The sequence below is a fragment of the Schistocerca serialis genome, chromosome 9 (genome assembly GCF_023864345.2).
Source record: "Schistocerca serialis cubense isolate TAMUIC-IGC-003099 chromosome 9, iqSchSeri2.2, whole genome shotgun sequence".
NCBI lineage: Eukaryota > Metazoa > Arthropoda > Insecta > Orthoptera > Acrididae > Schistocerca > Schistocerca serialis.
The window spans coordinates 498,516,939-498,661,117 of record NC_064646.1 but is presented as its reverse complement, the minus strand read 5'-3'; the positions used below and the strand labels follow the sequence as shown (position 1 = coordinate 498,661,117).

The following is a 144,179-nucleotide window of genomic DNA, read 5'->3' as shown; positions in this document are numbered from 1 at the left end:
GACTGCAAATGCGCGTCAGTCTGGTGCTTCGACCTGTTGTGCTGCTATTCATGAACAGCGTTCCAGGAGGTGTTTTCCAACAGGATAACGCGCGGCCAGTAACAGCCGATGTAATACAGTATGCTCTACAGAATGTAGACATGTTGCCTTGATAAGTCTCAATGGCCGTATCCACCTCCAATTGGGCACTTACGGGTCATCATTGGATGACAACTCCTGTGTCATCCACAAACAGCACTATCTGTCCCCGTATGGACGACCAAGTGCACCAGGCAACGTACTCCATCACACAAATTGACATCTGGTAATTGCACAACACAATGCATTAACGTTAGCATGCTTGCATTCAACATTTTGGTGCTTACACTGCTTATTAACTAGCCAGCATGTCACATTTGCAATGGAAAATCTGGCGCTTACATTAACCTGTCATCTTAATCAGTTACGTATGTTAACTAGACAAATGTGTTCCCAAAATTTCATTGCTCTACATTAATTAGTTTTTGGTGTTGTGATTTTTTCCTGTAAGGTGTGTCTATGCTCTAAAATACTCTTACACTAAGTATAATTGTTAGCTCGGAAATACAAGAACACACAGAAATGTGCAACACAGATAAGTGTCTCGTTAGATGCTTACCTTGTTTCTGCTGGAGGATCTGCGAGCAGCTGACCCAGTGTAACGATGTCTTCAGGCTGAGTGCGCACTGCGTCAGCCCAGCCCTGTGTGGTCATGACCTGAAAGGCGTTGGCCTTGATGAAGTTAACGGCGGCCTGCCTGAGGCTGGTGCAGGAGTGCCTGATCGCCAGAACAGCTGCGGCCGCCGCAGTCTCGACGGACAGCTGAGCGGCCACGTGCTGCTCGCACCGAGCCTTCAGGGCCGACAAGCCGTATTTATCAGCGGCTGCCAGCATCTGGGGGGCCAGGCTGGGCAGCTGAGGGGCCTGGAGGGTGTAGAGGTAGGCGACCAGCTGGCGGAGCACCGGGCCCTCCACGTCCGGGACTGCGACCTCGCCGGTGTTGGCTTCCAGTGTGTCGTGGCGAAACATGCCGCCAAACACGGGACTTCTATCGGCCAACACGGCCCTGTGCGCCACGAGACGGGTGCCGCCCGCCACCAGTGTGACGACTGCGCCGTCCCCTGCGTCCAGAAGGGCGCCCAGGTCCACGGCTGTGGTCTCCATAACCTCCTGGGTGGGTTCCATTGTGGATGACTCTGGAACACGGCGATACTCAGCAGCCATTTCTCCTCGCACGGTACACTCTATACTTGTACGAGCCACAGGCAGAACAGTGTCGACCGAAAGTTGGTAAATGTTTTGACCTCTGCACACTCGGCCTTCATGTCTTGAACATGCCTCTCAACCCTCTGCCTTTCGAAAATCGTCCATATGGAGAACCAAATATAAATATCAGCCTTGCAAACTAAAAATGCAGAGACAGCAGTGGAGTGTGGAAGGTCCGGCCATAATCTCAATTAGTTTAGAATAAGAGATGCAGTTAGTGTCTCAGATGCTAATAAACAGCCCAAGCGAGTATACAATTTACGTAAAGCGAATTGTGAAAATTTAAACGGAGCATTCAATGTACAGCCACTGCATAAAATCGGTACTGATGTTCACGCCACAGGCAACAAGTTTATATAAATGTTGCAGACGGCGCACATTAAGGCGATCCCTATATTTATCAGGTAGCCAAAGGTTTTTAAAATTCCCTGATGTTTCACCCCATAGACAGCACAGCAGGTGATAAGGCACTACCATAGAACCTCAGGGGAAACAGAATGACAAGGCTGAGTTTCTATCGAACAGTCAAATGACAATATAAAGAACTGTTACACCTAACAAGAGCAGAAAAATGCGAGCTATATTTGAAGAACCAAATGGTAGCAGACATCTACTGTTTCACATACAAACTTTCAACAAACACGATTCGATACCTACTGTTATATCGTCCTTGAGATGATCTAGAGGTATGACGACGATGGACCAGAAGACATTAGGACCCTGTTGCCGGAAGACATGACAGTATCTTCGCTCTGAACTACTCCAGCAGCATGTGAATAATGATGTTCTGATTCGATTTGGCCAGAAGCACATAGGCCTGGGCAGTAATAAAATTCAAAAAAAGAAAGAAGCAATAGAGCTTGATATAGTTACAGCGCAAGTGTTGCATCAGCTAGTGGACCAGACTTTACCGTATATAACAGCGTCATTCCACAATTTCCTTTGCAAGTATGAGCAAACATGATCTGCAATGTCTCAAGTAAATTTACGGAGAACACAAAGATCCAAAACAACTCCGCCCTAACAATATCGAGTAATTTTAGTTAACTTCCATTACCAAGGGGGGGTGGGGAGCAGAGGAGGTAGTGGGTGGGGGAAGGTGGTACTTCGTGCCGTTGCTAAAAAATTAAAATTATGGTAACTACACGCTTTTGAAGAGGTAATTATGTGTAATTAGGGTCCAAAAGGTGAAAATACCGTTTAAGAGATTGTTATCAATATCAAAGTACCTTCGAAAATGTATACTACTGACGTCATAACCAACACAAGCAATATAAGAAATGCACATTTCTTTCAGTGTTGTTGTATTTTACTCTAAACGTAATTTTTCAAGAGGTACTGATGAGTAAGTATGGCCCATAACTTGGATATACTGACTACGAGTTTCACTGAAGAGAGTGAAATCTACTACTGTTACTTAAACTTTTACGTTAACTGAACTGAAATATTTAAAAGATATATTAAATATGATAGAATTCATTAACAACAACACATACTTTTTCGATATTTTAAAATATAAATAAACTGACTAGATTACAATATAGACGGGCATAACGTACCCTAATCCCTGCCCACCTTGGTATTGTGAGGTATAAGTTTTACAGCACAATTCGTTTGGTAAATGCCCAGTGAAAGTACAAGGAAACGCCCCGTGCGTTCATCTGAGCCATCTTAGCGTCATGAGAGGCATGAACTCCTGTATTATGGTGTCGCGAAAGGGAAATACACTGAGGGTGCTATAAATCACGCAAGGCATATTGAGAATACCTCAGACAAGTAGGTTATAGTCATAATGACTGATAAAGCTGGCGATATCGATAATTTATGATTGCCTACGCAGTTCAAAGAATGACGCAGATGTGTTGTCCCTGTAATGTCTCTTGCAGCGGTCTCTCCGCGATATTTTCAGAAATTTTTTAAATTATATAACTCAGTACATATCTCGAAATACCTCTTCTTATCTTACCGATTATCAATGCAAAGTAGTTACAAGCCCAATTATTCCTTGGAGCGCCCATTTACTCCATGGAATAGCTGCTCTGCTATCTACGTTTTCTCTTATGAAAAGAATGAAGGAACTTCTTGCCGATTAGTCGTGAAAGAAGGAGGATGTATATGTATGTATGATTGGGCTAGTAGCCATCTTGATGAGATTCTGTATGAGAACGAATTTAATACATGAACTAAACTAAAGCAAGTGTGTTCGCGTATTATTTAACTGATTATTATTGACAGTGTCTGCTTACTACGCTGTGTTGCACGGGATCAGTGGGGAACGTCTGATTTACACTGGACGAACCTGCCGTTTTGTATGCTCAAAATATCCAGTTATTTCAAATAAATAGGCTAACACGGTCTTACCAGCAGATCTCCGGTCTTCCCCATGTGATCACCGAAAGTTAATAATTATTACAAATGTTTCCAGGAGATCGACTGACAATTTTCGTCGCACCGAGACTTCGAAATTGCTTCACTGCCTTATGGAATTTAAGTTAAGCTCAATTTAATCAGGATAGAACAGTACTGAACTGTGTGAATGTGATAAGCCTTGTAACGTTCCCTGGCAAACTCACATTATTAAAGAACAAGAGTTTATTTGTACCATATACGCCGCTCTGGGCAAGTTGTATATATCGTAATTATTGAACAAAAATATTACTGAATGTGGTGTAAAAGACATTTGTTATTCTCCTTATATTTTTTGTTGTAATATTTCTCTGTATTTAGGATAGGAATTTTTCTGTATTTATTATGTGATTGTAAAATGTGTCAGTATTTGCGATAGCAGAGAGATATATAAAATGTTGTCAGAAGAGAATAATATCGTCAATTTGCAAAGAAATGTTAATAGTCAGCAATACTATTTAAGCACAATGCATTATGTATTCTTTGGTCTTCTCTGTTCAGAAGTCATTGCGGTAGGACACTGTGAAAGAGTTTTTTACGAATGGGTAGACTTCTTTTGTCTCTGTCTGGTCTTAGCCGCCATTAGACGATGCGTTACGAATTAATGTGAGTTGTATTGTTGTTTGATCTAAATATATTAGAGTTTATCAAAAGTGTGAATTATTTATGTAAATTAGCTTGCCCACGTCATCTATAAAATTTCTTTAAGAATTTTTCAGCATTTTTTAGCGGTGTTGCTGGGTTGTGCCGCGACCAACAATAGGCGGCACATTTAAAAAATTATCAAACCCGTAAATCGGGAACAGAAGCATAAAAATCAATAGTGAATTAAGAAATTGTTCTTCTTTTTCAGTGATCCTGTGGCTGATAAAATTTGAATTAATTATACGTTTGTGCATTCGTAGGCGGATAGCTAATGTTAGTTAACATTGAAATTTAAACAGTTTGGTTCTTTCAAAATATCTTAAATGTGTAATGAAGTAGGTTTGATCAGTGATAAATGTCGGCTTGGCAATAATTAAAACATTTTCTGCTAATAGAGGTAATCTTGTGTTCTATGGCTAGTGCCGGGATAAAATTCAGTAAAAATATTTAACAAAAAACCCACTGCATCTGGAAAGTGTATGCCAAGGCCGAATGATTTAAAGGACTCAATTCTCAACCTAATATTCTTAACCAGTTCATATGAGTTCACGTAAATATTATTTTTTCTTTAAATGTACGTAATTCTTAAGAAGGTAAAAATTTTTATTACCACACGAAAATAAGAGAGTGGTTCTACAACAAAGTTCGCACGAAAGAAAATTAACTTAAAAGCAAAAGATAAAATTTATTATTCTTCTTTAACGAAATTTCAAATCAATTCCATTCATTTCGACGATTTCGTTAAAGCCTGCTTTGTGAATGAAAATTCCCTTAATATACGCATGTTTTTACTATCCTGATCAGTGAAGCTAAATCAGGCCGGTATGAGAGAGGTTTTTAAATTTTAGATTCCACAAAAAAGAATATTAAATCCCAATAGTGTCTATAACATCCTAAGAGGTTACTCCATCGACAGGCTAGTGAAACTGGAATACCTCGAAAGTAAATTGTGATGAACGTCACCAAAAGCTGCCCACAGGTTTCTGTTTGTTGTCATTAACGAACCAGCTTCAGAGCATAAAAAATACTAGAGGCTGAATCTCCTTTGCAGATGAGCTACTAGGTACTCGCATAGGATCTGTCAATGCATGAGATGAATTAGAGGAAATTAGTTGGGAAGTTCTTGCAAGACTAAGTAATCGATGCATAGGAAACAAACTAACAATAGCAGCACACTAAAATGTTTATATAATACTGAATCTTATCAAGACTCTAAAAGCCAACAATCAGAATAAATTACCAACCAGTGAAAAGAGATCAATCGTAAACATACATCAGTAAATATATCAAGCATAACACCCAGTAGTCGTGTACCATAGAGGCATTAATATCCTCAGCAAAACAGCAATGCAACAAGCTCATATGACTTGCAAAATTCTGGCTGCTGCCGTGTGACTAGCCAAGCTTACAGTTGTAAAGATGTGATAGATAGAGACAATATGAGTGCGGATGTTAATACGGACTTGATAGCTATTTGATGAGTGTTAGTGGCAATGAACAGTCAACAGAACTTTAACCATTTTGCTACATGAAGGTAGAACCCGGACGCCCGCTATTTATAACGAACTTTTAGAAAATGATTTTTAGCTAGTGTTTTGCTGCGATTGCCTAGTGGGTATGGGATGGATGGTAATTTCATTAACGTTGCTTTGCACCACCTAGATACTACCTGCTACGACAGAGTGAAGAAACATGGAGCAGACAAGAAGCCTAAAGAGATACGTGCATTGAACTATGAGAATGTGATCACAATAAGAAGGAAAACCGAACCCCAGCCCGCGGAAAAACGTAACACCATGGATGCCGAACAGATACAAGTCACGTGGCAGCCATTGGCTGTAATTAGCGTTGGACTGTGTTCATTTGATAACTGGGTTCAGTTTAGTCTTATTTTGCAAAGTTGGAAGAGGAATTACCGACAATGCGGCACTCAGTATATGAAGAAACCGTAAGGGTGAACAGGACTCACCGTAGAGTGAGGGAGGGATGTCTCCAGGCAAGTGATGCTCGTCGCCGCGGCCAACACACGGAGCGTCCCGACCGTTGCTGGAGTAGCAGTGAGCTCAGCGACACAGCCCGCACTTCCTTACACGCCAGCAGAAGGCCGCGTGACGTCACCGAGCCTCGCATTACTGTAACGATGTGGCGATATCAGAGCGTGTTTTATCTCGAGCGTCTGTCACCAGGTGCGACAACCTCCACTTTAGTAGACTTATACAATCAGTCCATCTAGTCCCACGTAGACATCTGATTCCTCTGAAGTCAAAATATCGGAGCGTATTGTGATGCTAGTTAAAACTCGATGCTGTATGCCGGAAAACATTGTCTCAATATCAGTTTGAACAACATCAAACTTTTAATTTCTTTCCGTTCTGTAACTGCTGCAGAATGAGCGTGGCTCTGTTTCGTATGTTCTTGTTCAGTTCTTTTTGGCTCGAGTGCATAGTCATATGTGAGAACTGATAAACTGAGAAGTGCCCTTGTTCATCTTCCATACTTAAAAACACATATTTCCTGCTGCAAGGTCTTTCTTTCCATAATTTTGGAGGAGTTAGTACAGAGTAAAACATGAAAAACGTCCGCTGTATATTGGAAGTGAAATGCATACTTTAAGAACATATTCAGTACACGCGATGTGTCTCACATTATTGAAGATGATCAAGTGCTCGTAGCTATGAAGGTATGCATTCTAGAGCCAATGTTTACTAGACGTTTTTGTTGTTTTGGTCTTTAGAATCAAGTTTGAAAGTTTCTTGCTCTCCTACCTTAGCACCGAAAGATCTGGAACGTGTATTCCACTGATAGGGGAGTCAGCAACATTTTCGCTTACCGCTGCCGGCCTGTTCATATCCGAACCGGGGTCCTTCATCTCAGAGTGATGTATTTTCTCTTCCCCATCACCTCCGAATGTCCTTAAAATCATCGCGCAGTCATCCTGCAAAGCATAATGAAAACTACAGTCTGGCAATATCTATTCTCCTTGGCATAAACACACATCCATTGTGTTTCTCTTCGAATAATAGTGACTCTTCCAATGCGATAACATGGCGCTACAGTTATGGGCTGTGCTGTTGTTGGTGTACGATTGTCATTGTGCCTGTCTCTATTGTTTTGTCAATGAAAGCTGAAACAACGGTCGGCGTAATGACAGCGCTGCAGACGTCTTCTTGTTGTCCGTGTGGGTACTTGCCTTGCTGTTATCAAAGTGATTTCTCGACTCACCATACGAGAGATGGATGTACAATACTTCATTGTCAAGCGAACAATGACTCCTCTCACGGACGCTAACGGGTTGAGGCTACTCAGGTCCTGAACTACATTGAGTACGCACATCATGAACCTACTGCTTCCGTATTCGCATGACAGTCGTGGGATCCTGTGTCAGACCTGCAACTGTGGATGGGGCAGTAATGGTGGCCACAACTGCTCGCCGCAGTCACAGATCACGACTGCCAGTGACTGGAGCCCCGTAGACACGGCCAACACTGCAGGCGATGCAGCATACCAGGAGGCAACCATTTTGGGAGGCGGGGGAAGGGGGCGATACCAGCTCACTGTCCTGCCTCAAGGTGGACTGAGTGGGAGTTGTGTGTTCCTGCTGCCCGTCCATGCGTTGCACAGTGGTCAGTACAAGCTTTACTGACATTCACTGCACGATGCTGCAACACAAAACCGACTTACAAAAACTCGTAACAGCCTGTGGCTTGCGAACAGTAGATGTTGCTGAAAGGCAAATATTTTTCAATGGAAACAGGCTGATGCATAGTGGATGAATATTCATGTCAAGGTTCTTGTCGTACTGAATTCATGTCGAGGAAGAGAAGATTTTCTGTGCAGAATAGTACACTTATTGTGATGATCCTGTGAGAGGCACATACTGAAGACAGTAGAGTCATTGCAAAGCCTACAATGTGTAGTGGCTTAATGAAATAAATGACATTGTATTACAAGAACAACATCTTGTTCCTTCCATATCTCGCCTGCCTAAATTCATCAGTGATTTGTGATACAGTTTTGAATGAGCTGCAGCTACATGTTAGGATCCCAACTGTGGGCCTCTGAACCCCTTCAGCGGCTGCTGTGCACCCCAAATACTAGAATAGGCCTCCAGAACAGGGCTTACTGCAGTGCCGTGTGTAACGTCACAAATAGATGCTATACATTTTTGCAGACCCTTCCAAGAAACGTAATTCCTTTACTACTTTCCCCAACTTACTCTCCTCCTAAGCTTTTAACTTCGTGTCACTTTCATAGCGATTCATACTATTTTTACAATTAGAGTATCTTCAAATATACTATACCTTCTCATGCAAACACCAACTGCTCCTGAAATTTAGCATCCGGATAACACGAGATTTTTCTCTTAGTAGTAGATATTATGATTGTGTGCGTTAACTCCTAAGGGACCAAACTTCTGAGGTCATCGGTCCCTAGACTTAGACGCTACTTAAAGTAACTTACGCTAAGGACAACCACACACCCATGCCCGAGGGAGGACTCGAACCTCCGGCGGGAGGGGACGCGCATTCCGTGACATGGCGCCTCAAACACGCGGCCACTCCGCGCCGCTAGCTATTATGATTGCCTTGCTACATATATACATAGACGAAACCAAGAGAAAAGTAAAGAGCAAAGTTATTCTGCATCTGCTTGAAGTCATAACAACGTTACTCGTTCCTGTACACCGTGACTTGGTCTCAAAATGCAATTTACCCTCTCTTATAAACCGTTTAGCGTCCTCAGAATATTAGTGTTCCGTTCTAGAGTCCTACGGAGCTTATGAAACGATTTTCGTTTCTATCGATTTTTCTCTGTCAGTATGCTATAATTGGTTCATAATTTCGGAAATGATCTTGGCTATGCACACGTCTGAGAAGGCAGATAGTATGACTTTCTCGTAACAGCCGCTCCACAGTGAGGTACACACAGTACCCAATAATTTTTCGTACCATGAGAATATCTACTTTATCTGTTAATCTGTGTCTGCTACTTGCGACGTATCTTGAGTGATGGTAGGGGATGGTATTTCATTCGAGTGATTTGTCGAGAATGGAGTCAGAGTGTCAGGCAGGGATTTCTTTCCGTCGACGAATTTCTTTTCCTTTGAATTCAGAATTCCGCGGGTCTCGGCCTTAACTTCTGACCCTCCAGCTACTCGGTCCATCAGACTGTGCGAGACGGCGTCCACTCTCGTCAGTTCAGCCTTGACTGATCCTGATACACGCAGAGAGGAAAGTCATATGCTACTTCACCGCGTGGGGAATTCCGACAACAGGTGTTGGTGTATCAGCTTATCTCGGAGCGCTGATTGCCAGTTGCGCCGTTTGTAGATAAATCCCACCAAACGTGAGAGCAGAATGAGCGCAGCTTGCATAAAATGTGTTTTACTTTTTGTATAGACAATGAAAATTTTTATCTTTTTGAAATTTAAATTTTTTAATATTGTGTAAGAAGCTATCCGTCTATCTTAGCCCTAAGACATGTCTTGTTGTCAGAAATGCGAAATCTCAGAATTCTTTCAGTGACCTTTTGAAACTGGCTGCAGCGAGACTGCACAGTTCAGCAGCCTCTCACCGTGAACACATCAGTCAGCCAGTTGGGGGCGTCCTCTCTACGACTGGTGTTGCTCCGTTCCTGACGCGGAGATGAATTCCCTTCACGTGACCAAATGACTGGTATCAAACCGAAAAGACATGAGACACATTTTTCTGTAAATAATGTAACTGTTTTTAACATACTCGGTGCTTTTGTAGCACTGAGCAACAAAATTAAACGTTTTCTGTGTTCAGTGGAAACTGCAAGGTGATTTATATGTTGTTTTGTCTGCTAATTTCAAATCTTTTCACAGTTTTTTCCTCACGGACATAATTTTTTTTCAAACACAAACATTTAAATTCTATGATATTTTATATTTGTTTAGAGCCGAGAATAGCTACATTTTTCTGTATAGTGCCTAGAATTTACATTTCTGTGGTTCAAATGGCTCTGAGCACTATGGGACTTAACTACTGAGGTCATCAGTCCCCTAGAACTTAGAACTACTTAAACCTAACTAACCTAAGGACATCACACACATCCATGCCCGAGGCAGGATTCGAACCTGCGACCGTAGCGGTCACGCGGTTCCAAACTGACGCGCTTAGAACCGCACGGCCGAACCTGCCGGCACATTTCTGTGAACCAAGTTTATTACTTACACGCCAAGGTTGGAGGGAAGAATTCTAAACGTGAGTCCAAGAAAAAGAGTGTTAGAGAAATAAGAACCAAGTTTCCCATAACTCTCAATAATCTGACTAACGACTTCTGCATGGTTATAAGCATTATGGTTTCCCAGGAAGTGTTTTTACAGTGCTTTGGAAGGATCTCCTTGCAGCTGCCTCAGCTTCTTTCACACTTTCTTCGAATGCAGCATCATTCATTATTTCCCTCATTTGTGGACCAATAATAATGTCCCCTTTGATCTTGGCGTCACCGATCCTAGGGAATTAAGTTTTGAGGAACTCAAAACCTTTGACAAAATTCTTGATCAAGCCCAGCTTGATGTGTACTGGTGGAGGATAAATGTTCTCTGATTACACAAATGGTTGATCAACTGCAATTTTCGTCCCTGCATTTGGAGTTTCTCTATGGCCATTGTACCATTGTTCCCGAAGGTAGTGGTTTCTTTCTGTCCCTGCTGTCCCAATCACAAAAGAAACGACAGAACTTCGTACATCCCGGTTGTAACCCAAGAAGCAGGACTATCGCCTTCAGGTCGCCACTTGTATGCCATTCATAGGTATCATATTTTATTCTGTCCAGCACAAGCTTCATGCTGTCGTATGATTTCTTCAGATATGCAGCATATCTAAGAGGGATCGAAGGACAACGGTTGCCAACGGGCAGAACGACTTCTTTGAAACAAATCTTAGAAGTATCAATGAAAATCTGCCATTCATTGAGATTGTGCGGATTTCCAATGACTTCAAATAAACTCACCACGTTGTTACAGTACATCAAGTTAGCTTTCTTGAAGGAAAGATATTCAAACTGTTGTTGTGATTTACGAAAAACATATTCTTGCTTTTTTTTTATCTAGAACATTCTATCCTTTCATCCTTTAAACCACACTCGCGGTTTTTTTTTTTTTTTGATAAGTCAGCATCATGAACCAAATCGTTTAATTCAGACTGCGTAATCATATGAGGTTCAGATGACATATTTCTGTAGGAAAACAATGGATCCTGTTTTTCACAATCAGAATGTACCTTACTTTGGAAAATTGGTCTCATCAGTGTCTATATTCCATGTTTCTGGTCTTTGAGGATTTGGCCGGCTTGAACTGTGAGGCACAGGTCTTTTAGTTGAAGCAAGGCCAGAATACTCGACAATGCACCTAGTCTTCGATGTTACTCCAGAGATCTGTGTAATGCAGAATTAGCTATCTGTTATATGGTTCTGTGGTCTCTCCAAACTATGGGAACGACAAATCGCATGTGGTGAGGTCCGACTTTCAGTCACACACTTAACAGATTCACACATGAACCACAACATATTCAAGGGACCCAGGATGTACCCTGATCCATTTTACTGCCAAAATAAAATTGGCATGTTTTTCTAATCAGTGGAGTTATATTTCTCGTTTGAGATTTGAAAGTTAACTCTCCAGCGATATAACGAAAAGTGTTAGGGTGGTTAACAAACATACAGGACGTTGTTAGTATACAAACACGATATACAGAATCAAGAAGCAATAAAAAAAATTACGAAGTCTTAAATTAGATTTGTCAACAAAGTAGAAGGTTTACGATTTCACTGATTTACGACTCTGATTAAATATTTTTCTAAGAGGAAGATATTATTTCAGTATAGTATTACCTGCAAATAACAGAAACAAATGTAAGTATGCAATAGTAAATAATTTAGCTTCAAGTAACAGAAACAAACAATATTGTGCAATAATAAATAATGTAGCTTAAATTATATACACATTATGATTGTAACTGGAGCCCAACAGTGCGATTCTAGCTTCATATTCATAATTAGCATACTAAAAGAGTTACAAAAAATTGCAGCCCAAAAGAGCAATTCCAATATTACATTAAGAATCAGCACACCAAAACACACAATAATGAATTATCATTTCTCATTTAACAGCACAGGTGTTTCACGAAGAAATGGGTTCCTTCCGGTAACGTGCCGTACAACTTTAATTTTTTTCCGTGAAATGTTCGACAGATAAAATTCAAAATACCAAGTGGCAGAAATTGCTAAACTTTAACATATATATAAATTCCTTTATAAGCACAGAAACGCAGGATATGACGTACAGTTACGAACTAGGTGTGTCACGGGGCTCCACCTCGCAAAGGTCGGAACCAGTGATTTTTTAGTCGGAACATTCTTTATAGTCAGCCATTAAATTCAGTCTTCCATGTGCTTCTCAGTTAGATTGAGTGTTGGGCAGTTTGCGGTATATAAGCCGTTCCTGATACTGAGAAGTATTCGTAATGAAGTCCAAGATGAGTTTGTTTTTTGACTAATTTAGTGAAGACGACGCAAACAGTGAAAAGGTGAAAAGTTTTCGAAAAGGTGTGCTCAAGAACACGAAGTTTTTTCGTAGGACACTGAAAACCTTTAGGCGTCACTGAAATTTGTTACATAAACAATTTTATTTTTTGACGGTAACCTTACAAATTTTGTTATATAAATAAAAAACCTGTCTATTTTCCATAATGCTTTCGTCACTGAGAAATGATCATTACGTGCATTCTACTCCAACATGGCAACCTGCCCTCTTTCGACTTCGACTTTGACTTTGTTTCTAATGAAACCATATGCTTCACATCTCCGTAATTATCTTATAGCGGCTGGTGCCAGAATTGATATCTAGGCGGTGTTTGTGAAATGCGCTCGCTTTTCTTTGAGGGATCCCCTGTTTCAACCTTGTTCTTACTCTTTTTCCCGTTTCTTCCACTAATTTATAACAAACATTATCTTTAAAGGCTGGTACTGAAACCTTAACCATTTAATTATTTCCTCATTTCATGGCATAAACACTTCTTTTTCGTTAGATATTCATTTGATTTAAAACTGCTCTCATTCAGCCTTTTTCGGTCTCACTTAGTAAACTCAAGAGCTTAGGACCAAAAAACCTTTCAGAAGTACAAATTTTATCGCGAGTGCAGGGTGCGGCTAATCAGCAGTCGTATTCGTGTCTTTTTGACGCGGGAAAAATTCTTGGACATGCTGCAGATACGTGATGGATTGCCTGATAAAGACAATGGGCGCCTCCTGGAGGGTTTTGTTTACTGTTGTCATATCACACATGTGAAGTGGTGACGTACACTATGTGATCAAAAGTATCCCGACATCCCCAAAAACATATGTTTTTCGAATTAGGAGCATTTTGCTGCCACCTACTGCCAGGTATTCCGTATCAGCGTCCTCAGTAGCCATTAGACATAGTGAGAGAGCAGAATGGAGCGCTCCGCGGAACTCACGGTCTTCGACTGTGGTCGATTGTGGTGATTGGGTGTCACTTGTGTCATACATCTGTATGCGAGATTTCCACACTCCTAAATATCTCTAGGTTCACTGTTTCCGATGTGATAGTGAAGTGGAAACGTGATGGGACACGTACGGCACAAAAGCGGGCAGGCCGACCTCGTCTGTTGACTGTCAGAGACCGCCGACATTAGAAGAGCGTCGTAATGTGTAATAGGCAGACATCTATCCAGACCATCGCACAGGAATGCCAAACTGCATCAGGATCCACTGCAAGTACTATGACAGTTTGGCGGGAGGTGAGGAAACTTGCATTTCATTGTCGAGCTGCTGCTCATAAGCCACACGTCACGCCAGTAGATGTCAAACGACGCCTCGCTTGGTGTAAGGAGAGTGAACATTGGACGACTGAACAGTGGAAAAACGTTGTGTGGAGTGACGAATCACGGAACACAATGTGGTGATCCGATGGTAAGGTGTGAAGGTGTATGAAACCAATTATAGTGGCTAACGGGCAAAACTTCTAACAGTCGAGGAAGTAAGGAGCCACTAGGATCGGGCGAGGAGGCAGGGCGAAGTGCTGGTAGAAGTAACACGACACCTTACTTCTAATGCATTTATTAAAACTAGCTAAAATACAATATACACTCTGCCAAGATAATGAATGTAGGGAGAATCAAGCCTTAGGAAACTAGTTCATCAACAATTTAACACTGTACCACGCAACATAGTACTGCGTATGCCTTATGGGCTACAATCACAAAGAAAGCCTGAAGGGTCAAATTAACAAGATAAGAAAATCTTAAAAAGGTCAGCTGGAAAGTAAGTGCTAATTAACAACTCGACCTTAAGGGCCAGGTAATAAATGAAATTAGTCAAACAAATTCTGCAATAAGTAAGTAATGGCCAGTAATTTATCAGTAAGCCGGCCTTAAGGGCCCTAGTACACTAACAAGGGAAGTTAAGTATTAAAACTGGATTTCAAAGCCTTAAGGGCTGTAGAGCTTCCAAAAGGGGGGGAGGGGGCTGAAGGTCGAATTCGTCAAGGCACTTAATAAACAGCTCAGCCTGAAGGGCTGGCCGATGGTTAAGGTTAGGCAAGTTCTCAAAAATAGAAGGCAAATAAACAAATTTATCAGCAATCGAGCCATAAGGGCCACAGTACATTTAGAATCCACATTAAGCATTAAGAACTATCATACAGCGAAGCAATTCCCTAAAACTTAGCAACCTTAAATAAATCAATTGATTCTATCCAGCTTAAAACCTAGGGATAACAATACATGCATATACAGAACTTCTAAAAGGTAAACTTGCATAAAATCTAAACTTAAAATGCAAACAATCGCACACCAACATGCCCAGCAAATTTACAAAAGTTTAACCACAGTTGCTGAGTATGAAATACAAGCAGCTGCGAGGCTACCAATCAGTCATCGTGCCCCAATATCATGATTTACAAACAGGAAAAATACAAGGCGAGCCCCAAAGAGTAATTAAATGATGCCCTTCAATTACAAATCATTAAACCGCAGCGTAAAGCTACCACATTTCACAAACCGGCGTAAAAGCCACCAGCTCGATAGACACTGTTCATATAGGCAAACATACAAATAAAATTCTGTACCTTGTAAAATTTTCTGTCTAAAAGGGGGCTGATAACAACATACGGTATTAAAACAATCTTTAAGATAAAAACACATGCATCGGCGGGGTCAGGGATTTTCTCTGCTTCGTGACGACTGGGTGTTGTGTGCTGTCCTTAGGTTAGTTAAGTTTAAGTAGTTCTAAGTTCTAGGGGACTGATGACCATAGATGTTAAGTCCCATAGTGCTCAGAGGCATTTGAATCAAACACATGCACCAACAACTTTTAAGGTGTGCACAGCCACGTACTTCACAAATTTCTTTTCTTTCTCTCACATACATAGAACACGTAGTCTTGGAACTGACTACTAAATTGGTCACAAGAATCAACAGATAGCCACCAATACATCAGTACCTAATTAGAAGGTCTCCTAGTGTGACACGACAGAGCAACAGTTCACATTCACAGCCTTTGACTCAACACGTTCCACTACGCTCGTTGTACAGCATCGACCATGCCCGGAGTGCCTACTTCAAATTTTAACCAAGCAACTCACGCTCACGTCGGCGCCTAACCGAGGAACCAGCCCAGCAGTACAAGAACAACCTACACACACGAACTCCGCAAACGCAGTGCAGAATTAACATTCAACCTTTCCCCTCACAGATTCAGAACCGGCGAGCTAAACCGATGGACGGACACACATAAAGGAAGTCGCAAACACCACCCTAATACAAGGCAATAGCAAGTCAAAGCACAACGGCAATAGCGAAATACACTCAACTTCAGTCACGGAGGAAAACCTGCCGCCCTCAGTGCTCAAACATTCCCGGAGCAACCGTCCTCGGCGACTCCCACTATTCTTCGGAACAGTAACATCACAGCTCCTTATTTCAGTTCTCTTCCGACAAGAACAAGCATAATCGGAGCTAACGGCTTCTCCAAGTCAGACACGCTATGCCGTAGAACCTCACGGTAGAATCAGCCGGCCGACACCACACAAACCACCGCAAGTAAGACAAACAAGCACTTCCGGAGTCGATGGCGCACTGCCACGCCTCACCACTCAGTCACTCCACTCCACCGACCTAGAGGGCGGGGCATAAGACGAGGAGAACAGACGGCGACGCCACGCGGAAAAGCGCCGGCGGGAAGCCAAGGCGTAACTAGGGCGCGTGTTTAAACGAGGCGGACAGAAGCACGTCTCAGTGTGGTTATGGCGAATGCCCGGTGAACGTTATCTGCCAGCGTGTGTAGTGCCAACAGTAAAATTCGGAGGCGGTGGTGTTATGATGTGGTCGTGTTCTTCATGTGGGGGACTTGCACACCTTGTCGTTTTGCGTGGCACTATCACAGCACAGGCCTACTGATGTTTTAAACGCCTTCTTGATTCCCACTGAAGAGCAATTCCGGGATGGTGAATGCATCTTTCAACACGATCGAGCACTTGTTCAGAATACACTGCCTGTGGCATAGTGGCTACACGACAATAACATCCCTGTAATGGACTGGCCTGCACAGAGTCCTGACCTGTATCCTAAAGTACACCATTGGAATGTTTTGGAACACCGACTTCGTGCCAGACCTCAACGACCGACATCGATACCTCTCCTCAGTGTAGCACTGCGTGAAGAATGGGCTGCCATTCCCCAAGAAACCTTCCAGCATCTGGCGGAACGTATGCCTGCGAGAGTGGAAGCCGTCGACAAGGCTAAGCGTGGGCTAACACCATACTGAATTCCATCATTACCGATGGAAGGCGCCACGAACTTATAACTCACTTTCAGCCAAGTGTCTGGATACTTTGATCACATACTGTATGAGTTACAGTGTGTACAGGTCCTCGTAGCCCAAGCCAAATGGGTCACGCCAGTGGGCAAATGGATTTTCTGTAGCTACTATTGAAGCAAGGCATCAGGTTCGTCTCAGTGTCAATAGGTTGGAAGGAATTGTGGGTGAAACGCTTATACGGTCATTTTCATCAAGCGGGAAACAAACAAATAGTAATTATCATCCTTTCTAGTCGACAAATTGCACGTTTTCTTGGTAACGTTACACTCCCAAATTGACAACCCTACTGCCGTCGTAGCACAAGACGTTGCATGATTGATGGATTCTTTGGGAAAGTGCAGTAGCATCTGTCCTTAATCTCCTATGTTTCTGGCTACCGTTGAATACGTACGCGGCTTCCACAGCTGTCGACGGCAGGCACACGTTACAAGAGCCTGTTTCCGAAGCACGTGACCAAAGACGGAAGTAGGCAGGTGTGTTGTCACGAGTTAGTCATTCTTTGACAATGAAGGCTACGTGATATGCAACAACGAATGGTTACAACGTTGAACGGCTCTTGTACTGTTTACCGAAAGATGGCTCCATAGGACAGAATCACTTTTATCTGTACATGTGTTTGCTTGCAAACATCTATTTGCCTTACTTTGTTTTCTGGAGTTGAGGAGCGGTACCTACTCTAGCAGTGTGGGACATCTTGTATGCTCCTTAGACAGAGGACGGTCCGTTACGGAGGCAGCTCTACACCACTGTTATCCAGTCCCCGTCTTGCTCAACTCGCGTACCGTTCGGGGGAGAAATGGCTGTCTGCACACACCGGTACGCATCCCATGCTGTCTCACGTCCTGTAGGACACGCGCGATGGAGGCAGCTAAGTTCCACAGCCTACAGTCTACACGTTCCGGAAATTGAACCAGGCTGCGGTAAGACAGCATACCCTTCCTACCAAAGAACACGATTTCAGTTACCTGAACATCTCTTTGACATTTTCATTACAGCTGCGTCAGTGACGGAGAGGGGGAGAGGAGATTTATCACAGCTCGTCAAGACTTTGTCCCTAGTGGAAACCTCAGCATCTGAAAATATCTCTTACAGCTAACATCCTCTGTTATTTGTTGAAAAAATTCCAATCTCCGTCTCTGTAGCTAGCCTTGTCCTTTAATGCACCGTACGCCGTCTGACGTTAAATGTCCCAAACTGCACTGTTCTCACGACAAGTAGTCCGCCGTCTCGTTTTAAAATCGCAGGAAAATCTGAAATTCACGTATGCTGTCGAGTTCTGCAAATTTCGTTTAAAAAATTGTTTGTAGACTTTTCCAGTCATAAAAACAAACTGATTACATCATATTTTTAAAACTATTAGGCACCCGAAAATACTTTTTTTTCGTCGATTGCCAAAATCAGCTTCGCAACAGATCTTTCCAAAGTTGCGCGTCGCACTGCGTTGGCTACATAAAATCTTGGCAAGATGGTTTTTTCTAACGCTTTGTCAGCAAATAGTTGGTAACTTGTTTTGTATTAGCTTGGTGCATAACTGCGTAGCATTTTTTGTATTGCATGTTGGTATTCTAGTTGCTACGCGTTTATTTATTGATTGACAATTTTGTTTGTAGTTTAGTGTTGTTATTTGAGGTTACATACTGAAATTTTGTCATTTGGAATCAGTGGAGGTGTGGACACTACAAAATGGAATACCAGGTAGGTATATCGGAGTATTCCCGACACCTTCTTCTGTTTCCGTTCAGTAGAGGGGTGATAGCAGCGGAGGAATCCAGGGTCACTTTGGCCAAGTATTGGGATAATGCCACTGGTCAGAGCACGGCAATAAAATAGTTTTCACGTTTTAAGTAGGACTGTTTTGACATTAGTGACCATCCACGGTCGGGAAAGACTTTTGTGTTCTGATGAAGATCGTTTGAACGCATTAATCCAGGATGATCCACTGGCATTTGTTATGAACTGTAATCATTCCAACATCGTGCGAAGTTTCCATGTAGTGGGGAAGGGTCAGAAATCGAGTGTCTGGGTATCGCTTGCTCCAAGCCAAAATCACAAAAATCAGAGGGTGGCCATGTGTGCATCTCTGCTTGTTCGTCAACAAATTGTTTGTGTACAACACCGACTATTCCTATCCTGTATCGATATTGCTCACGAGAAATGTTGTCTTTATGTCAGCATAAGGAAAAGGGAAAACGGTTGAACCCAAACGAAGCAGCAACTCCCCCTGCAAAGACTTTCTCTCATAGACAAAAGGTAAAGTTATGCATCTGTTGGTGTATTGCGAATTGCTTTCCGGATGAGTAACCATCACTATTGACATTTACTGTCAAAAATTGAAATGGCTTGCGGACGCAGTCCAAGAACAACTACCAGAAGAGTGCGGTAACGCCTGCCCGCATTCTGCCAGAGTGACGAAAATCGCTATGTAGCAGTTGGGTGTGGAAGTCATACCGCACCCACATTACTCACCTGATCTCGTACCCCCATATTTTCACTTTTCCCGCTCACTATCTGTCAACCTCCAACCCACTTCCATTCCGGTTGGAAATACGCTCCGCAGATGAGTCGAAGAGTTCTTTGCCTAAAAACCAAGTGATTTTTGCTGTCATGAAATCAAAAAGTTAGCTAGCGTTGGCAGACTGTGGTAAATAGTGGAGGAGAACATACTATTGATGACAGAAGTCGTGGTTGTGTGTATGTTAAACTTACGGAAAAACATTATGAACTTATGCACCAATCCAAAATTTAAGTCCTACATCTCCTACAAAATGTTCAAATGTGTGTGAAATCTAATGGGATCTGCTAAGGTCATCAGTCCCTCAGCTTACACACTCCTTATCATAAGTACAAACACAGACACCCATGCCCGAGGGAGGACTCGAAGCTCAGCCGGGACCAGCCACACAGTTCATGACAGCAGCGCCCAAGACCGCTCGGCTAATCCCGCGTGACTCCTACAAAATTCACCGTGGTATATACAGTACGTCCTCAGTGTCTCCCCTAGTACGAGTACGCCCATCACACATCGCAAGACTCGCGAAGCTACACGCTACACTGGATCTCCTGCTGCGACGGTTCACTGGGGTCTGGCAGACGAAACGAAGAAGTGGCAGCCGGCAGCGACAGCACAGGGGACCGCTGGTGTCATGTAGGCCAGCCCGCCACCTGCCACAGCACGGCTGTTCTACATCAGACTGCAGTAACGTGGGAGCTGCCCTCTGATATCGTAACACACGTCCTGTCTTTCTTTCCCTTCTTCTAGTCTGTCTCTTCCAAATATTCCTTTCATTGCCGATTTTGTGGAGAACCACATCGCTTCTGACATCATCAATATATGCAATTTTCAACATCCCTAACTAACGCGAGATCACAGACACTACGATTCACAGATTTTCTGGTTTTATTAGATGTCGTCCCCAGTTTTTATTTTAAGTTTATCGTTAACCTAACTTCTACTCGTCTTCATTACGTTAGTCTTTCTTTGCTCTCTTATCCTTCCATGAATCCTGTACATCACTATGTTCATTCGATACAGCAATTACGGCAGCTGTTCCTTGCTATCACTACAGAAAAAAATATCATTAGTGAAGCTTGTAATCGATACCATTTTGCCCTGAAATTTAAACCCACTGATGATTCCCTATTTTGTTCCCGTAATTGCTTCGTCGATATGTACGTTAAACATTTGGTGAGAAGGTCTACACACTTGGCTTACCCTCTTCGTTCTTGGTTTTCCGTTTCTGCAGTGTAGAGACAAAGAAACTGGTACACCTGCCTACTAACGCGTAGTTCTCACGCGAGCACGACGTGGCATGGACTCGAGTAATCTCTGAAGTAGTGCTGGAGGGAAATAACACCATGAATGCTACAGGACTGTCTATATATTCGTAACAATACGAGGGGTCGGGAATCTTCTCCGAACAGCACGTTGCAAGGCATCACAGATATGCTCAATAATGTTCATGTATGTGGAGTTTGGAGGCCAGCTGAAGTGTTTAAAACACAGAACAGTATTCCTGGAGTCACTCTGTGGCAATTCTGGACTTTCGGGATGTCGCATTGCCCTGCGGGAATTTCCGATGGAATGCACAATGGACATGAATGGATGCAGGTGATGAGACACAATGCTTAGGTAAGTCTCACCAACCACAGTCGTATCCAGACGTATCGGGGGTTCCATATCACTCCAATTGCACACGCCCCACATCATTACAGACCCTCGACCAGCTTGAACATTCCCCTGCTAACATGCAGCGTCCATGGGTTCATGAGGGTTGTCTCCATACCCGTACACGTCCATCCGCTCGATACAATTTGAAACGAGCTCGTCCGACCAGGCAACATGTTTCCAGTCGTGAATAGTCCAATGCCGGTATTCACTGGCCCAGGCGATGCGTAAAGCTTTAAGTCATGCAGTCATCAAGGCTGCACGGGCGGGCCTTCGGCTCCTAAAGCCCATATCGATGACATTTCACTGAATGGTTCTCACGCTGACACTTGATAGCCCAGTGCTGCAATCTGCAGCAGTTTGCGGAAGGGTTGCAGTTCTGTTATGTTGAACGATTTTCTTCAGTCGTTGTTGGTCCCGTTCTTGCAGGATCTTTCCACCCGCAGCGATGTCTGAGGTTTGATGTTCAACCTGATTCCTAATATTCACGGTACACTCCTGAAATCGTCGCACGGGAAAATCTCCACTTCATCGCTACCTCGGAGATGCCCTGTCGCATCGCTCGTGCACCGACTGTAACACCACGTTCAGGCTCACTTAAATCTTGATAACCTGTCACTGTAGCAGCAATAACCGATCAACAACTGCGATAGACACTTGTTGCCTTATGCAGGCGTTGCCGATCGCAGGCCGTATTCTGCCTGTTTACATATGACTGTATTTGAATATGGATGCCTATGCCAGTTTCTTTGCCGCTTCAATGTATTATTTCCTATTGGTTCTTCTACATACCGCATTCTATCCTCTTGAGCTAGGGATGACTGGTGTTCTTGTGAGAAGTACACTATTTTCCAATGTTGAAGGCCTTTTCTTGATCGACAAATGGTAGGAATGGATGGTGCTTAGTCTTGCCTCCATTACCATTCGCAGCCTCATAACTGCCTCTCTGCTAATTCAGATTTCCTTAGAGCCCCACCGCCTTATTACGTTCCTAACGGCGAGTTTCCGAATTCATGTGACACCTGCTGCCAACCTCCAAAAGCTTGCCACTGAAGTTGCAGTCACTACACTTGATAGGTGCAAGTTAGTGTCTAGTAGCAAAATACCAGCTAAGTCATTATGTTATACCTTTTACTTTTCAGCATCGACTCTCAGCAGTAGACCACGCCGTCGTCTGACAATGTAGCTGATACTTTCTTACAAAACGTCTATGTAAGTCGAGACAACCGGGTCCTATTACACTGTACTGTGAGACACGCTTGATGAGACTTGGGTGTGGTGGGAAATTCAAGTCAGTGTCATTGCTGCTCCGCCTCAATCCTTCTCGTCCAGACGCACTCTCTGTCACTGCCTCACTCCACTACTACATCAGCCCCAACGGTCACTTCGGTCTAAGCGGGGCGATGGCAGCCTGTGGTGCCGTGGTCCGCTCAGGTGGCTTTGGCTATACCTGCTCTCCCTCCCTACCCCGCTTCCTCGAGGCTCCTGGCCCGTCCGGGTAATTTCGAAACTTTCAGCTGTATTCTGCGTTGCTTATTACCTTATTACATCCTTGTGGCCATTATGTAAATAATTTTTCATTACGTTCCCCTCATGAAAATGTGCAAATTGATTACACTGTTATTAATTTATGGAAGCGACCATTAAAAATCGACGTCTATCAGTTCATGTAGTCATTTAATGTACTATTTTTCAATTGTTTTCTCTTAAACTTTGTGGATGATTTGTTATGTTAATTAGCGGATAAGGTCTCCTGTGACATGTGTTCAGTGAGTTAGGCGTTTGTAGTTTCCTGTACGGCATTTGCACTTTGATCATTTACAGCAAATTTGCATGTTTCACGGATGGCACATTGCAATCTACGAAATAATTTTCTGATTTCTCGACGGAAAAGTCTTAGGTTTAAAACACAACTGGTTTGACGAACACTTGAGCATTTCTATAATAGTAGCTTGTCACGCCACAGCAAAAGTCCGTCTTGGAACAGGGTGAAGTTTGCATTTTTGGTTCAGAAATAATTTCACAAATCCTGGAGACACAATTATTCTCAGAATTGATCTTGGAATGTAGTAATGGTTTGGTTTCTTCCGTTGATATTGTGTCGATTGCCAGTGGGGCGAGTACACAGTCTGTTCCACCATTCATAAGGAGGGAGCGATACTGGTGCCACATAAGTTGATTTGTGATCCGCTTCTGGATCTTGGATGATATTCTGATCATGCCCTGAAAGCGATGGGGGCTATCTTGCGACCTGAACATGGGTCATTCACGCCAAAGGCTTGTCGACGTTCAAGTTTTTTTTTTCCCGCTGTGGTTCGATTCGGGATATCGTCGGTGGAGCGATGTGTTCTCACCAGTGGGTTGGACTCTGGTTATCGCCAGGAGTGCGATGATGTTTGCCTTGTGGTGTTTCAATTGTGGTTCGCCAGACCTAGAGGTGTGTGTCACCAGAGAAGTATTGCGTTACGTGGCGTGAGCACGTGGACTGCAAGTCACGCTAGTACGTTTCTAGATGAATAGGAAAGATATGGCGAGTGAGATAACAGTAAAAAAGATGTTTACAATCATTATGCTCTCTAATATAAATAAAACTTGAATTTTATATCTTTACAGTAGCTGTTATTTGATGATACCTGCCCTCCGATTTTTGAGGTATTTAGGTGAGTTTCAGAGGAAAAGGTGAATTCCTGCCAAAGTCTGATCCATCGCGACAGCCCAGTAAGGAGTATACAGATCGTGGTGAGCGGCATTTGACACATGCACTGCGCCAGATAGCCGCATCAGCGTCACCGCCCAGTAAGTTGATATCAGGGAAAGTATCAAAATGCACATTAGTGTAAAGCAGAAATGGTATGTAGACTTAGTAATGTGTAGAATATAATTGGAAGTAAGTTTTTCACGGTGTGAGAGTGTCTGAGGTATAAATGTGCAGGCTGTGCCGGCTTTATCATTATTTTATGCCTTTTAGATAAGCAATTAATGATCAAAATCTATTAAAATCATAAAAGATCTTTATATGATTGCACTTTCTTACGGAACTTTAGTGTTATCCTTGAAACAGTAGAAAGCAGTGAGGCATGTTTCAGTTCCTTGCATTAATCATATCGTAAAATTTCAATTACAAACAGTTCATACTTTTGTTGCCCGCAGCTCGCGGTCTTGCGGTACCCGGCGGGGTCAGGGATTTTCCCTGCCTCGAGATGACCGGGTGTTGTTGTGTTGTCCTCATCATCGCCATTCATCCCCATTGCGGTCGGAGGAAGGCAATGGCAGAACCACTTCCACTAAGACTTTGCCTAGTCAGCGGAGCGGGTCTCCCGCATCATCCCCTACGCTCCTCGGAGTATGGGACTTCGTCATCATCATCATCATCATCGTCATCATACTACTTTTGTTACGATTTTTAATCTTTCTGCTTTTGCAATTAATCATTCTAAAAACACGGCACTAAAATACAGCGCTCAACCTGTACTAGCGACCAACTGGTGTGATGTCACCACATGGGCACACTAGGAGCTGACAGCAACGGGTGACCCATCTGCATCACCACCCCCACCCTACCCCTACCCTTACCTAAGCCCATCTCCACCAAGGCGCCAGGGCAGGCAGCCAGTTGATGTGGCTATATTGGGGTGGCTCACAGGCGATGAACACACACAGTCCTGCCCATCCCTTCCACTCAACGCAACAGAGAGGGAAAGGAATTCCAGGCACTGTGATGCATCACCAGCGGAGCCTCACTTACAGCCTGCGGGCAGAAGAGGCCTGCCCCCTGATGTCGCGGAACCATTTGGGGCCACTGCTGTTTGATGTCACAGTCTTTAGGGACCAGACCTGACTAACACCGCTGCAGGGATGGTGAACCCCAAACCAAGCGCTAGTGGTGTCTGGACACTTGCCTCAAAACTGACAACGGCTGCTGGAGGACTTGTCAACTGTTGCACTGTCAACTGTTCAGCTACCTACCTGATGATGTCAGACAGTAAACTGGTTCTGCCACAGGGGTAAGTAAAGGAGTAACCCCTTCTTTTAGAAGCACCAACTCACTTCCCATTAACTGCCACATCCAAACCAATACACAACTCATCATTGTAGTACTATCATTATTTGTATGACTAATATGAAGCTAATTTTTCAACTCCCTGAAAACTATTGAGAATAAAACAGTGGGAGACTAAAAATATGTACTTTCATTTTTATTTATGTGTGACTTGCTGTATTTATTTTATTAGAGTAAATGTAATTTTTCTGTTCTCTTCCATAGTGTGTTTATCGTGAGGACATCACCATTTTCATATGTGCGATAAGATACAAGGTCACTCTCATCTAAAATTTAAGACTGACAAAAGATTAAATAAGACAATTACCCTAATATTCGAGCCACGTTTGAAATCGACTCATGTTTTATGTTCTCGTTGTCATTTGTGTAAATTCTCACTATGTTTCACATGTCTTTTAAATGTTGTTTATTTTCTGTTGACGTCATTTACACTGTTGTGGTAAACGAACACAAAGACCCCTTACTATGAAATAAGGCCGAACGGAGTGGCCGAGCGGTTCTAGGCGCTACAGTCTAGAACCGCGCGACCGCTACGGCCGCAGGTTCGTATTCTGCCTCGGGCATGGATGTGTGTGATGTCCTTAGGTTAGTTAGGTTTAAGTAGTTCTAAGTTCTAGGGGACTGATGACCTCAGCAGTTAAGTCCCATAGTGCTCAGAGCCATTTGAACGATATGAAATAAGAGTAATGAAATACGGTTAAGAGATGACACACGTCACGAGAACATACACTGCACTTCCCTAGATTAGCTGAGTGCTTGAATAGAATTTGTCATGTTATTTGTCCCTATGAAGGGTTGAATCACTGAGAATACTTCGGCAGGGGTAACAAAATCTCTGAGGCAGAGAATGCTCAGTGCTCAACGATATTGTATTGCAGGTAGTGAAACCAGACATCTCTGAGTTCAGCTTCAGTGTGAATGGGTTACTGAAATGGGTGCATGAACTTTTAATCGTTTAGTCATGCTTAGACTCAAAGGAGTAAGTCAAAGATCTGAAGGTCCAAAGGTACAATTCTCACACCTAGCAAATCACGTAACTTTTGCAAGTATGTAGTAGTGTGCGTATGACACCAGGCTGAATGACGTCAAGACAAGTGAAATACCCTGCTTAACCCACAGAAAGGACAGGGCCAAAATAAGGGGCTGTCAGTTACACTCGAACATACGACTTTATTATTTGATCAAACATTACAAGAGCCCAAAAATATTTTTTTAAACACACAGCTTTGATCGTTGGGACTTAATTACCGGATTAAAGCCTCGTTAAATTAAAATGGCTGAAGGCTAATAACATAAAACACAAGCATAATCAGAAATTTAAAAAGCAAGCCGTTTCTTAAAATAGTTCTTCAGTTAGGCTGAAGCAAACAAGTTAAATTCAAATCGGCTGAAGGCCGTAGACTTAAAAATTCTGAAAATTTGTAAAATGCCAAAGGGCTTACTTGAAACAGTGCTTTAAACTAGGCTGAGGCCTTAAGAGTAAAACAACTCTAATTTAAAACACAAAACCGGCTAGAAGCCATACAAGTACCAACAACGAGAACAAATTTTTAAAAATAAGGCAGTACACACAAGGGCGCCCAGATGTTCGAGGGTCAGCCTGGAAATCAAACACTAACGCTCGCTTAGGTGAGACAGGCAGTCAGCCCAACCATTCACGATCCGACGACAACCCAACCGTCCGACAGTCAGCAGACCCACAGACAAGATAGCTTTCACTTTACCCAACAAGGGTACAACAGGGAGTTCAACGGAACAAGGTAGAAGATATTGGCGACCACAACCAATCATACACGGAGCTGTCAAACTACACAACGTGCTGTACAGCAACAACACGATGAGGAAACTACAGGTCAAATAACCAAATACAGTGAAACTCCACCAGAGGGTGGCTAGAATTTCCCAACTTGAAAGCCACGTTGTTCTCGCCGGAGTATCCCCACAGCCGACAACGAACTCCAAACGGCACAATGTGAACGGCCTTGATTTGCTGGTAGGTCAAATCAAAACTCAACTTTCGTCTCCAGGCTTGGTGAGTCACGGACCTCGTAGCAATGGGAACAGCGCCACACTCTTCAACACTGCGTAGAGACCGCTAGCGAGCACCGGCCAAGCTAAGCCCCGCCGAGAATTCCTCACTGCTCCACGCCAACCGACCGACTCCTCGCAGCCAGTACACCGACAACATTTAAAATAACTTGTCAGTCAAATTCTCACAAACTATACACAGTTTCACAAACAGTTGCACAAAGAACCCGACAATGCTAACGTCAGTGATTGTACAATAACAGGGACGAATCACGAGTCTGCACACACAGCCAACCCATAAGCGATCGTCGGCCAAATTTACGTCGTCCGGACAGACAACCAACCGACCACCAACCAAAGTCTTCCCCACTCCAATCATGTGTGTCGGTAACCGTCGGGCGAGTCATGGCAGTCTGGACCTCACTGCTGCCGCGCCCCGACTGAACTTGTGCCGTGTGCCAACTCAAACACTGTCAGGTCCGACCTAACACGCAATACACAACGAGCGGGAAGTAATAGCAGTGCAGCAAAGATAATACAGCACGGCTTACATCGATGAGCGCTGCTGCTGCCGCTCATGGGCAGGCAAAGCAGCAACTCAGTGACACCAGTATTTGAAATTAAACGTAACAAGGTGACAGAACATAAAAACAGAACGTTAAATAATAAGTGGCACGAACACCAGCGACGCACGGCTCAGCAAGATTTGGTGTTTCTCGTTTTTGGTTGGCAAAGCTGTCATTGTCCGGCATGTTGTTCTCAAAAATCCTGTTAAAGTATCTTCTACTCCATGTCACACAAACCTCTTCACTGAAGTGCGACATGCCCCATGCAGAAATTATTGAGTGATGGGCTGGCAGTGAGATGTGGTACACCACTCTCTCACTTTAACAACATTGTCAGTCAGATTAACATTCATAGTTTAGGGCACGATCTTGGTGTTCCCCAGCACTACATTTAGTATGTGTGGTTAATTACTTTTTCTACTTGAGCATATTGTGAGGCGAAGGTTCTTGTAACCGCATGTGTAACCAGGAGAGAGCTTTCAAGTGGGGGCGATGATAATGGAACAAGAAGAATTGAGGGCCATAAATGCTGAGCACAGTGACCAACCTGTGTGAGTGTTTCTGAGAAACTATGTTCAGTGGTTCTTACCTGCAGAGGGACTTTTGGCTGAAGCCCTCTCCTCCTTTCACTCAGGGTCAGATAGAATGGCACTGGTTCACAAAACATTTTACCCAGTCCAGCACCAGTCTGTCACAGAAGATGGCCAGATGACAAAGTGGGTGGAGGAAGCCATTTAAGAGAGCTGCGAACTGAGCTTTTGTGAAATTGGTAGGAAGGTCACAAAACTCCATGCATGCAAAACTCTCAAGTTAGATGGGATGACAGAGACAAAACGGCTGGCTGAGAGGCAAAAAGATATATTTCATGGGCATGTCTGTCTGGGAAACTTAGCCTTCTTCCAGAAACTGCAAACGGTTGGCATGAAAGATTAGATCATTTCATAAGTGAGGGACTTTGACCACATCTAGGTAGATCTTTTTTGCCAAACCATGGCCATCATTACAGTGAGAACAATGCCTCCCAAGTCTACAACCTTCTTTCTTCAGATGAGCGACTTTTGGAGTCACTGATTGGCTGCTCTCTGGATGTGGAAGGCAGAGGATTCCTCTTCAAGCGTGGGAACCCCAGTACAGTGCCTGGATTGGCTACCACGCCAACAGATATTTCAAGAGGGGCCATTCAATGAACAGAAGTGTGTTTGGTTTGTGGAATGTGGGGTCGCTTTATCTTTTCCTAATTCGGCTTCCATACCAAGGCCTGATGGAACATGGTGGTGATTTTACAGGAAACTTCGTCTTCTCCACCAGGAGTGGACCATGGTGGGTGAGACTTGTGGCCTGTATCTTGTGGCAGAGTAAGAGCTAGAGGGAGTTTCCGACTGTGCCGAGATAGGAGCAGCATATCATCTTGCACAAATCATGTGTCAACAGGGTGATCTTATTCGTTCCGAGTGGGCCATCTAGTGTTGGACAATTCCAGCATGCACCATTGTGCCTGTGGGTCAAATCAGTTTCTTAGGACCAGCAGGTGCACCTGACAATGAAATATGGCACGGTTTCAGGACTGATAGGGAATTTTCCAACGTTCTGATATTCAGAACGCAAGATCCCACAGTTTTGGATATTTTCGTGGATGCATTAGGACATACAGCTGCTGCAGCAACTGATCCTCACCATGGCGCTGTTTCCCACTGTCGCCTCAACAAATGTTAGAGGGTACAGAAATGCTGCACCAGCATGGATTTGTTATATGATATCTACAGATACCTCTTCTCAGGTGAACATTAGTTTATGGTATAGTTGATTGTAGGTGATTCCATATGAATACAGTTGGGCCTTGCAGTGCATCTATGGGAGCCAAGTCAGATTGCATTGTAAAAGGGATTAATTCAGCAGAGAATTTGTATGGCTTACACTCAAATGTTTGTTTTGCCTATCGGTCACCATTCCTTAAATTATTTGTGTCTGTTAGTACTTTTTGTAAAATTCATCAGCTAGTTCTCCAGAAAGTTGTAGTTTCTAAAGGTTTAATAAAGCTTGTAATTATTTTGTAAATTTAAATATACCACTGTTCTCATTCACACTCCTCTACTATTCACTGCTTTAAATTGCTGGTATACTCATATACCATGACAGTAAAATAAAAATTCGGTATTATTAAAGTAATTGATTTGATTATTAATTTGACTTCATGCATAGGGCAACAAAAGCGCCATGGGTATATTCACCAATTCATATAGAAGACTTTTGTATCGCATAGTTTGAAGGTTATTGACAAGGTAAGACTCTCTTTCAAATTATGATAATAATATTTAGCTTCACTCAGACATATATTTATGATTAAAGTGAGTGATGTCTTGCACCATAGAAGCGGCTGCTACACATCGTACAGCCCTGTTGCCCATCCCACCACCCAAGTCTCCAAATGTTGACACCTCTGTCATGCATCTCTCTCACACTTCAGGGCCTCTCTAGTTCTCGCTGTCCAGCACTCGCTACAGCTCTCATTCTCTCTCTTTCCCTCCCCCCCCCCCCCCCCCCCCACGCCCACTCCTGGAGATCTCCGTGGCCCTCTTTCTGAAATATCCCATGTGTGTGGAGGCGACATTTAAGCACTCGCCATACTGGTCGCTTTTCTCTACATGGGGCGAACTTTGTAGCTGGCTCACTTCCTATACTGCACTGCTGCCACAGAGCGTGTATTGCCTGACTGAATCGTGCAGTAGACGGTCGATTAATTTAATACTAGTATATTCTATCGTAGAAGATCGACCAGTTGTGTTTATAATGTAAATTAACTTAGTCTGCATATGAATAAATTTCGATTAATCATATTTTAAAAAATCATAGTTATTACCTGAACACAATGCAGATATTTATGTTTTACCTGAATGCTATGAGGAATTGAGTAAGGAAGGGTGAACGGCTAGCATGGGAGAATGATAGACATAAATGAAGGTTGGGCTGTGGCTGGCTCATGCTACACTTTGGATTAAACCTTGATTGCTATTCTGTGTTTAGTCTCCCATAGTTATCGCTATTATGTTGTCATCCTCTCTTTCCATGGGTGACAGCAGCGGTGTGTATCGATACCCACACCTTGGACTGCCTTTGGCCTGATGCTTATAGTTTCAAGCTGCGTTGTGAGTGGGCAGTTGGTCAGTTGGCGTGGAGCAGCGAGTAAATCTGCACGTCGCGTGGCTTGGCCGGGCCCACTGACGACCTCTATGCAGTGTGAGTGTGTGGTGCTGCTCCATTACTACAAGGTTCGTGGCTCACCAACCATAGACATGAAAGTTTAGTTTTGACTTAATGTGCCAGCAAGTCACGAATGTTCACATCGTGTCGTTTGGAATTCGTTGTCGGCTATTGGGATATTCCCACGAACAACAACATGTGTTTTCAACTTGGCAAATTTTAGCCACCCTCCGGTGGAGTTTAACTGTACTTGGTTATTTGAAGCGGAATCTTCTGTCTTGTTGCCGTTAATGTTCCAGCTAGGCAGTTTAGTTTCCTCATCCTGTTGTCGCTGTCCAGCACGGTGTGTAGTTTGACAGCTCAATGTATAATTGGTTGTGAGCGCCAATACCTTCAACGTTGTTCCATTGAACACTCTGGTGTGTGCTGGTCGGTTGAAGCGGAGGTTAGCGTGTCAGGGGGTCCGTTGACTGTGTGTCGGTTGGGTTGTCGTCGGATTGACAATTGTTGGGCTGACTGCCTCTCTCACCCAAGGGAGCGTTAGTGTTGGAATTCCACGTCGACCCTCGGAACTTCTGAGCGCACTTGGGTGTACTGTCTTTTCTTGTTTGTTCTTCTTGTTTCTCCCTTGTCGCTTCTAGCCGATTGTTTTGCCCTTAAGGCATAATATGGTTTGGGCCTTCAGCTGAATTTAAGAACTTTTATATTAAGCCTTTGGCATTTTTAACATTAATGTTATTGAGTCTTAGGTGTTGGATCTTCAGCCGAGTTTGAATTAAAGTTGTTTTGCTCTTGAAGTGTAGATTCTTTGGGGCTTCAGCCTAATTAAGGAACTGATTTAAATTTTGCCTTTTAAATTTCTGATTTTGGTTGAGCTTTAAGTTTCCGAACAATACGTACGTCAATGTCAATAACCCATTGCAAATATGATCTTTGTGAATGATGCAAGAGATCATCTCTAACTGTAGGGCGATAGTACGCATATGGCGACCAGCTTTATTCCTAGTCTGTCTTACAGTGGACACATTCGATGTACTACGGAACAAATCAGCACGGCACCCAGTGTGTCCATTAAAATCTAAAACTGAATATGATAACGGATCCAGTGAGGAACCTAAAGCTGAGATGTTTGTAACGTTATAACAAATCAACACTTAGAGATAATTGAACTGTTTGTCTGGGAGCAAGTATCTCTTCCAAAGAACAAAGTAAATTAAAGAAAATAAAATCAGTTATAACCAAATCATTATTTCACGATTACTTCTATGCAATAATGATCAAAAGACTATTGAAAAATGATAAAAACTGCGAAGTATTCAGTAAAATTTCAGATAATGAGCCGTGTGGTTTGAGGCGCCATGTCACAGGCTGCGCGGCCACTCCCGCCAGGGGTTCGAGTCCTCCCTTGGGTATGTGTTTGTGTGATGTTCTTAGTGCAAGTTACTTCAAGTTAGTTCAAGTAGTGTGTAAGTATAGGGACCGATGACCTAAGCAGTGTGGTCCCTTAGGGACTCACACACATTCGAACTTTTTTTTCAGGTAATTAAGCCAAATTTCTTTTTTTAGTTTAGATTGCGATGTTTGTAGAAAACTTTCGCCACCTGACTATCTGAGTGATCAATATCGTTCAAAAATAGTTCAAATGGCTCTGAGCACTATGGGTCACAGCATCTAAGGTCATCAGTCTCCTAGAACTTAGAACTACTTAAACCTAACTGAACTAAGGACATCACACACATCCATGCCCGAGGCAGCATTCGCGCCTGCGACCGTAGCGGACACGTGGTTCCAGACTGAATCGCCTAGAACCGCTCGGCCACACCGGCCGGCGAACAATATCGTTCCGTTGTTAAACAACATGGAAAAGTATTTACGTAATAATTAATGCAGGTGGGAACGGTACAATAACACTGACTCGAGCTCAGGTTCAAAATCACAGTTAGCGACACGAAATAAATCTAACCGTGAAATCAGTAAAGCAAATTGCGCCAAGCACATGCACTTGGCTGCTAATTGTTTGGGACTCAGTTTGCATAATAAATAACTTCGCACAGCCTACCATAATGTTACTGTTAATATTTTTACTATTGTAATTATTCTTAAATAAATTTTTTTTGTTAAGCAACTAAGCCATAACTTTCATTAAATAACTACTAATTAACTTTTGCATAACACTGTACATAGTTTGGTAGTGAGCAGAAATGATTTATTACACAAAGAAATTTAACATTCTGATCTACAATTATCTATAAGAACTCACTAAAATCATTTTAAAAACCTGTAATAACATTTAGTGATTATTAAAAAGTAAATAGTTCACTGAGCAACAAAGTCCATTATCTTTAAATATTAGTCTCAATTATTTTTTGAATTTTTAAAAGTTTCACTTTTAGAAACACACTAAAATTCATGAGCTAATTTAATATTGAAAATCTTTTTAGTACCAACATCGGCACTCTGTTTCAGTTTATAATGGCAGGATAGGGCCTTACTTGACCATTTTTGAGATTTGTGCTCTTCTGGCACACTATTAACGATAAGTTGGTAATTAGTCAAAAGATAAAACTGATACGCTGGCTAGCCTTGATACAGTTCTAAATATTATAGTTGGTCTGATCTTGTTTCAGTGAGTGGCTGCTGGTGCTGTGAAAGGTAATCATCGTGGCAACAGATTCTTCTTAACGTCACTTTGCAATAAACAATATAAAGTGTTGTCATCCGTTTCTAGATACGGGAACTCTCAAAACAAATTAGTCTCACCCCTGAATGTCACATTAGGCTATTTACAGGTGAGACCAATGTCAACTTTGCTAGTTCCCGTACCCAGCAACTAATGATAAAAGTTATTTATTTTATTGGAGAATTAGCGTGTTTTTCCAGGAATCGTCATTTGCGAGCCCAAAGTGTTCCTCTTTCATATTAATTCCTCTTGGTGATGTTTGCACCGCGTCTAGTTAACGCTGCAATAATGCCTAGCCATAACGTGCAGTTCTTCCAGTTTCTCGTGCTACATGCCGCTAGCAACCACTACGCCTGTGCGCTCCTGTCAGACTCCACTGCATAACAGCTCGCGCCAGACGCAACTGCACTGTACACGACAATGTTCCCTACTTTAGATATACTCTGACTGTCCAAGGTAGCAAATCGCCATGACTAAACCAGCGTTTTTACTACATGATATTACAAATTGTTCTTTAGACATTGCGTGTAATTTCCATAAGAAAGTACATTCAAAAGGAAATATATACAAAATATTGGCAAAATATATTACAAAGAACAATGACTCCATTAATCACAATTACAATTTTAATACTGCGAAGTTTTGTAATGTTAGACAATAACAGATTGTCTTTTTTTCAATAAAAAAATGTTCAGGTTAATGTGTTCATTCTTTTTACCTCGATTAATTGTGAGCCACCATTCGAAAGAAATACGGTATCGTTCTAATACTGAAGGTCACAATTTTTACTAACCGTAATAAACCCGTACATTTTTCTGTTTTCATTTTCGATTTTGCAACCATCTTTCGCAGCAGTTAAAGAACACCTGTCCTAATTCAATAGCAATTTCCTGCATTACATCGATTTGGTTGGTCTTTCAGTTTAATGCGAACAGCAGTCTAGATGTAAAAATACAGGGAGACGCAAATAAAAGTGGCGGAGGAACAGAGTCTCAGGGTACAAAGAAACAACAAAGGAAAGGAAATGCAGTACTAACATGACTTTAGCAGTTGTTGAAAGTGACCACCATTCATCTCTTGGCGCTTCTGAGGCCTCGCCAGCAAGATGCTGAAGGCGGATGGAGGCTGGAGTTCTGGAATTGTTGCAGTCTCGTCCGAGATGATGTTCTGCAGCTCATGAAGACAGTGAGGGTTGTTGCAATACATTTACGACTTAATGCCTCCCCACACAAAGTAATCGCACACTGACAGATTAGGTGACCTGCGTGGCCAGCTAAGGCCGCAACCAGACTGACCTCTGCTAATAAGTCTACCAGGTGTGGAGGTTGTGCAGATGTGCTCCAAGCATCGGCCGACGGTAGGGGCAGCTGCTCGATCCTGTTGGAAGCAGCTGTACGTCTTTTCCTCCGCCGTTAATGCTGCCACAAAGGGTTACAAAATGTTGGCAACGTAACACGCCGAAGTCAACGTCTGATGAAACAAATGGGACCAATAATTCAGTGCGCAGACACTGCACACCAAATACCAACCTTACGATCATGCAACGTGTTTCGTGGACGATACGTGGATTCTTCGCTGCCCAGAACCTGAGAGTTGACGTAATCACTGGGGTAAAATCAGTCTTCATCAGACAGAAAGAACAGATCCATATCCCAGCCATTCTATGTGAACAACGACTCACAAAACTGGAGGCGCTCAGGAGCTTCTCTGATTTTGATGCACGAAGAACAAACACTCGGTATGGATACATGTGCATGTCGAGGTGGAGTATACGTCAGCAGGATTGCCGTGATATTTCGGCCTCTTACAACGGACGTCGGGTTGATTTTGTAGGACTCTGAAGCATTTTGTGGCGACCAGGCACGTTTAGAATTTTTTTTTTTTTTCACTTAGTCAGTACAGATCCCGTGTGATCCCATTATAGGACTAAGCGTTGCTTGGCACACTCTGCTGGCGCTTTGACACCATTAAACTTCTCAGCACACAACTCATCACATCATTTCGACTTCGTTGTCCTGCAATTTTCGTAGTGCTGCACTGTGAGAACCATCATCCTCTTTTCAACGCTCCACTCACATTGACACAGCTCACACTATGCTCTGAACATGTGTGGATCACGAGACGGGCCTACACGAAGTGTGCGGGTCACAGGGTGTGGTTATAAGCCTACAGACACGTCTACATCTACATCTACATCTGCATTGATACTCCGCAAGCCACCCAACGGTGTGTGCCGGAGGGCACTTTACGTGCCACTGTCATTACCTCCCTTTCCTGTTCCAGTCGCGTATGGTTCGCGGGAAGAACGACTGTCTGAAAGCCTCCGTGCGCGCTCTAATCTCTCTAATTTTACATTCGTGATCTCCTCGGGAGGTATAAGTAGGGGGAAGCAATATATTCGATACCTCATCCAGAAACGCACCCTCTCGAAACCTGGACAGCAAGCTACACCGCGATGCAGAGCGCCTCTCTTGCAGAGTCTGCCACTTGAGTTTATTAAACATCTCCGTAACGCTATCACGGTTACCAAATAACCCGGTGACAAAACGCGCCGCTCTTCTTTGGATCTTTTCTATCTCCTCCGTCAACCCGACCTGGTACGGATCCCACACTGATGAGCAATACTCAAGTATAGGTCGAACGAGTGTTTTGTAAGCCACCTCCTTTGTTGATGGACTACATTTTCTAAGCACTCTCCCAATGAATCTCAACCTGGTACCCGCCTTACCAACAATTAATTTTATATTATCATTCCACTTCAAATCGTTCCGTACGCACACTCCCAGATATTTTACAGAAGTAACTGCTACCAGTGTTTGTTCCGCTATCATATAATCATACAATAAAGGATCCTTCTTTCTATGTATTCGCAATACATTACATTTGTCTATGTTAAGGGTCAGTTGCCACTCCCTGCACCAAGTGCCTATCCGCTGCAGATCTTCCTGTATTTCGCTACAATTTTCTAATGCAGCAACTTCTCTGTATACTACAGCATCATCCGCGAAAAGCCGCATGGAACTTCCGACACTATCTACTAAGTCATTTATATATATTGTGAAAAGCAATGGTCCCATAACACTCCCCTGTGGCACGCCAGAGGTTGCTTTAACGTCTGTAGACGTCTCTCCATTGATAACAACATGCTGTGTTCTGTTTGCTAAAAACTCTTCAATCCAGCCACACAGCTGGTCTGATATTCCGTAGGCTCTTACTTTGTTTATCAGGCGACAGTGCGGAACTGTATCGAACGCCTTCCGGAAGTCAAGAAAAACAGCATCTACCTGGGAGCCTGTATCTAATATTTTCTGGCTCTCATGAACAAATAAAGCGAGTTGGGTCTCACACGATCGCTGTTTCCGGAATCCATGTTGATTCCTACATAGTAGATTCTGGGTTTCCAGAAATGACATGATACGCGAGCAAAAAACATGTTCTAAAATTCTACAAGAGATCGACGTAAGAGATATAGGTCTATAGTTTTGCGCATCTGCTCGACGACCCTTCTTGAAGACTGGGACTATCTGTGCTCTTTTCCAATCATTTGGAACCCTCCGTTCCTCTAGAGACTTGCGGTACACGGCTGTTAGAAGGGGGGCAAGTTCTTTCGCGTACTCTGTGTAGAATCGAATTGGTATCCCGTCAGGTCCAGTGGACTTTCCTCTATTGAGTGATTCCAGTTGCTTTTCTATTCCTTGGACACTTATTTCGATGTCAACCATTTTTTCGTTTGTGCGAGGATTTAGAGAAGGAACTGCAGTGCGGTCTTCCTCTGTGAAACAGCTTTGGAAAAAGGTGTTTAGTATTTCAGCTTTACGCGTGTCATCCTCTGTTTCAATGCCATCATCATCCCGTAGTGTGTGGATATGCTGTTTCGAGCCACTTACTGATTTAACGTAAGACCAGAACTTCCTAGGATTTTCTGTCAAGTCGCTACATAGAATTTTACTTACGAATTCAATGAACGCTTCACGCATAGCCCTCCTTACGCTAACTTTGACATCGTTTAGCTTCTGTTTGTCTGAGAGGTTTTGGCTGCGTTTAAACTTGGAGTGGAGCTCTCTTTGCTTTCGCAGTAGTTTCCTAACTTTGTTGTTGTACCACGGTGGGTTTTTCCCGTCCCTCACAGTTTTACTCGGCACGTACCTGTCTAAAACGCATTTTACGATTGCCTTGAACTTTTTCCATAAACACTCAACATTGTCAGTGTCGGAACAGTAATTTTCGTTTTGATCTGTTAGGTAGTCTGAAATCTGCCTTCTATTACTCTTGCTAAACAGATAAACCTTCCTCCCTTTTTTTATATTCCTATTAACTTCCATATTCAGGGATGCTGCAACGGCCTTATGATCACTGATTCCCTGTTCTGTACATACAGAGTCGAAAAGTTCGGGTCTGTTTGTTATCAGTAGGTCCAAGATGTTATCTCCACGAGTCGGTTCTCTGTTTAATTGCTCGAGGTAATTTTCGGATAGTGCACTCAGTATAATGTCACTCGATGCTCTGTCCCTACCACCCGTCCTAAACATCTGAGTGTCCCAGTCTATATCTGGCAAATTGAAATCTCCACCTAAGACTATAACATGCTGAGAAAATTTATGTGAAATGTATTCCAAATTTTCTCTCAGTTGTTCTGCCACTAATGCTGCTGAGTCGGGAGGTCGGTAAAAGGAGCCAATTATTAACCTAGTTCGGTTGTTTAGTGTAACCTCCACCCATAATAATTCACAGGAACTATCCACTTCTACTTCACTACAGGATAAACTACTACTAACAGCGACGAACACTCCACCACCGGTTGCATGCAATCTATCTTTTCTAAACACCGTCTGTACCTTTGTAAAAATTTCGGCAGAATTTATCTCTGGCTTAAGCCAGCTTTCTGTACCTATAACGATTTCAGCTTCGGTGCTTTCTATCAGCGCTTGAAGTTCCGGTACTTTACCAACGCAGCTTCGACAGTTGCCAATTACAATACCGATTGCTGCTTGGTCCCCGCATGTCCTGACTTTGCCCCGCACCCGTTGAGGCTGTTGCCCTTTCTGTACTTGCCCAAGGCCATCTAACCTAAAAAACCGCCCAGCCCACGCCACACAACCCCTGCTACCCGTGTAGCCGCTTGTTGCGTGTAGTGGACTCCTGACCTATCCAGCGGAACCCGAAACCCCACCACCCTATGGCGCAAGTCGAGGAATCTGCAGGCCACACGGTCGCAGAACCGTCTCAGCCTCTGATTCAGACCCTCCACTCGGCTCTGTACCAAAGGTCCGCAGTCAGTCCTGTCGACGATGCTGCAGATGGTGAGCTCTGCTTTCATCCCGCTAGCGAGACTGGCAGTCTTCACCAAATCAGATAGCCGCCGGAAGCCAGAGAGGATTTCCTCCGATCCATAGCGACACACATCATTGGTGCCGACATGAGCGACCACCTGCAGATGGGTGCACCCTGTACCCTCCATGGCATCCGGAAGGACCCTTTCCACATCTGAAATGACTCCCCCCGGTATGCACACGGAGTGCACATTGGTTTTCTTCCCCTCTCTTGCTGCCATTTCCCTAAGGGGCCCCATTACGCGCCTGGCGTTGGAGCTCCCAACTACCAGTAAGCCCACCCTCTGCGACTGCCCGGATCTTGCAGACTGAGGGGCAACCTCTGGAACAGGACAAGCAGCCATGTCAGGCCAAAGATCAGTATCAGCCTGAGACAGAGCCTGAAACCGGTTCGTCAGACAAACTGGAGAGGCTTTCCGTTCAGCCCTCCGGAATGTCTTTTGCCCCCTGCCACACCTTGAAATGACCTCCCACTCTACCACAGGTGAGGGATCAGCCTCAATGCGGGCAGTATCCCGGGCAACCACAGTCTTAGTCCGATCAGGGGATGCGTGGGACGAGCTGGCCGTCCCCGACAAACCCCCATCCGGACCCCCACAGTGATGCCCATTGGCAACAGCCTCAAGCTGTGTGACCGAAGCCAACACTGCCTGAAGCTGGGAGCGAAGGGATGCCAACTCAGCCTGCATCCGAACACAGCAGTTGCAGTCCCTATCCATGCTAAAAACTGTTTTGCAAAGAACGTCTGAACTAATCTACAGAGAGCGCAAACAAATCGACAAAATTTAAACTGTTATTAAAATACAAGATTGCCTAGTAAATGCAGTAATGCTGCTACTTGCGCACTGCTGACACTGCTCGGCGGCGGAAGGAGACTAAGCGAAATTACACTATTCAGGTACTAAAACACGATGCTACACTCTCAAATACTATAATACGCCCGAAATTTATGAATTAAACAATGCAAGTACCAAAAACACGCAAAGAAATTAAGAATTAAACTATGTAACAAATGAGTGAGCTAGGAGTATACGACTTGGTGCTCAGCTGCTTATCCAACGGCGGCAGGGAGCCACCTCGTCCGTGCCACTTTTGTTTGTCCCACCCTGTATAACTGTTCATAACGTGATGAACGACCATATGTGGAAGTCATTGTACCTCATCAATGGTAAAAAAAATCGTGTATCTTAAAAGTGATGCACTCCACGTAAATCTGTGTCCGAAATTTAGGTCTCAGTACTGCTGTAATAAAATAATTGATTTCTCTTGAATTCTTGATTTATGTGAAGTGCGTCCTTGATAAAGTGCCTTGAAAAAAAATTGTGTGTTAACGTGGGCAAATTAACTCTTCCCTTACGACAACACATTTTGTATGCCCTAGTATCAAGTATAGTACCCTCTGCTGTGAAACGTTTTCCAATACAAAATCCGCATTGTAAATTGATCAAACCACAATTGTTACTGGCAGAATTGTGTGGCATTCCCTTCAGTGGACATTTAAATGTATCATTCCACAAAACATTTCAATGTCCACATTCCTATAACTTTCTCGACGCAAAAACTGCGTCTGTTTCGCTCTGCGTCTTTTGCTCTGACCAGTTAGTGTTTTTCTTCTAGGCATAGCCTAAAACAAATACGGTTTCCGTGTAATAAGGGAAGCTGCAAGTGGTAGTCAAAATAATGAAATTAAAAATTAGAAACGTCAGATTTTCTGGTAATGGCGGCAAATGACCAGAGTGTCATTCTTGCAGAAAAATAAGCGAATTAACTACGCCAGTATACAACGTAATTTACAGACTTTGTTACAGCGATCTATTGATTTCCACCGTGAACATCATCATCGTACTGGCAGCTGTCGCACTGTAGCTACCGGGTATGTGTGTGTTACTGCAGACGAACAGCGTAAATATGTACGACACTAGAATTAGATTTCACGATACATTGTTACTTTCGTAGGCCTTTTCCACCATAGCAGATCAGCACACAGGGCAGTAGTTGGTAGCACTTCATTTGTAGATCACGTATTGGGATTCAATGCATGATAGTGAAGTTATCACTTGAGTTGCGAATATGAGAGCATCTACTTCCCGACGCCACTCTTAACGGCTACATACACACACGGGTTTTTCTTTGTGCACTTCTATGGCAAAGTACCTTCCGAATTAAGAAAGTTTCATTTTCCTCCTTTCACAATTAATATTAAAAATGTGTACTACAGTTTTCGTGTTCATTTATTAACATTGTGATGTATTTACCAGACGCAATCAAATAATAATTGCCCACCGTTCTATTTACAAGTTCATAACACCAGCGGTTTTCAAGATATGTAAATGGATGTAATTCTCTGAACTTTCACTTTTCGTAAAGTTAACTTTTCTGGCACCGTAACATACCGCTGTATATTTATAGCAGAAGTGTTGTAGCTATACTTATTGTCAGATGGTCTAAGGAGCACCTTGTACAAACAAGAATGCCTTAAGGCAACACCTTAGCAGCATAGCTAATGTGAACATCAATTTTCAATGCACACGGATGTGCAAGAGTATGGCGGTGCCCTGAATGAGGAGTATATCAGAGATTTATCTAGGAACTAAGTATTTTAAGCATTTATAGGCATGTGCACAATGCTGTGTTATTAGTTAGTGCATCAGATACACTACGTGAATAGAGCTTCATAAAAGAGCCCAGGCAGATAGTATCTACACTTTAATCCTTCAAACACTGCTGTTCAAAATTTGTCTAGGTTCCTTATAGACCATAATTTGACGTAAGTCTCAAATTGTCTTCACTTGATAGATAAATACTTCCATCTATATGGAAAATGACCATTCGTAACCGACACTTAATGCTTTGTGGAAAGTCTTTTTCGTGAGTTAGTTTCTTGACGTGTTTCAATACCTCGTCATGAAATCATAGCTCCATAAAAAGAAGAATTAGAACATAAATCACCACAGACAGCTATATGCACAATGGTCAACCGTTAAACAAATACTTATTCCGTTTGACCAATTGAAAGCGTTCGATTAATAAGTACCTGGTTATGCGAGGGCAGCGGCAAGGTTCAGTGCCACACTTTGACTCAGCTAGCAAGACATGAGCGCTGTACGCGGGAGACAGTTGCGGAAAATGCTCGGACATGTATTTTCTTGAACAACACTGTGATCGATGGCTATTTAAACGGGAATAATCGTGAACGTTCGGTAAGGATCATTTTATTGAGAGTTTTTGTACGCCAAAGTCGAAAACTGTGTTCTAGCTAGTCATCAGACAAGTTCTTTTCTGATGCTAGATGGGTAAATCACTATGAAGTAAGGAACACAATTACACTGTCATACTGTGAGAACAGCAGTGATAGTGAGACCGGCTTTAGTACACTTTTTAACCGTCAAGTAACTCCTTTGATATGGACAGTAGCTGTTTATCTTTGTCCTCAGATTCACTGAATTAAATAAACATTAACAGTTGTACAAAGAAATGCGCATTAGGAATACTTACTGTTTAATATGACTTGCGGGCAGTATCTCTAAGAAAAAGTAAGACGTCTATTTTTTACTTCAGTTAGTGTCTCTAGACGTGACGTGTACAACAAACTTAAAGGAGACCAACAGTTAACATTGCGCAGTTCTGGGAGACGAATACTTCAATTAGTTTTTGTAAAGGTCTTCATCGCTCTAAACGAGTTTTTGAAATCTGCAATAGTTTCACTTGGCACAGACCACGATCCTGTCAATTACTTTTCTGTGATCAGATGCTGGCGTAACTGGTGTTTTGTTTTCACAAAAGGAAGCTTAAATCTTACAGGTTTAGTTTTTAAAAGGATGTGATGAAAAAATACCTCCAAATTTCTTTCTTTTTGAAAACTCTTATATCCTTTAAATACAGCAAATTTTATTACCACTGCATATCTATACTCTTCACGTATGCAAATTTACTTTGCAACATAGTCACTCTGGAGAAGAACAGATTTCTGACATCGAGATGGTAGTTTCTTGATACTGTCACTACAGAATGTTTGCTGACAAAGCCACAACCTGCGCCTTTCCATCGATATCAAAGTCAAAGTGAAGTCCTCGAAGGCGTTGCTTAAATTTTGGATACACGTGGAAGCAGGATGGGGCCGAGTCGGAAATGTATGGAAAATGGTCAGGGACAGTGAAGTCGAGGTATTGGACAGTTGCAGAGATGCAGTGCTCTTGTGTGACTTAGCATTGTTGAGCAGGAGAGGATGGTCCACGTGTGGACAGTTTTCTGATAGTCTCTCAATATGCTGAGATAGTTACACTACACCAAACCTTATCACATGCTACAGTTTAGTTGCAGCGAGCAGTAGCTTGTGTGAGCAGAGTGGAGAAGTCGGCTGAGTAACATGCATGACATGTAACACATCAACGAATCTAGAAAACAGAATAAAAATTTCTCGAGCATTGGTTTTCAGCATGACCTCGTAGATATTTCTCATTGTCACTTTTGTTATGATATTTTCATACTTACAAGTAAGGGATGTGTTGATCCTACTGGATAATGTCCCTGCGAAAACACGAGTCCCTCCAGATAACTACAGACCAAAAATCAATTTTAGAATCAGATGAACCAATGTAGTAAGCAGTTTGTTCCGTTTTCTAATGTTTTGTTTCTAGAGCTGAGGGAATGAACTGTGCAGCATTTGCAAACTTTTGTGTTCTACATATTTAAACACTGCATAGGAAATTGAGCCTACTTCGAGTATATTGTTAATTCTTCAGTTAGAGTGTTTTACTGTGAGGAAAATTGTATATATTCTTAAAGGTTTTTACAGAATGTGTCAGCAGTTAAGCCACGCCCTATCAGTGGTGCAAAGAAAGCGTTCTAGGATGAAACATGTATTTGCAAATAAACTGAGTATCTTCAATAACTGAGTATCTAATCTGTTAACAGTTTCACCTGTATTGAGAAGTGAACGTTGTGTTAGTTGCCAATAGCTCCTATTTCAACAGCTTTTTAATTTTTAACAGTCTTAGTGTAAATCTTATTCTTAATTTCATTTAATTTACTAATTATTGGTTGTAGTAAAGTAATACTGTAACAGGTATATTGCTGCAGTTGAGAAAATTTCTTCAACAGTGTATTTTTGAATTTGAGTCGAATATTTGTTTCTAGGTTCATGACCGTATTGAAACTTCGAACACGTTTTCCCATTTGAGAGAAGTTTAACCTTGCACTTTTTTATAATTTCAGAAAAATACAGCAAAAATCAAAGACGTGTGCCAAGATTTGAAATTGGAATAATATTATGTACTATACATCTACTGAAGCGTTCACTAGAAGTGGCCAAAAAAGTCTGCCGAGGCACAACATTATCCTTGAATGTGGGAGTACAGAAACAGTGAATAACTGCAGGTTTAGTTTTATCACAGTCTATATTTTAATAATGAAGAAAACTCATGGAATGGAGTTCTTTTCGTTTTACTCCAAGGATATCTGTCAGACGGTTACCTTCACCTTAACATGTCTATCAGCTGCTGGTGGTTGTTCTGCTTGGCGAGGTCCAGTGGGGTTTTTCCCTCGTTATTCCTGGCCCAGCGGTCGGCCCCAGCATCTAGCAGTGCCGAAGCCGCCTCTGCATGTTCGCGCAGAGTCGCATTGTGCAGCGGCGTTCGTCCCCACTGATCCCTGGCGTTGTGGTAAGGAGTGTTCGCCAGCAGCAGCCGCACCACAGACACGTGACCATCATATGCAGCCACAAGCAAGGGCGTGCTCTGCGTTTTGTTCCTGGCATCAGCCTCCGCTCCTGCCTCCAGCAGAAGCCGCACCACAGCCTCGTGGCCATTACTTGCAGCCTTGTGCAGGGGCGTCTCCTGCCAGCCGCTGCTCCTGGCGTCCACGTCTGCTCCACCCACCACCAGGCACTTCACTGCCTTCTCATGTCCCTTCTCTGCTGCCCAGTGCAGGGCGGTGTACCTGCGCTCGTCCTCATCCGTCGCCCCCACGTCCGCACCAGCTGCCAGCAGCGTCTGCAGCTCTGTGACTGCATCCTCCTTCGCTGCCTTAATCAGTCTGCTGTTCTTCTCCTTTTCAGGCAGGCTCCTGTGCAAGAAGGGCAAATTGTCTCATTTTTCGCCAAATACATACTTCTAATTAAGAATACAGCAGAGGAACCTGATATTACACGTTCCAAAAAGCAGATCTGACCACTAATTAATCTGCAATTTTCACCACTGAAACAAATAGTAGTATAATAGTCCTCTACGTGCTGCAACCCCTTTTTTAATACACCCAAACGTGGCACTCAGACAGTCATGTCCTCAGGTATTTAAATTTCCTGTCATAGCATTTCTTTTATTTGCAAATTTGTCAAAACATCCTCATCAACAGGGTCAGCTAATGCTTAGCAGGGAACAATTTAATCGAAATACTTCAGTTGCAGGAATAGCTGTAGATTACTTCTTTATCCGTACACACAAACATATCTGTTGGCATATACACATGTACAAACTTACTGAGAAGAGTGTTTGCATGGTAACAAGCATATCCACAAGCAGTCTCATACTCTCCCATGTTCACACACATTCATGTACACACATACACAGAACCACACCACTAAAACCTCCCCCTTACACACACTCACAGATGTACAAAACATACTCTTAATTTCTTGTAGCTGTAATGTGTCTGAAGGCAACAGCAAATTCTGCAGTTTTTGAAAGTAAATTTATGATTGATGTGCTTGGTTGGATTACTATCTGTAGTAGAGGTCCTTAAAACTATAGTCCTGACACTGCTCATGTATTTACTGATGAACACCTCATGTCCTTCGTTTCGACAGCCTCATTACAATGATTTTAATTCACAATACCTACATTATGACTCTGAATTGCGTTCCATGTTGTCCGAGTTTCGAGTCCCCCTCAGGCACAGGTTTGTGTGTTGTCACTGGCGTAAGTTAGTTTCAGTTAGATTAAGTAGTGTTTCAACCTAGTATATAGTGTATAGTGTCCCTTCTCTACTTTGCGAGTATGATTGTGAACATGGCTAGATGACTGCTCAGTACGCCCATTCACTGTTAATTCTCGAATACACAAATCATCAAAATATACCAGACTGCGCTCTACATATTTCTAAAACCTCGAGCATAGTACTTAATTTACGATCCATCTCTTTGTGTATGGGAGTCACAGAGCATTCTCGCTGTCTTACGGCAAAATTAGAGTGTGTGAGGGAGAGAGAGAGAGAGAGAGAGAGAGAGAGAGACCATACTCACAATGTCATTGACCAGCCCACCGTGCAGCACCGTTACCCAATTAATCTGCAACTGATCAGAGGAAGAAGACCTAAACTCCACGTCTCGTGAATGAATTGAGCTTTCTGAGCCCTAACGCATCCAAGTGTACGACATTTCTCGGGATGCGACCACGGCGAGGAGCTTAGCACTCCGTATTGATTTATAGTAACAGATTTCAAAGTGCCATGATGTAGCAGTAGACAGTTCAGAATAAGAAACGATTGAAAACTTCCTGGCAGATTAAAACTGTGCGCCAGACCGAGACTCGAACTCGGGACCTTTGCCTTTCGTGGGCAAGTGATCTACCAACTGAGCTGCCCAAGCACGTCTCACTCCCCGTCCTTACAGCTTTACTTCTGCCAGTACCTCGTCTCCTACTTTCCAAACTTTCCAGAAGCTCTCCTGCGCAGGCGATTTTGAGAAATATATTTCAAGCGCATGACATACAACGTTCTTTCCGATTTCTCTATGATGAACTATCTTACAGAACCGTAAAACGAAAATCAAACTATTTCCATAAAACAATCGCTCTGCGTGATAGGAGCACAATATAGCTTTGGGGAGATGCATAGTGTCCACTGTTCACATCGGATCACAGTTCATAAATTATACAGTGCCTGCATCGGGCCTATGTAAAATGATTAGCAGTGGGGGACACCTCCAACATGGAAACAGATAAACACACAGCAGCAGCGTCCTACATGTGAAAATTACAATTACTAACTCTGTAAACACATCTGTCGGGCAATTGTCCTACCGCTAACTTAGTTATGACGAAGTCTCGATTTTACGCCCAGGATGCGACACGAGGGGGGAGGGGGATTGCATAGATCAAAGTTCGTTTAGAGGATTGTGTTAAGTTTCATCGGTGATGAGATGGATGTCCTCTGATGACTGACAGGTTTACTGTTAGAAATCTCAAGTAGACGGTGCTTTAATGCTTTAATCCACGAAGGCCTCACCTTCAGCCCTACTCCCAGATTCAGCCAAACAGCTATCGTCAAATATTTGCTGTCCTACACTCGTACTCTCTGCTGGAAGTATCACTTTGCCACGAAGAAAAATGATCCTAATCCTACTCCTAATGATCCAACTCCCCAAGACACTCTCCAAATTAAACCCTGCCTCGAACAGTTCCGTCCTCCGTCACAGCGGGACCCACCTCCTCTTCCTCAAAATCACCCTCTCCAAACCTTGCCTCTCAATCCTCCTCAAAAAACCCTAATCCTACTCCCAACATCACCACTGCTGAAGCCCAGGCTATCCGTTCTCTGAAGGCTGACCGATCCATCGTCATTCCTCTGGCAGACAAGGGTTCCACGACCATGGTACTTTATCGTCAGGAGTATGTGGCTGAGGGACTGCGTCAGCTTTCAGACAACACTACATACAAAGATTGCCAAGGTAATCCCATTACTGATGTCCAGGCAGAGCTTCAAGGAATCCTCAGAACCTTAAGCCCCCTACAAAACTTTCACCTGACTCCATCAACATTCTGACCCCACCGACACCCTTCACCCCTACCTTCTACCTACTTCCTAAAATTAACAAACCGAAACATCCCGGCTGCCCCATTGTAGCTGGTTACCAAGCCCCCACAGGACGTATCTCTGCCTACCTAGATCAACACCTTCAACCCACTACATGCAGTCCCCCATCGTTCATCAATGACACAAACCACTTTCTCAAATTCCTGGAATCCTTACCCAATCTGTTACCCCCGGAAACCATCCTTGTAACCATTGATGCCACTTCCTTATACACAAATATTCCGCACGTCCTGGGCCTCGCTGCGATGGAGCATTTCCTTTCACGCCGATCACCTGGGACCCTACCTAAAACCTCTTTCCTCGTTACCTTAGCCAGCTTCACCCTGACCCACAACTCCTTCACTTTCGAAGGCCAGACATACCAACAATTAAAGGGAACAGCCATGGGTACCAGGATGGCCCCCTCGTACACCAACCTATTTATGGGTCGCTTAGAGGAAGCCTTCTTGGTTACACAAGCCCGCCAACCCACAGTTTGGTACAGATTTATTGATGACATTTTCATGATCTGGACTCACAGTGAAGAAGAACTCCAGAATTTCCTCTCCAACCTCCTTTGGTTCCATAAGATTCACCTTGTCCTCCTCCAAATCCCATGCCACTTTCCTTGACCTTGACCTCCATCTGTCCAATGACCAGCTTCACACATCCATCCACATCAAACCCACCAACAAGCAACAGTACCTCCATTATGACACCTGCCACCCATTCCACATCAAACGGTCCCTTCCCTACAGCCTAGGTCTTCGTGGCAAACGAATCTGCTCCAGTCTGGAATCCCCGAACCATTACACAAACAACCTGAAAACAGCTTTCGCATCCTGCAACTACCCTTATGACCTAGTACAGAAGCAAATTACCAGAGCCACTTCCTCATCCCCTCAGACCCTGAAACTCCCACAGAAGAACTGCAAAAGTGCCCCACTTGTGACAGGATACTTTCCGGGACTGGGTCAGACTCTGAATGTGGCTCTCCAGCAGGGATCCGACTTCCTCAAATCCTGCCCTGAAATGAGATCAATCCTTTATGAAATCCCCCCACTCCACCAAGAGTGTCTTTCCACTGGCCACCTAACCTTCGTAACCTCTTGGTTCATCCCTATGAAATCCCCAAATCACCTTCCCTACCCTCTGGCTCCTACCCTTGTAATCACCCCTGGTGTAAAACCTGTCCCATGCACCCTCCCACCACCACCTACTACAGTCCTGTAACCCAGAATGTGTACACGATCAAAGGCAGAGCCACGTGTGAAAGCACCCACATGATTTACCAACTGACCTGCCTACACTGTGAAGCTATCTATGTGGGAATGACCAGCAACCAACTGTCCATTCGCATGAATGGATACAGGCAGACAGTGTTTGTTGGTAATGAGGATCACCCTGTGGCTAAACATGCCTTGGTGCACAGCCAGCACATCTTGGCATAGTGTTACACCGTCTGGGTTATCTGGACACTTCCCAGTAACACCAACCTGTCAGAACTCCAGATATGGGAACTTGCCCTTCAGTATATCCTCTCTTCTCGTTACCCACCAGGCCTCAACCTCCACTGATTTCAAGTTGCCGTCGCTCTTACCACACCTGTCATTCAACAACATCTTTGCCTCTGTACTTCCAAATCGACTCACATCTCTGCCTGAACTCTCTGCCTGAACTCTCTGCCTTTACAAATGCGTGCGCGTGCGCGTATACCTGTCCTTTTTTCCCACTAAGGTAAGTCTTTCCGCTCCCGGGATTGGAATGACTCTTTACCCCTCCCTTAAAACCCACATCCTTTCGGCTTTCCCTCTCCTTCCCTCTTTCCTGATGAAGAAACCGTTGGTTGCGAAAGCTTGAATTTTGTGTGTATGTTTGTGTTTGTGTGTCTATCGACCTGCTAGCGTTTTCGTTTGGTAAGTCACATCATCTTTGTTTTAGATATATATTTTCCCACGTGGAATGTATCCCTCTATTATATTCATATATAAAGTTTGGCCGTACCTTTTTGTAGGGTGTTACAAAAACGTACAGCCCAACTTCCAGCAAACATTCCTCACGCACAAAGAAAGAAAATATGTTATGTGGACATGTGTCCGGAAGCGCTTACTTTCCATGTTAGAGCTCATTTTATTACTTCTCTTCAAATCACATTAATCACGGAATGGAAACACACAGCAACAGAACGTACCAGCGTGACTTCGAACACTTTGTTACAGGAAATGTTAAAACTGTCCTCCGTTAGCGAGGATACATGCATCCACCCTCCATCGCATGGAATCCCTGATGCGCTGATGCAGCCCTGGCGAATGGCGTATTGTATCACAGCCGTCCACAATATGAGCACGAAGAGTCTCTACATTTGGTACAGGGGTTGCGCATAGACAAGAGCTTTCAAATGCCCCCATAAATGAAAGTCAAGAGGGTTGAGGCCAGGAGAGCGTGGAGGCCATGGAATTGCTCCGCCTCCACCAATCCATCGGTCACCGAATCTGTTGTTGAGAAGCGTACGAATACTTCGACTGAAATGTGCAGGAGCTCCATCGTGCATGAACCACATGTTGTGTCGTACTTGTAAAGGCACATATTCTAGCAGCACAGGTAGAGTATCCCGTATGAAATCATGATAACGTGCTCCATTGAGCGTAGGTGGAAGAACATGGGGCCCAATTAAGACATCACCAACAATGCCTGCCCAAACGTTCACAGAAAATCTGTGTTGATGACGTGGTTGTACAATTGCGTGCGGATTCTCATCAGCCGACACATGTTGATTGTGAAAATTTACAATTTGATCATGTTGGAATGAAGCCTCATCCGTAAAGGGAACATTTGCACTGGAATGAGGATTGACACATTGTAGGTTAAACCATTCGTAGAAGTGTACCCGTGGAGGCCAATCAGCTGCTGATAGTACCTGCACACGCTGTACATGGTATGGAAACAACTAGTTCTGCCGTAGCACTCTCGATACAGTGACGTGGTCAACGTTACCTTGTACAGCAGCAACTTCTCTGACGCTGACATTAGGACTATCGTCAACTGCACGAAGAATTGCCTCGTCCATTGCAGGTGTCCTTGTCATTCTAGGTCTTCCCCAGTCGCGAGTCATAGTCTGGAATGTTCTGTGCTCCCTACGACGCTGATCAATTGCTTCGAACGTCTTCCTGTCGGGACACCGTCGTTCTGGAAAACTGTCTCGATACAAACGTACCGCGCCACGGCTATTACCCCGTGCTAATCCATACATCAAATGGGCATCTGCCACCTCCCCATTTGTAAACATTGCACCGACTGCAAAACCACGTTCGTGTTGAACACTAACCTGTTGATGCTACGTACCGATGTGCTTGATGCTAGTACTGAAGAGCTATGAGTCGCATGTCAACACAACCACCGAAGTCAACATTACCTTCCTTAAATTGGGCCAACTGGCGGTGAATCGAGCAAGTATAGTACATACTGACGAAAGTAAAATGAGCTCTAACGTGGAAATTAAGCGTTTCTGGACACGTGTGACGTAAGAGTAACACACAGACGTTATGGTGTGAGACACGGCGTGAGCCATGCTGGGGCAGGTACATATGGCTGAACACGTCACGCATGGTCCGTTACAATTTCTAGGGGGGAGAGCAGCCTGTGCTACTCTATCATCAGTGGTAAAGACAATACTGGCCTGAGGTATCTCGAGTATGGGGACTGCTGCTTGGAGTTCAGTGACGCCGGTCTAACGGAGACTGCAGCTGTGCGAGAGCGATGGCACACGCTGGCTTGCGTACTGCGACGGCGTCGATCGCATTTGCGCCTGGCACAGCTTGGAGCGTCACCATAGGCATGTAGGTGAACACGTATTTCGATAGGTATTTCTCAAACATCAAGTATGAAGGATGTTGCTGCTTCATGCTTAAGGGCAGCTGTGCGTGGTTTGACGGCTGACGGCCGAGTCACTTCGTTGGGGCTGTCTGTACGCTCTACTGGACAAGGGGTGGCGGAGGGTGCTTGCATGCGTTAATTGCATTATTTTGTGAGCAGGTCTGTAGGCTGTGATATGCGTTATTTGGGCAGTTTACGAGTACTGAGCATATCTACACATCTGTGTACTGCTTTATTTAGGAGCAGTTTGACATTGTGTACTGAAATTATTTCGGTAAATTAGGGAGTTGTTTGCGTGTCTGCAGTCTGTGTTTTGTGGTCCCAAGCTAATCAGGGTGAGTGCTTTGTGTCACTGTGATAAATATACTCATTCCCTAAATAAAATGTTCCAAAATAAATTGAGTACACTCCTTCCTTACTCTCCCCAGCAGCCATTTTCCCCGTCCAGATCATCATCTTCCTTTACATCACATGAGAGATTAAAGTACCCTCTTGTGGCAGTATGGCCGTCCGGGTGACCGAGCAGTTCCAGGCGCTACTGTCTGGAACTGCGCGACCGCTACTGTCGAAGGTTCGAATCCTGCCTCGGGCATGGATGTGTGTGATGTCCTTAGGTTAGTTAGGTTTAAGTAGTTCTAAGTTCTAGGTGACTGATGACCTCAGAAGCTAAGTCCCATAGTGCTCAGAGCCATTTGAACCATTTGTGGCAGTATATGCACTAGTTCAGTTGGACTCTAAATCTTGTGGTGGAATGACTGTCTGCAAAATAAAGACTTGTGTCCGGAGTCGTTTTCCCGCCATTTACGCTCACCATCTGGAGTAACATTACGAAAATAACGACAGTGTCCTCTGCTGGTGGTACTCAGTACTAGCGGTCATGGTGAAAACACTGTTTGCCGCCATCATGGATAATTGTACTTACATCACCTGACATCACGGTAGTATCCTCTGGCGGCGACGAAATGTACTTAGTTAGTTGGGGTTCGGACCCATTGGCCAACACACCTACATGAAATTGTTTAAATAATAAAGGTAAGTACTTTTTCCCCACGAATCCTTAGGATGTGGTGGCTACTGAGGTTCGTACAAGTGTACTTTCTTTCGCGCCATTTTCTCAGATTAACAGCGAAATCCCAACTGAATTTTGTTTACCAATTAAATTCAAACTTTGCGCCAGTTCATCCGAGGAAGTAGCGGTCAGATGACTTAAGTCAGTAGAGGTAGACCAAGTGGCCTATCTTCACGCGATTTTCTTTGCTTAGTAGAGATAACGGAGGTGTGGCCATTATCCTGATGGAAATTTTTACGTTTTGGTTTTAGGGCGCGAAACTGCTATGGTCATTAGCGCCCGGTCCGTCACTTATGAAACAGTAAAAAACCGAAAATGGAAACCAGCAGCAATGGGAACGAAACTCAAGAAATTGGAGAAACTAAAAGCAGAAGGAAAGCTTAAAAATCCACTACAGAAAGGGGTTGGTTGCCCCCAAAAAAGCTTCAAATGACTGATGTCATTTCACTGGCACTAATAAACTTGAGAAATTGATTTGGGGTGTTGCCAACAATATAGGCACTCCCTACACCAAACGATGTTTTTGAGCCAATCAGTGTAAATAAATGTGGCTTCCGTCATTTGTGCACATAGGACAGGAAATGCCCGACGATAAACAAGTGAAGGGGTACCATCCTTGGGAAACTGACAAAGGTCACGGAGCAGGCAGATCCGGGGACGGAGCCAAGGCGGTGCTGTACCCCAAGTTGTCAAGAAGGTTTCAGGAAAGCGGAAGGAAAGAGAATGGAGCAGTTGACGGAAGCGGACTCCTGGTGGTAGTAGGGAGGAGGGGCTGCGTGCATACTCTACATCAAAGGAGGCGTCGAAAAACATGTCATGTGCCGGATTTGCAGGCATGGAAGAATGATGGCTAGCATAACGACTCAGAAGGACTGGTCGCCGATTGGGCAGAGGAGGTTCAGCAGTCTCAGCATAAAGGCTTTCCACAGGGCTGGTGTAAAAAGCTCCAGACACTAAACGTAATCCACGGTGGTGGAGAGAGTCGAGACGCCGAAGAATAGACGGCCGAGCAGAGGAGTAAACTATGCTTCCATAATCCAACTTCGAGTGCACTAAGGTGCGATAGAGGCGGAGAAGGACCACTCGGTCCGCTCCCCAGGAGGTACCATTCTGGACACGGAGGGTGTTGAGGGATCGCAGACTGTGAGCCGAAAGATAGGTAACGTGGGAGGACCAGCACAGTTTTCTGTCAAACATAAGACCCAAGAATTTAGCGACGTCCGAAAACGGAAGGTTGACAGGTCCTAGATGTAAGGAGGGTGGAAGAAACTCCTTACGTCGCCAAAAGTTACCAAAAACGGTCTTACTGGGAGAAAAACGGAAGCCGGTTTCGATGCTCCAAGAGTGGAGGCGATCGAGACATCCTTGAAGACGACGTTTCAAGAAGGCTGGTCCGTTGAGAGCTGTAGTAGATCGTGAAATCGTCCACAAAGAGGGAGCCCGAGATATCAGGAAGGAGACAATCCATAATTGGATTTATGGCAATGGCAAACAGTTCAACACTCACCACTGAGCCCTTTGGTACCCCGTTTTCTTGGGAGAAAGTACGGGAGAGAGTAGTTTTCACCCGCACTCTAAATGTTCGCTCTTCCATAAATTCGCGAAGAAAAAGGGGCAGCCGACCTCGAAAGCCCCAAGAGAACAGTGTGCGGAGGATGCCTGTCCTCCAACAGGTATCGTATGCTCTCTCCAGATCAAAAAATATTGCTACTGTTTGGGGTTTCCGGAGAAAATTCATCATGATATAAGTGGAGAGAGCAACAAGATGGTCAACTGCAGAACGATGCTTTCTTAATCCGCATTGGCCAGGTGTTAGAAGTCTGCGGGATTCCCGCCACCAAGCTAAGCGGCAATTCACCATACGCTCCAAAACCGTACATACACTACTCGTGAGAGAAATTGGGCGATAGATGGAGGGGAGATGTTTGTCATTTCCAGGTTTCGGAACAGGAACGACGATAGCTTCCCGCTATCGTCTGGGAAAAGTACTTTCAGTCCAAATTCGATTATAAAGGCGAAGGAGGTAACGCAGACTATGGGTTGGTAAATGAAGCAATATTTGGACGTTGATACCATCCGGTCCTGGGGCGGAGGAGTGAGAAGAAGAGAGTGCATGTTTGAGTTCCCACATGGAGAAAACAGTATTGTAGCTTTCGCGATTTTGAGAGGAGAAAGCAAGAAGTCGCACTTCCGCTGTACGTTTCTTCTGGAGAAACGCTGGCGGGTGATTTGAAGAGCTTGGAACCTCAGCAAAGTGCTGACCCAATGAGTTAGAAATTCCGACAGGGTCCACTAATTTATCATGCGCGACGTGAGCCCAGAGACGGGGGAGAAACTAGGCACGCCTGATAACCGTCGAAGCCGACTCCAAACTTCTGAGGAGGGAATGAAGGTGTTAAATGATCTAATAAAGAATTTCCAGCTTGCCTTCCTGCTATCGCGGATGACGCGACGGCATCGCGCACTGAACTGCTTGTAGCGGATACAGTTGGCCACAGTAGCATGGAGGCGGAAAACGCGAAGAGCATGTCGCCGCTGACGTATTGCGTCACCGCACGTCTCGTTCCACCAAGGAACTGGGGGGCGCCGGGGCAATTCGGAGCTGCGTGATATTGAATGTTCCGCAGCTGTAAGAATAACGTCGGTAATATGTGTGACCTCATCGTCGACGCTGGGAATGTGACGGTCATCGAATGTCCCCAGAGACGAAAAAAGTGTCCAATCGGCTTGGGCAAACTTCAAGTGTCGCGGGCGCATATATGGCAGTTGAGGAGGCAGTCTAAGGACACATGGAAAGTGGTGATTCGAGTGTGTATCGTCAAGGGCGAACCATTCGAAGCGCCAAGCTAGCGGAACAGTACTGACCGAAAGGTCCAAGTGAGAGATATTTGTCGTGGAGGCAGTCAAAAATGTAGGGACCCCAGTGTTAAGGCAAACTAGATCCGCTTGGTGGAAGACGTCTAGCTATAGTGAGCCACGTGGGCAAGGATGAGGAGATCCCCAAAGTGGGTTGTGGGCATTGAAGTCCCCAACCAGCAAATATGGGGGTGGAAGCCGACCAAGGAGATGAAGGAGATCAGCTCGTGCCATTGGTGTGGACGATGGAATGTATACAGCACGAAGAGAAAAAGTATATCCAGAAAGGGAAAGACGGAGAGCGACAGCTTGGAAGGGAGTGTTTAAATGGATTGGGTGATAATGGAGAGTATCATGGAGAAGAATCATGAGTCCTCCATGGGCTGGAGTGCCTTCAACAGAAGGGAGATCAAATCGGAAGGACTGAAAATGGGGGAGAATAAAGCGGTCATGGGGACGCAGCTTTGTTTCCTGAAGACAGAAGATGACCAGCGAGTAGGATCGTAAGAGGATCGACAATTCATCCAGATTGGCTCGAATGCCGCAGATATTCCAGTGGATAATGGACATAGGGTGAACAGAAAATGGAGGAATGTGACCAAGGTTGCTGTCAACTCATCGACTGCTCAGAGCTTGAGACCGACAGCATGGAATGGCATTCAGCTGAAGGCAGAAGATCCTGATCCATAGGCTGGTCAGGTGCAGCTCCTGCCACCAGTGATCGGCTGGTTGATCGCCCGCCAGACGGCCGCCTCGGCGACACAGAAGACGGCCAAGGGCGATTTCCGCCGGGTGGTGCTGTAGATGGGACACGCTTTGGTGGAGAAGGAAATGAACTGGGTTTCTTAGTAGCCTTCTTGGAAATATAATGTTTAGATGAAGGAGGAACCGATGGTTGTGAAGTTGGGGTACGTAAAAAATCTTTGAGTATGCTCTTTTTTCGAAATCTTGGTGTCTGACTTTTGGGCTCGAGATTTAGCAGAACCCGCTGAAGGGTGAGCCATAGAGTGTGCAGGCGAAAGAGGTGAGGTGGAACTGGCGATCTTTGCGCTGGCCGATCTGTCGACCGTGGCACTAAAGGTGAGGTCGCAAGTCTGCGTGGCCATCTCCTTTGTTGGCCGAGGAGAAGCAAGGACAGTGCTGTATTTTCCTGTCTGAGGCACGGTGGGCTGTCCACTGGCGAATAATTTTTGAGCAGCAAAGGTCGACACCTTTTCCTTCACTCTGATTTTCTGGATGAGGTTTTCTTTTTTAAAAATGGGGCAATCTCAAGACGAAGCAGCGTGGTCGCCCATACAGTTGATGCAGCGAGGGGATGGAGGTGGACAAGCACCCTCATGGGCATCTTTGCCACATGTAACACATTTGGCCGGATTGGAACAGGACTGGCTGGTGTGATTGAACCGCTGACACCGATAGCAATGCGTAGGGTTTGGAACGTAAGGGTGAACGGAAATTATTTCATAACCTGCTTTGATTTTCGATGGGAGTTGAACTTTGTCGAATGTCAAGAAGACAGTGCGGGTTGGAATGAGGTTCATGTCAACCCTTTTCATAACCCTATGAACAGCCGTTACGCCCTGGTCAGACAGGTAGTGCTGAATTTCTTCGTCAGACAATCCATCGAGGGAGCATGTACACTCCTGGAAATGGAAAAAAGATCACATTGACACCGGTGTGTCAGACCCACCATACTTGCTCCGGACACTGCGAGAGGGCTGTACAAGCAATGATCACACGCACGGCACAGCGGACACACCAGGAACCGCGGTGTTGGCCGTCGAATGGCGCTGCGCAGCATTTGTGCACCGCCGCCGTCAGTGTCAGCCAGTTTGCCGTGGCATACGGAGCTCCATCGCAGTCTTTAACATTGGTAGCATGTCGCGACAGCGTGGACGTGAACCGTATGTGCAGTTGACGGACTTTGAGCGAGGGCATATAGTGGGCATGCGGGAGGCCGGGTGGACGTACCGCCGAATTGCTCAACACGTGGGGCGTGAAGTCTCCACAGTACATCGATGTTGTCGCCAGTGGTCGGCGGAAGGTGCACGTGCCCGTCGACCTGGGACCGGACCGTAGCGACGCACGGATGCACGCCAAGACCGTAGGATCCTACGCAGTGCCGTAGGGGACCGCACCGCCACTTCCCAGCAAATTAGGGACACTGTTGCTCCTGGGGTGTCGGCGAGGACCATTCGCAACCGTCTCCATGAAGCTGGGCTATGGTCCCACACACCGTTAGGCCATCTTCCGCTCACGCCCCAACATCGTGCAGCCCGCCTCCAGTGGTGTCGCGACAGGCGTGAATGGAGGGACGAATGGAGACGTGTCGTCTTTAGCGATGAGAGTCGCTTCTGCCTTGGTGCCAATGATGGTCGTATGCGTGTTTGGCGCCGTGCAGGTGAGCGCCACAATCAGGACTGCATACGACCGAGGCACACAGGGCCAACACCCGGCATCATGGTGTGGGGAGCGATCTCCTACACTGGCCGTACACCACTGGTGATCGTCGAGGGGACACTGAATAGTGCACGGTACATCCAAACCGTCATCGAACCCATCGTTCTACCATTCCTAGACCGACAAGGGAACTTGCTGTTCCAACAGGACAATGGACGTCCGCATGTATCCCGTGCCACCCAACGTGCTCTAGAAGGTGTAAGTCAACTACCCTGGCCAGCAAGATCTCCGGATCTGTCCCCCATTGAGCATGTTTGGGACTGGATGAAGCGTCGTCTCACGCGGTCTGCACATCCAGCACGAACGCTGGTCCACCTGAGGCGCCAGGTGGAAATGGCATGGCAAGCCGTTCCACAGGACTACATCCAGCATCTCTACGATCGTCTCCATGGGAGAATAGCAGCCTGCATTGCTGCGAAAGGTGGATATACACTGTACTAGAGCCGGCATTGTGCATGCTCTGATGCCTGTGTCTATGTGCCTGTGGTTCTGTCAGTGTGATCATGTGATGTATCTGACCCCAGGAATGTGTCAATAAAGTTTCCCCTTCATGGGACAATGAATTCACGGTGTTCTTATTTCTATTTCCAGGAGTGTATAAACGACTCCACGTGAGTAATTTAAAGTGCGGTGCAGTTCCACCCGGACAGGGAAGGTGTGGAGAAGTGAAGCACGCAGCAATTTTTGTGCCTGGAGGGCACTGACTGTTTCTAACAACAAGGTGCCATTCCGTAATCTGGAACAAGACTTTACAGGACCTGCAGTTGCGTCGACACCTTTCTGAATAATGAAAGGGTTGACTTGTGGAGAAGTCGTGACCTTCGTCAGAGCGAGAAACAACAAGGAACTGTGGCATCGATGGAAGAACTGACTATGGCTGAGACTCAGTGAACTTACGTTTGTGAGCAGACATAGTGGAAGGTGAGGAAACCATTGCGGAAGAATCCCCCATGATTACCAGCATCTCCAATGGCGCGCTCCTCCCTTGTGGGGGCCCTCTCTGAGGGCACACCTGCCTTAGGTGATTGTTCACACCTCAGGTCACACCTCCCGATAAACGGACGGAGGGACCAATCGGCACTTTCGGAAGGTGTCAGCTCGGGTAATCACCCCTTCCTGGGCCTGGCCGTTACCAGGGGGTACATATGTGTGCTACCTGTCTACCCAGGGCGGGGAATTACGCGTTACCCCGTCACCCCATCACCGGCTACGCACAAAAATGCGTGGGGTCGGCCTTCAGACAAGCACAGGGAAAAACAAAGAGAAAGGGAAAGACAAAGAGAAAGGGAAAGACAAAGAGAAAGGGAAAGACAAAGAGAAAGGGAAAGACAAAGAGAAAGGGAAAGACAAAGAGAAAGGGAAAGACAAAGAGAAAGGGAAAGACAAAGAGAAAGGGAAAGACAAAGAGAAAGGGACAGACAAAGAGAAAGGGACAGACAAAGAGAAAGGGACAGACAAAGAGAAAGGGACAGACAAAGAGAAAGGGACAGACAAAGAGAAAGGGACAGACAAAGAGAAAGGGACAGACAAAGAGAAAGGGACAGACAAAGAGAAAGGGACAGACAAAGAGAAAGGGACAGACAAAGAGAAAGGGACAGACAAAGAGAAAGGGACAGACAAAGAGAAAGGGACAGACAAAGAGAAAGGGACAGACAAAGAGAAAGGGACAGACAAAGAGAAAGGGACAGACAAAGAGAAAGGGACAAACAAAGAAAGGGACAAACAAAGAAAGGGACAAACAAAGAAAGGGACAAACAAAGAAAGGGAAAAACAAAGAAAGGGACAAACAAAGAAAGGGAAAAACAAAGAAAGGGAAAAACAAAGAAAGGGAAAAACAAAGAAAGGGAAAAACAAAGAAAGGGAAAAACAAAGAAAGGGAAAAACAAAGAAAGGGAAAAACAAAGAAAGGGAAAAACAAAGAAAGGGAAAAACAAAGAAAGGGAAAAACAAAGAAAGGGAAAAACAAAGAAAGGGAAAAACAAAGAAAGGGAAAAACAAAGAAAGGGAAAAACAAAGAAAGGGAAAAACAAAGAAAGGGAAAAACAAAGAAAGGGAAAAACAATGAAAGGGAAAAACAATGAAAGGGAAAAACAATGAAAGGGAAAAACAATGAAAGGGAAAAACAATGAAAGGGAAAAACAATGAAAGGGAAAAACAATGAAAGGGAAAAACAATGAAAGGGAAAAACAATGAAAGGGAAAAACAATGAAAGGGAAAAACAATGAAAGGGAAAAACAAAGAAAGGGAAAAACAAAGAAAGGGAAAAACAAAGAAAGGGAAAAACAAAGAAAGGGAAAAACAAAGAAAGGGAAAAACAAAGAAAGGAAAAAACAAAGAAAGGGAAAAACAAAGAAAGGGAAAAACAAAGAAAGGGAAAAACAAAGAAAGGGAAAAACAAAGAAAGGGAAAGGAAAGAAGAGAGGTCTCAAACGCGGCAGCGGAGAGAAGGGTAAAGAGAAGAGGTAAGGAAAAGAGAAGGACAAAGGATGGATGAAGACATACAAGCAGAGAAGGCGAAGAATGCGTTACATTTACGAGCGTCCGTCTCCAGACATACGCACAAACCATACTCCCAGAGGGGGAGAAAGGGAAGGAAAGAGCCAGAGGTGTGGGGAGGGGGGGGGGGCGAAGATGGGGGATAGGGAAGGATGCGGAAAAGGAAGGTATGCAGCCCGGAAAGGAAGGAGGGCTACATTAGCTCGGGGTCCCGTGCTCGCTACGCACATATCCACAAAAGAGTTGTGGACCCCCTGGGGGGCTGTTGGAATTTGAACTTACAGCCTTTTCTCTGGGTGAGGGGGGCGTGGCCCTTTCCCACGAAAACTCCAACTGCCCGCCATTTTGGATGACGTCATGCGCTGTTGCCAAGTGCACACAACGCCATGTTGGATGATGTCTTCGCCGCTTTCTTGGATACATCTGGGAACAATGGAGAGTGACCTGTGGCCCCTTGTGCCAACACTCGTGATACTACCGCCATCTGTTTATGTGCAGGTCGCTATCCCATGACCTTTGTCACCTCACTTTATAGTAACATTGGCACGACTGTTTCAGTCATGGGACACTCCGCCAAATCTCTGCTACCTGAACATGGTCAAATAATCTTCATGTGAATGCGGAAGTGAAGAAGGTGGTTATCACATTTTCGTCAGGTGCCACGAAAGGTATCAAGAATTTAAGAAACTATTACGGTATCTGAGGTTCTCTTTCTACGAACATTAAGATCCTTCTAGTAACAGAAGTTCCAGAAATGTATAGTACCTCTACAGTTTTGTAACAAATGGTCACAGAAGAATATAGGAAAAGGGAATTTCTTATTTTATAGCTCACTAAATATGTTATATTTAGTGTACTGTAAGATAAAAATTCTCTTTTCCTATATTCGATCATTGAGTTAAATCCAGTTTAATAAGATTTAACAGGTTAGCGTTGTTCCTTGTCTGATGCTGGTTGTATAGTTCGCCCCCCAAAAACCATTAATAAATCTAAACAAAATGTATTCCATACTTCTGTCCTGAACCGAAGTTGGAATACATGGCCAGAATACAACGATCTTTTTGCCGAACACTACTGAGGATATTGATAGAAGCGGAATTTGAAGGTGGACGCAAGACGATCCTGTTGCATGTTCCAAGGCAAAAACATAAAACGCAGTGGCTGGCCTTATATGCGCCTCTGCATGTCGTTATCCATTGGCTCGTGAACGACACCCACCATTCTTATCCTGTATCTTTACTGGTGTGGTGTACTAGGTCTGCTTGTCCGAGGTGTAACCGCCACTGTTGACATTTATTGCCAGCAACTGAGATGTCTTGCAGACGCAAGCCGAGAATAACGGCCAGTAAGATTGTGTGAAGTGATACTGCTCCACGATGACGCCAGCCCGCATTCTGCTAGACTGTCATATGCACCTGATCTCGTGCACCATTCTTACCTTCTGCACACTCTATGAAAAAGTTGTGAAGGAACTTGTTTGCTGGATGAACATGCGCTCGGAATTTGGCTCAACGAGTTATTCGACTCAAATCCACGAGATCGAAAAGTTGCTCCAGCGCTGGCAGACTGTTGTACATACAGGAGGACACGTTAGTGATGACTGAAGCCTCTGTTATGTTGGGTCTAATTAACATATGGAAAAAGGCTACGAAATTATTCACCAACACAACAGAAGAGCGAATGGAAGTTTGAGCCAGTAGTGGTCGTCTGTTGAGGACAGCAATACACGCATTCCAAGCCCAGCAGGGTTTAAGTTTTCAGGGCTCAGTAGTCTCTGAAAAGTCACTTAAACCTACATATACAAAATCTGAACACTCCATATCCTTATTCTGCTGCATTATATTTTTGTTTCCTTTTTCCTGCTTGCGATTCCTCCAACATTTCTGTTTCAGTATCACCAAAGAATTGCATTCTAAATTATTTATTGGCATAAATCTGTCTCACCTATTTCCTAAACGATTCATTCTCAGAGAGCCATCACCGGTAGAAGAAATTGCATCCAATGCATCAGTATGTTCAGTATCTATGGAAAAGGATTTTGTTTTATTACATATTTCCCTTATAACTGCAGTGAATGATATCTTGAGTCATACTGTGAACCCAGAGAGGGATGTAAGGAATCCCTTAATCCATGGCTATTCGTCACCAGAATTTATAAAAGGAATAAATTCTCTCGATAATTATAGCCTCTGTGTTCCCAAATATGCACTACAGCGCTATTCGATTTCCTTGCACTCAACCCTTGGTTGATGCCCCGACAAGTCGCACTGTGTAGTGGCGGAACTCACCGCAGGCGAGAGACGGCAGAGTCATCTGGCGGAGGAGCGGTGCGGCTGGCCGTGGGCGGCGCAGCAGTGGCAGGGGTGCAGCTGCGGTCTCCCTGCGGCCCACTGTCGTCTGCAGAGGTCGGCGTGCTGCAAAGACAGACAGGCAGGGTGTGGTAAACTCTCTCCACTTGGAGGCCAGAGGGCAGGTTACTACATGCATCGCTGCTGGGGGATCGTCTTCACACAAACAGAACACACACTGCCAATGACAATAGTAGGTCTGCTACGAAGATTACCTTACCCTCGATCTAACCAGTTTACACACTTCTCTTGAGTTCCTCAGACCTGTAGCTTAGCATAACAGAAAACAAAAGACAGTACGTAGATACAAAGACTTCCGTTTTGATAGAGTAATACGAAAATAGAATTTACAACAAGAATCACACGGAAATTGCAACAGCAATAACCTTTGAATGTACTTATCGTCGTATTGTTTTAATCAAATGTTTCTGGTAGCTCATGTGTTACTGACAGGGCTGTAGGAGGCTCACATGATAGTGAGGCGACAAGCACCCTCCGAACACAGTTGTTGTTGTTGTTGTTGTGGTCTTCAGTCCTGAGACTGGTTTGATGCAGCTCTCCATGCTACTCTATCCTGTGCAATCTTCTTCATCTCCCAGTACCTACTGCAACCTACATCCATCTGAATCTGCTTAGTGTATTGATCTCTTGGTCTCCCTCTACGATTTTTACCTTCCACGCTGCCCTCCAATGCTAAATTTGTGATCCCTTGATGCCTCAAAACATGTCAAGTTGTGCCACAAACTTCTCATCTCCCCAATCCTATTCAATACCTCCTCATTAGTTAAGTGATCTACCCACCTTATCTTCAGCATTCTTCTGTAGCACCACATTTCGAAAGCTTCTATTCTCTTCTTGTCCAAACTGGTTATCGTCCATGTTTCACTTCCATACATGGCTACACTCCATACAAATACTTTCAGAAACGACTTCCTGACACTTAAATCTATACTCGATGTTAACAAATTTCTCTTCTTCAGAAACGATTTCCTTGCCATTGCCAGTCTACATTTTAGATCCTCTCTACTTCGACCATCATCAGTTATTTTACTCCCTAAATAGCAAAACTCCTTTACTACTGTAAGTGTGTCATTTCCTAATCTAATACCCTCAGCACCACCCGACTTAATTCGACTACATTCCATTATCCTCGTTTCGATTTTGTTGATGTTCATCTTATATCCTCCTTTCAAGACACTGTCCATTCCGTTCAACAGCTCTTCCAAGTCCTTTGCTCTCTGACAGAATTACAATGTCATCGGCTAACCTCAAAGTTTTTACTTCTTCTCCATGAATTTTAATACCTACTCCGAATTTTTCTTTTGTTTCCTTTACTGCTTGCTCAATATACAGATTGAATAACATTGGGGAGAGGCTACAACCCTGCCTCACTCCTTTCCCAACCACTGCTTCCCTTTCATGCCCCTCGACTCTTGTAACTGCCATCTGGTTTCGGTACAAATTGTAAATAGCCTTTCGCTCCCTGTATTTTACCCCCTGCCACCTTCAGAATTTGAAAGAGAGTATTCCAGTTAACGTTGTCAAAAGCTTTCTTTAAGTCTACAAATGCTAGAAACGTAGATTTGCCTTTTCTTAATCTTTCTTCTAAGATAAGTCGTAAGGTTAGTATTGCCTCACGTGTTCCAACATTTCTACAGAATCCAAACTGATCCTCCCCGAGGTCCGCTTCTACCAGTTTTTCCATTCGTCTGCAAAGAATTTGCGTTAGTATTTTGCAGCTGTGACTTATTAAACTGATAGTTCTATAATTTTCACATCTGTCAACACCTGCTTTCTTTGGGATTGGAATTATTATATTCTTCTTGAAGTCTGTGGGTATTTCGCCTGTCTCATACATCTTGTTCACCAGATGGTAGAGTTTTGTCAGGACTGGCTCTCCCGAGGCCATCAGTAGTTCTAATGGAATGTTGTCTACTCCTGGGGCCTTGTTTCGACTCAGGTCTTTCAGTGCTCTGTCAAACTCTTCGCGCAGTATCTTATCTCCTATTTCGTCTTCATCTACATCCTCTTCCATTTCCATAATATTGTCCTCAAGTACATCGCCCTTGTATAAACCCTCTATATACTCCTTCCACCTTTCTGCCTTCCCTTCTTTGCTTAGAACTGGGTTCCCATCTGAGCTCTTGATATTCATACAAGTGGTTCTCTTCTCTCCAAAGGCCTCTTTAATTTTCCTGTAGGCAGAATCTATCTTACCCCTAGTGAGACAAACCTCTACATCCTTAAATTTGTACTCTAGCCATCCCTGCTTAGCCATTTTGCACTTCCTGTCAATCTCATTTTTGAGACGTTTGTATTCCTTTTTGCCTGCTTCATTTACCGCATTTTTATATTTTCTCCTTTCATCAATTAAATTCAATATTTCTTCTGTTACCCAAGGATTTCTATTAGCACTCGTCTTTTTACCTACTTGATCCTCTGCTGCCTTCACTATTTCACCCCTCAAAGCCACCCATTGTTCTTGTGGTGTATTTCTTTCCCCCATTCCTGTCAATTGTTCCCTTATGCTCCCCCTGTAACTCTACAACCTCTGGTTCTTTCAGTTTATCCAAGTCCCATCTCCTTAAATTCCCGCCTTTTTGCAGTTTCTTCAGTTTCAATCTGCAGTTCATAACCAATAGATTGTGGTCAGAATCCACATCTGCCCCTGGAAATGTCTTAAAATTTAAAACCTGGTTCCTAAATCTCTGTCTTACCATTATGTAATCTATCAGATACCTTTTAGTATCTTCAGGATTCTTCCAGGTATACAACCATCTTTCATGATTCTTGAACCAAGTGTTAGCTATGAGTAAATTATGCTCTGTGCAAAATTCTACGAGGCGGCTTCCTCTTTCATTTCTTCCCCCCCAATCCATATTCACCTACTATGTTTCCTTCTCTCCCTTTTCCTACTGACGAATTCCAGTCACCCATGACTTAAATTTTCGTCTCCCTTCACTACCTGAATAATTTCTTTTATCTCGTCATACATTTCATCAATTTCTTCATCATCTGCAGAGCTAGTTGGCATATAAACTTGTACTACTGTAGTAGGCATGGACTTTGTGTCTATCTTAGCCACAATAATGCGTTCACTATGCTGTTTGTAGTAGCTAACCCGCACTCCTATTTTTTTATTCATTATTAAACCTACTCCTGCATTACCCCTATTTGATTTTGTGTTTATAACCCTGTATTCACCTGACCAAAAGTGTTGTTCCTCCTGCCACCTAACTTCACTAATTCCCACTATATCTAACTTTAACCTATCCATTTCCCTTTTTAAATTTTCTAACCTACCTGCCCAATTAAGGGATCTGACATTCCACGCTCCGATCCGTAGAATGCCAGTTTTCTTTCTCCTGATAATGACGTCCTCTTGAGTAGTCCCCGCCCAGAGATCTGAATGGGAGACTATTTTACCTCCGGAATATTTTACCCAAGAGGACGCCATCATCATTTAAACATACAGTAAAGCTGCACGTCCTCCGGAAAAATTACGGCTGTAGTTTCCCCTTGCTTTCAGCCGTTCGCAGTACCAGCACAGCAACGCCGTTTTGGTTAATGTTACAAGGCCAGATCAGTCAATTATCCAGACTGTTGCCCCTGCAACTACTGAAAAGGCTGCTGTCCCTCTTCAGGAACCACATATTTGTCTGGCCTCTCAACAGATACCCCTCCGTTGTGGTTGCACCCACGGTACGGTACAGCCGAACAGAGTGGTGAAGGCAATTGAGGTGAATAAAGTGAACAGAATTTACCAAACCATTGTTTCCCATTCGTGTAATCAACAAATATCAAGTGCGCTTGCTTTTTCACTCTAGAATCGATGTATTTGATTCTATGTTTTGTTTTGTAACGATTGCTATTAATGTCACTCGTTACAACATCTTTGCAAATGTGTTGTACAAAACAAATGTTATGGCTAGACATTGATGTATCTGACAAAAAAGCTACATGTATGGTAAAAGCTACCTGCATGGTAATATAGTTTAAATTTCCTGTGGGGTTGACTGTGGTGACTCACCAAACCATCGGAAAGTTAGATTTCGGTCGCCACCCTGGAATCCCGCTATTAAGATGGGTCATTTCGGTTTGTGTTTCCATCCAACTGCCGTAACTCTCGCACTGACCACTACACGGCTACCAGCAGAATACAAACCACAAGCACTGTAATAAAGTATAATGTCCATGCCGTGATAGTGGTAGGTGCACGTGCCACAAATGCTCACCGGTGGTGAGAGGCTAGGAGACTCACTGAAATGAAGCATGCTGATGGGAACACGAAGCTACTACATCCTTGTAATTGTCCCTCGATAGTGCTACACATAGTTTATAGCCAGACACAGAAACGGCTAACCACACTGCTGTGTACAGTCAAATTTGCAGCTCTAAATTTCAAACATGAATATTGACCTTTAAGACACAAAAATTTACATTTACGTCTTCAATGAAATCTAGAATGAAATATGTCGGTTCTTAATTGCACAGACGAACTCTTCGAATTGAACTATTACAGCGCCAATTACCATGTATGGAAATCAATGGTTTCGTTAACAGGGAATTCCATGTCAAATCAAGTGCTACAACCTGACCCTCTTTGATTTTTTCTGAAATGAAGTATACATATATTACTCATAAATCGTGACAGAAATTAATTTTTCACATTTTTCTGACGAGAAGTTACCGAGTAGTGAACCTTAAAAAAATTGAAAGACGACAAATTTTTTGCTCACAGAACAATGTTATTTTCATTACAGCTCGTGTTCTAATTAAGCTAGAACAATAAAATTTACTTCATTGGAAAGCTCTTTTAAAGAGCTTTTTTATGATAACGAACATCATTAGTTTAATATATATATCCACAAATTGTTAACGAACACTGTTGAATTAACCGAATTTTGAAAAACTATTTTTAAAATTCTCAAAAAAATACGTGAAAGATGCATTTTACATCTACATATTGAAAATGTTTCAACTTGGGATGAGCATGGGATCACTATCAAAAGCAATTTTACATTAAGGGTGGTGATTTAAAAATTCGTAAAAACTAATTTATTTTAGATATTAGGCCGACTTCTCACCAGCTGTGTGTTGTAAAATTTGGAAATTAAAAATAGCTTATAATTGCAAAATAACATGTTTTATGCTTCTGTAATTAATAAATACAAAGTCAAAACTTTCAAAAAAATAAAAAACACAGAAAGATGAATACCTGAGATCAGACCTAAATTCAGTTAATAATTACAATTATTTACAAATAGGCGTCCTATTAGTGCACTTCTTCATACTTCGAACTAATCAGTCTGTTGCACATTAACATTTCTGCACTGGATAACTTATATGTTCGCCCTGCAGCAGTTTGAGGGTTCAAGATTGCCACTGCTTCCCTACTGCTTATGGAATGAATGACTTCGAAATGTAAAAGATGGTGACGGTCCATATGGATGAAAGAAATTGTGATTTCATCCTTCTCCCGATTTTTTCACGTACACAGGTTAACCACCAGTGTCCATTATAGTCACAAGCAACAGCTCCTTTTTTGTCTTGGAATGGTATTGTATCACTGTCAGAAACAGTCACCATTTCAATTTTACTATCATCAGAGTTTGAATACACTTTTGTTATTATTTTGTCCTTGCTAAAAGGAATTAAAGTGTGAAGTTTTTGTGTCCCTACAATTTTGCAGCATTTCTCAAATCTCTCCGTAACTTTCATTTCTTCATTTTTGTGATCTTTAGTAGCATACTTGAAGTTCATTCCTTCTACGTTATCATTGGCAAACATGTAAGGTTGTTTTCGTGTCATTATTTGCTCGAGCTGCAAGTCGTTTAACTGTTCCATCGACGCCTTCACTAGCTCCCTTCCCATGTGAGGTGACTGATAAATACCATTCAGCTTCAGTTTGGAAATCGTCTTCATTATGGCCTTTTTTTTATAGTGAGCTGCTGCTCCATCAGAGAAATAATATATTTTTCTTGGTTTTCTACTGAATTTAACTGTCAGGAAGTCCATCAAGTATGATTGGAACAAATGCACAGCAACATTGTGTTAGGCATTCTGATATCATTACAAGACATTTGTGCTCGAGTTTTTTCCCATCCTTTTAATAAGCAACAGTGGGATGAATCGTTGCTTGCATGTTTGTCCAGTGATAGCCTTGAACTTCGTCCTGGATGACAAAGGAGTAATTCTCAGAAAAGTCACAGATCACTAACACCTCGCCTTCTTTAAGTTCATTTCTCAGTTTCTTCTGAAAGGTTCATTGTTGACTAGCTGCAAATGAAGGTCGTGTAAGCGATTTTAATTTATCAAAAGAACAATGAATAAAGTTGTCAGATGATTTTATGATTGTTTCTAGAGATGTGTGATCAACGGAAACCCATTGCTGATAAATCATATTATCAATATCATTAGTATTCAACAAATCTTGTAAATATGTCGTAACTGTATCTGGGCCAGGGCAGAATTTACATTCACCAAAATGACAAGCAGGTAATGACGGATCACATGCAACCCTTTCAATGCAGTCTTTGTACGTTTTTATTGGATTATCTTCATCCTTTGTCAGCTGAGGAATGTTACATCCAGTCAGCATAAGTTTGAAGTTTTGATGTGTAGCACACACACACACACACACACACACACACACACACACACACACACACACACACACACACACTATGTGTACCAAAAGCACAATATCTTTTTCCAGGCATTGCCCTGCTTATATCATCAGAACAATAAAAGTTTCTAACAAAATCAGTGGTTGTTTGATCAAGAGTCTTGCCGGAGTTTGGGTTTGGTGAAGACAACATTCCCTTGGCCTTTACCAAATCTTTTACTCGTAATTTGTTACGTTAAACTCATCTTGAAGCTTCTTAACACTACAGCTTTTAGGTAACATGGTAAGAATTTCCATCTGTTTACTTCGAAATGTACATGTACGAACTTTATCTTTCAGCTGACTGATCATCTCATCTCAGTTTCTGCATGATCATGTACCTCCTTTTTTGGAAGGAAGCAGTTAACACCTTAGTTTGAATTGTTGAAGTTTAGTTTTTCCTTAGGATGTTTTGCTTCACACAGCCGTTTCTTCTTAATTGGCGATTCACCAATGGACTGTAAAGAAGCATTCAACCTTTCTAAGGCCTCACTTGTTGGAACGTCTTCTATGTCACTATCACATAAATAAAACCTTTTCACTTTCTTGTTTCACGACAGAATACAGTAGATCATCATCATTTTATGTGCTATACATATCACAAATTTCTACTTGTGCAATTTTTTTTTTACAGCAGTTCTCTCACTTTTTGATTTAAAGTTAAGAAAGGTTTCCTTGCTATCATCCATTGTGAAACAGGCCGTACGTTTTTCTTGTGGTTATTGTGGCCCTTTTTATTAAATGGATTACAGCACAAAGCTGAAATTCTAGGCATTTTATATTTCTCAAGTGAACGAACTAATTTTAAAAAATGTTTTAAGTTGAATGCCCCAGCTTTCTATATTCAATACTACACAATATTACTTTTCTATTCTTATGTATGTTGTAGGCATACAAACTTACCCACTCTTGTGAGGTTTGTACAAAGTACCTTTATGCTAGATTCAAAACACATTTCAGAGTTAATCACATAATTTCACTACAGCTGCCTCACAACTAAAGAATTGTAGGTCACTTTCAACAATAGGTGAAAATTGCTGACAATATTATCCAGAGATAAAATACGGAATAGACTGCAGATAGTAACACCAAAGAATCATTTATATATAATCTTTAAAATGAGAGATAGTTTCCTTTTTTTCTTTTTTCCCATGGTTTTACAGCTATTAATAAATAGTTAGCACTAAAGTTTAATAAGCGGTTATTTGTTTCAAAAGTACAATTTGCGGACCATCTAACAAAATCCAACACTAATATTTTCATGTGTAGCAAAATAATAGGAATTCACCTATCTGGCTGTGATTTAGGAGAATCGTGGCAAACATAAAATTGCTTTTGATAGTGAGCCAATACGCATCCCAAGTTGAAAATTGCAGAATATGTAGATGTAAAGTGTATCAGGGTGTATACAGGGACAAGGAAAAAAATCCCGGATTTCCCGGTTGAAAATGCACTTTCTCCCGGTTAAAAATACACTTTTCCCATGTTAACTGATAGTATAGTTTTCCTCGGCACTGTAAAACTTATCGGTCATTTGAACGTTTATGGTTTTATATGCCGACGTAGAATTTTACGGCACTTTAGGAAACGAAACTAAGGGGGCACAAAAAAGTTTTGGAAAGACCTTCGATGTGCAGCAACATGTGCGCTGCATATTTTCGTGTTATGAAGGTATAGATTCGAATTCCACCATACACCGCATGTCACTTTCCAAAGCATTGAAATCAAGATTGCGGCGCGCTTTTGTAAGCCAGTCATAGCTCATATCACGTGACCTCGCCAGCCAAAGACAGCACAGGACACGTGATGTAGTCAGCCAATAGCAAGATCACTCTTAAGCAGCGCGAAAACACATATAGGAAAAGTTAATGGTTTAAATTAATATACATAGTGTTGCTACAAGAAAAACATAGCTTTCACATATAATCGTTGTCTCGAAGATTAATAAGCTGCAAGAGACGCTAAGCTTCCACATATAATGTTTATTTTTGCGCGTGTTACACTTTCAGATGTATCACACAAATGTGCCAGCAAAAATTTTAATAACGGCGTAAATTTCTGATCTTTTGGGCTTGAAATTCTTCTAGATGGTCGTCCTCAAAGAGTTGATTTTTAATTGAGGGTCAATCGCTGTGTTATTTCAGAAATTCATCGTACATTCTCGCACATTGTTCATCTCGTGTAAAAGTAAATTTACTTTGAAAGTAACTCTTTTCAAACAACCATTCACAATATTTTCCCGTGACCTGTTAGAAACGGATTCGTTTCAGCAGTTGTCAGAGAGCGCCAGGTAACAGGCGCCACTGCTCATGCGCAACTACGATGACGCAGGAAGCTGGTATGTTCGTACGTGTAGAACATTAAAAGGTCTTGCACTATGTAACAAAAGAAACAAGACATCAGAGGATACTTCAAGAGTGTCTGAATTTCGTGAACCATACTAAAATGCATAATTCGACTTAAAGTGCACATTCGTATGTCCAGATTCGGATATAAATTTTCTTGAGTACCAGTACTGTCTGTCACGTCACGCTCATGGGAGGTAATTTGTTGTTAGGAAGCATTGCATAGTCTTCCTAGAGCCTTTGACATTTTGCTGTTGGCAGACGCTTGTATGGGCACTATGTTTTGCTGTTGTATATGGCGCATTTCCTTGACGACTTAAGTATTATTTTCGTTTTTTCCCTTCTCGTTCATGTTTTGTTGCTGCAGTATTATTCCGCAGAAGCGGGATAGAGTAATATCCTTTAGTGGAGTATTGATTCTTACCAGTCAAAATCACAAAAGTTTAACTGAAAACTAGAACAATAATAGACTCCTGGAATTCTAAAAAATTCCCGGGCTTTTCCCGGTTTTCTCCTGGATGAAAAAATTCCTGGATCTCCCGGGTGGTAGCCACTGTGTATCTTTCACATATATTCTTTTGAGAATTTTAAAAATACAGTTTCTCAAAATTCTATAAAATCAACAATGTTTTTTTTATAAACAGTAATTGTGTGTGTGTGTGTGTGTGTGTGTGTGTGTGTGTGTGTGTGTGTGTGTGTGTGTGATGCTTGGTATCATATAAAAGCTCCTTAAAAGAGCTTTCCAATGAGGTACATTTTGTTGTTCTAGCTTAATTAGAACACGTGTTATAAAGAAAACAACATTGTTGTGCGAGTCAAAAATTTGTCATTTTTTCAATTTTGGAAAGTCCATTACTCGGTAACTTTATCAGAAAAATGTAAAAAAATTAATTTGTGGTACTATTTATGAGTACTATAAGCATACTTAATTTCATTTAAATCCAAGAGGGTTAGGTTGAAAACGATGGTTTCATTTGTTGATTTGACGTGGAATGACCCTAACTATACATATTTTTTTGGCGTAGATTCGGTATATTCAATAAAAATAGGGGATTCCTGTTTCAAAATGGAACTTGAGGCCACTCAGGCAGGCGGCGTAGACACATATGACGATGTACCATACTATGTACACACACCACTCTCTTTGAACTAACACATCGCAAACCTTCACCGTTTACACATCATGAAGCCCATTGCGGACATGCCAGTTTCATAACGAAGTTGTGGGACATTTATATCATAAGCAAGTGGACAAATAAGATGCAGTTGTACATGACACCTGATGCAATAAAAAAGATTTTGGTTAGTAATTACAACATTGTTCCTATTTCAGTTATCAAGACTATTTCAAAACTTTACTTTCAATAACTCAGACAGAACTACAGTTAAAGCTAGTAAGTTAGTGTTACAATACTTTTTAAAATATTGAACAGGCGAATTTGAGTCTGCGATATTTCTTAATCAATTGAGTGTTGTAAACCAGTCAGACTGCTTAGGCAACATTATATCAAATACAAAAGTTGCAGTTTATTAAGCAGCTCATTAACTATGGTATAAATATTTATACCATTAGAGAATTACGTGGTCCTAGGTTTGTACAGAGTATTTGTAATATGAGACAGTATGTAACAAATAATATCTGCATCTGAACATTTCATTGGTGTTGAATTTGTTTGGATATAGTTCAGTAGGAACAACAGATGACATAGGGAAGATCGCAGAAGAAGGAAACACAGAAGAATTCTTTATGTGACCTTTAGTAACACTGAGAAGTTCAAGCAACACACGAACAATAGAGCAGAGATCTGTTGACTACTCCTCAAAGAAGCAACACAGTATTTTGATCAATAGAACCTCCTCCCAGTGTGTGTAGTAGACGGGAGTGTACTTAGCTACTGCATGTATCCTCTGGAAAAACTAAACAGAAACAGGAGAGAAACGTGAATAAAGGATACGATGCTGCTGTTTTGGTCTTAGGACTGGCTTTTTGTAGCGTGAGGAGGGTCCGGAATATAGAGGGAGTAAGCCCTCCTCCACATCTGCTTATGTAAACTTCTTTACTGGAGTAGTCCTTTCGTGTTTTGAATGGGAACAACACTTCTTAGGGCCTAGAATACTGCTTAAAAATTATACCTAAGTACTTCGACTGGGGAAAGTAAGGGAACTGTGCTATGGAAACTATGGCTTTTTTTTGTTTTTTTGTTTGTTTTGTTTCTAGGGCGCAAAACTGCTATGGTCATTAGCGCCTGGTCCGTGACTTAGGAAACAGTAAAGAACCGAAAATGGAAACCAGCAGCAATGGGAACGAAACTCAAGAAATTGGAGAAACTAAAAGCAGAAGGGGCTTGGTTGTCCCCAAAAAAGGCTTCAAATGACTGACGTCATTTCACTGCCACTAATAAACTCGAGAACGCGATCGGCCAAGCGCATGTCATCTGCTAAAATTGACGATATATCAGGTGACAGCTGTAGACGGGGCGTAACGGAGTAAAATAGGTGCACTCAAAAGGTGTCTTACCGTCCACAGCTGAGAGCAGTGGGGACAGAGTGGGGGAGGATCGCCACTTAAAAGATGTCTATGGCTAAAAAGACAGTGCCCTATCCGGAGTCTAGTTAAAATTACCTGCTCCCGACGACGCGTTCGGGAGGACGAGGTCCAAGCACAGATAAGAGCTTTCACTTCCCGCAATTTTTTATGGGGAAGTGTCGACCAATGTGCATGCCATAAAGGAACAACACGACCACATAAAACGCTCAGTAGGCCGGCGAAGGGAATCTATTAAATAGCTGGCCGAAGAAGAGAGACTGCAGCCTTGGCCGCTATTTCGGCCGTCTCATTTCCACAGATACCAACGTGTCCCAGAAGCCAGAGGAACGCCACCGAGACACCCCCGGTGGAGCAAGTGCAAACAGTCCTGAATCCGGTGGACCAGAGGGTGGACAGGGTAGAGAGCTTGGAGACTGAGGAGAGAGCTGAGAGACTCTGAACATGCTGTATCCGCTGATGGCGGCGGATGTAGTGGGCAGCCTGGAGAACAGCCTAAAGCTCCGCAGTATAAACCAAACACTGGCCGGGAAGCCGAAATTGATTTGGAGTGTCGCCAACAATATAGGCACTCCCTACACCAAATGATGTTTTCGAGCCATTAGTGTAAATAAATGTGGCTCTCTTCATTTGTGCAGATAGAGCAGCAAATGCCCGAGGACAAACAAGTGAAGGGGTACCATCCTTGGGAAATTGACAAAGGTCACAGAGCAGGCAGATCCGGGGACGGAGCCAAGGCGGTGCTCTACCCCAAGTTGTCAAGAAGATTTTAGGAAAGCAGAAGCAAAGAGAATGGAGCAGTTGACGGAAGCGGACTCCTGGTGGTAGTAGGGAGGAGGGGCGGCCTGCGTACCCTACATCAAAGGAGGCGTCGAAAAAAATGTCATGGGCTGGATTAGCAGGCATGGAAGACAGATGGCTAGCATAACGACTCAGAAGGACTGCTCGCCGATTGGACAGCAGAGGTTCAGCAGTCTCAGCATAAAGGCTTTCCACAGAGCTGGTGTATAAAGCTCCAGACACTAAACGTAATCCAGGGTGGTGGATAGAGTCGAGACGCCGAAGAATAGACGCCCGAGCAGAGGAGTAGACTATGCTTCCATAGTCCAATTTCGAGCACACTAAGGCGCGATAGAGGCGGAGAAGGACCACTAGGTCCACTCCCCAGGAGGTACCATTCAGGACACGGAGGGTGTTGAGGGATTGCAGACAGCGAGCCGAAAGATAGGAAACGTGGGAGGACCAGCACAGTTTTCTGTCAAACATAAGACCCAAGAATTTAGCGACGTTTGAAAACGGAAGGTTGACAGGACCTAGAAGTAAGGAGGGCGGAAGAAACTCCTTACGTCGCCAAAAATTAATACAAACGGTCTTACTGGAAGAAAAACGGAAGCCGGTTTCGATGCTCCAAGAGTGGAGGCGATCGAGACATCCTTGAAGACGACGTTCAAGAAGGCTGGTCCGTTAAGAGCTGTAGTAGATCGCAAAATCGTCCACAAAGAGGGAGCCCAAGACATCAGGAAGGAGACAATCCATAATTGGATTGATGGCAATGGCAAACAGTACAACACTCAGCACGGAGCCCTTTGGTACCCTGTTTTCTTGGGCGGAAGTACGGGAGAGAGTAGTGTTCACCCGCATCCTAAATGTGCCCTCTGCCATAAATTCGCGAAGAAAAAGGGGCAGCTGACCTCGAAAGCCCCAAGAGAACAGTGTGCGGAGGATGCCTGTCCTCCAACAGGTATCGTACGCTCTCTCCAGATCAAAAAATATTGCTACCGTTTGGCGTTTCCGGAGAAAATTGTTCATGATATAAGTGGAGAGAGCAACAACATGGTCAACTGCAGAACGATGCTTTCGGAATCCGCATTGGGCAGGTGTTAAAAGACTGTGGGATTCCAGCCACCAAGCTAAACGGTAATTCACCATATGCTCCAAAACCTTACAGACACTACTCGTGAGAGAAATGGGGCGATAGCTAGAGGGGAGATGTTTGTCCTTTCCAGGTTTCGGAACAGGAACGACGATAGCTTCCCGCCATCGTCTGGGAAAAGTACTGTCGGTCCAAATTCGATTATAAAGGCGAAGGAGGTAACGCAGACTATGGGTTTGGACGTGGATACCATCTGGTCCTGGGGCGGAGGAGCGAGAAGAAGAGAGTGCATGTTGGAGTTCCTGCAAGGAGAAAACAGTATTGTAGTTTTCGCGATTTTGAGAGGAGAAAGCAAGAGGTTGCACTTCCGCTGCACGTTTCATCGGGAGAAACGCTGGCGGGTAATTGGAAGAGCTCGAAATCTCAGCAAAGTGCTGACCCAATGAGTTAGAAATTGCGACAGGGTCCAATAATGTATCATGTGCGACAGTGAGCCCAGAGACCGGGGAGAAACTAGGCGCGCCTGAGAACCGTCGAGGCCGACTCCAAACTTCCGAGGAGGGAGCGAAGGTGTTAAATGAGCTAATAAAGAATTTCCAGCTTGCCTTCTTGCTATCGCGGATGACACGGCGGCATCGCGCTCGGAACTGCTTATAGCGGATACAGTTGGCCAAAGTAGGATGGTGGCGGAAAACGCGGAGAGCACGTCGCCGCTCACGTATTGCATCACGGCATGCCTCGTTCCACCAAGGAACTGGGGGGCGCCGGGGCAATTCGGTGCGTGGTATTGAATGTTCCGCAGCTGTAAGAATAACGTCGGTAATATGTGTGACCTCATCGTCGACGCTGGGAAAGTGACTGTCATCGAATGTCGACAGAGACGAAAAAAGTGTCCAATCGGCTTGGGCAAACTTCCAGCGTCGCGGGCGCATGTAAGGCAGTTGAGGCTGCAGTCTAAGGACACATGGAAAGTGGTCACTCGAGTGTGTATCATCAAGGGCGAACCATTCGAAGCGCCGAGCTAGCGGAACAGTACCGATCGCAAGGTCCAAATGAGATAAATTTGTCGTGGAGGCAGATAATGTAGGGACCCCAGTGTTAAGGCAAACTAGATCTGCTTGGTGGAAGACGTCTAGCTATAGTGAGCCACGTGGACAAGGATGTGGAGATCCCCAAAGCGGGTGGTGGGCATTGAAGTCCCCAACCAGCAAATATGGGGGTGGAAGCTGACCAAGAAGATGAAGGAGATCAGCTCGTGCCATTGGTGTGGACGATGGAATGCATACAGTACAAAGAGAGAACGTGTATCCGGAAAGGGAAAGGCGGACGGCGACAGCTTGGAAGGGAGTGTTTAAATGGATTGGGTGATAATTGAGAGTTTCATGGAGAATTATCATGAGTCCTCCATGTGCTGGAGTGCCTTCAACAGAGGGGAGATCATATCGGACAGACTGAAAATGAGGGAGAACAAAGCGGTCATGGGAACGCAGCTTTGTTTCCTGAAGACAGAAGATGACCGGCGAGTAGGATCGTAAGAGGTGCGACAATTCATCCCAATTGGCTTGAATACCGCGGATAATCCAGTGGATAATGGACATAGGGTGAACAGAAAATGGAGGAATGTGACCAAGGTCGCTGTCAACTCAACGACTGCTCTGAGCTTGTGCCCGACAGCATGGAATGGCATTCAGCCGAAGGCAGAAGATCCTGATCCATAGGTTGGTCAGGAGCAGCTCCTGCCACCAGCGATCGGCCGGTTGATCGGCCGCCAGCAGTGCGCATCGGCGACACAGAAGACGGCCGAGGGCGATTTCCGCCAGGTGGTGTTGTAGATGGGACACGCCTTGGCGGAGAAGGAGAGGAACTGGGTTTCTTTGTAGCCTTCTTGGAAGTATGATGTTTAGAGGAAGGAGGAACGGATGGTTGGGAAGTTGCGGTACGTAAAAACTCTTCACGAGTATGCTCTTTTTTCGAAGTCTTGGTGTCTGACTTTTGGGCTCGAGATTTAGCAGGAGTCGACGAAGGGTGAGCCAGAGTGGGCAGGCCAAAGTGATGAGGTTGAACGGGCGATCTTTGCGCTGGCCGATCTGATGACCGTGGCACTAAAGGTGAGGTCGCAAGTCTGCGTGGCCGTCTCCTTTGTTGGCCGAGGAGAAGCAAGGACAGTGCTGTATTTTCCTGTCTGAGGCATGGTGGGCTGTCCACTGGCGAATAATTTTTGAGCAGCAAAGGTCGACACCTTTTCCTTCACTCTGATTTCCTGGATGAGCTTTTCGTCCTTAAAAACGGGACAATCTCGAGACGAAGGAGCGTGGTCACCCATACAGTTGATGCAGTGAGGGGATGAGGTGGACAAGCACCCTCATGGGCATCTTTGCCACACGTAACACATTTGGCCGGATTGGAACAGGACTGGCTGGTGTGATTGAACCGCTGACACCGATAGCAACATGTAGGGTTTGGGACGTAAGGGCGAACGGACATTATCTCATAGCCTGCTTTGATTTTCGATGGGAGTTGAGCTCTGTCAAATGTCAAGAAGACAGTGCGGGTTGGAATGATGTTCGTGTCAATACTTTTCATAACCCAATGAACAGCCGTTACGCCCTGGTCAGACAGGTAGTGCTGAATTTCTTCGTCAGACGATCCATCGAGGGAGCATGTATAAACGACTCCACGCGAGGAATTTAAACTACGGTGCGGTTCCACAGTGAAGGTGTGTAGTAGTGAGGTACGCAGCAATTTTTGTGCCTGGAGGGCACTGACGGTTTCTAACAACAGGGTGCCATTCCGTAATCTGGAACAAGACTTTACAGGACCTGCATTTGCGTCGACACCTTTCTGAATAATGAAAGGGTTGACTGTGGAGAAGTCGTGACCTTCGTCAGAGCGAGAAACAACAAGGAACTGTGGCATCGACGGAAGAACTGACTGTGGCTGAGAGTGACGTTTGTGAGCAGACATAGTGGAAGGTGAGGAAACCATTGCGGAAGAATCCCCCATGATTACCAGCATCTCCGATGGCGCGCTCCTCCCTTGTGGGGGCCCCTCTCTGAGGGCACACCCGCCTTAGGTGATTGTTCACACCTCAGGTCACACCTCCCGACAAACGGACGGAGGGACCAATCGGCACTTTCGGACGGTATCAGCTCGGGTAATCACCCCTCCCTGGGCCTGGCCATTACCAGGGGGTACGTACGTGTCCTACCTGTCTACCCGGGGCGGGGAATTACGCGTTACCCCGTCACCGGCTACGCATGGAAGTGCATTGGTCGGCCTTCAGACACGCACAGGGAGGAAGAAAGAGAAAGGGAAAGGGAAAGGGAAACGAAAGAAGAGAGGTCTCAAACGCCGCAGCGGAGAAATGGGTAAGGAGAAAAGGTAAGAAAAAGAGAAAGACAAAGGAAGGATGAAGACATACAAGCAAGGAAGGCGAAGAATGTGGTACATTTACAAGCGTCCGTGTCTGGACGAAGGCACAAACCATACTCCCAGAGGGGGAGAAAGGGAAGGAAAGAGCCAGAGGTGAGGGGGGGGGGCGAAGATGGGGTTGGTTGGTTGGTTGTTTGAGGTTAAAGGGACCAAACAGCAAGGTCATCAGTCCCTTGTTTCAAATAGACTCCATTCTGCTAACGGGACATCTCAGTATAGTCAGAAAAATAAAACGGATAAAGGGGAAACGTAAAAGGGCAGTCACGTTGTCATTAGTAAAAACAAATGAGGGAAGTTGGCAAGAGAACGAACCCAACACTATGCTGAAACAGCATAGGCAAGACCACCTGTGACTTAAAAGGTACAACTGCTATAATGCAGAAAGTACGTATGGGAATAGAAAAACTAACCAAGCCTTAAAAAGAAGGGGTAAAAACAGAGTAAAAGGGAAAGAAGAGGATTCCGGTCAGGGAGGTGAATCGGGAATCTCTGAACACTGCCTACAGTGGGAGACACCCAAACACTCACCGCCCTGCCCCAACACCAGAGGGAGATTAAAAACTTTAAAACTGAGAATAAAAACCACTCTCCCGGAGGAAACCTAGAACCAGAGAGACCATCCGGGAATCGTCAGCCAACATCAAAGGTAAAGTGTGGGGGAGTCTGTACTTAGCACGCAGAGCCAAAAGAAGGGGGCATTCAACCAAAATGTGGGCCACTGACTGGAAGGCTCCACAACCACATAGCGAGGGTGGCTCATCACGCAAAAGGAAACCATGGGTCAGCCTGGTATGGCCAATGCGGAGACGACACAGTGTGGTCGAGTCCTTGCGGGAGAGGCTAAAGGAAGAACGCCATGGGCCTGTATTCACCTTAATGGCACGAAGTTTATTAGACAGTGGAGTAGCCTCCCAAGAATTGGCCCATGACTGTGCAAAGTGGGATTTGATGTGAAGCCGTAAATCCGCTGCAGGAGGGGTTACAGAAAACGGGGGGTACGTAACTGCTCCCCCAGCCAAACGATCAGCGAGCTCATTACCCGGGATACCCACATGGCCCGGGACCCATAGGAAGTCAATGGAACAAGCAGCACGGTGAAGATCAGCGAGATGGTCATGGATGGCAGAGACCAAGGGATGGCGCGAAAAACACCGGTCAATAGCAAGAAGGCCACTCATCGAGTCCGTACATAACAAAACGCGGTTGTGTTGGGATTGTTTAATAAAGGTAAGGGCCCGGGAAATTGCCATCAATTCCGCAGTAAACACCCCACATGAGGGTGGCAGTAGATGATTTTCCGTTCCAACAAAGGACGTGAAGGCATACCCAACATGATCAGCAGATTTAGAGCCATCAGTGTAAAAAACAACAGCATCCCGAAACTCCCATAAAATTTGGCGGAAAAAGGAACGGAACACCACCGGGGGGATGGAATCTTTCGGACCGCGGCGGAGATCCATCCGAATTCGAGGCCGAGGAACTAACCAAGGAGGGGTGGAGGGGAGGGAGCGAGGAAGACAGGACAAAGAAGGAAGCCGAAAATCACGGGTAAGAGACGCAAGGCGCAGCCCAACCGGTAAACCCGCCTGAGGGCGGGAATCAGGCGGGCGACGCCCATGGTCTGGGAATAGGGTAGAATAGGAAGGATGAGCGGGAGAAGAACGGATAGTAAGGGCATAAGACACCAGAAGCTGGGACCGCCGAACAGAAAGGGGGGGATCCCAGCTTCAACCAGGAGACTATCAACAGGGCTAGTAGGGAAGGCACCGGTGGCCAAACGGATACCACGATGGTGGACTGGATCCAGCACGTGCAGCGTGGAAGGAGCAGCTGAACCATAAACTTGACAACCATAGTCCAAACGTGACAGAACTAGAGCACGATAAAGACGGAGGAGGAGGGAACGGTCCGCACCCCAGGAGGAGTGGGCAAGGAAACGAAGGACATTGAGTTTACGGAAACATCCTACCTTCAGGAGTCTGATATGGGGCAGCCAAGTGAGCTTGTTGTCGAAAAGAAGACCTAGGAAACGAAACTGTGGAACCACAGGCAATCTTTGTGCAGCGAGATAGAGCTCTGGATCAGGGTGGACCGTAGTACGGCGACAGAAGTGGACCACCCGCGATTTTAAAGGAGAGAATTGAAACCCGTGGGAGAGGGTCCATGCAGAGGCACGCCGTATAGCCACCTGGAGCTGCCGTTCTGCAGATGGCATCGAGGAGGAACTAACCCAAATGCAGAAATCATCCACATACAGGGCAGGGGCGACCAAGGGACCGACAGAGGCCACAAGTCCATCGATAGCAATGAGGAAAAGAAGGACACTCAAGACAGAACCCTGTGGGATGCCCATCTCCTGGGTCCGTGGAGAACTAAAAGCAGTACCAACTCGAACTCTGAATGACCGATGGATCAGGAACTGGCGGATAAAAATCGGGAGTGGGCCCCGAAGACCCCACTGATGAAGGGTTAGTAAGATGTGATGGCGCCAGGCCGTGTCATAGGCCTTGCGAAGGTCAAAAAACACTGCAACCAAATGGCGGCGCTGGGAAAAAGCCTGCCGAACTGCGGATTCCAAGCGAAGCAAATGATCGATTGGAGATCGTCCCTCTCGAAAGCCACACTGGTAAGGGGACAATAGATCCCGAGATTCGAGGACCCAAGTGAGCCGACGGGCTACCAGCCGTTCAAGTAACTTACAACCAACATTGGTCAAACTAATTGGCCGATAGCTGTCAACAGATAGGGGGTTCTGACCAGGCTTAAGGACAGGAACCACAATGCTATCCCTCCACTGAGAAGGGAAGTCACCCTGGAGCCAGATACGGTTAAACACCCGAAGAAGATGGTGCCGTTGTGGAGCACTGAGATGTTGAAGCAGCTGGTTATGAATGGAATCTGGGCCAGGAGCTGTATCATGAGAAGCAGATAGAGCAGAAAGAAATTCCCATTCAGTGAAAGGTTCGTTGTAAGATTCTGACTCACAAGTGGTGAAACATAAGGTGACAGCTTCAGCCTGCTGTTTTTGATGAAGGAAAGCAGCTGGATAGGAGGCCGACGCTGATGCCACTGCAAAATGGGTTGCAAGATGTTCTGCGAGAACTAATGGGTCCGTACAAATGCCATCTGGGAGGTGAAGGCCTGGGAGGGTGGACTGCCGATGGCAACCTTCGAGAGAGCGAAGTGTAGCCCATACCCGTGACAGAGGGACAGTGGAACCAAGGGAAGAAACGAATCGTTCCCAACATATCCGCTTGCTCTGTTTGATTAAATAACGGGCTTTAGCGCGAAGGCGCTTAAAGGTAGAAAGGCTGGCTACAGATGGGTGCCTCTTAAACTGTTGCAAAGCTCGACGGCGATCACGGATGGCAATGGCAATGGCCGTACTCCACCACGGGACTTGCCGACGACGAAATTGTCCAGATGAGCGCGGGACAGCAAGGTTAGCAGCGCGAACAATCGCGTGAGACACGTCACGTAGGACGTCATCAATACAACCCGACAAAGAGGGAGAAAACTCGACCTGTGCAGTATATAGAGGCCAATCGGCGCGGTGGAAAGACCAACGAGGTAACCTCTCCATCGGGGAGCGGGAAGGGAGCGTGATAATCAACGGGAAATGGTCACTATCACAAAGGTCGTCGTGTGGCGACCAGTGTAATGAAGGGAGGAGAGAGGGAGAAGAAAGAGAAAGATCAATGGCAGAAAAAGTACCATGACCAGCACTGAAATGAGTAGGGGAGCCATCATTAAGAAGGCACAGGTCGTGGTCTGCAATAAATTGGTCGATAAGAAGACCTCGTCTAGATGGAAAGGCACTGCCCCACAAAGGATGATGAGCATTAAAATCCCCAAGGAGGAGGAAGGGAGGAGGAAGTTGCTGAAGAAGGGTGGTTAAGGCAGCAGGTGTAAGAGTCCTGTCAGGAGGGAGATAAAGATTGCATACTGTGACTGCAGAGTCTAAGTGGACCCTAACAGCAACTGCTTCCAATGTAGTTTGGAGAGGAATCCACGTGCTAGCAATGTCTGTACGGACCAACGTACAAACGCCACCAGAAGCCCGCAAGGGTCCGACCCGATTTCGACAGAAAACACGGAACCCACGGAGGGTCGGTGAGTGAGCATCAGTAAAATGAGATTCCTGGAGAACCACACAAGCTGCAGAGTAGGACGAAAGAAGGGATTTCAATTCCGGAAGGTGACGATAGTAGCCATTACAATTCCATTGGAGAACCACAGAACGATGGTTTAAATGAGGGCTGAACACGCTAAATCCAGTCATACCGCCGGGTCCCCACCCGTCACCGACAAGGAGGGGGCGACATCCATAAACGACAGGTCAGAATCCGGTTGTGAAGCCGGAGAAGGGACCTCCGGTGACACCAGAGGCTCTTTGTCCCGGGACTTATGTTTCTTCTTCTTTTCAGGCTGAGATCGAGGAGGGCTGTGTGGCATAATGGAGCCAGCTGCAGCAAGATCAGGAACAGAAAGAGACCGGGCGACCTGGGGGCCGATAGACCGCGGCTCTCGCGGTCGCCGCGCTGCAGCAGACCTTTGACCTGGAAGGTGCCGGGAAGGGGCATCCCGGGAGAGGCGCCCTTGACCGGCAGACGCCGAAGGAGTGGGACACTTCTCCGCCTGGGGAGGGGGAGCGGCGCCCAGAGGAGAAGGTGTGGGAGCCGCAGGGGAGGGGGGAAGGAGAGGGGTCCGGGACGGGGGTAAGGAAGGGGGAGGAAGGGATGAAGATGTAACCAAGGCGTAACTAGATGTCATGGACACAGGGTGCAATCGTGCATATTTCTTACGGGCCTCTGTGTAGCTTAAACGATCAAGAGACTTATACTCCTGTATCTTTTTTTCTTTCTTATAGACTGGGCAATCTGCTGAACGTGGAGAATGACTACCATGACAATTTACACATACAGGAGGGGGAACACAGGGACTCCCCTCATGGAGTGGACGTCCACAGTCACCACAGAGAGGGTCCTGGGTACAGCGAGAAGACATGTGGCCAAAACGCAAGCACTTAAAACACCGCATAGGAGGTGGGATGTACGGCTTCACATCACAGCGATAGACCATAATCTTAACTTTCTCAGGAAGGGTATCCCCTTCAAAGGCCAGGATAAAGGCACCAGTATCAATACGATTATCTTTAGGACCCTTCTGAACACGCCGAACAAAGTGAACACCCCGCCGTCCGAGATTGTCCCGAAGTTCCTCATCAGTTTGAAGGATGAGGTCTCTGTGAAAAATCACACCTTGTACCATATTTAGAGACTGGTGAGGGGTAATGGACACGGGAATTGTGCCAAGATGGGTACAGGCACGAAGGGCCGCAGATTGGGCAGCCGAAGCAGTTTTTATCAGTAATGAACCCGACCGCATCTTGCTCAGGGAGTCCACTTCGCCGAACTTGTCTTCAATGTGTTCCACAAAGAATAAAGGTTTGACACTGGTGAAAGTATCTCCATCAGTCCTGGTGCAAACTAGATAACGGGGGAAAGGTTTTGCCCCTAGACGACGGGCCTGACCCTCCTCCCAGGGGGTAGCCACGGAAGGGAAGGCCGAAGGGGCAAGAGAAGCAGCACTTGAGGAATCAGTACCACGCAGAGAGACGGCCGCAGAAGAGCGGCCAGAGGTTTGGACCCTTATGCGTTTCATCTGCATAGCGTCCGCCCTGATACCACCCACTCCGATCAGGGGCTCTCCTCACGGGCGCCACCCAGCCACAGCAAGGGCCGTCTGGCACGGCGGCCATTGCCGGGAGTTCCGATGCTCCAGGATGACGAGCAACCACTACAAGGCATGCATGAGGAGGTCACAGCTCAGGTATCAGAAGTGTGATCCCTGTGTGTTCAGGGGGCTCAACCAAAAGGGTACATAGCGACCCCACCACACGGGCTGGCTACCGTGCTGGCTATGCACCCTAGCATCAGACAACGACGTAGAAGAAAAGGTGGAATATACTAGGAGGGCACACGGCGGAGACACTAGGTAAGGTGCTCTTCCCCAAATGGCTCACACTACGGAAGAGAAATTTTGGAATGGAGGTCAAACCCCAGAGGGGGACCAAGGAATGCCAAAAGGAGGAGATGATTACGCAACAAAGCCAGAGTGTAAAACCAACAGAACCAGGAGGATAGCGGGGGCCAACATAAGCAAGGACACCAATAGAGGGAGAGGAGAGGGCGAGGGGAAAGGGGTATGGAGGGGAAAGGAGGGGAAGGGAAAGGAAATGCAGCCCGGGAGAGAAAGAAGGCTGCAATGGCTCGGGGCCCCGTGCTCGCCACGCACGTATCCACGAAAGAGTTGTGGACCCCCTGGGGGGGCGAAGATGGGGGATGGGGAAGGATGCGGAAAGGCAAGATATGCAGCCCAGAAAGGAAGGAAGGAAGGTCACATTAGCTCGGGGTCCCATGCTCTCTACGCACGTATCCACAAGAGTTGTGGACCCTCTGGGGGGAGGTAAGTGGCTTGTTATGTGCTTACCTGGCTTCTGCTGGAGGATCCGCGAGCAGCTGACCCAGTGTGACGATGTCTTCAGGCTGAGTGCGCACTGCGTCAGCCCAGCCTGTGTGGTCATGACCTGAAACGCGTTGGCCTTTATGAAGTTAACGGCGGCCTGCCTGAGGCTGGTGCAGTAGTGTCTGATCGCCAGAACAGCTGCGGCCGCCGCAGTCTCGACGGACAGCTGAGCGGCCACGAGCTGCTCGCACTGAGCCTTCAGGGCCGACACGCCGTATTTATCAGCGGCTGCCAGCAGCTGGGGGGCCAGGCTGGGCAGCTGAGGGGCCTGGAGGGTGTAGAGGTAGGCGACCAGCTGGCGCAGCACCGGGCCCTCCACGTCCGGGACTGCGACCTCACCGGTGTTGGCTTCCAGTGTGTCGTGGCGAAACATGCCGCCAAACACAGGACTTCTATCGGCCAACACAGCTCTGTGCACCACGAGACGGGTGCAGCCTGCCACCAGTGTGACGACTGCGCCGTCCCCTGCGTCCAGAAGGGCGCCCAGGTCCACGGCTGTGGTCTCCATAACCTCCTGGGTGGGTTCCATTGTGGATGACTCTGGAACATGGCGGCACTCAGCAGCCATTTCTCCTCGCATGGCACACTCTATACTTGTACGAGCCACAGGCAGAACAGTGTCAAGCAAAAGTTGGTAAATGTTTTCACATCTGCACACTCGGCCTTCATGTCTTGAACAGGCCTCCCAACCCTCTGTCTCTCGAAGGTCGCGCATGTGTAGAACCAAATATAAATATCAGCCTTGCAAACTAAACACATAGAGACCATACTGCAGAGTGGAAGGTCTGGCCATTATCTCAATTAGTTTAGAATAAGAGATGCAGTTAGTGCCTGAGCGAATTGCGAACATTGAAAGAGAACATTCAATGTAAAGCCACTGCAAAAAAGCGTAACTGATGTTGACGCCACAGACAACGAGATTATCCAAATGGCGCAGACAGCGCACGACAAGGCAATCCCAATATTTGTGTGGTAGCCAATGGTTTTCAAAATTCCCTGATGTTTCACCCCATAGAGATAGACAGCACAGCAGATGGCAAGGCACTACCATAGAACCTCAGAGAAAACAGAATCACAAACAAGGCTGAGTTTCCATCGTAACTGTCAAATGAGAATATAAAGAACTGTTACACCAAACAAGAGCAGAAAAATGCGAGCTACATTTCAAGGACCAAACGGTAGCAGAAGACATTTAGTGTTTCACATACAAACTTTCAACAAACACGGTTCCATTACCCACTATTATCGACTTTGAGACGATCTAGAGGTATGACGACGATGGACCAGAAGACATTAGTACTCTGTTGCCAGAATACATGACAGTTATCTTCGCTCTGAACTACCCCAGCAGCATGTGAATAATGGTGTTTTGATTCGATTTGACAAGAAGCACATAGGCCTGGGCAGTAATAAAATTAAAAAAGAAAAAATCAACAGAGGTTGAGATAATTATGGCGTAAGTTCTGCATCAGCTAGTGGACCACATTTTACCGTATCTAACAGCGTCTTCCGCGAAATTCGTTTGCAAGTATGAGCAAGCAGTATCTGCAAAATCTCAAGTAAAACTACAGATAAGACAAAGAGCCAAAACAACTTTGCCCTAAAAATATTGAGGAATTTCACGTAACGTCCATTACAAGGGGTGAGGGGTGGGTGGGTGAAGGAGGCACTGTGTCCTTCCTAAAAAATTGAATTATAGCTGCAACATGCTTTTGAAGAGGCAATTATATGTAATTAGGGTCCAAAACGTGAAAATACCATTCAAGACATTGTTAGCAATATCAAACCACCTTCGATATGTATACTACTGACTTTGTAACCAACACAAGGTTTCTTTCAACCTTGTTGACTTTTACTCTAAACGTAATTTTTGAAGACTTACGGTATGTAAGTAAGGCCCATAACATGGATATACTGATTACAACTTTCATTGGGGAAAGTGACATCTACTGCTGTCACTTAAATTTTTATGTTAACTGAATTGAAATATTAAAAACATATATGGAATCTGATATAATTGATTAGCAACAGCAAATACTTTTTCAAAATTTTAAAATATAGAGAAACTGACTGGATTACCACACGTGCTACAGACAGGCGTAAGTACCCCCATCCCTGCCCACCTAGGTATTGTGAGGATTAAGTCTTACAGCACGATTCGTTTGGTAAACACTCAGCCAGAGTACAGGAAAACGCTCCGCGCCGCCAACAGCCATCGTAGACAGATAAAAGCCATGAACTCCTGTATAATCGTCTCATGAAAGGGAAATACACCGAGGGTGCAGTAAATCAAGCAAGACATAATGCGAATACCTCAGACAAGTATGTTATAGGCATAATGATTGATAATGCTGTGGATATCGATAATTTATGGTTGCCTACCCAGTTCAAAAGACTGAAGTGGATGGTCTGTCCCAATTGTCTCTACAACATCCTAAGAGATTACTCCAGAGACAGGCAGATGAAACTGGAATCCGTCGAATGTAAATTGTGAGAACGTCACCAAAAACTGCTCACAGGTTTCTGTTGTCATTAATGAACACGCTTCAAAGCATACCAAACACTAGAGGCTTGAAGACGATGTACTAAATAATCTCATAAAATCTACCAGTGCAAAAGGAAATTAGTAGGGAAGTTCTTGCAGGACTAAGTAATTGGTGCATAGGAAACGAACAATAGCAGCACAAAAAATGTTTATATGTTAGTGACTATTATCAAGACTATAAAAGCAAACAATCAGAATAAAGAACCAACCAGTGAAAAGTGATGAATCGTAAACATCCCTCATTATAAATACGAGTATCAAGGAGAGCACCTAGTAATCGTGTATCAGAAAAGTATTAATATCCTCAACAGACCAGCAATGAAACAAGCGCATATCACTTGCAAAATTCTGGCTGCTTTCGTACGACTACGTGTATCCCATCTTTACCACTGTAAACTTGCAGAGACAATGTAAAGTGCACACGTAACCACGAATTTGATAGTAATTTCATGAGTTTTAGTGGAAATAAAAAGTCAATAGGACTTTAAACATTTTGGTTCACGAAGGTAGAACCTGGACCACCCTGTATGTATCATAAACTTACAGGAAACGATTTTTGAGTAGTTTCGCGGCGTTTCTCTGGTAAGTATTGGCTGATATTTTCCTTAACGCTGCTTTGCACCACCTAGACAGTAGCTGCTACGACAGAACGAAGGAACGAGGAGCAGCAGGAATGTAGACTGAACTGTGAGAATGTGATAGCAATAAGAAGGAAAAACGAACTCCGCCCCGCCGCAAAACGTATTACCGTGGGTGCCGGAAGGTACAAGCCAGGTATCAGCCATTGCCTGTACTTTGTGTCGGACTGTGTTCATTTGATAACTGGATTCAATTAGTCTGTGTGTCGTACCGTTGCAAAGTCGGAAGAGGAGTTATCGACTCTAAGCACAACGGGGCACTTAGCATGTGAAGAAACCGCAAGGACTCACCGTAGAGTGAGGGAGGGGCGTCTCCAGTCAAGTGATGCTCGTCGCTGCAGACAACACACAGGGCGTACCGGCAGCTGCTGGAGTCGCAGTGTGCTCAGCGACACAGCCCGGCCTTCATTATTCGTCTGCAGGAAGCTGCGTGACGTCGCCGTGCCTCGGACATGCTACTCGCGTTACCGTAATGATGTGGCGCATATCTGCGTGCAGTTTATCTCAAGCGTCTGTCACCAGGTGTAACAACCTCAACTTCAGCAGGCTTATATAATCCGTGTGTCTATTCCCACGCGGACATTGCACTGAATGCAAAATGTCAGAATACTGTGATGCTGATTAGGACTTGACGCTGTATGGCAGAAAATATTGTCCCAATCTCAGATTGGCAAAAACCAAACTTTTGATTTCTTTCTATTGTGTCAGTGTCTGCAGAATGAGTGTGGTTGTATTTCATATGTTCGTTGTTCAGTTGTTTTTTCCTAGAGTGAATAATCAGATGTGGGAACTGACGGACTGAAGTGCACTTGTTCATCTTCCATACCGTGAAAAACACCTACCGCAAGGTCTTTGCTTTCCATAATGTTGGGGGAGGTAGTACAGAATAAAACATGCAGAAAGTCCACTAAACGTGGGCTGTGAATGCTTACTTTAAGAGCATGTTCATTGGAACAGATGTGTCTCGCATTGTCGAAGATTAGGTGCTCATAGCTATTAAGGTATGCATTCTAGAGAATGTTTACTACACTTTTTTGTTGTTTTAGTCTTTATAACAAAGTTTGAGAGTTTTCTGATCTACTACCTTAGCAACAAAAGTTGTGGAACATTTATTCCACTGACAGGGAAGTCAGGGAAACTTTCCGGCTCGTTCATTTCCGCACTGCGATCCCATACTTTAGACTAATATATTTTCCCTTCCCCAGCAGCTCTGCAAGTCCTTAAAATCATCGCACAGTCATCCTGTGGAAGGAAATGAAAAATACAGTCTGGCACTATTTATTCTCCTTGGCGCACGCACACACACATGCTATGTTTCCGTATAGAGAACACTGACTATTCGAATACGATAATCTGGTGCTACAGGCTGTGCTGTTGTTGGGTGTTCGATTATCAGTGTGCCTGTCTATAGTTCTGTCAGTGACAGCTGAAACAATGGTGGCCGTAATGACAGTGCTCAGTGCTGCAGACGTGGTCACGTTTCTCCATGTGGGTACTGGTCTTCTGTATTCCCCGTATGTGGGATAGATCTAGGATACTGCATGGCCAAGCAAGCCGTGACTCCTCATGGACGCTAACGGCGTGAGGCTACTGAGATCGTGCACCACATTGAGTACGCACATCCTGAATGCACTGCTTCCGTATTCGCCTGACAGTCGTGGGATCCTGACAGTCAGACTCGCAATTTTGATGGGGCAGCAATAGCAGCCACAAATGCCGCAGGCACAGCTCAAGGCTGGCAGAGTCTCGAGCCGCACAGACGTAACTGCCAATGGAGGCGCTGCAGCATACGGGGAGGCAGCCATTTTGAAGAAAGGGGGCTGTGGTGGGGTGGGCAGACCAGCTGAAGGGGAACCGAGTGGGAGTCCCGTGTTCCTGTTGCCTGTCCCTGGTTTGAGGAGTGGTCGGTACTAGTCTTATTGACCAAATTTATTAAACTTCTCCTTCTTAACGCTTAGTAAAATGTTTTAGTTTCACCACACCACAAACACTGTTATACTTTCTCTCTCTCTCTCTCTCTCTCTCTCTCTCTCTCTCTCTCTCTCTCTCGTTTGTGATACAGTTTTAAATGAGCTGCAGCAAGCTGTTGGGATCAAAACTGAGCGCCCCTGAACCCCTGCAGCAGCCACCGTTGCGCTGGTGTGCCCCAAACTCTGGAGCAGGCCTCCAGAACATAGCGCCCTTTAACACCTGCAGCGATCACGCTAAGGGCTCGTTGGTGGAGCCAAAAACACTGTACCAGGTCTCCAGAACAGGGCTTAACTGCAGTGCCGTGTGTGGCATTCCACATATATGTTATACATTTTTGCAGACCTTTTCCAAGAAACTTAATTCCTTTACTGTTTTACTCCGGTTTAATTTCATGTGATCTTCATAGCAGTTTATAGTATTTTTGCAATTAGAGTATCTTCAAATATACTCTAGCTTCTCATGCGAACAGCCCCAGCTCCCGAAATTTAGCAACTGGATAGAACGAGATTTTTCTTTTAATAGTAGATATTATGAGTGCCTTGCTATATATTTACATAGAGCTTTCTTTTTGCAAACAAAGAGAAAAGTAAAGAACGAAGTTATTCCACATCTGCTTAAAGTCTTAACAAGGTTACACTACTCGTTCCTGTACACCGTAACTTGGTCTCAGAATGGAATTTACCCTAAGCCGTTTAGCGTGCTCAGAATATTAGTATCCAGTTCTACAGTCCTAAGGAGCTCATGATATGATTTTGGTTGCTGTCGATTTTTCTCCGTCTGGTTCTTAATTTCTTGGCTATGCACATGTTTGAGAAGATAGATCGTACGACTTTCTCGTAACAGCGTTGCTACAGTGAGGTACATGCAGTACCCAATTACTTTTTCTACTGTGAGAAAATCTACCGTATCTGTTAATCTGTGTCTGCTATTTGCAACATATCTTGTTTGATGGAAGGGGATGGTCTTCCATTCGAGTAATATGTCGAGAATGAAGTCAGAACCTCAGGCAGGGATTTCTTTTCTTCGGCGAATTTCTTTTCCTCTGAATTCAGAATTCCGCGGGTCTCGGCCTTGCTGCCCCGTTCTCCACCACCCCTCCCAATTTTTTTACGCCGGATGCGGCCGCGACTCCTGTAGGCGCTGACCCTTCAGCTCCTCGCACTTTCAAACTCTGCGAGACAGCGCCCATTCTCATAAATTCACCCCTCACGGGTCCTTATGCACGCAGAATGCACATTCCTGTAATACTTCAACATGTGGGGAATTCCGATAGCAGGTTTTTTTTTTTTGTTTGTTGTTTTAGGGCGCAAAACTTCTATGGTCATTAGCGCCCAGCCCGTGACATAGAAAACAGGAAAAAAACGAAATTTAAAATCAGCAGCAATGGGAACAAAATCATAAAATTTGAGAAACTAAAGGCAGAAGGAATGCTTAAAAATCCACTATAGAAAGGGGTTGGTTGTCCCCCAAAAAAAAGCTTCAAATGACTGACGTCATTTCACTGTCACTAATAAACTGTAGAACGCGGTCAGCTGAGCGCGTGTCATCTGCTAAAATCGACGATAGATCAGGCGATAGCTGTAGACGGGAGCGTAACGGATTAAAATAGGGGCATTCAATTAAAAGGTGTCTGACCGTCCACAGCTGAGAGCAGTGGGGACAGAGTGGGGGAGGATCACCGCTTAAAAGATGTCGATGACTAAAAAGACAGTGCCCTATCCGGAGTCGAGCTAAAATTACCTCCTCCCGACGACGCGTTCGGGAGGAAGAGGTCCAAGCGCAAGGAAGGGCTTTCACTTCCCGCAATTTATTGTGGGGAAGTGTTGACCAATGCGCATGCCATAAATGAGCAGCTTGGCGACATAAAACGCTCCGTAGATCGGTAAACGGAAGAGACTGAATAGCTGGCCGAGGAAGAGAGACTGCAGCCTTGGCCGCTATATCGGCCGCCTCATTTCCACAGATACCAGCGTGTCCCGGGAGCCAGAGGAACGCCACTGAGACGCCCCCCAGGTGGAGCAAGCGCAGACAGTCCTGAATCCGGTGGATCAGAGGGTGCACAGGGTAAAGAGCTTGGAGACTTAGGAGAGAGCTGAGAGAATCTGAGCAGATTACGTACTGTATCCGCTGATGGCGGCGGATGTAGTGGACAGCCTGGAGAACAGCGTAAAGCTCCGCAGTATAAACCGAACACTGGTCGGGAAGCCGAAAGTTATTTGGGGTGTCGCCAACAATATAGGCACTCCCTACACCTAACGATGTTTTCGAGCCATCGGTGTAAAGAAATGTGGCTTCCGTCATTTGTGCACATAGAACAGCAAATGCCCGACGGTAAACAAGTGTAGGGGTACCATCCTTGGGAAATTGACATAGGTCTCTGAGCAAGTTGATCCGGGGACGGAGCCAAGGCGGTGCTGTACCCCAAGTTGTCAAGAAGGTTTTAGGAAAGCGGAAGGAAAGAGAATGGAGCAGTTGACGGAAGCGGACTCCCGGGGGTAGTAGGGAGGAGGAGCGGCCTGCATACCCGACATCAAAGGAGGCGTCGAAAAAAAGGTCATGTGCTGGATTAGCAGGCATGGAAGACAGATGGCTAGCATAACGACTCAGAAGGACTGCCCGCCGATTGGACAGCGGAGGTTCAGCAGTCTCAGCATAAAGGCTTTCCACAGGGCTGGTGTAAAAAGCTCCAGATACTAAACGTAATCCACGGTGGTGGATAGAGTCGAGACGCCGAAGAATAGACGGCCGAGCAGAGGAGTAGACTATGCTTCCATAATCCAATTTCGAGCGCACTAAGGCGCGATAGAGGCGGAGAAGGACCACTCGGTCCGCTCCCCAAGAGGTACCATTCAGGACACGGAGGGCGTTAAGCGAACGCAGACAGCGAGCCGAAAGATAGGAAACGTGGGAGGACCAGCACAGTTTTCTGTCAAACATAAGACCCAAGAATTTAGCGACGTCGGAAAACGGAAGGTTGACAGGACCTAGATGTAAGGAGGGCGGAAGAAACTCCTTACGTCGCCAAAAATTTACACAAACGGTCTTACTGGGTGAGAAACGGAAGCCGGTTTCGATGCTCCACGAGTGGAGGCGATCGAGACATCCTTGAAGACGTCTTTCAAGAAGGCTGGTCCGTTGAGAGCTGTAGTAGATCGCAAAATCGTCCACAAAGAGGGAGCCCGAGACATCAGGAAGGAGACAATCCATAATTGGATTAATGGCGATGGCAAACAGTACAACACTCAGCACGGAGCCCTGGGGTACCCCGTTTTCTTGGGAGAAAGTACGGGAGAGAGTAGTGATGACCCGCACCCTAAATGTGCGCTCTGCCATAAATTCGCGAAGAAAAAGGGGCAGCCGGCCTCTAAAGCCCCAAGAGAACAGTGTGCGGAGGATGCCTGTCCTCCAACAGGTATCGTACGCTCTCTCCAGATCAAAAAATATTGCTACCGTTTGGCGTTTCCGGAGAAAATTGTTCATGATATAAGTGGAGAGAGCAACAAGATGGTCAACAGCAGAACGATGCTTTCGGAATCCGCATTGGGCTGGTGTTAAAAGACTGCGGGACTCCAGCCACCAAGCTAAACGGTAATTCACCATACGCTCCAAAACCTTACAGACACTACTCGTGAGAGAAATGGGGCGATAGCTAGAGGGGAGATGTTTGTCCTTTCCAGGTTTCGGAACGGGAACGACAATAGCTTCCCGCCATCGCCTGGGAAAGGTACTGTCGGTCCAAATTCGATTATAAAGGCGAAGGAGGTAACGCAGGCTATGGGTTGATAAATGCAGCAACATTTGGACATGGATACCATCCGGTCCTGGGGCGGAGGAGCGAGAAGAAGAGAGGGCATGTTGGAGTTCGCGCATGGAGAAAACAGTATTGTAGCTTTCGCGATTTTGAGAGGAGAAAGCAAGATGTCGCACTTCCGCTGCACGTTTCTTCGGGAGAAACGCCGGCGGGTAATTTGAAGAGCTCGAAATCTCAGCAAAGTGCTGACCCAATGAGTTAGAAATTGCGACGGGGTCCACTAAGGTATCATGCGCGACAGTGAGCCCAGAGACCGGGGAGAAACTAGGCGCGCCTGAGAACCGTCGAAGCCGACTCCAAACTTCCGAGGAGGGAGTGAAGTTGTTAAATGAGCTAGTAAAGAATTTCCAGCTTGCCTTCTTGCTATCGCGGATGACGCGACGGCATCGCGCACGGAGCTGCTTATATCGGATACAGTTGGACAAAGTTGGATGGTGACGGAAAATGCGAAGAGCACGTCGCCGCTCACGTATTGCGTCACGGCATGCCTCGTTCCACCAAGGGACTGGAGGGCGCCGGGGCAATTCGGAGGTGCGTGGTAGTGAACGTTCCGCAGCTGTGAGAATAACGTCGGTAAAATGTGTGACCTCATCGTCGACGCTGGGAAAGCGACGGTCATCGAATGTCGCTAGAGACGAAAAAAGTGTCCAATCGGCTTGGGCAAACTTCCAGCGTCGCGAGCGCATATATGGCAGTTGAGGCTGCAGTCGAAGAACACATGGAAAGTGGTCACTCGAGTGTGTATCATCAAGGGCGAACCATTCGAAGCGCCGAGCTAGCGGAACAGTACCGACCGCAAGGTCCAAATGGGATAAATTTGCCGTGGAGGCAGACAAAAATGTGGGGAACCCAGTGTTGAGGCAGACTAAATCCGCTTGGTGGAAGACGTCTAGCAATAGTGAGCCACGTGGACAAGGATGTGGAGATCCCCAAAGCGGGTGGTGGGCATTGAAGTCCCCAACCAGCAAATAGGGGGGTGGAAGCTGATCAAGAAGATGAAGGAGATCAGCTCGTGTCATTGCTGTAGACGATGGAATGTATACCGTACAAAGAGAGAACGTGTATCCAGAAAGGGAAAGACGGACGGCGACAGCTTGGAAGGAAGTGTTTAAGGGGATTGGGTGATAATGGAGAGTATCATGGAGCAGAATCATGAGTCCTCCATGGGCTGGAGAGCCTTCAACAGAGGGGAGGTCATATCGGACGGACTGAAAATGAGGGAGAACAAAGCGGTCATGGGGACGCAGCTTTGTTTCCTGAAGACAGAAGATGACCGGCGAGTAGGATCGTAAGAGGATCGACAATTCCTCCCGATTGGCGCGAATTCCGCGGATATTCCAGTGGATAATGGACATAGGGTGAACAGAAAATGGAGAAACGTGACCAAGGGTGCTGTCAACTCAACGACTGCTCAGAGCTTGCGACCGACAGCATGGAATGGCATTCAGTCGAAGGCAGAAGATCCTGATCCATAGGTTGGTCAGGAGCAGCTCCTGCCACCAACGATCGGCCAGTTGACCGGCCACCAACAGTGCGCCTCGGCGACACAGAAGATGGCCGAGGGCGATTTCCGCCAGGTGGTGCTGTAGATGGGACACGCCTTGGCGGAGAAGGAGAGGAACTGTGTTTCTTCGTAGCCTTCTTGGAGGTATGTTTAGATGATTGAGGAACCGATGGTTGTGAAGTTGCAGTACGTAAAAACTCTTCACGAGAATGCTCTTTTTTTGAAGACTTGGCGTCTGACTTTTGGGCTCGAGATTTAGCAGAACCCGACGAAGGGTGAGCCATAGAGTGGGCAGGCGAAAGAGGTGAGGTTGAACGGGCGATCTTTGCGCTGGCCGATCTGACGACCGTGGTACTAAATGTGAGGTCGCAAGTCTGCGTGGCCGCCTCCTTTGTTGGCCGAGGAGAAGCAAGGACAGTGCTGTATTTTCCTTTCTGAGACACGGTGGGCTGTCGACTGGCGAGTAACTTTCGAGCAGCAAAGGTCGACACCTTTTCCTTCACTCTTATTTCCTGGATCAGCTTTTCGTCCTTAAAAACAGGGCAATCTCGAGAGGAAGCAGCGTGGTCACCCATACAGTTGATGCAGCGAGGGGATGGAGGTGGACAAGCACCCTCATGGGCATCCCTGCCACACGTAACACATTTGGCCGGATTGGAACAGGACTGGCTGGTGTGGTTGAACCGCTGACATCGATAGCAACGCGTAGGGTTTGGGACATAAGGGCGAACGGAAATTATCTCATAGCCTGCTTTGATTTTTGATGGGAGTTGAACTTTGTCAAATGTCAAGAAGACAGTGCGGGTTGGAATGATGTTCGAGTCAACCCTTTTCATAACCCGATGAACAGCCGTGACGCCTTGGTCAGACAGATAGTGCTGAATTTCTTCGTCAGACAATCCATCGAGGGAGCGCGTATAAACGACTCCACGCGAGGAATTTAAGGTACGGTGCGGTTCCACCCGGACAGGGAAGGTGTGGAGCAGAGAAGTATGCAGCAATTTTTGAGCCTGGAGGGCACTGTGTGTTTCTAACAACAGGGTGCCATTCCGTAATCTGGAACAAGACTTTACAGGACCCGCAATTGCGTCGACACCTTTCTGAATAATGAAAGGGTTGACCGTGGAAAAGTCGTGACCTTCGTCAGACCGAGAAACAACAAGGAACTGTGACAACGATGGAAGAACCGTCTGTGGCTGAGACTCAGTGAACTTACGTTTGTGAGCAGACATAGTGGAAGGTGAGGAAACCATTGCGGAAGAATCCCCCATGATTACCGGCGTCTCCGATGGCGCGCTCCTCCCTTGTGGGGGCCCTCACCGAGGGCACACCCGCCTTAGGTGATTGTTCACACCTCAGGTCACACCTCCCGACAAACGGACGGAGGGACCAATCGGCACTTTCGGAAGGTATCAGCTCGGGTAATCACCCCTCCCTGGGCCTGGCCTTTACCAGGGGGTACGTACGTGTCCTACCTGTCTACCCGGGGCGGGGAATTACGCGTTACCCCGTCACCGGCTACGCATGGAAGTGCGTGGGTCGGCCTTCAGACACGCACAGGGAGGAAGAAAGAGACAGGGAAAGGAAAGAAGAGAGGTCTCAAACGCCGCAGCGGAGAAAAGGGTAAAGAGAAGAGGTAAAGAGAAGAGGTAAAGAGAAGAGGTAAGGAATAGAGAAGGACGAAGAAAGATGAAGACAAACAAGCAAGGAAGGCGAAGAGTGCGTTACATTTACAAGCGTCCGTCTCCGGACGTAGGCACAAACCATACTCCCCAGAGGGGGAGAAAGGGAAGGAAAGAGCCAGAGGTGAGGGGGGGGGGGGGGCGAAGATGGGGGATGGGGAAGGATACGGAAAGGGAAGGTATGCAGCCCGGAAAGGAAGGAAGGCCACATTAGCTCGGGGTCCCGTGCTCGCTACACACGTATCCACAAAAGAGTTGTGGATCCCCTGGGGGGCCGATAGCAGGTGTTTGCATATCAGCTTCTCTCTTATTTGGTGGGCTGATTGCCAGGAGCGCCGTTTGTAGATAAAACCCACCGAACATGACAGCAGAACACAAAATGTGTTTACTTTTTCTACAGACTTTTTGTCTGTAAATAACATAACTTTAATTTACAATCTGTGCTTCGGTAGCATTGGGTAAGGAAACAAAGTCCGTTTACATTGTGTATTGTCTGCTGATTTCAAATCTATTAAGATTTATTTCTATTGGACAGATTCTTTTTAAACACATACATTTAAATTCGACAAAATTTTATCTTTATTTAGTACCGAAAAAACTACATTTTCTGTATACTGCCTAAAATGTACATTTTTGTACACCTAGTTTATCACTTACACAAGGTTGGAGGAAAGTCTAAATGTGTGTGGAAGAAAGAGTTTTAAAGTCGTGCTACAACCAAGTTTCCTGTATTTCTCAATGAGCTGACTAAGGAGTTCTGATAGTTATCAGCATTATGGTTTCTCAGGAAATTTTTTACTACGCTTTGAGAGGATATCCATGCGGCTGCCTCAGCTTCATTCAAACTTAGTTCGAACTCAGGGTCATTCATTAATATGAAATGATAATCGACACCCTAGCTGCGAACAGGCGGCGATATACATCATTGGGGACATGTTGATTAATTTGCCACGAGTAATGAGTGTGATGGGCAAACATCTATGAGGTGCACTACGAATGTAGTGGTGTGAACATGTTGGGAAAGTGCTTCTCACGCGGAGCAGGCGTACTATGCCCCCTGCTCTTGGTGGCTCAGATGGATGGAGCGCTTGCCATGTAAGCGGGAGACCCTGGGTTCGAATCGCCGTCGGGGGCACACATTTTCAACATATCCCCAAAAAGGTATATCAACGCCTGTTAGCAGTTAGCGTCTCGATTAAATTGTTTCATTCTAGACAAGCTGCACAATCATCAATGGTATCTGTTCTTTCAGGAACAGATACTACCTTCATACTATTCATTAGTACCATTATTTGTGAACCAATAAAAATGTCTCCTTGATCTTAGTGTCACTGATTCTAGGGAATTTGGTTTTGAGGAACTCTGAACCTTTGACCTTTGGCAGACCCAACCGTCACTTAACGAAATTCTTGATCTAGCCCAGTTTGATGTGCACTTTTGGAAGATAAATATTCTCCGATTTCGCAAGTGGTTGATTAACTATAATTTTCGTCCGAACAGTGAAAATTTCTCTCTGTATGGCCGTTGTTCCCGAAAGTAGTGGTTGTTTTATGTCCATGCTGTCCCACTCACAAAGGAAACAACAGAACTTCGCTCATCCCGGTTGTAACCCAAGAACTATCACCACATGTATGCCATTCATTGTTATCACACTGTATACTGTTCAGCACAAGCTTCATGTTGTCATACGATTCCTTCATGCATGCAGCATATGTAAGAGGGATCGAAGGATATTGGCTGCCACTGTGCAGAAGAGCTTCTTTGAAATAAATCTTAGAAGAGTCAATGAAAAGTCGCCATTCATTGGGATTGTGCGGATTCGCAATGACTTCAAATAATCTCTCTACAGCATTACAACACACTGAGGTATCTTGCTCGGAGAGAAACTTTTGTTGACTTTTACAAAAAAAATTTACCCTTGCATTTTTATCCAAAACATTCCATCCTTTCAACCTCGAAGCCACAATCTCACCTTGTTTTTTCTATAAGTCAGCATCACGAACCAGATCGTTTAATTCATAATGTTCCGTCAACATGTTTGTGTTGGAAAAAATGGATACTGTCGTTCAGTACCAGAATGTAGCCGAGTCTCACAAAATTCATTACCCTTAATCTCATCAATAACTGTAATCCATGTTTCTGGTCTTTGAGGAATGGGCAGGTTTGATTTATACTGTGAGGCACATGCCTTCTAGCTGAAGCAACATCCGAATACTGGACAGTGTGCCTTGTCCTCGATGTTACTCCAGAGAACTGTGTAATTCAGATGTAGCAGTCTGTTATGTGGTTCTCTCCAAACCATGGAAATGCACAATCTCATGTGATGAGATCCAGTTTCCAATCATCCACTGAAAAGCGGCACTCATGAAGCACAACATACGTATGGGATCTAGGATGTACCCTGATCTTTTTTTGTAGCCAAAATAGAAACCGTATGGTTTTTTTTTCTCGGTGGGGTTATATTTCTCTCCACAGATATAACGAAAAGAGTTTGGGTGATTAACACACGTGCGGGGCATTGTTAGTATGCACGCACATTATATACAATCACAAAACAATAAAATATTACGAAATTGTTAATCGCAGTTGTCAACAAAACCTGACATATCAATCATAGGTTTCTGATTTCACTAATAAACGCCTCTAGTTAAATATTTTTCTAACAGTAAGATATTTCAGTATAGCAGTACACGAAAATAACAAACAAATGCATGTGTCTCGTAATAAATAATTTAGCTTCAAGCAACAGAAACAAATGTTGGTATGCAATAATAAATAATGTAGCTTAAAATATGTTCACATAATGATGGTAATTGCAGCGCAATAGTGCGAATCTACTGCATATTCAGAATTAGTGGAGTAAATGCGTTGCAAAAAACTGTAGCCCAAAGAGTATTTGTAACACGCAGTAATTAATGAAAATTTCTCATTCAGCAAAAATCACTTTCTCACTGAACTTTTAATTAATGGGTATGTTATCGCAGAGTTATGACACAGGAGTTTCACGAAGAAATGTATTCCTTCCATTAACATGGCTTACAACTTTAAATTTTTTCCTTGAAATGTTCCAAAAATAAAATTCAAAATGCCAAATTGCAGAAATTGTTGTACTTTCCCACGTATATAAATTTCCTTACGAGATCGTAAATGCAGGCTACGATGTACAGGTATAAACTAAATGTGCCACGAGGCATCACGTCCCGAAGGTCTGGACCAGGGAGTGAAACTGCGGCTTCCGCTCTGCCTGTTGGTCAGACAGCTGTGGGACGGTGGCTGTCCTCCACCTCAGCTGTTGTCTGGCTCCACACTGAGGGAGTGGACTCAGCCTGCGCCGCCTCGGCCCACCACAGAGGCTGGACACAGTGACCAGTGCTGGCAGCCAGGGGCACTCGGGCGTCTCGAGGACCTCCCGAGGACAGCGTGCGGGATGCAGGGACTGGAGACATCCCGGATGAAAGCTTTCGGGCGGGTTCCAGCAGTCGGAAAACACTTTACAGTCAGCCATTAACTACATCAGTCTTGCATGTGCTCCTCACTTACACTATGTGTCGGGCAGTCTGCAGTTTATCAGCCGCTCCTGTCACTAAAGTATTCATAATAATGTCCAGGAGCAGTTTGTTTTGGGATCTAGTGTAGCGGAAAAATGGTTCAAATTGCTCTGAGCACTATGGGACTTAACTTCTGAGGTCATCAGGCCCCTAGAACTTAGAACTACTTAAACCTAACTAACCTAAGGACATCAAACACATCCATGCCCGAGGCAGGATTCGAACCTGCGACCGTAGCGGTCGCGCGGTTCGAGACTGTAGCGCCTAGAACCGCTCGGCCACCACGGCCGGCTACGACGAGACGACGCAAACACTGACACGTTGTAAAATTTTCCAAAAAGACGTGCTCAAGTACACGACGTATTTTCGTAGGATGCTGGCAACATTTAGACATTGCTACAATTTGTTACATAAATAATTTTAGATTATTATGTAAATAATATACGCTTTATAACAAACAGAAAACCTGACTATTTTACATACTGCTATCGTTACTCAGAAGTGATCATTACGTAGATTCTACAAAACAAGGAAACTGGTCCTCCTTCGACTTTGTTTTTAATGAAACCATATGCTTCACATCTCCGTGATTACCTTCTGCCTGCTGGTGGCAGAAGTGATAACTATCATGTGTTTGTGAAACACGGTCGCTTGTAATTGAGGGATGCCCAGTTTGAGTCTTATTGTCTCCAAACCTTCCCTTGTTACACTTTTCCCGTTTCTTCCAGTTACTTATAGGAAATAGCTAGAACTGAAACCTTAATTATTTCCTCATTCTATGACAAACACTGTTTTGTTAGATGTTCATTTGCTTTAAAACTACGCCTCATTCACCCTTTTCGGTCTCCTTTAGTAAGCGCAAGAGCTTAGGACCAAAAACCTTTCAAAAGTACAAGTTTTATCTCGAGTTCAGGGTGTGGCTAGTCAGCACTCTTACTCCTGTCTTTGACGTGCTCCAGATACGTGATGGATTGACTGATGAAGACAATGGGCGCCTCCTCACGTGTTTTGTTTACTGTTGTCATATCACACCTGCGAAGTGATGACTGTCTCCTGAGAGCGCCTCAGTTGATAAGGAACCTCTGTTACAGACATCTTGACAATTTCCGAGTGTCTCCGACGGCGACACAGTACTTATTTTGAATAATATGCGCCAGGTTTTGTGCCAAATGTAGCACAGATTTGGGCTTTCAAACTCTAGTAGAAACAACTGATGAATGCTGAACCAGATCCCTACTTTAATGTTTGGAAGTTCATTTTTGCCGCATAAGGGTGTGTGTGAAATCTTATGGGACTTAACTGCCAAGGTCATCAGTCCCTAAGCTTACACACTACTTAACCTGAATTATCCTAAGGACAAACACACACACCCATGCCCGAGGGAGGACTAACCTCCGCCGGGACCAGCCGCACAGTCCATGACTGTAGCGCCTCAGACCGCTCGGCTAATCCCGCGCGGCTCCGCGTAAGGGTCATGAGATGTTTATCCGAAGAGCGAAGACTGCTGCTTGATGTAGACGCAGTTTCAGCAAATTAAGGATGGTAAGAAACTACTTAGAGTCGACCTTAGGTAGAGAAGACTGTCAAATTCAGCTATCTCGCTGACGGAATACGACGCAGCTGCTAAATTTGACTTCAGTGACACAACCAGTGAGTCTGCCAGTGTTCCCAGGCCTCTTCCAGATAGTCTTACTACATGATTCTTTAACTAGGTGTTGGCCATGATTAAATTATTCTAGCAGGCGGCTTCCCCCTTCATTACTTTCTCCCAGCCTGTTCTACTATTTTCCTCTCTGCTGCTTTCCCTACTGCTGAATCCAAGCCACCCACTATAGCTAAATTTTTATATCTTATGTATTGGAATAGTTTCTTTATCCCGTCATATTTTCTGTCAATCTCTTCTCCATCTGTGGAGATGGTTGGCGTATAAAGTCGTACTAATGTGGTACCTGTTGGCTTTGTGTCTCTCTTCGCTACGATAATACTTTCATTACGCTGTTCGTAAAAGGGTGTCCGCATTCCCAGTTTCTTATTCGTTATTATTCAAGCCTTATCCCTATCTGATTTTGTTTTGGTAACCTTGTTATTACGTCATCAAAACTGTTCTTCACGCTGTTGCATTTCTTTATTTAAATTATCCAGTACCTCTCCAAAATTGAAGTATCCATAGGGTGTATACGACCCGGGTCAACCGGGAGATCCGGGAAAAACCCGGGAATTTTTTCATCCGCGAGAAAACCTGGAAAAACCCGGGATTTTTTTAGAATTCAGGAGATTTTTCATTGTTTTAATTTTCAATTAATTTTTTTAAATTTTACTGGCAAGAACAGATACTCTACCAAAGGATATTAGTGAATCCCGGTACTGCGGAATAATACTGTTACTTCAACAAGAAAACAAACTAGAGAAAAAAAACAAATATAACTTGAATTGCAAAGGAAATGCGGCATATACAAGAACGACACACAGTGCTCGTGCAAGCGTCTGCCAACAGCAAAATGTGTCAAAGGCTTTAGGAAGACTATGCAAAGCTTCGTAACAACAAATTGCCTCCGATGAGCGTGAAGTCACAACCGTTTACATTACATTCGTTTTAGCAGTTACGAGAGGGCTCATGCGCATACGCAGTTGAGTCACGTTTGAACAGTAGATTCTCCCGCTTCTGGCTACAGGAATGTGGCTGTTGGCTGTGCAAGCAGTCGCAGCAAGCAGCTAAATGCTACCGGGAAAGGGGGGTGCCAAATTCATATTCTTGAGGAAAACAAACTTGTTTCACAAAACGCCTAGCATCCAGCGCACGTTGGTCTATTGATTATGCATATGACTTTGAAACGCATCCCTGTAGGTTTTTGAACATTTTTGAACACATTTTAAGTTCATTTCTGAATGAATCATAAGTTTATTTTTGAATGTGTGCATAGTGTACGTGATGTCGTCAGGAGATTCCTCGTCGCATCTAGAAATAAACTTTCCGCAGACGAAAGGGGACGGGCCTATACGAGCTGAGCGGAGTAAAGCCGAACGGATGAATGCCAATCGCTGTCTGATTATGTGGTTTCTTGGATTTGCGAATGATCAGCGTTGTTATAATATAGCGAAATCCATAGATTCAGACTACCAGAATGGAAATAAACTACTAACAGGAATAACAAAAAAAAATGGCTCTGAGCACTATGAGACTCAACTGCTGAGGTCATTAGTCCCCTAGAACTTAGAACTAGTTAAACCTAACTAACCTAAGGACATCACAAACATCCATGCCCGAGGCAGGATTCGAACCTGCGACCGTAGCGGTCTTGCGGTTCCAGACTGCAGCGCCTTTAACCGCACGGCCACTTCGGCCGGCAACAGGAATAACAGTTGAGAAAGATTACGTATTATCTTCTCGGTGTATCCAAGAAAATGAAATTTTGACTCACATTTTTGGCCAGATCGCCACACTAGTAAGGGCCAGTTGTACAGTCCCCGGATAGCATCCACTTAAGCTCTATTCTGGAAGTAACGCGGAAAACGTGTTGTGCGAACATGAAAAAACGCCTGACCGGAGAATAATAGCGGGATAACTAAACCGGTGACTGGCAGGGTTAGTGAAGTTACTCGGAGAACAAATTTTGACAATGGCAGTAATAGCTACAGAATTGGTGATGACAAGATTGTTAGAATGAGGAAGGATAAGAAGCGGGGACATCACACAAATTATGGAAGAATAAGACGATTCCAAATTTATATAAAAATATCGTAATAGTTCTTTTCGATCTCATGCTTGAGAAACTGGTGCGTGTCAATGAAATGTGGAACTATTTCCTAACAAAGCTTTTTGCTTGCAGTAGGCCTAATAGGCATTTCATATTGGTACTTCGTGAATTATATTCTGTCTTGTTATAAAACCATAGAATAAAGGACTGTTTTGTTTTATCTAGCAGACAGTGACAAAATAGACATAATTCGATCGAGAAACCACACCAGTCTTGGGTATTATTTGTATTAACAGCTTTTTCAGTATTAGATAACGGCATTTCGTTTTTTCATGTAGCAAAACGTTTGACTAACTTTGGCGAGGTAATAGACTCTTTCTCGGACAGGAAAGCACACCATGTAAAGCTGCGGCAATACTAGAGAGAAAAATATGCTAGCAGCTAAGGACTGAAGAAACGTGTACTTTCTTGCTTTTCTCTTGTCTTTATTAGTTCTATGTATCCTGTATTTAATTTTATGTCACACAAAACAGCAAGTTATTAGATAATAGGCAATAAAGAGAGCAAATTTTCTGAAGTGTTCTTGATCTCCCGATTACAAATAATCCCATTCGCTAGTAACTGCGAGTTTTTGTTTTTTTGTTTTTGTATTTAAAGTGTGGCAAGCTGTCAAACGGGCCGACTGGGAGCAGGAGAGGCACCACAGGACATTTCAGTTTCCACTGTCGTGTGTAGGGTTGATGGCATCCATTACAAAATATACATGTTTCAATTCCACAGAGCGAAATACAGTGACGTGCGATAGGAGAATGATGTATGAAAAGGCGTGGTACTGCCCTTTGGCAACCTTAAGACCAAATAACATGCCTTACATTTCTTGGAACTCTTATGTTTCAGGCTTTTGAAAAGGATGTGCGCTACTAGATGAACATATTGTTGAAAATTCGATTTTTTTTAGTGTTGACCCGGTTAGCAAATATCGTAGATCCGGGGCTGATGCGCACAGCAGTTTGAGTTATACTGGGTACGCTCCACGTGACCTGTGTTTACATTTAGTGATTTTGCCGTTTCCCCTTCGTTTACTCTCACGTCAAATGAAAACAAACCGTATATCAGTGGCCGGGAGCTATCAAGTGAATTTAAATATATTCACATAATTACCGAAAGCTAAAATATGTTTCAGATTTTATTTCCACCTTTCTGAAAGTCAAGCATTAATCGCCTTGTAGGACAATTAAGTTATTTTTAACTGTTTGCTAAAGAATTTTGAGTTTCGTTAACGTTTTCCGCAAAGGCAGTCAATGTATTGGAAATGAAATGTTTAATTCCACAGTATTAGCTAGTTTCAACTGTTGGCTGCATTTCAAGTTCACGTTTCTATCATCTAGCACGTATGATATTACGCCATAACAAAAGAACAAAACATGATATAATACCGTACGGATGCTCAATAAAATTTACGTCCTGGAAACCACACTGCAAAGCTTAATATCAGTCTGGAACCGCGCGACCGCTATGGTCGCAGGTTCGAATCCTGCCTCGGGCATGGATGTGTGTGATGTAATTAGATTAGTTAGGTTCAAGGAGTTCTAAGTTCTAGGGGACTGGTGACCTCAAATTAAGTCCCATAGTGCTCAGAGCCATTTGTACCTTAATATCAGGTCGAGGTCTACATTGGGAATCTGGACATATGAATGAGCACTTTAGGTATGCACTTTAAATATGCACATTTTACTATTGTCCATGAAATTCCGATGCCTTTTTTTTGTGGTTTTAGGGCGCAAAACTTCTATGGTCATTAGCACCCAGCCCGTGACGTAGGAAACAGGAAAGAAACGAAATTTAAAACCAGCAGCAATGGGAACAAAGTCATAAAATTTGAGAAACTAAAGGCAGAAGGAATGCTTAAAAATCCACTATGGAAAGGGGTTTTTCGTCCCCAAAAAAAAAATTTCAAATGACTGACGTCATTTCACTGTCACTAATAAACTGGAGAACGCGGTCGGCTGAGCGCGTGTCATCTGCTAAAATCGACGATAGATCAGGCGATAGCTGTAGACGGGAGCGTAACGGATTAAAATAGGGGCATTCAATTAAAAGGTGTCTGACTGTCCACAGCTGAGAGCAGTGGGGACAGAGTGGGGGAGGATCACCGCTTAAAAGATGCCGATGGCTAAAAAGACAGTGCCCTATCCGGAGTGTAGCTAAAATTACCTCCTCCTGACGACGCGTTCGGGAGGAAGAGGTTCAAGCGCAAGGAAGGGCTTTCATTTCCCGCAATTTATTATGGGGAAGTGTTGACCAATGCGCATGCCATAAATGAGCAACTTGGCGACATAAACCGCTCCGTAGATCGGTAATGGGAAGCGACTGAATAGCTAGCCGAGGAAGAGAGACTGCAGCCTTGGCCGCTATATCAGCCGCCTCATTCCCACAGATACCAGCGTGTCCCGGGAGCCAGAGGAACGCCACCGAGACGCCCCCCAGGTGGAGCAAGCGCAGACAGTCCTGAATCCGATGGACCAGAGGGTGCACAGGGTAAAGAGATTGGAGACTTAGGAGAGAGCTGAGAGAATCAGAGCATATTACGTACTGTATCCGCTGATGGCGGCGGATGTAGTGGACAGCCTGGAGAACAGCGTAAAGCTCCGCAGTATAAACCGAACACTGGTCGGGAAGCCGAAAGTGATTTGGGGTGTCGCCAACAATATAGGCACTCCCTACACCTAACGATGTTTTCGAGCCGTCGGTGTAAATAAATGTGGCGTCCATCATTTGTGCACATAGAGCAGCAAATGCCCGATGGTAAACAAGTGTAGGGGTACCATCCTTGGGAAATTGACATAGGTCTCTGAGCAAGTCGATCCGGGGATGGAGCCAAGGCAGTGCTGTACCCCAAGTTGTCAAGAAGGTTTTAGGAAAGCGGAAGGAAAGAGAATGGAGCAGTTGACGGAAGCGGACTCCCGGGGGTAGTAGGGAGGAGGAGCGGCCTGCATACCCGACATCAAAGGAGGCGTCGAAAAAAGGTCATGGGCTGGATTAGCAGGCATGGAAGACAGATGGCTAGCATAACGACTTAGAAGGACAGCCCGCCGATTGGACAGCGGAGGTTCAGCAGTCTCAGCATAAAGGCTTTCCACAGGGCTGGTGTAAAAAGCTCCAGACACTAAACGTAATCCACGGTGGTGGATAGGGTCGAGACGACGAAGAATAGACGGCCGAGCAGAGGAGTAGACTATGCCTCCATAATCCAATTTCGAGCGCACTAAGGCGCGATAGAGGCGGAGTAGGACCTCTCGGTCAGCTCCCCAAGAGGTACCATTCAGGACACGGAGGGTGTTAAGGGAGAGCAGACAGCGAGCCGAAAGATAGGAAACGTGGGAGGACCAGCACAGTTTTCTGTCAAACGTAAGACCCAAGAATTTAGCAACGTCGGAAAACGGAAGGTTGACAGGACCTAGATGTAAGGAGGGCGGAAGAAACTCCTTACGTCGCCAAAAATTAACACAAACTGTCTTACTGGGTGAGAAACGGAAGCCGGTTTCGATGCTCCACGAGTGGAGGCGATCGAGACATCCTTGAAGACGTCTTTCAAGAAGGCTGGTCCGTTGAGAGCTGTAGTAGATCGCAAAATCGTCCACAAAGAGGGAGCCCCAGACATCAGGAAGGAGACAATCCATAATTGGATTAATGGCGATGGTAAACAGTACAACACTCAGCACGGAGCCCTGGGGTACACCGTTTTCTTGGGAGAAAGTACGGGAGAGAGTAGTGTTCACCCGCACCCTAAATGTGCGCTCTGCCATAAATTCGCGAAGAAAAAGGGGCAGCCGGCCCCGAAAGCCCCAAGAGAACAGTATGCGGAGGATGCCTGTCCTCCAACAAGTATCGTATGCTCTCTCCAGATCAAAAAATATTGCTACCGTTTTGCGTTTCCGGAGAAAATTGTTCATGATATAAGTGGAGAGAGCAACAAGATGGTCAACTGCAGAACGATGCCTTCGGAATCCGCATGGGGCTGGTGTTAAAAGACTGCGGGATTCCAGCCACCAAGCTAAACAGTAATTCACCATACGCTCCAAAACCTTACAGACACTACTCGTGAGAGAAATGGGGCGATAAGTAGAGGGGAGATGTTTGTCCTTTTTCGGAACGGGAACGACAATAGCTTCCCGCCATCGCCTGGGAAAGGTACTGTCGGTCCAAATTCGATTATAAAGGCGAAGGAGGTAACGCAGACTATGGGTTGATAAATGCAGCAACATTTGGACATGGATACCATCCGGTCCTGGGGCGGAGGAACGAGAAGAAGAGAGGGCATGTTGGAGTTCCCCCATGGAGAAAACAGTATTGTAGCTTTCGTGATTTTGAGAGGAGAAAGCAAGCTGTCGCACTTCCGCTGCACGTTTCTTCGGGAGAAACGCTGGCGGGTAATTTGAAGAACTCAAAATCTCAGCAAAGTGCTGACCCAATGAGTTAGAAATTGCGATGGGGTCCACTAAGGTATCATGCGCGACACTGAGCCCAGAGACCGGGGAGAAACTAGGCGCGCCTGAGAACCGTCGAAGCCGACTCCAATCTTCCGAGGAGGGAGTGAAGGTGTTAAATGAGCTAATAAAGAATTTCCAGCTTGCTTTCTTGCTATCGCGGATGACGCGACGGCATCCCGCACGGAGATGCTTATATCGGATACAGTTGGCCAAAGTTGGATGGTGACGGAAAATGCGAAGAGCACGTCGTCGCTCCCGTATTGCGTCACGGCATGCCTCGTTCCACCAAGGAACTGGGGAGCGCCGGGGCAATTCGGAGGTGCGTGGTATTGAACGTTCCGCAGCTGTGAGAATAACGTCGGTAATATGTGTGACCTCATCGTCGACGCTGGGAAAGCGACGGTCTTCGAATGTCGCTAGAGGCGAAAAAAGTGTCCAATCGGCTTGGGCAAACTTCCAGCGTCGCGGGCGCATGTAAGGCAGTTGAGGCTGCAGTCTAAGGACACATGGAAAGTGGTCACTCGAGTGTGTATGATCAAGGGCGAACCATTCGAAGCGCCGAGCTAGCAGAACAGTACCGACCGCAAGGTCCAAATGGGATAATTTTGTCGTGGAGGCAGACAAAAATGTGGGGACCCCAGTGTTGAGGCAGACTAGATCCGCTTGGTTGAAGACTTCTACCAATAGTGAGCCACGTGGACAAGGATGCGGAGATCCCCAAAGCGGGTGGTGGGCATTGAAGTCCCCAACCAGCAAATAGGGGGGTGGAAGCTGATCAAGAAGATGAAGGAGATCAGCTCGTGCCATTGGTGTGGACGATGGAATGTATACCGTACAAAGAGAGAACGTGTATCCAGAAAGGGAAAGACGGACGGCGACAGCTTGGAAGGAACTGTTTAAGGGGAGTGGGTGATAATGGAGAGTATCATGGAGAAGAATCGTGAGTCCTCCATGGGCTGGAGTGCCTTCAACAGAGGGGAGGTCATATCGCACGGACTGAAAATGAGGGAGAACAAAGCGGTCATGGGGACGCAGCTTTGTTTCCTGAAGACAGGAGATGACCGGCGAGTAGGATCGTAAGAGGATCGACAATTCATCCCGATTGGCTCTAATGCCGCGGATATTCCAGTGGATAATGGACATAGGGTGAACAGGAAATGGAGGAACGTGACCAAGGGTGCTATCAACTCAACGACTGCTCAGAGCTTGCGACCGACAGCATGGAATGGCATTCAGTCGAAGGCAGAAGATCCTGATCCATAGGTTGGTCAGGAGCAGCTCCTGCCACCAGCGATCGGCCGGTTGACCGGCCACCAGCAGTGCGCCTCGGCGACACAGAAGACGGCCGAGGGCGATTTCCGCCAGGTGGTGCTCTAGACGGGACATGCCTTGGCGGAGAAGGAGAGGAACTGTGTTTCTTCGTAGCCTTCTTGGAAGTATGATGTTTGGATGAAGGAGGAACCGATGGTTGTGAAGTTGCGGTACGTAAAAACTCTTCACGAGAATTCTCTTTTTTCGAAGACATGGTGTCCGACTTTTGGGCTCGAGATTTAGCAGAACCCGACGAAGGGAGAGCCATTGAGTGGGCAGGCGAAAGTGGTGAGGTTGAACGGGCGATCTTTGCGCTGGCCGATCTGACGACTGTGGTACTAAAGGTGAGGTCGCAAGTCTGAGTGGCCGCCTACTTTGTTGGCCGAGGAGAAGCAAGGACAGTGCTGTATTTTCCTTTCAGAGACACGGTGGGCTGTCGACTGGCGAATAATTTTCGAGCAGCGAAGGTCGACACCTTTTCCTTCACTCTGATTTCCTGGATGAGCTTTTCGTCCTTAAAAACGGGACAATCTCGAGAGGAAGCAGCGTGGTCACCCATACAGTTGATGCAGTGAGGGGATGAGGTGGAGAAGCACCCTCATGGGCATCTTTGCCACACGTAACACATTTGGCCGGATTGGAACAGGACTGGCTGGTGTGATTGAACCGCCGACACCAATAGCAACGCGTAGGGTTTGGGACATAAGGGCGAACGGAAATTATCTCATAGCCTGCTTTGATTTTTGATGGGAGTTGAACTTTGTCTAATGTCAAGAAGACAGTGCGGGTTGGAATGATGTTCGAGTCAACCCTTTTCATAACCCGATGAACAGCCGTGACGCCCTGGTCAGACAGGTAGTGCTGAATTTCTTCGTCAGACGATCCATCGAGGGAGCGTGTATAAACGACTCCACGCGAGGAATTTAAGGTACGGTGCGGTTCCACCCGGACAGGGAAGGTTTGGAGCAGAGAAGTACGCAGCAATTTTTGAGCCTGGAGGGCACTGTGTGTTTCTAACGACAGGGTGCCATTCCGTAATCTGGAACAAGACTTTACAGGACCCGCAATTGCGTCGACACCTTTCTGAATAATGAAAGGGTTGACCGTGGAAAAGTCGTGACCTTCGTCAGACCGAGAAACAACAAGGAACTGTGGCAACGATGGAAGAACCGTCTGTGGCTGAGACTCAGTGAACTTACGTTTGTGAGCAGACATAGTGGAAGGTGAGGAAACCATTGCGGAAGAATCCCCCATGATCACCGGCGTCTCCGATGGCGCGCTCCTCCCTTGTGGGGGCCCTCACCGAGGGCACACCCGCCTTAGGTGATTGTTCACACCTCAGGTCACACCTCCCGACAAACGGACGGAGGGACCAATCGGCACTTTCGGAAGGTATCAGCTAGGGTAATCACCCCTCCCTGGGCCTGGCCGTTACCAGGGGGTACGTACGTGTCCTACCTGTCTACCCGGGGCGGGGAATTACGCGTTACCCCGTCACCGGCTACGCATGGAAGTGCATGGGTCGGCCTTCAGACACGCACAGGGAGGAAAAAAGAGAAAGGGAAAGGAAAGAAGAGGGGGTCTCAAACGCCGCAGCGGAGAAAAGGGCAAGGAGGAGAGGGAAGGAAAAGAGAAGGACAGAGGAAGGACGAGGACTTGTAAGTGTAGAAAGCAAGTAATTTGGAAAAGTTTCGAGCGTCCGTCTCTGGACGTAGGCACAAACCATACTCCTAGAGGGGGAGAAGGGGAAGGCAAGAGCCAGAGGTGAGGAGGGGGGGCGAAGATGGGGGACGGGGAGGGATGCGGAAAGGGAAGGGAAGGGAAGGGAAGGGAAGGTATGCAGCCCAGAAAGGAAGGAGGGCCACATTAGCTCGGGGTCCCGTGCTTTCTACGCACGTGTCCATAAAAGAGGTGTGGACCCCCTGGGGGGTCCGATGCCCTTGGAGCATCCTCTGATGTTTTGTTTATTGTGTGATATGATGTCTTACACTTATGTTCCTGCTGCGCCAGCGCGGTGTCGCCTGTTATCTGCTCTCTCAGGCAACTGCTGAAAAGAACCTATTTCTAACAGGCCGCGGGAAAATAATGCAAATGGTGGTTTGAAAAGCGTTACTTTAAAAGTAAATATCCTTTTACGTACGTTTAACGATGTGCGAGAATGTACCATGAATTTCTTAAATCACAGAGCGTTTGACTCATTTAAAAATCGACTTTTTGATGACAAGCCATCTAGAAGAATTTCGAACCCTGAAGATCAAGTATTTGTCATTATTAAAAATTTTACTGGGATATTTGTGTGATAATTCTTAAAGTGTATTATATGTGAAAGATATGCTTTTCTTGTAGCAACACTATGTATATTAATTCAAACTATTAACTTTCTCTGCTTGTGTGTTCGTGCTACTTAACAGTGATGTTGCTGTTGGCTGACCACACCACGTGTCCTATGCTCTGAATATCCGCTGTCACCAGCTGGCGAGATTCCGTGACATGAGCTATGACTGGCTTACAAAAGCGCATCGCAATCTCGATTTCGATGATTCGGAAAGTAACATGCGGTGTTTGGTGGAATTCCAACGTATTCTTTCGTAAATACGCAGCGTACATGTTGCTGCGAATTAAAGACATTTCCAAAACACGTATTTTTTTTCCTGATTTTCGGTTTCTAAAGTGCCGGGAAATTCTACGCCCATGTATAAAACTACACTCCTGGAAATTGAAATAAGAACACCGTGAATTCATTGTCCCAGGAAGGGGAAACTTTATTGACACATTCCTGGGGTCAGATACATCACATGATCACACTGACAGAACCACAGGCACATAGACACAGGCAACAGAGCATGCACAATGCCGGCACTAGTACAGTGTAAATCCACCTTTCGCAGCAATGCAGGCTGCTATTCTCCCATGGAGACGATCGTAGAGATGCTGGATGTAGTCCTGTGGAACGGCTTGCCATGCCATTTCCACCTGGCGCCTCAGTTGGACCAGCGTTCGTGCTGGACGTGCAGACCGCGTGAGACGACGCTTCATCCAGTCCCAAACATGCTCAATGGGGGACATATCCGGAGATCTTGCTGGCCAGGGTAGTTGACTTACACCTTCTAGAGCACGTTGGGTGGCACGGGATACATGCGGACGTGCATTGTCCTGTTGGAACAGCAAGTTCCCTTGCCGGTCTAGGAATGGTAGAACGATGGGTTCGATGACGGTTTGGATGTACCGTGCACTATTCAGTGTCCCCTCGACGATCACCAGTGGTGTACGGCCAGTGTAGGAGATCGCTCCCCACACCATGATGCCGGGTGTTGGCCCTGTGTGCCTCGGTCGTATGCAGTCCTGATTGTGGCGCTCACCTGCACGGCGCCAAACACGCATACGATCATCATTGGCACCAAGGCAGAAGCGACTCTCATCGCTGAAGACGACACGTCTCCATTCGTCCCTCCATTCACGCCTGTCGCGACACCACTGGAGGCGGGCTGCACGATGTTGGGGCGTGAGCGGAAGACGGCCTAACGGTGTGCGGGACCGTAGCCCAGCTTCATGGAGACGGTTGCGAATGGTCCTCGCCGATACCCCAGGAGCAACAGTGTCCCTAATTTGCTGGGAAGTGGCGGTGCGGTCCCCTACGGCACTGCGTAGGATCCTACGGTCTTGGCGTGCATCCGTGCGTCGCTGCGGTCCGGTCCCAGGTCGACGGGCACGTGCACCTTCCGCCGACCACTGGCGACAACATCGATGTACTGTGGAGACCTCACGCCCCACGTGTTGAGCAATTCGGCGGTACGTCCACCCGGCCTCCCGCATGCCCACCATACGACCTCGCTCAAAGTCCGTCAACTGCACATACGGTTCACGTCCACGCTGTCGCGGCATGCTACCAGTATTAAAGACTGCGATGGAGCTCCGTATGCCACGGCAAACCGGCTGACACTGACGGCGGCGGTGCACAAATGCTGCGCAGCTAGCGCCATTCGACGGCCAACACCGCGGTTCCTGGTGTGTCCGCTGTGCCGTGCGTGTGATCATTGCTTGTACAGCCCTCTCGCAGTGTCCGGAGCAAGTATGGTGGGTCTGACACACCGGTGTCAATGTGTTCTTTTTTCCATTTCCAGGAGTGTATAACCATTCTAAGGATTGGCAAGTGTTGCAGTTCCGAGGGAAAATATACTGTCACTTAACACGGCAAAAAGATATGGTTTCACCCGGGAGGAAGAATCTTTTAGCGGGAAAAATCCAGGATTTTTTCCTTGTCCGCGTATACACCCTGATGATCCAATGATCCGAATGGAGGGCTTTTTTATATCTGAAATATTTTCATGAGGTTTTTTTTAGGGCGCAAAACTGCTATGGTCATCAGCGCCCGGTCCGTGACTTAGGAAACAGTAAAAACCCGAAAATGGAAACCAGCAGCAATGGGAACGAAGCTCAAAAAATTGGAGAAACTAAAAGCAGAAGGAAGGCTTAAAAATCCACTACAGAAAGGGGTTGGTTGTCCCCAAAAAAAGCTTCAAATGACTGACGTCATTTCACTGGCACGAATAAACTCGAGAACGCGATCGGCCGAGCGCGTGTCATCTGATAAAATTGACGATATATCAGGCGACAGCTGTAGACGGGCGCATAACGGAGTAAAATAGGGGCACTCAATTAAAAGGTGTCTTACCGTCCACAGCTGAGAGCAGTGGGGATGGAGTGGGGGAGGATCGCCGCTTAAAAGATGTTGATGGCTAAGAAGACAGTGCCCTATCCGGAGTCTAGTTAAAATTACCTCCTCCCGACGACGCGTTCCGGAGGAAGAGGTCCAAGCAGAGGGAAGAGCTTTCACGTCCCGCAATTTATTATGGGTAAGTGTCGACCAATGTGCGTGCCATAAAAGAACAACACGACGACATAAAACGCTCCGTAGATCGGCGAAGGGAATTTATTGAATAGCTGGCCGAAGAAGAGAGACTGCAGCCTTGGCCGCTATATCGGCCGCCTCATTTCCACATATACCAACGTGTCCCGGGAGCCAGAGGAACGCCACCGAGACGCCCCCCAGGTGGAGTAAGCGCAGACAGTCCTGAATCCGGTGGACCAGAGGGTGGACAGGGTAAAGAGCTTGGAGACTGAGGAGAGAGCCGAGAGAATCTGAGCAGATAACATACTGTATCAGCTGATGGCGGGGGACGTAGTGGACAGCCTGGAGAACAGCGTAAAGCTCCGCAGTATAAACCGAACACTGGTGGGGAGGGGTGTCGCCAACAATATAGGCACTGCTACTCCCTACACGAAACTATGTTTTTGAGCCATCAGTGTAAATAAATGTGGCTTCCGTCAATTCATGAGAGGATGCCATCATCGTTTAACTGTATAGGACGCCGGCATGCCATTGTGAAAACATGAAAAACACTATGCAAGGTGGTCGGGAGGTCCACGATTGCGGTCTACATAATGCCATCCCGAAGTGATTTCCCTCGATCGTTCCAGACAACTGCCGACATGGTTCCTTCCAAAGACCATGGCTGATTTCCTGCCTCATCCCTAAAACACTCAGAGTTGCCGCTCGGCCTGTAATGACCTCGTTGTCGTCAGGACGTTGAAACAGAACATACCTTGTATATATGGTTCTCGGGCGAGACGTCGGATGTCATAGTGCAAACTCCACAATATTTCGTCAGCGCAACTGGCCGACATCTTCAGGTGCGACGAACACACGTGTGTGTTCGTCGCACCTGAAGATATCGGCCAGTTGCGCTGACGAAATATTGTGGAGTTTGCACTATGACATCCGACGTCTCGCCCGAGAACCATATATACAACATGTCCGTCTGGAAAGCCTCAAGCAACAGAACATACCTTCCTTCCATCCTTTCAATCACTGGTTAAAAAGGGTGTCAGCTGTAGCTTCCCCTTGCTTGTGGCCATTCGTAGTACCAGCACAGGAAAATCATGGTGAGTTGAGTTCCAAGACCATGTCAGTCAACCATACAGGTAGTTGTCCCTCCAACTACCGAAAAAGCTGCTGTCCCATTTCGGGGATCACGAGTTAATCTGGCCTTTTATCAGATAAAGCTCCGTTTTGGTTGCACAGACAGGACGGCTATCTGTATTATCTGTATCGTTATTTCTCAATAAGCCTTCAGTTTCGTCAAACCTGCATCACATATACATTTTCTAAATATGTTTATAGAATATTGGACGAAGTCTGTTTCGGTGGGAGGGAGGGGGGGGGGCTTCGCAGTTCTGCCAATGGAGCAGCATCATCTCTATCACTTCGGTACTAGTCTGCTGCTGTGGTTTATCCAACAGGAGTAACCGACACGAGCGTAACGTCTTCGCCCGACGAGGTTCCCACCGCCACGTTTCATCTCAAAAACAATATTCAACCGTTTGTTTCAACGACTTGCAGATGCGGGTTCATCTGCAACTTTATCAAGGTGTCGCGTTATGCCTCGCACAGTTCGCAGGCCTGACACGGAGGAGCGAATGCTGCAGCAAGTACAAGACCATCCTGAACAAGTGTGCAAAGACCTGCGGTTGCTGGAGACGTAAGCCACGTCCTTCGCGAGACGCTACTCTTCCTGTACGACTTCCATCTTGCGCAGGTCCTCATAGCCCAAGCGCAGTGGGTTACGCCAGTGGGCAAATGGATTTCCAGTACCTTCCACTGAAGCAAGGCATCAGTCTTAGTACGAATACGTTGGGAGGAACTGTCGGTGAAAGACTTCTACAGTCATATGCATAATGTGAGAAATTAACGGATAGTGATTACCACCAATTTCTAGTCGACTAATTACACGTTTTTGTAACGTCACACTCTCAGATTGACAACCTTACTGCCGTGCGTAACTCAGACGTTCGATTATTGGTAGATTGTTTTGGATCGTCCAGTAGCAGGTCTCCAACCCGTCCTTTATCTCCTACGTTACTGGTCACCTTTAATACGCACGTGGCTTCCACAGCTGTCGACGGCGAGCACACGTTACAAAAGCCTGTTTCGGAAGCACGGAAGTAGGCAGGTGTGTTCTCACGAGTTCGTCATTTTTTTACAAAGGCTACGGGATATGCAAGAATGAGTGGTGACGACATTGATCAGCTCTTGTACTGTTTACAAAAAGGTGATTCCAAAGGACAGAATCACTTGTACCTCGACATCTGTACGTTTTGGTGGTGGTTGTTGGTATGTTTAAGGGGGACTAAACAGCGAAGGTCATCAGTCCCCCATTCCAAAATCAGGCGAGCCGAAAATCTATGGAGCAGATAAAAACCAAAGGGGGAGGAGACGTCCCCCCAGGCGCTAAAAGAACACAAATGCAGCAAGAAACACTACAGACAAGAACAGGACAGAGGAACACCAGACAGAAAGAAACAGAAGAAAGGAGAACAGTGTCAGCCATGGAGGCATCATCGGATAAAACCAAAGCCAAAGTGCCCGGGAGATTAAAAGATTGCCGGAGTGTGCGCAGTCGAGGACGCTCCAGCAAAATGTGACCGACCGTCAGCCGGGACCCACACCGACACAAGGGGGGATCCTCCTGACGCAACAGATGGCCGTGCGTCAGGAATGTATGGCCGATGCGCAGCCGACACAGGACTACCGAGTCCCTGCGAGAAACCCGCAGGGAGGAACGCCACACATCGGTCGTCTCCTTGACAGCCCGCAGTTTATTCGGGGCTGTCATGCCACGCCACTCAGCAGCCCACATCCCAATCAGCTTACAGCGCAACACCAGCTGCTGGTCGCGAGCCGTAAGGCCGACCTCCAAAGCCGGGGCGTCGATCGCCCCTTTGGCCAGCCTGTCTACGCGTTCGTTCCCTGGGATGCCAACATGACCGGGCGTCCAAACCAAGACCACCGAACGACCAGAACGGGCAATGGCGGAAACAGACTCCTGAATGGAGGACACCAGAGGAGAGGAGGGATAGCAGCGGTCGATGGCCTGAAGGCTGCTCAGGGAGTCACTGCAGATCACGATGGACCTACCTGAGCAGAAACGCTTATGCTCAAGAGCGCGCAAGATGGCCACCAGCTCTGCAGTAAAAATACTGCAGCCAGCCGGCAAGGAGCGTTGCTCAACATGGGCAGAGTGAGCAAAGGCGTAGGCAGGGCGACCATCAACCAGGGAACCATCAGTGTAGACAGGCTCACAGCCCGGAAATGATTCGAGGAGCGCAAGAAAACGGCGACGGAGGGCCACAGGCGGAACCGAGTCCTTAGGTCCCTGTGCCAAATCCAGACGGACGGACGGCCGGGACAAACACCAGGGAGGCGTAGGTGTACAGACCCAGAAGGGAGGCAGAAGAGGGAATGACCCCAGTTCTGACAGCAGGGACTGGACACGGACAGCTACAGAAAGCCCAGACCGAGGTCGCCGGTCGGGCAGGTGGTGGACCATGGCAGGGAAAAGCAGGCGACGATTGGGATGGCCTGGCGAGCAATGTACGTGGACAGCATAGTCGGCGAGCAGACGATGGCGGCGAATCCGCAGCGGGGGAACCCCGGCCTCCACCAGTAGACTATCCACGGGGCTGGTGCGAAAAGCGCCAGTTGCAAGCCGAACCCCACAGTGATGTATGGGGTCTAACAACTTCAACACTGACGGTGACGCAGACCCATAGGCCAGGCTCCCATAATCAAGCTGGGACTGCACAAAAGCTCTGTACAATTGCAGAAGCGTGCAGCGATCTGCACCCCAAGACGTGTGGCTAAGGCAGCGGAGGGCGTTGAGGTGCCGCCAGCATTTTTGCTTCAGCTGAGTAACATGAGGAACCCATGTCAGCCGGGCATCAAACACAAGTCCCAAGAAGCGGCAAGTGTCCACCACTTCAAGCAGGTGGCCGTCGAGGTAAAGTGCAGGATGAGGGTGGACCGTCCGACGCCTGGAGAAGTGCATAACTCGAGTCTTGGCAGCAGAGAACTGAAACCCATGAGTCAGAGCCCAGGATGCTGCCTTGCGAACGGCGACTTGCAGCCTGCGTTCGGCGACTCCCGTAGTCGTGGAGCTAAATGAGATGCAGAAGTCGTCGACATACAAAGAAGGAGACACCGACGACCCCACTGCTGCTGCCAGACCATTAATGGCCACTAGGAATAAGGAGACGCTCAACACCGAGCCCTGCGGGACCCCATTTTCCTGTATATAAGAGGAACTAGAGGTGGCACCGACTTGCACCCGGAAAGAGCGGCGCAATAAAAAGCTTTGAAGAAAAGCCGGGAGCCGACCACGAAGACCCCACTCATGCAATGTGGCGAGGATGTGATGCCTCCATGTGGTGTCATACGCCTTCCGCAGATCGAAAAATACAGCAACGAGATGGTGACGTCGGGCAAAGGCCGTACGGACAGCAGATTCCAGCCGCACCAAATTGTCCACTGCAGACCGGCCCCGACGGAAGCCACCCTGGGATGGAGCGAGGAGACCGCGCGACTCAAGGACCCAACACAAACGCCGCCCCACCATACGTTCGAGCAATTTGCACAAAACGTTGGTGAGGGTAATGGGACGATAGCTGTCCACCGCCAGTGGGTCCGCACCGGGTTTCAAGATGGGGACAGTAACACCCTCCCGCCATTGCGACGGGAACACGCCTTCGCTCCAAATGCGATTAAATATCGCGAGAATGTGTCTCTGGCAGTCCCTGGAGAGATGCTTCAGCATCTGCGCGTGGATGCAGTCTGGGCCTGGCGCTGTATCAGGGCAGTCGGCGAGGGCAGCGAGGAATTCCCTCTCGCTGAAAGGAGCATTGTATTTTTCAGAATGACGCATGTGGAATGAGAACGGCGTCCGCTCGGCTCGCTCCTTTAGAGAGCGAAAGGCGGGGGGGATAGGATGCAGTCGCAGAGCTCTGAGCAAAGTGCGCGGCTAGCCGTTCAGCAATGGCGGCAGCGTCCGTGCAGACAGCGCCGTCCAAGGAGAGCCCAGGAACACCCATAGGGGTCTGGGATCCATAAATTCGCCGGATCCGGGACCACACGAGCGAGGAGGAGACACGGGAGCCCAGGGAGGAGACGTACCTCTCCCAGCACTCCTGCTTACGCCGTGCAATAAGACGACGGGCGAAGGCACGGAGCCTCTTAAAGGCGATGAGGGTCTCCAGAGACGGGTGCCGCCTATGACGCTGGAGAGCCCGCCGACGGTCGCGAATAGCCTCAGCAATCTCCGGCGACCACCAGGGTACAGCCTTCCTCCGAGGGAGGCCAGAAGATCGGGGGATGGCATCCTCGGCCGCTGAAATGATGGATGTGGTTAAAACACGGACCACCTCGTCAATGTCACCCTGTGGGGGAGACTCAATGGCAGCAGCAGAAGTAAAACCGGCCAGTCTGCCCTGTGGAGAGCCCAGCGGGGCAGGCGCCCAGAAGAACGACTCTGGGGTAGTGACAAATAGATGGGAAAATGGTCACTACCGCACAGGTCAGGGTGCACCCTCCAGTGGAGGGATGGGACAAGTCCGGGGCTGCAAATAGAGAGATCGATGGCCAAGAACGAGCCATGGCCCACACTGAAATGCGTGGGAGCACCGGTGTTCAAGAGGCTAAGGTCGAGCTGAGCCAACACATGCTCCACGGCCCGACCACGATAATCGGAGACAGTCCCACCCCATAGAGGGTTGTGGGCATTGAAATCGCCCAGAAGCAGCAAAGGTGGCGGGAGTTGAGCCAGCAGTGCAGCCAAGACATGTCGGGGGAGCTCCCCGTCCAGAGGAATGTAAACAGAGCAAACAGTAATAGCCGGCGAGAGCTCAACCCTGGCAGCAACTGCCTCTAAAGGCGTCTGAAGGGGTACTGGCGAACTACAGGCAGAGTGGTGAACAAAGAGGCAAACCCCACCTGACGCTCAATGACAGGCAGCACGGTTCTTATAGTATCCCTGATAACCGCGAAGGGCGGGGGTCCGTAGTGCAGGAAACCAAGTTTCCTGCAGAGCAATGCAGAGAACAGGGGAATCACTCAGAAGCATCCGGAGCTCAGGCAGGTGGCGGAAATAACCGCCGCAGTTCCATTGGAGAATGGAAGCAGGAAGGGACTGGGATGGCGTGAATGCGACTAAGAGGCAGACGGCTCCAGAGCCAACTGCCGCCACTGGGGGAGAGTCAGCTGAGTCCATAGGAGAGGCCCCCAAGGGTTCCGTGAGGGCGAGATCCGCGGCAGAGGCGAGGATCTCCACCTCATCCCCGGAGCCAGGACTATGTACAGCAGGCGGTGCTGAAACCGCCGGAACGTCCTCCTTCTTGGACACATTCCGTTCCTTCTTCTCGCGTCTGCCCTTAGGGTGAGAGGGCTGGGAGAGCTTCTCTGAAGGAGCGTCGGAGGCTGACGACGACGCAGAAGCCCTACGATCAGCAGGTGGCTGACATCTGGCTGCGAAGGAGAAGAAACGGAGGAAGGGAGAGCCCCGAGGGACCCCTTCCGCGAGAGAGGAACCGGCGGAGGCAACGCCGCCGGAGAAGGAGGGGGAGGAATCGAGCCTCCCAGTTGTGGAGCAGATGTCACTCCCGAAGTAAGCTTGGGGGGAGCGACAGAAGAGGGTTTGCCCCCAACTGCTAAGGGGGCAATAGAGGAAGGCTTGCCCCCAGGCACGAGGGGGGCAGACAGAGATACATGGCCCCGAGGGCCCACTGAAGGCGGCACAGATGAAGCGACAACCGTCGCTCGCGTGGGCGACGATAACGTGGCTGCAGCATAAGATGTTCGAAGGGAAGCAGGATACAACCTTTCATATTTCTGTTTAGCCTCTCGATAAGTAAGCCGGTCCAGGGTCTTAAATTCCATTATCTTCCGCTCCTTATGAAGAACGGGGCAATCCGGCGAGCATGGAGAGTGGTGCTCCCCACAGTTGACACATACAGGCGGGGGCGCACATGGAGAATCGGGATGAGAGGGTCGTCCGCAATCTCGACATGTAGCGCTGGATGGGCAACGGGAGGACATATGCCCAAACCTCCAGCACTGGAAGCACCGCATCGGGGGAGGGACGTATGGCTTCACGTCGCAACGGTAAACCATTACCTTGATCTTCTCGGGCAAGACATCACCCTCGAAGGCCAAGATAAAGGCACCGGTGGCCACCCTGTTTGTCTTGGGTCCTCGATGGACACGACGGACAAAATGCACACCACGTCGTTCCAAGTCGGCTCTCAGCTCGTCATCGGATTGTAACAAGAGGTCACGATGGTAAATAATCCCCTGGACCATATTTAAGCTAATGTGGGGAGTGACGGTAACAGGGACGTCACCCAGCTTATCACACAAGAGCAACGCTCGTGACTGGGCTGGGGAGGACGTCTTGAGGAGGATGGACCCATTCCTCATTTTTGACAACCCTGCCACTTCCCCAAACTTATCCTCCAGGTGTTCCACAAAAAACATAGGCTTCGTCGGAAGAAAGGAGTCACCATCAGTCCTGCTGCAGACAAGGTATTGCGGTACATAAGGCTCCCGCTTGGCACTAGATCGGCGTCCCTCCCATGGCGCAGCCAACGAGGGGAACGTCTGAGGGTCATATTGCGCAGCATCGAAGTCGACTCTACCTCGCTTAGAGACGCTGGTGGCCGTGCGACCACCAGCTTGGTGTGATTTATTGCGCTTCATTGCGCCACATCCGCCCAGATGCCACCTACTCCGAACGAGGGCTCTCCCCAAGGGCGCCACCCAGCCAAAGCAACGGGTACTTGGCCGATATCCCGTTGCCCGGAGTCCCCGTGCCCCAGACAAGATGGGCACATACTCCTTGGCATGCATGGGGAGGAAACAGCTCTGGCATCTGTAGTGCGATCCCTGCGTGGTCAGGGGGCTACCACCAAGAGGGTACATGACGACCCCACCACAACGGACGGGCTACCGTGCTGGATTTTAGGTGTTTAAAGGGTCCACAGTTGTCGTAGGCGCTAAGAAGAAGAGTGCGCACAAGGCGAGAAGGAGACAACCCAGAAGATGTTGGGCGTAGTCCCCCCCCACACGACAATAGGTAACATGCAAGATGGTGGAGCATGATGGACCAATACAAAAACACCACGTAAGGTGTCCTTCCCCAAATGGCACGCACTGACGACGGAAATTTGGAAGAAAAAAGGAGGTCAAACCCAAGAGGGGACCATCACAGAAGGCCGAAACGTTTGAGACTCCTTTTAGTCGCCTCTTACGACAGGCAGGAATACCGCGGGCCTATTCTTACCCCCGACCCCGCAGGGGGTTGTACGTTTTGAGACATTGATTTGTAATCCTTTCTTGGGGGAGGCTTGAGGAGCGCTACCTCACCTAGCAATCTTGTTGTGGGACATTCTGCTTACTCCTGGAGACAGAGGTCCATCCGTTGCAGAGGCGGCTCTGCACCTCTGTTTCCTGCTCGCGCACCGGTCAAGGAGGAATGGCTGGCTGGCTGCACACCTCGGTAGGGACCCCATCCTGTCTCATGTCCCGTGGGGCAGGCGCAATGGAGACAGCGGAGCAGTTCCACAGCCTACAATCAAGTTGCGAGAAGACAGCTACCCTTCCTACCAAAGAACTCCATTTCAGTTACCTGAACATCTGACATTTTCATTAAAGCTGAGCGAGTGGCGGTGAAGGGGAGAGAAAAATCATCATTCTTCTGACTGATTTGTCACAGCTCGCCATGACTTTCTCCCATGTGGAAACCTCACCATATGAAAATCTCTCTTTCGCCGAACATCCTCCATTGTTTGTTGGAAAAATTCCCATTTCCATTTCTTTAATACACCGTCCGCCGTCTGTCGTTAAATGTCCCAATCTCCACTCTCAGAAGTAGTCCGCCGTCTCGTTTCAAAATTGCGAAAAAATCCGAAAATCACGTATGCTGTCGAGTTCTGAAGCTTTCTTTAGAAAAATTATTTGTAGACTTTTCCTGTCATAAAACAAACTGATTACATCATATTCTGAAAACTATTAGACACCCGAAAATACTTTTCGTCGATTGCCAAAATATCAACTTCGCAACAGATCTTTCTAAAGTTGCGCATCGCACTGCGTTTGCTACATAAAATCTTCGCAAGATGGTTTCTTCTAACGCTCTGTCAGCATTTAATTAGTACGAGGTGCGGCTAGAGAAAAACCGGACTGATGCTGGAAAAAACATTTATTTACAATTATTTACAATTTCATGTTATCTCCTTCAATGTACTCTCCTCCTCGGTCTCTACACCACTCCATACGAATTTTCCACTGTTCATAGCAATACTGCAGATCATTTTCGGTAAGTCCATACATTACTTCCGTCGCTTTTTCTTTTACTGTTTCAACAGTCTCAAATCTAGTTCCTTTCAAAGCTGACTTGACTTTAGGGAAAAGAAAAAAGTCACAGGGGGCCAAATCAGGTGAGTAGGGTGGATGATCTAAGATGGGAATGTTGTGTTTTGCCAAAAACGTCTTCACTGACAACGCACTGTGAGCTAGGGCATTGTCTTGGTGAAGGATCCATGACTTTTTTCTCCACAAATCGTTCCGTTTTCTCCATACTCGCTCACGTAGGGTAGCCAGGACGCTAATGTAGTAATGCTGATTCACTGTTTGTCCCTCTGGTACCCAATCAATGTGCACAATCCCTTTGCTGTCAAAAAAAAAACAATCATCATTGCGTTGAATTTCGATTTTGACATTCGTGCTTATTTTTGTCGTGGAGAACCAGGAGTTTTCCAATGCATCGATTGGCGTTTAGTTTCGGGATCGTAAGTAAAAATCCACGATTCATCGCAAGTAATAACGTTTTGTAAGAAGATGGGATCACTTTCAATGTTTTCCAGGATGTCAGAACAAATCATTCTTCGGCGTTCCTTCTGTTCAATTGTGAGACACTTTGGAACCATTTTTGAACACACTTTGTTCATGTTGAAACTTTCATGAAGAATCTGCCTAACACTTTCCTTGTCAACTCCTGTTAACTCAGACACTGCTCTGATTGTTAAACGGCGATCTTGTCGAACAAGTTTACCGATTTTTTCAATGTTTGCATCAGTTTTTGCTGACAATGGTCTGCCAGTGCGAGTGTCATCACTGGTGTCTTCGCGGCCATCTTTAAATCGTTTAAACCACTCAAACACTTGTGTAACATTACAAACGTTTCACTTGCAGATTTTCCTAGCTTGAAACAAAATTTGATGTTAACACGCTGTTCTTTCTGTACACTCAACATTTTCCGACGCACAGACAAAACGTCAACTACTTAAAACAGACGCCACGGGCAGACTGAGTGCAGGAGGCAGATGAAACTCGAGCAGTAGGCGGAGCGAGAGTCACGTGACAGGCCACGCGACTTTCAGCCTTATTGCATTCGTTTTATTGTTTCACCAGTACTAGTCCGGTTTCTTCCTAGCCACACCTCGTAACTTGTTTTGTATTAGCTTGGTGCATAACTTCGTAGAATTTTATGTATTGCATGTCGTTATTCGAGTAGCTAGTTTATTTGTTGAATGACATTTTTGTTTGTAGTTCAGTGTTGTTATTTGAGTTTAGATATTGAAATGTTGTGATTTGGAGTCAGTGGAGGTGTGGGCGCTGGAAAATGGAATGCCAAGTAGATAGGAGCATTTCCCACACGTTCTTCTATTTCTGTTCAGTAGAGGGGTGATAGCAGCGGAGGAATACAGGAACATTTGCGAGCTGTATGGAGATAATGCCATTGGTCAGAGCACGGCAATAAAACAGTTTTCTCGTTTTGAGGAGGAATGTTTTGACATTAGTGATCCTCCACACTCAGGGAGACTTTCGTTTTCTGATGATGATCCACTGGCGTATGTTATGAACTGTGGTACTTCCAACACTGTGCGACATTTGCATGCAATGGGGAAGGGTCAGAAATCGAGTGTCTGGGTATCGCATGCTCTAAGCCAAAATCACAAAAATCAGAGGGTGGCCATGTGTGCATCTGTTTGCTCGTCATCAAATAGGTCGTGTACAACACCGATCGTTCCTATCTTGTGTCGTTACTGGTGACGAGAAACGCATTCCTATCTTGTGTCGTTACTGATGACGAGAAACGGTCTCTTTATGCTAACATAAGGAAAAGGGAAGAATGGTTGAACCTAAACAAAGCAGCAACTCCCCCTGCAAAGACTTTCTCTCTCTCTCACACACACACACACACACACACACACACACACACACACACACACACAAGGTAAAGTTATGCATCTTGTGGTGTATTACGAATTGCTTTCCGGATGAGTAACCATCACTATTGACATTTACTGTCAAACATCGAGATGGCTTGCAGACGCCATCCAAGAACAACTACCTAAAGACTGCGTGAAGTGATTCAACTCCACGTAACACCTGCCCGCATTCTGCTAGACTGACAAAAATCACTATGTAGCAGTTGGGTGGGGAAGTCATTCCGCACCCACATAACTCACCTGATCTTGTGCCCCCATATTTTCACTTTTCCCACTCACTAGCTGACAACCTCCAACCAAATTCCATTCCGGTTGGAAATACGCTCCGCAGATGAGTCGAACAGTTCTTTGCCTAAAAACTGAGTGATTTTTGTTGTCACAAAATCACAAAGTTAGCCAGCGTTGGCAGACTTGTAAATAGTGAAGGAGAACATACTATTGATGACACAAGCCGTGGTTGTGGGTATCTGTTGTGTTTGTTAAACTTGCAGATAACCAATATGAACTTATGCACCAATCCTATATTTAAATCCTACATCTTAGACATTAATTGCAAATTCACGGTGGCCCCCACAGAGTCCCCACAGAGTCCCCACAGAGTCCCCACAGAGTCCCCACAGAGTCCCCACAGAGTCCCCACAGAGTCCCCACAGAGTCCCCACAGAGTCCCCACAGAGTCCCCACAGAGTCCCCACAGAGTCCCCACAGAGTCCCCACAGAGTCCCCACAGAGTCCCCACAGAGTCCCCACAGAGTCCCCACAGAGTCCCCACAGAGTCCCCACAGAGTCCCCACAGAGTCCCCACAGAGTCCCCACAGAGTCCCCACAGAGTCCCCACAGAGTCCCCACAGAGTCCCCACAGAGTCCCCACAGAGTCCCCACAGAGAGTACGCCCATCACACACCGCAAGACTCGCGAAGCTAAACGCTACACTGGATCTCCTGCTGAGACGGTTCACCGAGGTCTGGCAGACGAAACGAAGAAGTGGCAGCCGGCAGCAACATCACAGGGCACCGCTGGTGTCATGTAGGCCAGCCTGCCACCTGCCACAGCACGGCTGTCCTACATCAGACTGCAGTAACGTGGGAGCTGCCCTCTGATATCTCAACACGTCCTGTCATCCTGTCCCTTGTAGTTTGTCTATTCCGAATATTCCTCTGTGTCGATTTTGTGGAGAGCCACATCTTTTCTTACCTCATCAATACATTTTCAACATCCCTAAGTAACACATGACTTCACAAACATTACGATTCACTGCTTTTCTTGATTTCCTGCAGTCTATTATTCTTTTCCATGTAGTGCTATGTACTAGACGTCGTCCCAATTTTTATATTTAGTTCATCAAAACTCTAATTTCTGCTCGTCTTGATTACTTTAGTCTTTCTTTGCTTTCTTAACCTATGAATCCTTTACATCACTATGTACATTTGAGCCATCAGCTATTTCAGTTGTATCTGTCGCTATGAAAACAATATCATTAGCGAATCTTATAATCGATACCATTCTGCTCTGCTGATTATTTCATTTCCATAATTGCTTCGCCAATATCTAAGTTTAACATTTGAGGACAAAGTCTCCATCCTTGTCTTACCCTCTTCGTTCTTGGTTTCCCATTTCTACACTCGACAGCCAAAGAAACTGGTACACTTGCCTACTGTCGCGTAGGGCCCACGCGAGCACGACATGGCATGGACCCGACTAATCTCTGAAGTAGTGCTGGAGGCAACTGACACCATGAATCCGCAGGGCTGTCCATAAACCCGTAAGAGTACGAGCGGGTGGGAGATCTCTTCTGAACAGCATGTTGTGGGGCATCCCAAGTATGCTCAATAATGTTCATTTGTAGGGAGTTTGGTGGACAGTGGAGGTGATTAAATTCAGCAGAGTGTTCCTGGAGCCAATCTGTAGCAATTCTGGACGTGTGAGTTTTCACATTGTCCTAGCTGGAATTGCCCAAGTGCATCGGAATGCGCAATGGATCTAGGTGATCAGACAGGACACAGATGTATCAGGGATCCCGTATCATTCCAACCCTTCACGACTCACACCGTAACAGAGCCTCCTCCAGCTTAACAGTCCCCTGCTGACATACAGCGTCCATCGATTTATGAGGCTGTCTCCACACTCCATCCGCTGCATACAATTTCAAACGAGATTCATCCGATCAGGCAACATGTGTCCAGTCGTCAACAGTCAAATGTCGGTGTTGACGGGTTCAGGCGAGGCGTAAAGTTGTGTAGTAGTCATCAAGTGGACCTCCGAAAACCCGTATCTATCATGTTCCGTTGAACGGTTCGCACGCTGAAACTTGTTGATGACCCAGCATTGAAATTGCAGCGATTTGCGGAATGGTTGCACTTCGCCGCATTGAACGATTCTCTTCCCGTCGTTGGTGCCGCTCTTGCAGAATCTTTCTCCGGCCGCAGAGATGTTTTACCAGATTCCCGATATTCACGATACACTCGTAAAATGAGGGTGTGGGAAAATCTCCACTTCATCGGTATCTTGGAGATGCTGTGTCCCATCGCTCGTGCGCAGATAACACCACATTCAAACTCAAATCTTGATAACCTGCCATTGTAGCGGCAGTAACCGATCGAACAACTGCGTCAGACACTTGTTTTATATAAGGATTGCCGATCGCAGTTCCGTATTTCAATGCGGATGCCTATACCAGGTTCTTTGGAACTTCAATGTATTGTTTCCTATGGGTTCTTTTACATTTCATTTTATCAGTGTTGCGCTAGAGATGAGAACTATTATTGTTGCATTGTTGAACGCCTTTTCTTGGTCGACAAAGGGTAGGGAGGTGTGTTAGTCTTGCCTCAACAACCATCCGCAACGTCAGAACTGCCTCTCAGTTCACAGCTCCACCGCCTTACTGCGTTTCTAATGGCGAGTTTCCAAATTCATTTGACACCTCCTGTCAAGTCCGCTCGATGCAGTCACAAACGCCGGAACAGTACGCTAGAATATGTCGTAGGCCGTCTCCGTAACAGGCAGACACCACTTTCCCACAATCTGTCCACAGCATCCAACTCTCCCAATTTGCTTGTTAGTAGACACCCGTCCGCCCCCGTAGCTGAGTGGTCGGCGCGACGGACTGTCAATCCTAAGAGCCCGGGTTCGATTCCCGGCTGGGTGGGAGATTTTCTGCGCTCAGGAACTGGGTGTTGTGTTATCATCATCATCATCGAAGCGCAAGTCGCCGAAGTCGCGTCAAATGGAAAGACTTGCACCAGGCGAGCGGTCTACCCGACGGGCGGCCCTCGTCACACATCATCATCATCATCATCATCATCATCATCATCATCATCATCATCATCATCATCATCATTATTATTATTATTATTATTTCCTTCACTTTCTCAGACGTTAAGTCCGGTTAAAAATGGAGTGACGCGGACCTTGATCAAGCGTCACTTCCTTTAACTGTATGGTATGTGTTTTATTGCCTTTAGGAACTTTCGGGTAATTGAACATGTATCAATAATTATGGATTTCTGTAGCTGTATATATATGTTTGGATGTAGCTGTATTGCATTGATGTACTGGTGGATATTGTGTGGTATGACTCCTGCAGTTTATAGTATAATTGGTGTGATGTCAACTTTATCCTGATGCCACATGTCTTTGACTTCCTCAGCCAGTTGGATGTATTTTTCAATTTTTTCTCCTGTTTTCTTTTGTATATTTGTTGTATTGGGTATGGATATTTCGATTAGTTGTGTTAATTTCTTCTTTTTATTGGTGAGTATGATGTCAGGTTTGTTATGTGGCGTTGTTTTATCTGTTATAATGGTTCTATTCCAGTATAATTTGTATTCATCATTCTCCAGTACATTCTGTGGTGTATACTTGTATGTAGGAATGTGTTGTTTTAAAAGTTTATGTTGTAAGGCAAGCTGTTGATGTATTATTTTTGCGACATTGTCATGTCTTCTGGGGTATTCTGTATTTGCTAGTATTGTACATCCGCTTGTGATGTGATCTACTGTTTCTATTTGTTGTTTACAAAGTCTGCATTTATCCGTTGTGGTATTGGGATCTTTAATAATATGCTTGCTGTAATACCTGGCGTTTATTGTTTGATCCTGTATTGCAATCATGAATCCTTCTGTCTCACTGTATATATTACCTTTTCTTAGCCATGTGTTGGATGCGTCTTGATCGATGTGTGGCTGTGTTAGATGATACGGGTGCTTGCCATGTAGTGTTTTCTTTTTCCAATTTACTTTCTTCATGTGTTGATGTTATGTGATCTAAAGGGTTGTAGAAGTGGTTATGAAATTGCAGTGGTGTAGCCGATGTATTTATATGAGTGATTGCCTTGTGTATTTTGCTAGTTTCTGCTCGTTCTAGAAAGAATTTTCTTAAATTGTCTACCTGTCCATAATGTAGGTTTTTTATGTCGATAAATCCCCTTCCTCCTTCCTTTCTGCTTAATGTGAATCTTTCTGTTGCTGAATGTATGTGATGTATTCTATATTTGTGGCATTGTGATCGTGTAAGTGTATTGAGTGCTTCTAGGTCTGTGTTACTCCATTTCACTACTCCCAATGAGTAGGTCAATATTGATATTTATAGCTTTTGTCTTGTTTCTTGCTGTCAATTCTGTTTTCAGTATTTTTGTTAGTTTTTGTCTATATTTTTCTTTTAGCTCTTCCTTAATATTTCTATCATCTATTCCTATTTTTGGTCTGTATCTTAGATATTTATAGGCATCTGCTTTTTCCATCGCTTCTATGCAGTCGCTGTGGTTATCCAATGTGTAATCTTGTTTAGTGTGTTTTCCCTTGACAATGCTATTTTTCTTACATTTGTCTGTTCCAAAAGCCTTATTTATATCATTGCTGAATATTTCTGTTATCTTTAGTAATTGGTTGAGTTGTTGATTTGTTGCTGCCAGTAGTTTTAGATCATCCATGTATAGCAAATGTGTGATTTTGTGTGGGTATGTTCCAGTAATATTGTATCCATAATTTGTATTATTTAGCACGTTGGATAGTGGGTTCAGAGCAAGGCAGAACTAGAATGGACTTAATGAGTCTCCTTGGTATATTCCACGCTTAATCTGTATTGGTTGTGATGTGATATTATTTGGATTTGTTTTGATACTAAGTGTGGTTTTCCAATTTTTCATTACTATGTTTAGGAACTGTATCAATTTAGGATCTACTTTGTATATTTCCAATATTTGTAGTAACCATGAGTGGGGTACACTATCAAAAGCTTTTTGGTAATCAATGTATGCGTAGTGCAGCGACCTTTGTTTAGTTTTAGCATGATATGTCACCTCTGCATCTATTATCAGTTGCTCTTTACATCCTCGTGCTCCTTTGCAACAGCCTTTTTGTTCTTCATTTATAATTTTGTTCTGTGTTGTATGTGTCATTAATTTCTGTGTAATGACTGAAGTTAATATTTTGTATATTGTTGGTAGGCATGTTATGGGGCGATATTTAGCTGGGTTTGCTGTGTCTGCTTGATCTTTAGGTTTCAGATAAGTTATTGCATGTGTAAGTGTATCCGATAATGTGTATGGGTATGCTATGTAACTGTTAAATAATTTAGTTAGACGTGAATGTGTTGAGGTGAACTACATTAGCCAGAAATTTGCTATTTTATCTTTCCCAGGGGCTTACCAATTGTGAGTAGAATTAATTGCTTGGGTGACTTCATGTTGCAAAATTATCACTTCACACATTTGTGGTATTATCTTGTATGTGTGTTTCTGCTTGTATCCACCGTGCATGCCTGTTATGTTGTACCGGGTTTGACCATATGTTGCTCCAGAACTGTTCCATGTCTGTTATGTTCGGAGGATTGTCTATTTTAATGTGTGTGTTATCTATTGTCTGGTAAAATTTCTTTTGGTTTGTGTTGAATTTTTTCTGTTTTGGTTTCTTTAGGGCGCAAAACAGCTATGGTCATTAGCGCCTGGTCCGTGACATAGGAAACAGTAAAAAACCGAAATTGAAAACCAGCAGCAATGGGAACGTAAGTCATAAAATTGGAGAAACTAAAAGCAGAAGGAAGGCTTAAAAATCCACTACAGAAAGGGGTTGGTTGTCCCCAAAAAAGCTTCAAATCACTGATGTCACTTCACTGGCACTAATAAAGTTGAGAAATTGATTTGGGGTGTTGCCAACAATATAGGCACTCCCTACACCAAACGATGTTTTTGAGCCAATCAGTGTAAATAAATGTGGCTTCATTTCTGCACATAGAGCAGCAAATGCCTGACAATAAACAAGTGAAGGGGTACCATCCTTGGGAAACTGACAAAGGTCACGGAGCAGGCAGATCCGGGGATGGAGCCAAGGTGGTGCTGTACCCCAAATTGTCAAGAAGGTTTTAGGAAAGCGGCAGGAATGAGAATGGAGCAGTTGACGGAAGCGGACTCCCGGTGGAAGTAGGGAGGAGGGGCGGCCTGCATACCCTACATCAAAGGAGGCGTCGAAAAAAATGTCATGGGCTGGATTAGCAGGCATGGAAGACAGATGGCTAGCATAACGACTCAGAAGGACTGCTCGCCAATTGGACAGCGGAGGTTCAGCAGTCTCAGCATAAAGGCTTTCCACAGGGCTGGTGTAAAAAGCTCCAGACACTAAACGTAATCCACGGTGGTGGATAGAGTCGAGACGCCGAAGAATAGACGGCCGAGCAGAGGATTAAACTATTCTTCCATAATCCAATTTCGAGCGCACTAAGGCGCGATATAGGCGGAGAAGGACCACCCGGTCCGCTCCCCAGGAGGTACCATTCAGGACACGGATGGCGTTGAGGGATCACAGACAGCGAGCCGAAAGATAGGAAACGTGGGAGGACCAGCACAGTTTTCTATCAAACATAAGACCCAAGAATTTAGCGACGTCTGAAAACGTAAAGTTGACAGCACCTAGATGTAAGGAGGGCGGAAGAAACTCCTTACGTCGCCAAAAGTTACCAAAAACGGTCTTACTGGGAGAACAACAGAAGCCAGTTTCGATGCTCCAAGAGTGGAGGCGATCGAGACATCCTTGAAGACGACGTTCAAGAAGGCTGGTCCGTTGAGAGCTGTAGTAGATCGCAAAATCGTCCACAAAGAGGGAGCCTGAGACATCAGGAGGGAGACAATCCATAATTGGATTTATGGCAATGGCAAACAATAAAACACTCAGCACTGAGCCCTGGGGTACCCAGTTTTCTTGGGAGAAAGTACGGGAAAGAGTAGTCTTCACCCACACTCTAAATGTGCGCTCTGCCATAAATTCGCGAAGAAAAAGGGGCAGCCGACCTCGAAAGCCCCAACAGAACAGTGTGCGGAGGATGCCTGTCCTCCAACAAGTATCGTACGCTCTCTCCAGATCAAAAAATATTGCTACTGTTTGGTGTTTCCGGAGAAAATTGTTCATGATATAAGTGGAGAGAGCAACAAGATGGTCAACTGCAGAACGATGCTTTCGGAATCCGCATTGGGCAGGTGTTAGAAGACTGCGGGAGTCCAGCCACCAAGCTAAACAGCAATTCACCATACGCTCCAAAACCTTACATACACTACTCGTGAGAGAAATGGGGAGATAGATAGAGGGGAGATGTTTGTCCTTTCGAGGTTTCGGAACAGGAACGACAATAGCTTCCCGCCATCGCCTGGGAAAAGTACTGTCGGTCCAAATTCGATTATAAAGGCGAAGGAGGTAACGCAGACTATGGGATGATAAATGCAGCAACATTTGGACGTGGATACCATCCGGTCCTGGGGCGGAGGAGCGAGAAGGAGAGAGTGCATGTTGGAGTTCCCTCATGGAGAAAACAGTATTTTAGCTTTCGCGATTTTGAGAGGAGAAAGCAAGAGGTCGAACTTCCGCTGCACGTTTCTTCGGGAGAAACGCTGGCGGGTAATTTGAAGAGCTCGAAATCTCAGCAAAGTGCTGACCCAATGAGTTAGAAATTGCGACGGGGTCCACTAATGCATCATGCGCGACAGTGAGCCCAGAGACCGGGGAGAAACTAGGCGCGCCTGTTCTGTCGAAGCCGACTCCAAACTTCCGAGGAGGGAGTGAAGGTGTTAAATGAGCTAATAAAGAATTTCCAGCTTGCCTTCTTGCTATCGCGGATGACGCGACGGCATCGCGCACGGAACTGCTTATAGCGGATACAGTTGGCCAAAGTAGGATGGTGGCGGAAAACGCGAAGAGCACGTCGCTGCTCTCGAATTGCGTCATGGCACGCCTCGTTCCACTAAGGAACTGGGGGGCGCCGGGGCAATTCGGAGGTGCATGGCACTGAACGTTCCACAGCTGTCATATGTGTGACCTCATCGTCGACGCTTGGAAAGTGACGGTCATCGAATGTCGCCAGAGACGAATAAAGTGTCCAATCGGCTTGGGCAAACTTCCAGCGTCGTGGGCGCATATATTGCAGTTGAGGCTGCAGTCTAAGGCCACATGGAAAGTGGTCACTCGAGTGTGTATCATCAAGGGCGAACCATCCGAAGCGCCGAGCTAGCGGAACAGTACCGACCGCAAGGTCCAAATGGGATAAATTTGCCGTGGAGGCAGACAAAAATGTGGGGACCCCAGTGTTGAGGCAGACTAGATCCGCTTGGTGGAAGACGTCTAGCAATAGTGAGCCACGTGGACAAGGATGTGGAGATCCCCAAAGCGGGTGGTGGGCATTGAAGTCCCCAACCAGCAAATAGGGGGGTGGAAGCTGATCAAGAAGATGAAGGAGATCAGCTCGTGCCATTGGTGTAGACGATGGAATGTATACCGTACAAAGAGAGAACGTGTATCCAGAAAGGGAAAGACGGACGGCGACAGCTTGGAAGGAACTGTTTAAGGGGAGTGGGTGATAATGGAGAGTATCATGGAGAAGAATCGTGAGTCCTCCATGGGCTGGAGTGCCTTCAACAGAGGGGAGGTCATATCGCACGGACTGAAAATGAGGGAGAACAAAGCGGTCATGGGGACGCAGCTTTGTTTCCTGAAGACAGAAGATGACCGGCGAGTAGGATCGTAAGAGGATCGACAATTCCTCCCGATTGGCGCGAATGCCGCGGATATTCCAGTGGATAATGGACATAGGGTGAACAGAAATGGAGGAACGTCACCAAGGGTGCTGTCAACTCAACGACTGCTCAGAGCTTGCGACCGACAGGATGGAATGGCATTCAGTCGAAGGCAGAAGATCCTGATCCATAGGTTGGTCAGGAGCAGCTCCTGCCACCAACGATCGGCCAGTTGACCGGCCACCAACAGTGCGCGTCGGCGACACAGAAGATGGCCGAGGGCGATTTCCGCCAGGTGGTGCTGTAGATGGGACACGCCTTGGCGGAGAAGGAGAGGAACTGTGTTTCTTCGTAGCCTTCTTGGAGGTATGTTTAGATGAAGGAGGAACCGATGGTTGTGAAGTTGCAGTACGTAAAAACTCTTCACGAGAATGCTCTTTTTTTGAAGACTTGGCGTCTGACTTTTGGGCTCGAGATTTAGCAGAACCCGACGAAGGGTGAGCCATAGAGTGGGCAGGCGAAAGAGGTGAGGTTGAACGGGCGATCTTTGCGCTGGCCGATCTGACGACCGTGGTACTAAATGTGAGGTCGCAAGTCTGCGTGGCCGCCTCCTTTGTTGGCCGAGGAGAAGCAAGGACAGCGCTGTATTTTCCTTTCTGAGGCACGGTGGGCTGTCGACTGGCGAGTAACTTTCGAGCAGCAAAGGTCGACACCTTTTCCTTCACTCTTATTTCCTGGATCAGCTTTTCGTCCTTAAAAACAGGGCAATCTCGAGAGGAAGCAGCGTGGTCACCCATACAGTTGATGCAGCGAGGGGATGGAGGTGGACAAGCACCCTCATGGGCATCCCTGCCACACGTAACACATTTGGCCAGATTGGAACAGGACTGGCTGGTGTGATTGAACCGCTGACATCGATAGCAACGCGTAGGGTTCGGGACATAAGGGCGAACGGAAATTATCTCATAGCCTGCTTTGATTTTTGATGGGAGTTGAACTTTGTCAAATGTCAAGAAGACAGTGCGGGTTGGAATGATGTTCGAGTCAACCCTTTTCATAACCCGATGAACATTGGTGACGCCCTGGTCAGACAGGTAGTGCTGAATTTCTTCATCAGACAATCCATCGAGGGAGCGTGTATAAACGACTCCACGCGAGGAATTTAAGGTACGGTGCGGTTCCACCCGGACAGGGAAGGTGTGGAGCAGAGAAGTACGCAGCAATTTTTGAGCCTGGAGGGCACTGTGTGTTTCCAACAACAGGGTGCCATTCCGTAGTCTGGAACAAGACTTTACAGGACCCGCAATTGCGTCGACACCTTTCTGAATAATGAAAGGGTTGACCGTGGAAAAGTCGTGACCTTCGTCAGACCGAGAAACAACAAGGAACTGTGGCAACGATGGAAGAACCGTCTGTGGCTGAGACTCAGTGAACTTACGTTTGTGAGCAGACATAGTGGAAGGTGAGGAAACCATTGCGGAAGAATCCCCCATGATTACCGGCGTCTCCGATGGCGCGCTCCTCCCTTGTGGGGGCCCTCACCGAGGGCACACCCGCCTTAGGTGATTGTTCACACCTCAGGTCACACCTCCCGACAAACGGACGGAGGGACCAATCGGCACTTTCGGAAGGTATCAGCTCGGGTAATCACCCCTCCCTGGGCCTGGCCGTTACCAGGGGGTACGTACGTGTCCTACCTGTCTACCCGGGGCGGGGAATTTCGCGTTACCCCGTCACCGGCTACGCATGGAAGTGCGTGGGTCGGCCTTCAGACACGCACAGGGAGGAAGAAAGAGAAAGGGAAAGGAAAGAAGAGGGGGGTCTCAAACGCCGCAGCGGAGAAAAGGGTAAAGAGAAGAGGTAAGGAAAGGAGAAGGACAAAGGAAGGAAGAAGACATACAAGCAAGGAAGAAGAAGAATGCGGTACATTTACAAGCGTCCGTCTCCGGACGTAGGCGCAAACCATACTCCCAGAGGGGGAGAAAGTGAAGGAAAGAGCCAGAGGTGAGGGGGGGGGGTGAAGACAGGGGATGGGGAAGGATGCGGAAAGGGAAGGTATGCAGCCCGGAAAGGAAGGAAGGCCACATTAGCTCGGGGCCCCGTGCTCGCTACGCACGTATCCACAAAAGAGTTGTGGATCCCCTGGGGGGAAATAGGGGGGTGGAAGCTGACTAAGAAGATCAGCTCGTGCCATTAGTGTGGACGATGGAATGTATACAGTACAAAGAGAAAAGGTATATCCAGAAAGGGAAAGACGGACAGCGACAGCTTGGAAGTAAGTGGATTGGGTGATAATGGAGAGTATCATGGAGAAGAATCATGAGTCCTCCATGGGCTGGCGTTTCTTTTTTTTGAAGGGGGGGGGGTTTAAGGGCGCTCAACTACTGAGGTCATTAGCGCCCAGTCACAATCGTTAGAGCACATAGAATCTAGTAAAACCTAAGGGGAGAGGGGACACCAGAAAGTCCTAACGAAGATGCAAATAAAACACGTAAAAGAGTTAGATGTCTTTGGACAAGCCAGTCAGTTATAAAACGCAGAACACGAGCAGCTGCTCGAGTGTCATCAGCTAAAATGTCTGGTAAAGTAGATGGCAGGGACAGAACAACACGAGATTGACTAAAGTGGGGACACGACAATAGAACATGGAGCACTGTTAATGCTTGACCACAAGGGCACTGCGGGGCTGGGTCACCGGAGAGCAGGTAACGGTGGCTAAACCGGCAATGCCCAATCCGCAACCTGGTCAGAAGGACCTCTTCTCGCCGAGACAGTCGGGAGGAGGTTGTCCAAGTAGTTGGGAGCGGTTTTACTGCCCGGAGCTTGTTTCCTTGAAGGAATGACCAAGCATCCCACCACAACGACACAAGCCTCTTACAAACAACCCCACGAACGTCAGATAACGGGACACAATGGGAGGCTGGCCGAGGCAGGAGGACTGCAGCCTTGGCTGCAGCATCAGCAGCCTCATTCCCAGGCACTCCCACATGGCCGGGAACCCACAGAAAGCTGACAGGAGAACCATTATCAGCGAAAGAATGGAGGGGCTGCTGGATCCATTGCACCAAGGGATGGACCGGATACGGAGCTCCAAGGCTCTGAAGAGCACTGAGTGAATCAGAGTGGAGTACATACGATGAATGGCGGTGGCGGGGGGCATACTGAACGGCCTGATGGAGAGCAAAAAGCTCGGGCGTAAAGCTGGAACATTGGTCGAGGAGCCGGTATTTAAAGGTGACGGCCCCGACGACAAAGGCACAGCCGATACCATCGTCGGTTTTGGAGCCATCGGTGTAAATTAAGGTGTGACCGGCAAGTCGAGCACGAAGTTCGACAAACCGTGAGCAATACACTGCAGCCTGAGTACCCTCCTTCGGGAGTGAGCTGAGGTCGAGATAAGTATGAACTGGAGCCTGGAGGCAAGGTGGTGTCGGGCTCTCACCCTCTCTGAAGGTGGTAGGGAGGGCAAAATCCAATTGTCGATGCAGGCGACGGAAGCGGACTCCAGGGGGCAGCAGGGCAGACACGTACAACCCGTACTGACGGTCGAGAGAATCGGCGAAGAAGGACTTAAGAGGGGTGGCCAGGCATAGACAACAGCCGGCAGGCATACCGACACAGCAGTACGTCGCGTCGGTAAGTCAATGGTAACTCGGCAGCTTCAGCATAAAGACTCTCCACAGGACTAGTGTAGAAGGCTCCGGTCACAAGACGTATCCCCCGACGGTGGATGGAGTTGAGCCGGTGTAAGAGGGACGGCCGAGCGGATGAGTAGACGAAGCTCCCATAATCCAGCTTCGACTATGGACCGATACAAGCGAAGCAGGACAGTGCGATCTGCTCCCCAAGATGAACCGCTAAGAACTCTTAGGACATTAAGGGAACGTGTACAATGGGCCGCCAAATAAGAGACATGTGGAGACCAACTCAGTTTCCTGTCCAACGTGAGCCCTAGAAACTTAGTTGTGTCCACGAATGGGAGAACAACGGAACCGAGATGTAAGGATGGCGGAAGGAACGCTTTATATCGCCAAAAGTTGATACAAACTGTCTTCTCTTCAGAGAACCGGAAGCCATTTGCCACGCTGCATGAGTAGAGGCTGTCTAGACAACGCTGAAGGCAGCGCTCCAGGAGGCATGTTCTCTGGGCACTGCAGTAGATCGCGAAGTCATCGACAAAGAGAGAGCCTGAGATATTAGGTGGAATGCAATCCATAATTGGATTGATCGCGATGGCAAAAATGGCTACGCTCAAGACGGAGCCCTGAGGCACTCCGTTCTCCTGGAGAAAGACGTCGGACAGTACGGAACCCACACGTACCCTAAACTTTCGATCCGTTAAAAAGGAATCAATAAAAAGGGGCAGGCGACCGCGTAAGCCCCACCTGTGCATAGTGCGGAGGATACCTCCTCTCCAACAGTTATCATAAGCCTTCTCCAAGTCGAAGAACACGGCTACCGTTTGGCGCCTTCGCAAAAAGTTGTTCATGATGAATGTCGACAAGGTCACAAGGTGGTCAACAGCGGAGCGGCGGCGACGAAAGCCGCATTGAACATTGGTAAGTAGTCGTCGAGATTCAAGAATCCACACTAACCGAGCATTAACCATGCGCTCCATCACCTTACAGAAGAGAAATGGGGCGGTAACTAGAAGGAAGGTGTCTATCCTTCCCGGGTTTGGGTATAGGAACAACAATGGCGTCACGCCAACGCATGGGGACTTGACCTTCAGTCCAGACGCGATTGTAGGTACGAAGAAGGAAGCTTTTGCCCGCCGGAGAAAGGTGTGCCAGCATCTGAACGTGAATGGCATCTGGCCCCGGAGCAGAGGACCGGGACAGTGCAAGCGCACGTTCGAGTTCCCGCATAGTAAAGGGGGTATTATAAGTTTCCAGATTCAGCGAGTGGACGGAAGGTCGCCGAGCCTCTTCTGCCTCTTTCCTGGGAAGGAAGGCAGGGTGGTAATGGGCGGAGCTTGAAACCTCCGCGAAAAAGGCGCCAAAGGCGTTGGAGACAGCCACAGGAGCAACAAGGACCTCATTACCTGAGGTCAGGCCAGGTACCGAGGAGTGGGCCTTAATGCCCGACAGCCGGCGCAGGCTACCCCAAACGACGGAAGAGGGAGTAAAACTGTTAAAGGAGCTGGTGAAAGAGGCCCAACAAGCTTTTTTGCTGTCTTTGATGACTCTACGGCATTGCGGTCGGAGTCGTTTGTATTCTATACAATTCGCCAACGTAGGATGGCGGAGAAAGGTGCGTAAAGCACGTCGTCGAGCACGGATAGCGTCCCTACAAGCCTCGTTCCACCAGGGGACGGAAACGCGACGTGAAGAAGAAGTAGTACGAGGAATGGAACGTTCGGCAGCATTGATGATAACAGCCTGACCTGACTGTCACAACTGGGAAAATTGTGGTCTGGAAAGGTCGCCAGGGAGGAGTACAGTCCCCAGTCAGCTTTCAGTATGTTCCAGCTTGAAGGACGTGGGGATACGGTGTGGTGCAGGAGACGAACGACACAGGGGAAGTGGTCGCTCGAATAGGTGTCAGAAAGGACATACCACTCGAACCGATGGGCAAGAGTGGTAGAACAGATCGAGAGGTCCAAGTGGGAGTAGGTATGAATAGAGTCCGAAAGGAAAGTCGGGGCGCTGGTATTGAGGCAGACAAGATTGAGATGGTTGAAGACATCCGCCAAGAGTGAGCCTCTTGGACAGGACGCAGGAGAGCCCCAAAGGGGATGATGGGCATTGAAGTCGCCAAACAATAAAAACGGCGGGGGAAGCTGAACGATCAGGTGCATCATGTCAGCCCGACTAACAGCAGATGATGGTGGAGTGTAGATGGTACAAACTGAAAAAGTAAAAGCAGGAAGAGTGATGCGGACAGCTATTGCTTGGAGTGGGGTGGACAATGGGATGGGATGGTAATAAACATCGTCCCGAACGAGCAACATGACCCCACCATGAGCTGGGATACCGTCCACAGGGGTGAGGTCATACCGCTCCGAGGTATAGTGGGTAAAGGCAATACGGTCAGTCGGGCGCAACTTGGTTTCCTGGAGACCAAGGACGAGCAGACAGTGCAGGCGGAGGAGCAGTTGTAATTCCTCCCGATTAGATCGAATACCTCTTATGTTCCAATGAAACAATGCCATCGCTAGTCAAAAGGTTGGGGGAACGAGACGGGGGAAGAGCTGGTCACCTCGACGGCCGCGGAGGGCCAGGTTGCGAGGGAACTACGCTACAACCGACGGGAGGCGGATCCGGTTCCATCGACTCGTCGCCAGCTGCGGCCGCTGTCCCTGGTTGTGTAGGGCGGGCCGCATCATTTGCCGACGAAAGGCCGGCGGAGCGCCTGGCAGCAGAGCGTCCTGGCGAAACTGAGGACGGCCGGGAGCAGCGACTCACGGATGGAGTGTCAGACGAAACGCGCCGGGGTGGAGAGGGGGATAGAGACTACTTCTTGGAGGCCTTCTTGGAAGGCCGAGGAGGCACAGGGATGGTGGGCTGGACCCGAAGAAGGTCCTCACGCGCGGGGTCCGTTTTGGAACGCCGGACCTCGGAAGCTGGGGTCCGGAACGTTTCCCCGATGGACGCCTGAGAAGAGGATCGCTTCTCAGGTGGCGTGGGGGGAGGAGGAGGAGGAGGAGGAAGGGTGGCCCCTGGGGCAGAGGGGGTGGGGGCCACGGGGGAGGAGGATTTGGAAGGGAGGGATTTGGGAGGCGGAGGTAGAGCCCCCTGATGGGCGGAGGAGGTGGAGGGGGGACAGGATAGGGGTGAGGATACTGCAGAAGGAGTGGACACAACTGAGGCAAACGAAGTGGTCAATGGCACGGGATGGAGGCGGTCGTACTTCTTCCGGGCCTCAGAATAAGAGAGCCGATCCAAAGTTTTGATTTCTTGTATCTTCTTCTCCTTCTGATATGCGGGGCAGTCTGAGGATCTAGGCGAGTGGACGCCAGGACAATTAACTCACCGAGGTGGTGGGGTGCATGTATGTTCCTCACGAAGAGGACGTCCACAATCGCCACAAAGGGGCTCAGCCTCACACCGTGATGACATGTGCCCAAAGCACAAACACCTAAAACAGCGCATAGGAGGCGGGACGTAAGGTCGCACGTCACACCGGTAGCACATCACCTTTACTTTCTCCGGGAGAACGTCCCCCTCGAAGGAGAGGATAAAGGCCCCGGTGTCGATGCGACGGTCTTTGGGGCCGCGCTGGACTCGCCGGACGAAATGCACGCCTCGGCGCTCCAGGTTGGCCCTGAGCTCCTTATCAGATTGTAGCAGGAGGCCATGATGAAAAATAACCCCCTGCGTCCTATTTAGTGCCAGATGTGGGACAATGGATACTGGGATGTCCCCTAGG

The 144,179-nt window shown here is 46.2% G+C and overlaps 2 protein-coding genes across 2 annotated transcripts in view; both read right to left on the bottom strand.

Moving 5' to 3' along the window:
* LOC126419342 (speckle-type POZ protein-like) overlaps nucleotides 1–6,430 on the bottom strand; it is a 15,148-nt gene extending 8,718 nt beyond the window's left edge. Inside the window, exons 1-2 of the mRNA XM_050086527.1 lie at nucleotides 6,305–6,430; nucleotides 638–1,214 (exon numbers count right to left, since the gene is read on the bottom strand). Of these exons, the coding sequence (XP_049942484.1) occupies nucleotides 638–1,203 (566 nt within the window). The 5' untranslated portion in view covers nucleotides 1,204–1,214; nucleotides 6,305–6,430. The remainder of the gene's footprint in view (nucleotides 1–637; nucleotides 1,215–6,304) is intronic.
* A 38,196-nt stretch (nucleotides 6,431–44,626) lies between these two features.
* Nucleotides 44,627–86,563, bottom strand: LOC126419736 (26S proteasome non-ATPase regulatory subunit 10-like). Its single transcript, XM_050086914.1, has 3 exons — nucleotides 86,470–86,563; nucleotides 63,056–63,164; nucleotides 44,627–45,289 (listed from the first exon to the last, which is right to left on the bottom strand). The coding sequence occupies exons 1-3, from the start codon at nucleotides 86,561–86,563 to the stop codon at nucleotides 44,701–44,703; spliced, it is 792 nt and encodes a 263-aa protein (XP_049942871.1). The 3' UTR covers nucleotides 44,627–44,700.
* Nucleotides 86,564–144,179: the final 57,616 nt, after the last annotated feature.

Coding starts and splice junctions, on each gene's coding strand:
- LOC126419736 (XM_050086914.1), bottom strand. CDS start 86,563: ATGACCACACAGGCTGGGCTGACGCAGTGCGCACTCAGCCTGAAGACA. Junction 63,165..86,469: donor GATCCTCCAGCAGAAGCCAG/GTAAGCACATAA, acceptor CGACCTCTGCAG/ACGACAGTGGGCCGCAGGGA. Junction 45,290..63,055: donor TCTGCCGTCTCTCGCCTGCG/GTGAGTTCCGCC, acceptor CTTCTTGCACAG/GAGCCTGCCTGAAAAGGAGA.